Source organism: Eubalaena glacialis, chromosome 1, assembly GCF_028564815.1.
Source record: "Eubalaena glacialis isolate mEubGla1 chromosome 1, mEubGla1.1.hap2.+ XY, whole genome shotgun sequence".
Lineage (NCBI taxonomy): Eukaryota > Metazoa > Chordata > Mammalia > Artiodactyla > Balaenidae > Eubalaena > Eubalaena glacialis.
The window spans coordinates 10,114,250-10,258,428 of record NC_083716.1 but is presented as its reverse complement, the minus strand read 5'-3'; the positions used below and the strand labels follow the sequence as shown (position 1 = coordinate 10,258,428).

The 144,179-nt window shown below is 46.3% G+C and overlaps 1 protein-coding gene across 15 annotated transcripts; it reads right to left on the bottom strand.

The window, feature by feature from the left end:
• Positions 1 to 38,197: 38,197 nt before the first annotated feature.
• On the bottom strand, positions 38,198 to 141,429 carry FGFR2 (fibroblast growth factor receptor 2). 15 transcript variants are annotated; one of them, XM_061188638.1, is made up of 18 exons: positions 141,313 to 141,429; positions 137,179 to 137,476; positions 114,583 to 114,849; positions 113,610 to 113,687; positions 102,183 to 102,352; positions 91,082 to 91,205; positions 75,207 to 75,397; positions 73,944 to 74,091; positions 70,287 to 70,489; positions 61,022 to 61,173; positions 58,022 to 58,143; positions 55,573 to 55,683; positions 53,492 to 53,682; positions 47,176 to 47,298; positions 46,548 to 46,618; positions 44,733 to 44,870; positions 42,958 to 43,063; positions 38,198 to 39,897 (listed from the first exon to the last, which is right to left on the bottom strand). In XM_061188638.1, exons 2-18 carry the CDS (start codon positions 137,348 to 137,350, stop codon positions 39,733 to 39,735), a joined length of 2,532 nt encoding a protein of 843 aa, XP_061044621.1. In that variant the 5' UTR covers positions 137,351 to 137,476; positions 141,313 to 141,429; the 3' UTR covers positions 38,198 to 39,732. The 15 variants fall into 15 exon arrangements, with proteins under 15 accessions (XP_061044621.1, XP_061044697.1, XP_061044779.1 ...); XM_061188714.1 differs by lacking the exon at positions 73,944 to 74,091 and adding an exon at positions 72,555 to 72,699; XM_061188796.1 differs by lacking the exon at positions 114,583 to 114,849.
• Between the last annotated feature and the right edge of the window lie 2,750 nt (positions 141,430 to 144,179).

Below are 144,179 nucleotides of genomic sequence, written 5' to 3'. Positions count from 1 at the left end.
AATTTTTAATTCACACACTTATGTCTGGAGACAGGGAAGAAGGTGCATCTTTAAAAAAATACAACAAAATGTATTTCTTTATACAATTCTCCACCCTCCCACCCCCTCCCCTCTAGCACCTCCTGGTTTATGTTGCTGCTTTCCACAACTCCTATACTCTGCATTCCTATTTCCAGTATCTTTTTTGGGTAGAAATGAGTAGAAAGGGGGGATAAAGTGGGACAGCTCTTCAGGTACCCAGAAGAGAAGTAGAGAAAGATGCACTTTATTTTAAACATAATCACGCAACACTTCTTAATAGAAGAGAAAAATAGTTTGGTCTCCATTTTGCTGAAAATTATGCTTACCGTGGATCCAAGTTTCCTCCCAAGTCAGATAAGAATCAGAATCTGTCTCTTGACAACTGCCCATAATGAGGCATTTGGTCTATGTGAAGCCACTATTGACGACACCTGGAGAACTCAACACTACTTCTTTGCCCCCAAAATCACTGAACTACAACCCCAAAATGAAAGTGGAGAAACCAACCAGCAGAGAAACTCAGACACCCAACACCTAATAAGGAGTTAACTTGGTGATCTCTAAACATCCATCACATTTTGAGGATCCTAGCCTCGATTACATCAAGTCCCATATATGCCTGGGCTCTTGTTTTTGGCCTTGTCATACAGTTGCAATTTCCCGTCCTTGCCACTGTCTAAATTCCCAGGTATCAATATATTTGCATGTTGTTTGGGTAACAGTGCAACAGAAACCCCCTCAGGGAAATCAGATTTGGCGAGAATAAGGGCAACTCCAGAACAACACCTTCCTTTTAAAAAATCCAAAATAGCATTGCAAACTGATGCCATCATTGAACTGGCCTCTGCTTGAGTGAATACATTAGCCTTCGCTCCTTCCAGTATCGAGAGGTCAGATTACCTGCTGGAAAGCAAAGGAAGCCCTAAATCATTTGATGCAAGAAAAAATAGCCAAGAGAATCTGAGCACAGAGGGGAACTTCAGATCTCGGTTTAAAGTAGGGTCCCCTTAACCGGACAACTTCTGACTTTATAACCAGGAGATCCTCTGGCAGAAAAAAGTGCTGGGCGCTTTGATAAAACAAAAACACACAAACACATTCCACTCACCTTTCAGCATAACCCCCGAACCTTGAGCCAGCCAGTTGTTAGATTTTGGCCATTGGTTTTTGCTGAGCGCATGAGATCTGATTACTGTTATCTCTGCTTGCATAACTACAAATGTTATCATTACTGCTCAACTGATATGGCTCTGTTTTACAAACACAAAGGAAGACTGTATGTACACTTGCCCTCTCACCAGAAGGGCTGGTTTAAAAGAAAAAAAAAAGAAAGAGAAGAAAAGGGAAAGAGTGGGGCTGGGAACCAAGAAGGGTAGGCCTGCTGAATGAGCCTTTCAGAAAGAATTATGTGATAGGTTTTGTGTGTGTGTGCTTTTTTAAAACACTGCTGCCAAAGCTCAGAATTGAGAAGTATTCAGTGGACATCATGTCAGAGACACAATGATTTATTTTGCTGGTTCATTTTCAAACATGAGCTTTCTCCTTATTCCCTGAAATGGGTTTTGGGCCCTTTGGGCCCGAATCTTCAAAATGTGAGGAACAGAAGTTATGCAGAGAGCCGGGTCTGATTCAAGATAAACAAGGATTTGATTATAAATATGACAGTGGCATATCCCTGGCCTCCAAAGAGGCTCATCTGTTTGCCCAGATTGCAGACATTTTCTCCATCCAAAACTGCACCGAGGGTAGAATCGAGGTCCCCTCTGGCCAGCCCCCCGCAGCACAGAAGGCGTAGTTTATAAGCCCGCCCCGCTCCCCCGTCACCTGCGGTGTCCAAGGGAAGCCTAGTCACCGAGCTCCTGTACACCAGGGCTTGTACACACATAGCAGGTTCAGGTCTCAGTTCCCGAGTACAAGAGTCAGGAGTACAAGAAATGAGACTGCATTATTTTCCTAGTGCCATCCCACAGAGCTGAAGCTTTGTCACCGTTAATTCCCACTCTTCCTTCGGGATTGCAAGAAATTTCCTGGAGGCACACTCAGGCCTGGGTATGGGAGGACGGCCAAGGAGAAGGGAGGACCTAGTCCTCAAGGGGCCATCTCTCCAGGACCACAGCTCCTAGCAGGACTGCTCTGGCTGGGATCAGAGAGACTAAGGCAAACGCAGCTTTGCTTCAGGCCCTCTAGAACAGAGGTCCCCAACCCCGGGGCTGCGGGCCGGTACTGGGCCGCAAAGCAGGAGGTGAGCGGCAGGTGAGCCAGTGAAGCTTCATCTGCGGCTCCCCATTGCTCCCCATCGCTCGCATTACCGCCTGAACCATCCCCCCCACCCGCATCCATGGAAAAATTGTCTTCCACGAAACTGGTCCCTGGTGCCAAAAAGGTCGGGGACCGCTGCTCTAGAACCTTGTGCCTGTTATTTTTCAACGATGTATTTTTTAAATTGGGATCTAATTCACATACCATAAAATCACCCTCTTAAAGGGTACAATTCAGTGGTTTTTTAGTATATTTGCAGAGTTCTGTTGTAGGAAAAAAGTGGGGCACAAGAGGATGGTCACGTCCCAGGTCTCACGTGAGTCCCTGGCATGGCCACCAAGTGTGGGTTCTTGGCTTTGCACAGGAAAGCAAGAGCGAGCCGTAGTAAAGTGAAAGAAGGTTTATTCAGGGAGATACAGACTCCATAGACAGAGTGTGGGCCATCTCAGAAGGCAAGAGGCCCCGAGATACGGCGTGGTTAGTTTTTATAGGCTGGGTAATTTCATAGGCTAATGAGTGGGAGGATTATTCCAACTATTTTGGGGAAGGGGCGGAGATTTCCAGGAATTGAGTCACCACCCACTTTTTGGCCTTTTATGGTCGGCCTCAGAATTATCATGGTGCCTGTGGGTGTGTCGTTTAGCATATGCTAATGTATTACAGTGAGCATATAATGAGGCTCAAGGTCTAGTGGAAGGCGACTCGTCCACCATCTTGGACCTAGTTGGTTCTCACCAGTTTATGTCGTGTCCTCAACAGCTATGTCATTCTTTCAAAGGTTGTGGCCTGCCCACTTCCTGTCTCAGTTCTGCAACCATCACTACTATCTAATTCCAGAATATTTCATCACCTCCAAAAGAAACCCCAGCTATACCTAATATCAAATTCTGTTTTCTAAAGAGGGTCTCGAATTGTTTAAGCCTCAAGCCCCATAAAAATTAAATCCATTCCTGTATTAAGAGACCTTTTGCAAAGCAATCTTGGGCCAGCCGCCCGCAGGGCAGCCATTTCCAGAACCAGATCCACTGGGTGAGGGGAGGCAAAGATCCCCTGGAACTCAGATCCCTCACCTGCCTGGGGTTTCTGGTTTTGCCACTCCTTCCCCCAGGGCACTGGGAGGCTGGAGTCTCTTCTGAAGGACCCATCAGAAACTAATCTCCCTTCCTTTCCTGGCGTCTCTCCCCAGTCCTGAGAACTACAGGCTTTTGTCTTGTAGAAAAGCTCAAAAGGCAAGAATTTACCTCTTTTGTTCTCTGAATTGCGTCTCCCTTCTCTGAGGCTGGGAAGAGAAAGCAGTAGCTGCCTTATCAAAGGTCACAAAATCACAGAAAGTAATGGTTACCAAAACCCCACCAGGGTTAATTCATCCAATTACTGCCCTGATACCCAGGAAACAACATAGCTCCAGGCTTTCAGAAACTTAAAGGTCACTGCCCAGGCACTTCTCAGACAGAGGAGTGCCAAGAGTGATGCCAAGTGACATTGCAGCAGGGACCCTCCTGGAGAATGATGCTACCTCCCCAAGTAAAGAGCTAGCTTTATTATCCATATTAAAAAAGAAAAAAAAAAATCTAAGGGTCCCCGTCTCCTTGCTACCACAAGCTGATGAGAGGGTAGGGCGCCAGGAACTATGCCTGTGTGAACCAAGCCCTAATTAGGGAGTCAGGGCCCTGGGTCCTGGTCAACCAGGGAATCATTCATTTGGGGTTATTGACTCACTTTCTCACTCTGAACCTCAGTTTACCACCTACAAATCACCAAGCTTTGGTTCTAACCCTTTGTGAGGTCTTGTTTCCCTTCAGAGCTACGTTTTGTATTTTTATTTGATTTCATCTCATTAAAAAGATTGATAAATGGTGGTGGCATTAAAAAACCCAGAACAACCCCCTAGGGTGGCCTCAGCCAGACACTTGAGGGTCACCACTTGCTCCCCTGGAAGAAGACTGGACAAATAATGGAGCCAGTCCAGGTGGAGGGGCCCAAGGTCAGCGCCCTCTATGTTGGAAAGGGCAGACCTGAGGTTGGAGCCATTACAAAGTGCCCAGATGATAGTGATGACAGCGACAACGATGACGGCAGCAGCTCTCCTGTATTTACTGCTTGTGAGGCCCTGTGCTGAACAGTTTCCGTACAGGGCTTTGTTTCCTTCTCATCACCATTCTGTGGTGGTGTTATTATCCCTATTTTGCTGATAAGGAAAAAACACAATAGAGAGGTTACAAATTTGAGCAAGGTCATACATCCAGGCATTGAGAGAGCAGCATTTTTAACCTGTCTTGCTCTTAACCACTACTCGATGCTTCCTCAAGAAGGCAAAGCCAAGAATGGGCCATCCTCTGGTCCCAGTGCATAGGGATGCCCTTCCTAGCCTGGACCAAACACTGAAGGGGGTTGGGGCCTCTCTCAGGTCAGGACTGAACTTTTACTGCTTTATTTGCAGTAGGGAACTGAGGATATCTGACCTCAAAAGCAACTACCTAAATTATGTAGAGAAAAAAAAAAAAAGAATCCCTACCTCACACCACATAACCAAATAAATTGTAGCTGTACCAAAGACTAAGTAATATATTGAAATCATAAAAATACAATTAAAAAAACATAAAACAATTTTATAATATTGGAATGGAAAAAGCTTTTATAAGTAGCCACTTAACCAAACTATCTTAAAGAAAGAATAAAGCATTTTTTCTAGAGAAGAAAAACATCATTAATAAAGCTGAACGGTAGATGACAAGTTTATTACAGACAGAGGCCTCATTTGTTTTATGACGGTCTCCTACAAAACAAAACAAACACCAATAATCCAATGGAAAGTATAAGCAAAAGTTAAGAAAAGTTCGTAACAAAGACATTACAAAAGGCTCTTAAATACATTAAAAGTGTACAACCTTGCTCATAATAAGAACATTCCAAATTAAAACTACCCATCTGGTTGGCAAAGATCTACAAGGATCGGCAAGAATGTGGGGAAACACATCCTCACTCAGTGCTGGAAGACAAGCACATCCACTCAGCCCCCAGGGAGAGCAATTAGCCAATCAATCTTTGATCCTACAATTCCACTTTTAGGAACATAGCCTACAAATATTCCAGATGTGTAGGAAGTGATTATATACAAGAATATTTATTGTATTATTGTTTTTAGTAGTAAAAGACTGGAAGTAACCCAAATATCTGAGTAGAAAACTGGTTAAATAAACTATGGAACAGAATGCTATGCAGATATTTAAAAGGATGCAAAAGAATGAAATTGGATCCTTACCTCACACTGTATAAAAAAATTATCTCCACATGGATCAAAGAACTAAATGTAAGAGCTAAAACAATTAATCTTAAAAGAAAACATCAGGGTAAAGTTTCATGATCTTAGATTTGGGAATGGATTCTTAGATATGACACCAAAAACACAAATAACAAAAGAAAAAGATAGGTAAATTGGACTTCACCAACATAAAAAACTTTCGTGTATCAAAAGATATTACCAAGAAAGTGAAAAGACAGCCCACAGAATGGGAGAAAATACTTGCAAATCATATATCTGATAAGCGTTCAGTATGAAGAACATACATATAAAGAACTCTTCTAACTCAACAACAACAAAACAACAATCCAATTAAAAAATGGGCAAGAATCTGAATAGACATTTCTCCAAAGAAGAGACACAGATGGCAAATAAGCACAGGAAAAGATGCTCAGCATCCTTAATCATTAAAGAAGTAAAAATTAAAACCACAATAAGAATCCACTTCATACACACTAGGATATTATAATAATAAGTAAAAATGGAAAATAACAAGTATTTAGCAAGGATGTAGAAAGTTTGGAACCCTCACACATTGCTAGTGGGACTGTGAAATGGTACAGCTGGTCTGGAAAACAGTTTGATGGTTTGTCAAAAAGTAAAGCATAGGATTACCAGATGATCCAGCAATTCCACTCCTAGGCACACACCTGGGAGAGTTGAAAACAGGTGTTCAAGTAAAGTTTTGCACGTGAATGTTCATAGCAGCATGTTATTCATAACAGCCAAGAAGTGAAAACAACCCAAATGTTCATCAATGGATGAACAGAGAAAAAAACTGTGGTACACCCATACAATGGAATATAACTTGGTATTAAAAAGAAATTAAATATTGATACATGCCACAACATGGATGGACCTTAAAAACATTATGTAAGTGAAAGAAGCCAGACACAAAGGGCCACATAGTATATGATTTTCCATGTATAGGAAATGTCCAGAAAAGGCAAATCCATAAAGAGAGAAAGAAGATCAATGGTTGTTAGGGGCTGGACAGATGGGGATGGGGAATCAGTGCTTAATGGGTATGGAGTTTCTTTTTGAGGTGATGAAAATATTCTAGAATTAGATAGTGGTGATGATCGCAAAATGTTGTGAATATACTGGAACCCACTGAACTGTACACTTCAAAATGGTTAAAATGGTGAATTTTATGTTATATAAATTTTACCTCAATAAAAAAAGGATAAGTCCTTTATGTATCAATAGAAATAATCTCCAAGATGTATTTTTAAATTTAAAAAAGGAAGTTTACCACTGGAGAACAGTGAATGTCCATGCTATCATTTGCTGTCTTCTCAATGCATTAATTGACCAAGCTTTAATATAACTTACCTCCCTGGGAGCAGAAGCAGAGAAAGAGACCCACACCTGGGCTATCTCCAGGCTCAGGGGAGGAACACACCCTCCTCCAAGGAGGATGTAGCTACCGATTGAGCCCTTGCCAAGGCTGATCAGACTTGTTTACCCAGAGTGCAAAATCAGCCAGGCTGCCCCCACTCACCCACACTCATGCTGGGTCCAGAGCAGGCAGCCACTGTCTGGGGCTCACTCCCTTTGACACAGCCCCAGAGATCCCATCATAACCAGCCAAGGAGGGGAACCTGGCAAGGTGACCAGTATGGAGCCCTGTTGTGTACATTTACTCCACAGTCAAAGCCAACCCCTCAGACAGCCAGTCTGATACTCCTCAGTTGCTTCAGCTCAGAAGAATTGCCAAGTTCAGCTTTGTTATGGATTGCATGTTTGTGTCCCCCACAAATTCTTACTCTGAAACCCTAACCCCCAATGGGATGGTATTAGGAGGTAGGGCCTTTGGTGGGTGATTAGGTTTAGGTGGGTTCTTGAGGGTGGGGTCCATAATGGGATTAGTGTCCTTATGAGAAGAGAAAGAAACTAAGGGTGTCTCTCGTGCCATGTGAGGACACAGCGAGAAGACAGCTCTCTGCAAACCAGGAAGCAGGCCCTCAGCAAACACAGAATCTGCCAGCACCTTGATCTTGGACTTCCCAGCTTCCAGAAGAATAGAAATAAACTTCTGTTGTTTAAGCCACCCAGTCTATGGTATCTTGTTATAGCAGCCAGAATGGATGAGGACAGACTCTAAGAGTGGCCCAGAGAGAGAACAAAAGATGCCATGTTCCACATGGCCTGCACAGGTGTGGAGACAGCATGAACTGGGAGCCCCAGCCCTGCCCTCGGTTCCTGGGGGCCCCTCTGGTGCGAGCGTCTTACCATGCCAGGTGCCATTTTAGTGTTAAAAGATTTTTTATATAGCATGGCTCAAAAGTGCTAGCCAACTACTGGTGCTCAATTGGGGAAAAAAATTGTGATCAGTTCCAACACTGGAAGAAAAACTGGCTAAAAAGAACTTTTTGAAAGATAGCACAGTACTGTATTTTATGGGCACTTTCAGGTATCTTCAAGGATAATTTTGCTCATATGCGATTCTCACTTCATGTGATGGCTATAGAACCTAACCCCTGAGTTGGATATGACTTCACTCTAATAACAGAGCACAACCGATTTCTGCTTGTAGAAAATAAGAACCGAGAAACAGACACAGTTGTATAAATGCTACCCAAAGTTTCCCCAAACATCTCCCACCATCGCCTCCTACAAGTAAGTACTGGTCACATTCATTATGCAGGTAGCACAGGGAGGAGCCTGCATGTGTTCAAAACTTACTGTGTTCCTGGTGATCTACACAGAAATCTCACTGAAATTGCATTATCAATAGAAGGTAAGAAATCTTGTCCTCATTTCATTGGTGGGGAAACTGAGGCTCAAAAAGGCTAAATAATGAACTGAAGGCAAGTGGCAGAGATGATGTAGGCCCCCAATCTGGGAGATCCAAAGCTCACATTCTAGCTGCTTCACCACTTTGCCTTCTTACTCTGGTCAAATCACACTGATTATCTCAGCTCATCTGCTTTTATCTCCCTATGCTAATTTACTTCTTCAATTTACATGCAATTTAGTCCCTTCTAATCAGGCAACTTCCTTGTCTGCAAATGCTCATGGGGAGATTTAAGACTACACTTATCCAGAAATGTGTTAACCTAAACCTACAGCCCAGGCACACATACCCAAGCTGACTTGCTGGGTCCCTGAAACTAAGCAATTGCATGGTGGATGGCTTTCTCCAGTAGCTTCTCAGCCTTTCCACTAATATTTACAGTCTCTTTTGAACCCCATACTATTCCGAATACTGCTCGCTTCCAAGACTACCTGTGGCTATTATTATTTTCCTGTCATTGATTTCATGTTGGGATTTCTAACTAACCCCCCAATACAGATCTCACACTTTCATTCCTTTTTCTGTCCTTGGAATCTGAAATATCTCCCAATTTACTACCATCTGCTACCTTAATTAATAGGCTGTTTACCGCCCCTGTAAGACCTTGCAGTGATTCTCTTGGACTCCATCCCTAACTTGGTGCACATTGCAGGCTCTCATTAGTCTTGGTTCATAATTCAGCTTTCAATCTCTTTGACAGCTCTCATCTCTAAGCCAATTTGAATTACATTTTTCTTGTAAGATTTCATAAGACACAAATATGCTTTTTTGGAACCTGGAACAAATTACGTCTACTACATTCCCTCTGTCCACTCCTTTTATAATTTGAAGGGCACCCTCAAATAAATAAATAAGTAATAACATCAATCTGGCTTGTTTGATAGAAATTCACGGGTTATCTCTCTGCATTGGAGCCTCGGGTTTGCATGACTATCTCTAAGGAGTCCTCTCTTCCACATAACATGACTTGGTACCTTCCTCCAGCTTCCCTTCACCCCAGCACCCTCATTAGCCAATCTGAATTGCACAGAGTGCAATGGTACCCAAATGCATAACCAAAGATGTAAATGAATAAAGGGAATGGCTTTATAGCCTGAACTGCCAACATCACTTATAGTCAGAGGTGACTGGTTTGTCATTCAAACTAGAAAACAACCCATCATTAGAATTTCTGTTGTTGTTACGTGGAATGGTCACTGTTGCAAATGTCCCTTAAAATGCAATCGTCCTCTGTTCATAGGTACAGTATACAGAAGTGAAAGGGGGAAAAGGGAAGATTTGCATTTATTAAACTCCTACTTTGTATCAAGTCCTGAGTTAGGGGTTGGCTTCATAGGCTTGATTTCAGTGATGAGTTTTAAATCTGGCTTCATCAACCTCATCTGAAGATTTTGGTCAAGATGCAGACATCCTGACCTCACTCCAAGGTATTCTAAGTCAGTAGTTTTGCGGTGGGGCTCAGGAATCTGTGTTTTTCCAAAGTGCTACCAGGCACTCTTGTGGTTACTAAGTGATTTTGGGAAGCATCAAATTCTCAAAGCAACCCAGTAATGTCCATTTCAGACTTTTTTGTCCATCATTGGTTGGATGAGGGGGAAAAAAAGGCTCCGAGAGATTAAATAATTTGCTCCGTGTCACAGACTAGGAAATCATAATCCCAGCACTAAAGATGAGTCTGTGGGATTCTGGAGCCCATCCTTTCTCCATGAGCCCACAGAGCCTCCATTTTGATGGGAAATAGTTTTTTGTTGTTGTAATTGAAGATACTGCAGCATCATTTTAATGAAAATAAATACTTTTTCAGCACTGCCAAAAGATATTTAATGTACGCTAATGTTCACAGCTGCATTATTCCCAATAGCCAAAATGTGGAAACAACCCAATGTCCATCAGCAGATGAATGGAATATATATATAAATATATCTATATTAATATATATGTATAATTCAGCCATTAAAAGGAATAAAGTTCTGACACATGCTACAACATGGGTGAACCAGCCTTGAAAACATTATGCTAAGTGAAAGAGTCAGACACAAAAGTACAAATATTACATGATTCCACCTCTATGAGGTATCTAGAATAGGCAAATTCATAGAGAGAGAAAGTAGACTAGAGGTTACCAGGGGCTGGGGCAGGGGGAGGGGGGAGGTTATTATTTAATGGGTACAGAGTTTCTGTTTAGGATGGTAAAATGGATTGTGGTGATCATTACACAACATTGTGAATGTACCTAATGCTATTGAACTGTACACTTAAAATGGTACATTTTAGGTTATGTGTATTTTATCACAATTTAAAAAGCATGCAAAAGATACCTGGAAGAATGAGAGCCTCCTGGAACATACCCTAAGAGTGAGATTGTGAAGTAAGCCCCCAAGACTTTCTTCTATTTTCCCCTGAAGTTGAATGAAAAACCGATTTCTGGTTAATCAAAGGTTCCAGTTGGTCATGGCAACACTGTATTTTACTCTTTGCTCATTTTTTCCTCAGAGAAAGAATGGTGGGGGGGAGCATTTTGGCATGTAGGGGATGAAGTCACCCTGTGTGGTGGGGCAAGTGTATCTCCTGGTGCAACTCTGCAACTCCTCTGAGGGACAATCAGAGTCACTTGAACTTTTTTGGAACCTGGAATGTCTCCCCTGTAAGAGAGTGCTGTGGCTGGTGTACGTGAGCACATGACCCAAGTTCAGCAAAATTGAGCCCTTCTCTTGGATATATTTTTTTAACTCTACCGACTGGAAACATCCTCCTTTTTTTTTTGGCACCAAGCTCCAAAGATGCAACCCCCAAGGTATGGGCAGCACAGGTCATCCAGGGCGCAGAAGCTTCTGTGATCGCCCGGAGGGGCCCCAGCACCTTCTCCTGAGACCCTGGAGCTGCCTGGCCCTGGGGCCCCCCTTCCGTCCTGAGAGTTACCCCTCTATCTTTTCCATAGTGTCTCTTTATTTCTTGAGCAGGTTTCTGGTATTTGCAACACAAAAAGTCCTGAACACTATGGCACACTTTTGGTTAAATGATTGCTAAAATTTCTGGTTTTGTTTTGTTTTAATTTCTTGTTTTTTTTAAAAAAAATTTTTAGCTTTGGTAATTGTGAGGTATAATAGACAAATGAAAGCTGTATATATTTAAGATGTACAACTTGATGTATGCTTTGTGTATGCATCGTGAAATGATCACCACAATCAAGCTAATCTGCATACCCATGACCTCACATAATTACACGTGTGTGTGTGTGTGTGTGTGTAGTGAGAACACTTAAGATCTACCGTCTTAGCAAACACAACTATACAATAAAGTATTGTTCACTACGGTCAGCATGCTGTATGTTAGATTTTTCAGCACTTGCTCATCTTGCGTAACTGAAAGTTTATACCCTTTGACCAACATCTCCCCGTTTCCTCCACCCCCAGCTCCTGGCAGCCACCACTCTACTCAGTGCTTCTAAGTGTTGGACTATTTTAGATTCCACATATGAGTGAGGTCAGGCAGCATTTGTCTTTCTGTGGCTGGCTTATTTCACTTAGCATAACCTCCTTCAGATTCATCTGTGTTGTCACAAATGGCGAAATCTCCTATTTTTTTTAAGGCTGAATAACATTCTGTTATGTAGATATATATCACAATTTCTTTATCCATTTATCAGTGGGCATTAAAAAAATAAAAAACATTTAAAAATTAAAAACGGACATTTAAAAAACAAAGTTAAATCCTCTGATCCTGCGAAAGTCGTTCCATGCCAATTTAAGCAAATTAAAAGTTTTCCTTTGTGAATGAAGTGTCTCGTCTAAGATCCAGGGTGGCCATCACAGATGATGCTAAGACAAGATGAGAACAGGAGATATAGATGGGAGAATTGTGAAATAATTCAAAATAATTAACTTATGTTTTAAATTCAGTTTGAGAAGTTATTTAAGGGTATTTTCTCCTCTTCTATGTTTTTCTAGATGATTTGTATCTTCAAGGAAAATGTGATTACATCCTGCAGATCAAAGATACTGAAAAAGGATGCCTATAAAAGAACATTTTAGGCACATGAAAGTTAGGGCTCATGTGCTTCTGCAATGAAAAATGCAATCTGTTCCTTCTGAGAAAGAAAGGGAGTAAGAATCTCCCGTGCAAGCCCAGCATTTGGTTCTAGCAAAGGGAGTTAAAGTTGGAGAAGAAATGCAATGATTGTTGGTCCTCATTTCTCCTAGGGCTGTGAGTCTGTTGGATCCCAGGGCACAGTGTGGTGAAGGACATCCATCCCGGGGTAAAAATGAGGCTAACTGAACTTGGCAATGAGTTTAAACACCATGAATCTAGGCATGGAACTGAATCAACATTAGATGTCCTGAGAGCCAGGAAAAGAGCTACAGCTTAAAGCGAGATCTGCTAAAGCAACAGGAATGGCGTAGGCTTTAAATAAACTTCAGGTTTGTTAGAAATACTTTTTTTTCCTCTTTTAATAGTTAACCTGACCCCAGCTCAAGAATCCAAGATACTGAGTAGTCTATTGTGTACCTGGAGAAAACTTTCAAAACCTTAATTACTTATAATCTTGGTTTCAGCAATAATCTCTGTAATGCTGGTATAACCCTCCTCTTTTACAGCTCCCAGATGCTCCAAACCAACATACATCTTATCTCCAGCAGGAGACTCTGTTTTTTATGATTTTAAAACATAGCTTGGAAGAGTCTCCATCTTATCTCGGAGCAGAAGTGGTGTCACTTGCCAGCCCAAATATTCTAGTAAGAGTTTTGCCTCTCACTCAGCTGCCACAGCTGCTTCTTTCAGCCCCAGCCAGACTCCTGCTGAGATAAAAATACAACTCATTTAGGTCAATGATTAAATGGAAAGTTATAATATTACTAATTAAGTTTGAGCAAATAGAAAACCAAAAAAAAAAAAAAAAAACCCAAACAAATTCCTTGAGGGGTCACCTCCATACCTGTCCTCACAAACAATCCCCCCCCCATCACTCCTCACCCTGAAAGTAGAAAGTCTTAGGAAATCCTCCCCCATGCCTTGTCACTAGGGTCTCCGCTTTCAATCTCAAAACAACCACTTATTGTCTCCTAAGCATATTTTTATCTAAGAGCCTGTGTGTTCATTGGACTGTGGAACAAACCTTCCAGAGTCAAGCTCATTTCCTGGGACCGCCAGCCCTGAAGGAGCTGGGGAAGGAGATGCCCACTGGAGAAAGAAGTTGGGGAGCCCACACTGAGAGCTATTTATAGTGCATAGGACTCAGGTGTGGCGAAGACCGGTAACACTTCTGAAGATTCAGCCAGCTATCAAGGTAAGGCACACTGTAGGACAGGGCCATGACTAGGGAGCCGAGAGCCAGGTACCTGGGATGCAAAAGGCTCTCAGGTGCCAAGCCTGCACTTACTGTACCTCCTAAAAACTGGTGCCCTAGGTGCCTCCCTTGCCTCCTCCATCCCAACTTTATGGTCCACACATCCCCAAGGATGGCAATACAGGTTCCGTTCTCCCAACTCGGCTTGTTTAAAGGAAGACTTAGTGGCGGGGAGGAGGGGTGTTTCTTATAGCAAGCCAAAGCATGGCTGCCTGAGCTGGTGATCAACTCACAGTGCGTACACCTCAGCCAGACACATCTTCTGATTCCTCCCCAAGTCACCAAACATCTTCCTGTTGAATTCCTGGCTCGAGTCCCAAGCAGCCTGGGCAGAAGAGCTGGGGCTCCCTCCCAGGTCACACTACAGGAGATTCCCCAGCCACAGATGCGCAGTGCTCTGGCTTCATTGTGCTTTAGTGGGGCTATTATCCCAGGGATGATGGGCTGATAGTTCTCAAGTAATTAAACAACGCCAGGAGTCTTTAAACAATTCTCTAATTACTAGTCTCACCACCAGAATTATACCTTCCAAATCCTAGCTGATGCTACCGTAGACTTTTGGGAGCTACAGACGCAGACGATGGGAGAAAGATCCCAAGAGAACGTCTCGTCTGGGGTCATGATGTGTGAGCGGGTACAGTTTCCCAGGGTGGTGGCACAGTCAAGACAGCGGTTCAGGGGTTTCCTCTGGGCCATTCCAGCCCCCAAACCACAAAGATCCTCTGCTAAGACCCAGATTGGCAGGGATGTTTTGTTTTGATTTATTTTGTTAAGAGTAGTTTTACGGTTACAGAAAAATGATCGGAAAGTACAGAGAGTTCCCATATAACCTCTCACTCTCTCCTCATTCCCACGTATTATGAACGTCTTGCATTAGCGTAGTTCATTTGTTAAAACTGATACACTGATATTGATACATTATTGTTAACTAAAATCATAGTTCACGTTAGGACTCACTCTTGGTGTTGTACACGCTATGGGTTTTGGCAAATGTATAATGACCTGTATCCACCATCATAGAATCATACAGAATAATTTTACTGCCCTAAAAATCCCCTGGGCTCCACCTATCCCTCCCTCCCCCCAAAACCGACAGGAATGTGTTTTGATCCCCAAAGTGCTAGAGACATTTGTATCTTTTTCTCTTTTTCCCCTTGAAAATAAATGGCAGTGATTCATTCAGGTCATAGGCTCATCATCAAGCTGAGCTTGCAAACTCTCATGAAGCCTCGTCAAGAACACGCCGTACCTCCCGTGTGCCCTGTACAGCCTGGAGAACCTGGGCCACTCACTGGACCATAGCAGCCTCTCTCCAGGAGCCCAGGGTCAGAGCCAAGCTCAATGGGTGCCCTTTTCTGGTGGTAAAGGATGGATGCAGACTGCCTAGTCATCCTCTTCCTACCTTCACGTTAACCAGTGATGGTTGGGTATGCATGAAGTCCAGACTGTGCTGTAGATAGACAAGTACCCAGAAACGGTGAGAATGCAAAGAGCTTATTAGAGCTGTGATTCTCAAAGTACTGCCCAGGCATCCCCGGGGGTCCCCAAGACCTTCTCAGGGTTACATGGGTTCAAAATGATTTCCGTAACAATACTAAAAATTGTCTGCCCTTTTCACGCTCATTGTCTCCAAAGTGTACAGTGGAGTTTCCCAGGGACTACATGATTTGTATCACAATAGATTGACTGCACAAGCCAGTACAAGAATCCAGATGTTTTCCATTAAGGCAGGCAACAGTTTTGCAAAATGTAAAATAACGCCACTTTTCACTCTTTTTTCTTTTGGAAAATATCATTAATTTTCATTTAAAAAGTTATACGTGTAATATATAATGGGTTTCTTATTGTTAATTTATGTGAAATAAATACTTGTGTTTTTTCTGGTTTTATTTTCTAATATGGTATATGGATAGATACAACCCAGGTTCACAAAGTTTTTTTTGGAATCTTCAATAATTTTTAAGAATGTAAAGGAGTCCTGAGACCAAAGAGCTTGGTCTGATTTATAGCAAATGACTTGGAGCCAGACAGACCTGGGATGAAAACCCAATTCTGCCATTTGGACGAGTTATTTACCCCCAACCTGTCCAGCCACCCACCCAGAACCTTGGCTTCTTTATCTGTCAAATGGTGATAATAATGTTTACTTCATGGGATGGTTGCAACGATTAATGACCTGACATATAAAAAAGCACCTATGGTCACTGGCATAGACGAGGCAGTCAATAAACAGTGCAGAGGAGAAGGAGGAAAGAGAAAGTTAAAAACTGAGTTCCCATTCTCCAAATGAATATACAGCATGAGATCGTTCATGTATCAATACAACTGGGCATGAAACCACAGTAAATATCAAAGGGGACCTTCTCCCTCACTTGTGTGCTGCAAGCAATGGTCGGCCGAAGCTGGTGGGCCTTGAAAGATGGGGGAATTTACATGAGCAGGAGGAAGGGTATTTCTCTTCTGTTCTTACAGGAGCGCAGCAGGAACGAAGGCTCAGGAGGAGCCGTGAGCAGAGCCCTTCTGTGGGACATTGAGCGGACTAGCCAGCCTGCTCCTGCGTACACTCACACACACCCGGCACCTGTGTCCACATGGAATGAGTACACATAATCAAGCTTCTTGCACAGTCATAATATAATTAACAGGGCCTTGGTGTATCACAGTTCCCAACCATCTCCTCTGTTGCTTTTTTTTTTTTTTTTTTTTGACCACACCACGCAGCTTGTGGGATCTCAGTCCCCCCCCAGCAGGGACTGAACCCAGGCTGTGGCAGTGAAAGCCCAGAATCCTAACCACTAGGCCACCAGGGAACTCTCATCCTCTGTTGCTTTTCAACCCTTCTCTGCTTATCCAAATCCCAGGCCCCATCCAGAGATCTGGATGCAATAGGTCTGGGTAGAACCCAGGCATCTGTAATTTTATACAAGCTCCACATGTGCAACAAGAGGAGAGTCCTTCAGTCCACTCTGGGCAGGTGCCCAAGAAAGCCCTGAGAGGTTCTGCCTTTAAAGAGCGTGCCTGTAACATAACTGGAAAGGTGAGGTATAGAGAAGGGGCTAAGCCAGTCTGCTATGAGAAGACAAGGCTCTGTCCAGGGGAAGCAAGACCGGCAAGAGAGATCACAGGAGGTGAGAGAGGGAGAGAGAGAGCACTGAGGGCTGAGACAGCATCAGGACCTCGGCAGGGACTGGGGGGCACACTGAAGATAGGATCATTCTAGAAAGGTTGTGGGTGGAGTGAGAGGAACCCCACAGTGCAGAAACATGGCAGCAGCACAGCCCTTACCACCTTCAGGTATAGCTACCATACCCCCAGGGAACCTTGTGTGGTGAGGCCAGCTTGAGAGAAGCAGGGCCCTGGAGTCAAGTGGCAGTGCCAGCCTGAGGTGGCTTCACAGGCAGATAGCTGCGGATAGATATGGAAGGAATAAACATCCCAAACCCAGTGGAGGCCAGTGGCCTGCTTGTGTGTCCATATGTGTCAGCCTCTGGGGCAGAGAAGGTGGGGACAGTAGAGAGTGATTCCACAGGGGCAAAGCGAAGATGTCAGCCCAGCTCAGATGGCCAGAGAAGGATTCTGAGCAGTTACTACACACCATTTCAAAGTGGGAATACCCACTTTGAAAAGTCAACACATGTTTGGTTTGAGCCCTGTGATAACGTTCGCCTGCCCTGCTGGAAAAAGACTGGGGATGCCCTCGGAGAATTATCTAATGTGTCTCACTAGCCCAGGAGGAGGTGGTGTGCGGCCACCCTAGAAGTTCTCATGAGCAGCCCTGGCCACAGCCCATCAGTGCCAAACACGGGAGGCTTGCCTGCCTGTGCCAGGCACTCCTCCAGCACCTGGAGCCCCTAGAACCCAACACAGCAGGGCTGGTTATACGTGGGCACTGAGGCTCTGAGGAGTTAAAGAACCTGCCAGAAAAGCGAGAGCTAGACAGGAACCAGGCAAGATTCAAACCCAGGTCTATCCCACAAGAGCTTGAGCTCTGGCCATCCTATCATGCTGCTTCTTACCAGAAAATAAAGTGTGTGAGGAGAATTCTCCATGGGTACCTGCATCCTAAAACTGAAATAAGGGATTGTATTAGTCAGGAGAATTTAGGCTATGATGCAATAACAAACATACCACATATCTGAGAGGCTTAACCACCCGGAAGTTCACTTCTGGCTCCCATCACTGCCTGGTGCAGGGAGGCAGGGGACTCTGCTCCTTGTAATCGCTGGGGGACCCGGGGGTCCATCTCAGCATGTGCTTCCACAGTGGCTGTGGGAAGGGGAGGGAACGTAGTAAAGAGTTCTCACCCACAAAGTCCCACACATCACTTTACACGTATTTTATTGGCCAGAGCAAGTGCTATGGCCCCACCGAAGTTCACAGGGGTGGGAAGTACCGTCCTCCCCATGCTGTGTCCTAACGACCTCCATGCTAACCCCCCGGGCTCTTAACTACGTGCCAGGCATTGTGCTAAGCAGTTTGCACGTATCATCCCATTTGAACTCCACAACCACCTATGAGGCCCAGTGTATTTATAGTCCCACTTCACCAACCAGGGCTACAAGGCACAGAGAGGTTAAATAATTTGCTAAGGTCACACAGGTAGCAGGAAATAGGGCCATGGTTGAATCCAAGCAGTCCAGCACACTTAACCACCAGACTCTGATCATTTATTGATTATGCAACTAATAATTATTTGTGCAGGGCCCGTATGGGAGGGACTGAGGACCCAGTGGAGATCCAGAGAGTCCATGTCTTTGCACTGGAGGATCTGCAGTGCAGAGGACCATGCATTCTGCTGGATTTCGTCTTTAGAAGGTGCTTGTTAGGATTTTAACCCCAAATCTCAAAGCTGGAAAAAACTGAAGAACTCGAGTCGAAATGACCCTCTATCTCATCTTCATCCCATTTAATGGGGATTCTCTCTGCATCACCCCCTCCTCTTCCCTGGGGCCTTACAGCCTCTGTGTCAACACCTCTGTCTCTGGGGACAGCTCAGCTTACGACTCCTTCACAGCATTGAGCCCTCGGTCTCCCCATCCTGAGGCCAGGGGGAACTGCAGTAACCCCCTTCCTTGTGGCATCCCCCTGTCACATACTGGAAAGCGTTACCACATCGTTCTCTGGATAAGAATCAGATAAGAACAATGTTTTAAATGCCCCATCCTGCTCCTGGAACGAGTGAGTTTCTTTGAAGAAAGGCAAAGTTCCCGGCGCGTTTCCCAGCCTGGCCTCCTCCCGTGGCTGCCTCTGTTGCTCTGGATGCCATCATGTCCCCACTTCTTTCCTTTGTACCAGGCACTCCCTGAAGATAACATCAGCCAGGCCACCCCTTCAGGCCGGGTTTTTCTGTGGGTGGGGGAATACCCACTTTGAAAAGTCAACACATGTTTTGTTTGAGCCCTGTGATAATGTTCGCCTGCCCTCCTGGAAAAGGATTGGGGACGCCCTCGGAGAATTATCTAATCAGTTCTAGTTTCCCAGGCCTTTCTTGTTGGATTTTAACTTCATTTTTAAGAGAAAACAGCCAAGCACCACAGGTTACTAAATTTCTTTCTTTTTCTTTTTTCCTTTTTATCATAAAGATTAGGCCCAGGCACTAAGATTTGAATTATTCTATCCTTTCTCAAATGGACCATATCAAGGGGCCATGTAACCATAATACCTAGTATTTGCTCAGTACTTTGAGGTTTACCTAGCACTTTTATATTTATACTCTTTTATTTGATTCTCACGTACTTCCAGTGAGATAGGCATCAGAATTCTGTCCATTTTACAGATCAGTAAACTAAGGCTTAGTGAAGTTCAGAAGCTGGCCCAATGTCACACGGCCTTTAAGTGGGTGAGCTGGAGCTTGAACTTCTAGTTTAAACCTACCATGAGGCCATGGCCACTACATGCTTGCCAAATTCCACTTCAGTGAAGCATAATTTCCACTTTTGATGCTTTTGTGGCCCCAGAATGGAACCAAGATGTTTATTCAGCAAGTGTATAAAGCATTTCTGGGCAAGTGTTATTTGGGAGTGAGCCTAGAAAGGGCAAGCGGGTAGGCAAACACCGGGGGTCCAACTGAGAGAGGGTACAATTCATCATTTATCCTCATTGTATGCAGGTGGCCCTACTGAAGAGCCAACCACAGGCGGGCCCTGGGCACTTCACTCGGGATCTGCCGAGAGAGGGCTCCCGGGACTGGGATGCAGAAAAGGCGCCTTTCCCCCGAGGCAGAGGTGTGGGCAGGCCTTCGAGCTGGGACTTAGAAGACCAGGATGAAGGTAGAACAGGCATAGAGGAAGGAAACTGAGCTTCTGGACAAGAGCCCCCAAGGTTTCTCATGACAAAGGTACAAGCTTTGGGGGTCATCAGAGGCCAAAAATGGTGCCCCCCTGAGTCCCTGAGGTAAAACCCTTCACCTCCAGCCTCTTGTTGTGGTTTTTCATTTCCTTGTTTCCTCCCTCTTGGCTATAAACTCCCTTGGGGTAAAGAGTAGTTTCATGAGACCCAGTGTGCCCACCGAGCTGCCCACAGTCGGTGCTTGATCAGTGGTGGCTGCGAGACTGAATGGGACGGGCATGGCCAGAGCAGAGGCTGGAACCTGAGTCATCAGTGGTACCACCTTGGCCGCTGCCTTCCCCTCTCCAGCCTCAGTCTCCCTCTTAGAGTACAAGGCTTGGCGTGGGTCATCTCTAAGACCCCTTGGACTGTCTTCCTCTCTCTCCATCCCAGGAGCATTTCTTGGCAGGCAGGCAGGGGAGTAGTTTTGTTCAGCCCCCACTCATTATCTCCTGGCCCTTTTTGCCCCAGAGCTTCAAAGTTTGCAGAACAACAGGGAGTTCTCATAGTTGGCATGCATGACCCGCCCCCCTACTGCACACCCCTTGGGCGTTGCTTAGCCGGTAGTGGGCTGTGCTCTGAAGGAGGGGCCTGAGCTGCGTGAGGCTGGCGTCTCCCAGCCCCATTATCACAGCTGGGCCATTTCTCGAAGCCACATTTCAGGATGACAGGTCAGCCTGGACCCGAAAATGTCTTCAGGTCTACCAGACTTAAAAACGCATCCAGGCCTCAGAGGTGTTAGTGAGAGGAGGAAAGAAGACTCACCCCACAGCCAGAGGACCAGGGGCTGTCTGGGCTCCCCATCAACACCCAGTGTTGTGTTTCTGGTTTTCTGGCACCCCATCCAACACCCACTCTCCTCACTTTCTCTCTCAGTAATGGCATCCTGATTTCCTTTTGGAAACTTGCAAGCTGTCTGATGAGACCGTCATTCAAGATGCCCCACTCTCCCCAAGACAAGAGATGGCACCTGAGCCCGATAGAGCCCACTACGCAGGTTTTCCTTGGAATCTGAATCATGAGCAGAGGGCCAAAAAGCAGGAAATGGTTGGTGGCCTTGTTCCAGTGGCAGCACCACAGAGAGACCTTCCATCTGCTTCTGCCAAGACTCTCAGAGCAGCTGCGTTCCGATCCTTCGGCCCTGGCTGGTCTACTTTTCCCTGATTCTGTCCCTCATTTTCAATTGCCTGCTCTGTTGCCCACATCCCCAAAGCCCTATCTGATTCACCTTTCAGATCCAAAGGCAGAGGCATAGAGGCTGCAGAGCTGGTCATCTTGGGGTAGCAGAGCGAGACCCCTGCCTCTTCCCAAGAATCAGGACCTTCAGGGTGGCAAAACCACAGGTGAGACCAGAGCCCCTGTCCCGATGCCACCTCTCAGCTGTATGGCCTCAGGCTTTGGACTTGACTACTCTGAACCTCAGTTTTCTCATCTCTAAAATGGGAACGTTTGCCTACCTGGTGGGACTGGGGTGTGGCTTAATAAAATGCCCAGAGAGGACCTAGCACGGGGCTGGAAATCTACAGGACATTCCGGGAGGGTAGATTAGATTGTCATTCTGATGAGAAAGTCTCATTGCTTCTCATCTGTTAACCCCAGGATGTATTTGAGAAACAGAGTCAGCTTCTTTCTGATTAACATGCACTGAAATCATCACCTTTTCAGTTGCCCAAACCATTGGGTCACCAAGAAAAGCCTTCCCAAGCCCCTTTTGGGAAAGGACTTCTTTTTCTAACTTGAAACAAGGAGCCATTTGCCAAACTGAAATAGCACAGAAACCTTAGAACCCACAGATTTGAGTGAATTCTAATCTTGGCCAAAACTGGCAGGAGTGTGAGGGTGTGGGGGGAGGGGGAGGATGAGTCAGAGATTCCACCCTTCAGAGGGGGCAGCCTAATATGGCATTGGGGAGCCACGAGAGACGACTTAGGTATGCCTGGACTTCCAGACTGGAGCCACGACTCTGGCCAGGACCCAGCCGTAACCCTCCAGCCCCACCTACCCTCACATACACAGGGAGCAGAGCCTTGGGTGGCGAACCAAAGCTGGGAGCCCAGATCAACTTGGGAGGAGCCAGCCAAGAGACCAGGACCTTGACCCCAAAAGGGATGGCACCCACCTTTCTCCCAGCACGTCCTGGGGCTTGGGCCAAAGGTGGACCTGTCTCTTCAGGCAGGACGTGGTCCTCGCTGACTCCAAGGTCTCCTGAGGGCAGCCGACATTGATCAAGTCTGTGATAGGGCACATAAACATGTGAGTAATAGTGAGGCTTCACTCCACATAACCTCAGAGCAAGTGAAATTTATCTTCATCCCTGGAGAAAAAGACCGGGTAGGGGAGGACCTTCAAAGGCGAGAAGTGATTTCTGTTGCTGATAGTTTTACAGTTTAACGAAAACACAGAGGTGCCTCTTTTTTTTTTCTTTAAGAAGAGATACCTGTACATGTATAACTGAATCACTTTGCTGTATACCTGAAACTAACACAACATTGTTAATCAACTATACGCCAGTATAAAATAAAAAGTTTAAAAAAAACAAAAACAAATAGACAAACAAAAAGAGACGCCTTTAAATGGCGTGGGTGGAAGCACAGCCGACTCTTAGACCTGGCTTAGCTCCTCACTAGCTGTGTGACTTTGGGCAAATCGCCTTGCTCTTTTGTGCCTATATATATATATATATATATATATATATTTAATCATCTATAAATTGAGTGAAGTAGAGAAGTGCTTCTCAAACTGGAGGGCTCATCAGAATTACCTGGAGGGCTTGTTTCCTGGGCTCGGGCTCAGAGATTCTGACTCAATAGGTCTGGGGTAGGACCTAAGAATTTGCATTTCTAACAAGCCCCTAGGATTACAGAATTGCTCTGGCATATTCAGGGGAAAAACAAAGTCTCCTTGCCCTGGATTCCCAGCAAAGGTCCTCTGATGGGACCGGCTGTGGTCTCCTGCCCACTCCTGGACGTGCTGATTGTCCTGGCCTCCTCACGGCTCCATCCCTGGAGCCAGCAGGGGAATCCATTCCCCCAAACCACTCAGATCAGCAAAACAGAGACTGCCGATCATTGGGAAGGGTCAAAAGAGGGGGGCTTCCCTGGTGGTGCAGTGGTTGAGAATCCGCCTGCCAATGCAGGGGACACGGGTTCGAGCCCTGGTCTGGGAAGATCCCACATGCCGCGGAGCAACTGGGCCCGTGAGCCACAACTACTGAGCCTGCGCGTCTGGAGCCTGTGCTCCGCAACAAGAGAGGCCACGATAGTGAGAGGCCCGCGCACCGCGATGAAGAGTGGCCCCCGCTTGCCGCAACTAGAGAAAGCCCTCGCACAGAAACGAAGACCCAACACAGCCAAAAGTAAATAAATAAATTAATTAATTAAAAAAAAAAAGAGGGACTCATGCTGGAGAGACAAGCAGCAAACACCTCCCTTGGTGTCAGAGCTGGCACTGGAACCCCAGGGAGGCGCACCCCTCAGCCTCTGTTCTTTCCAGCCCACCTGCCTCCAAAGTGGACTAGATCTGGGAGGAGTCCTAGTTCAGGTCCCCACCTCCCGGGAAGACTGTACCTAAACATCCCAGACAGATGAACCCATCCACATCCTTCCAGGAAGGAGGTAATTACCTTGGCTCTCCTGACAGGTGTCCCCCGGGGAAACTTCAGCCACACGCAGGAGTCACGCTGGGTCATTCGTGTATAAACCTGTGTCCTGGACAAACATACAGAAAACTCTCAATCACACTTGGGCTTGCAGACTTGCACAGTGTCTATTTGCTGACCTCAGAGACACTCCCAAAGGACGAGGGTGATGATGAAGACGATAATGAAGGGACCAGTGTGTCTCTGCCTTTGTCCCCGAGGTTTGATACTCCCTAGGAGGTATCTGCTCAGATCAGGATTTCAGGTTTTAGATGATTTGTTCCCAAAAGTGAGCCAGCCATTTATCAGCCTTCCTACCCAAGCCTCCCATGGCTCACCTGTGTCTAGTAGCTGAGGAAGTAAAGAGCACAGAGATGGAGCTTTGGGTCTCCAGTCTGAGATGAAAATCTTAGGACCAGAAATGGATCCTGGGTTTGAGCCCCTACTATGACCTTTACCTCAAATCTATCCAGAGGCTGATCAGGGCACTTGACTTGGGACTCATTTACTGGAAAACAGAATAATGTCAGGATTCAGCCAGCAGACAGGCTCTGTGCTCAGGCAGGCTGAATGCAATCCAGGCTGTGTGACCTTGCGTAACTCACATAACCTCTCCATGCCCCAGTCTTCTCATCAGCAAATGGAATTCTAAGAGTGCTTATACCTCAAAGGTGGTTTTGACAGTTAAAATGTACAAAGCGTTCAAAATGGTCCCTGATGCATGCCAAGCACTTTATAAATATTAGCTATGATTATTCAATTCACCTGGCATTGAAGACACACCTCCTATGGGTCAGACACTGTATTAGGTGACAGAAATTCAGAGATCAATAAAAATCTGGAATAATATCTTCAAAGTATTCATAGTCTAGGGGAAGATAAGACCCAAAGAAAGAGAAACCACAGTACGTGATGACAAACACTATTGCTGAGCTTTGAATAAAATTCTAACTCCACGTGCAAGAGACCAAGAAAGACTTCCAAGGGCTGTGATGTTTGACCTGGGCCTTGAAAGAGTTTGCAAAAGAAAGGCATCTGGGGAAAGCCATTCTAGATATAGAGAACAGAATGTTGATTGGTGGAGAGGTTGTCCATGGCATGATGGGTTCAGAGTGACGGGAACATAAGGTCCCTCAGGGGGAGTGGTGAATGACAAGCCTGGAAAGTTGGTCAGTACGTCATCCTGCAGAGTTTGGATTTTATCCTGAGATGGCAGGGGCCAACAAAATTTTTTTAAGCAAGAGAATGGAATGGGATGAGACGTGGCATTTTTAGGACTAAAACTGGTGGCAGGGTGGAGGGTGGCCTGGCCAGGGAGAGACGGAGACAGCCGGGCTAGTCAGGAGGCAAGGAGGTGGGAGGACAGAGGGAAGGCCATGGTTATGGAGATGGGAATGAGAGGGACAGAGCCAGGACAGGACAACGGACAGGAAGTGGTGGCTACTGGACGTGGGAGAGGCCAAGAGGGAGGAGTCAAGGCCGCATCCAGAGTCTCTGGTTTGGGAGGCTGATGAACGGTCTTGACCAAGTTAGGGAGTGAGGAAGAAGAGCAGACTTGAGTAGCTTGGCATGAATGGAGCAAATGGACACGTATTGGGCCATTTTCTGTAGGCCACCTCTTCATACTTCACATGTCAAGTAATTCTTGAAAAATAGAAATGACTAAGTGATACAGAGTAGATTTTCAAAATTTCCCCCCGGAACAATCATCTCAAGCCTGGAACTCGATATCTCCTGATCATTAAAGCCAACAAGATCATCAAAAATACCTGCAAAGGGCAGGCAAGGATCAAAACAAGAATAACAAGCAAAGCAGTACTGGGAAGGCAACCTCCTCTTAACTCGTAATTGAATCACGTCCACTGACTCTTGTCGGGTGATATAAATGAACACACTTAAGAGACATCCATGCTAGGGACTCTACCAAGGCTCCATGTCCGTGTGTACCCCAACTGGGAATGATGGACAAAGTCCCCTTTCATGCAATCCTCTCCCAATAGAAAAAGAAAAAAAGAAAATACCAATTTTAACCACGGAAATAAATAGAGAAGATGATGGCTTTAAAATTAAATGTTGGAAAAATGTCATGCAGCAAAATCCCAAACCCCAAACGTGGTCGAGGATGCCGCAAACCACACACATTTGCACTTCAAGAGTGAAAGATGTTTTGAAAGAGTCCTTGAAATAAAGATTCCCAGGTTCCACTGGGGGAGGACCAATTTCGGTCCAAAACACATCTTTATGGCTGGGTTTTTAAAGCCCAGGAAAGTGTTCCTAATGGAAAGGCTGACTGGCCTGTCCACACACCACACCAGCAAGATCGTGGCTCTTTAAGAAAATGAGATTTTTCCTTTGCAACTAGGTCAACGCGGAAAGCAAACAAGAGTTTCTTCTGGAAAGTTCACAGTTTTCAAATGGGACGTTAGGAAAATAACTTCATTATGGAATGGGATGCCTTATGGCTTTCTCTTTTACCTGAAGCCAGGTTAACTGGTTGAGAGAACAAAGTGGCAGAAAAACAGGAACCACCTGTTGTTCAGAAGTGCTGTCTGATGGGCTGGGAAGACAGACCCTTCCTAGGTAAGCAAGTTCTACTCAGGTGCCACAGGCTCAGGCCCACCGAGCCCAGGCAGGTGCATTGAGAAGTGAGGCTGGCCAGGTAGGGGCTGACAGGTGGAGCTCATGTGCCTGGTCATGAGGGACAAATGCTAATCTGCTCTGGCCACTGTGGCCATGTGATGCCAGTGTCACCAACATCTGAATTTCCAGGAGGAGCTTGAGAGATGCATGTTTATGTGAAATCTTCTGAATTTTAACACTGAGAACCAAGTCCAAAAAAACTGAAACACAACATAGGCCAAACACAGCCCAGCTTGCTGGCACCATTTGAGATCTCTACTCTCTCGTGCTAATCAGGATCAAGGCAGAATTTCAACATGTCAAGAGAAGGAAAGAAAAGAGAGGACTTGTTTGTTAGGCACTATCTTGATACTAGAAGCCGGGAGACTTGGGTTCCTGTCCCAGCTCTTTGACTAACTCCTCGGTATGTCGCTGGGCCAGCTGCCAGCTGCCCCTTCTCCGGGCCCGTGAAAGGAGGGGCTAGGATGAGGTGAATTCCAAGCACTTGGCCACCTACAGCCTGGGATGCTATGCCCTCAGCTGATGGAAACCATTCAATGCGTAAGAGGTGTTTTCTGGGAATCAGAGGTGACCCTGAGTTAATGGTTCAGGAATTCAGGTGGGTGCAGCCCTCTGTACTCCCCTCTTGGTTTTCAGGTGATTTCTCATGAGGAATCTCCCTAACCTCCAGAAGGAAAAAGAGCTGATAAACTGAAGTCTCAGTGAGGCTTCTGTGATATGGTGACCTGTTTTCCCACCCCTGTGTGCTCCACAGGGATTTGCTGAGGCATTGAGACTCTAGGCAATCTCATCACGCCTCAGCCTCACAATAAGCCTGGAAGGTAGGTACCCTTGTCCATTTCTTTGTCTGCATTTTGAAGATGAGGCAGTGGAGGCTCAGGAGTGTTCATCATCTTACCCAAGGTCACATAGCAAGGAGAAGGCCAAGAGAAGGTCAGTAAACTGAGGGTGGTGTCTATCAGGAAAGGCTGGCCCACCCATTTCTAGGCAATAAAATCCCAAATACTGTAAGAAGAGAGAGTGTCTCAATTAAAAATGGGCCATTTTCAGCATCTTTGCACACTCTGCCCCTCCTACAACTTTCCTGGCCACATAGAGACAGCCGTGGGTAGCTCTGCCTTAGGTCCGACTTAACAACTCTATCTGGGACCACATTTCTCTTGTTTTGAAAGATCAACCAAGTAGCCCACCCTCCTTCTAGATAACTCAGTTTAAACAAAAACAAAAACAAAAACAAAAACAGAAAAACACAGATTCGTTACCTGGAAAGAAAATCGCTTTTCTCCTTTCTCTTTGATGGTATTTTCTTTCAGAACCCCGGATGTGGAAAAGGACAGGATATTGACTGTGTTTATCTGACAAGTGCTGGGGCCAGGATTGCCGGGCCACCCTCATCCTGGGGGGTATCCTGACATCAGAGGAGACATAGCAAGTATGCCTTTTTCTCCAGAGAAATGACGTTCCCCTGTGCCCTGGGAGAACTGGGTCTCTCTTTCTCTGGAACCATGTGCCTCGAGCAGCCAGAAAGAACCACAGAATCCACACTGCCTTGTCCGCAGCAGAGGGTCACCCCCCACGGGACCCAAGACTCATTCCCTCATGCCCGAAGCTCCCCTGTGAACTTGGGGGTCTGGGCAGAGGTATCTTCTTCGTGACCGAGACCTTAAGGATTCTTTATTTACAATCACGCTCGCAGTTACCCTTTAGACCTGTTTCTGTTTTGCCTCTTTCCAGGGCTTTTCCCAAAGTTACTTGAAAACAGCTGTGTTGGGGGGGGCGGGGCCAGAGATGATAACTGCCCCTACATTATAGATGAGAAACCTGAGGCTCAAGGGACTAAGTGGCTTGCCCAGGGCCGTCTGGCTGGTGAGGGCTGAGCTGGGTTTCAAGCCCAGCTCCTGAACTCCACTGGGCTGGGTGGCCTGCCTCACTCTGCCCCCCTCTCACCCCCACGTGAAGGCCAAGAGGGCTCCCTGGGGTCCATCCAGTGAGGGCGGGCAGGAGATGCCAGCCCTGGCTTTGAAGCCCATGGCTACTCAGAAGCTACCCCACTGGCTTGGAGAGACAGGTGTCATGTCTACAGGCCCTGGCTGAGGTCTGTGGAGAAACGCAGCCTGTATCCCTGGGTGACAAGGGCTGAGGGCTGGACGTGAGACCAGGAAGAAAAGGAGAGGAAGAAGAGAGGGAAAAGGACAGCTATGGACTGAATTGTGTCCCTCCCCAATTCACGTGGAAGCCTTTGTTCCCTAATGTGACTGCATTTGGAGATAGGGCCTTTAGGGATGTAATTAAAGATGAGTGATATCATAAGGGTGAGGCCCTAATCCAATAGGATTGGTGGCCTTAAACCAAGAGGAGGAGAGTCCTCTCTCCCTCCCTGTCCTGTCTCTGTCCCCACAGGCGTTGAGGAGAGGCTATGTAAGGACACAGTGGGAAGGTGGCCATCTGCAAGCCAAGGAGAGAGCTCTTCCCAAAACCAAATTGCCTGAAGCCGTGTCCTGGACTTCAAGCCTCCAGAGCTGTGAGAAGTGAATGTCTGTTGTTTAAGCCCCTCAGTCTGCGGTATTTTTTATGGCTGCCCAAGAAGACTAAGACGAGCACAGACTCAAAGAAGAGGGAGAAAGAGCAACCTCGCTGTGGCCAGCCACCGCCCAGGGTGCATCACGTCACCCTCACCCCTCAGTTTCCATGCCTGACACCCTCCCCCAGACCCGAATCTCTTCCATCTCCAGGAGGCCTATTCCACAGAGACCTGGGCTGAGATCTACCCCAGTCAGCCCAGGTAAACATTTTTTCCTTAAAAACTCCCCTTCACATGGACAGATTTTCTCACTGTTGATTCCGTCATCCACCAGAGAATGACCCTCAAGGCTTCCTCTTACCTGGGTCATGTGCATTCCTCCTCAGCCTGTTCTATCCTCCAAGAAGGTCAAGTATGAGTCACCACCTCACTCAAAGCTCATCCATGGGGGAGGGACTAACTGCTGGGCAGTTGCCGGAAGTATGCATATTGAGGAAAGTCTCCCAAATCTAGAAACAGGCCAGCTCGGGTTTGGATCCCAGTCTCCCACGTGGCAGCTGTGGAACTGACTACACTGCCTCAACTCCCTGCACCTGTCTCGGGAGAGCGGTGCGAACATGAAAGGAGATGCTAGGAAGACCCACCCCCGCTGAGTCCCCTTCTCGCCAGGGTCAGGCAGGGAACGGGCTTACTGCTCTGTCCAGTCAGGACACCAGAAGGCCCTCGGATAAAATGGGAGCCCCCAGATCCACCAACCTGATTGTAAAATTATTTGAGAGGCCACCAAGTCTCAAATATCCCACTCTCCTCCTCTGTAACAGGTTGAATAGGACCCCCCAACCCCCAAATATGTCCATGTCCTAACCCCTGGAACCTGTGAATGCGAACTTTTTGGGAAACAAGGTCTTTGCAGATATCATTAAATTAAGACTTTCAAGATGTGATCAACCTGGATCATGAAGGTGGTCCCTAGATCCAGGGACAAGTGTCCTTATCTGAGACGCACAAAGGAGGAGAGATCATAAGGAGAAGAGGAGAAGCCATGTGAAGACAGAGACAGAGATGGCAGTGATGCAGCCACAAGCCAAGGAATTCCTGGAGCTACCAGAAGCTGGAGGAAGCAAAGACAGATTCTCCCCTGGAGCCTGTTGATATCTTGATTTGGGTCTCGAATGGTGGCAGAATAAATTCTGCTTGTGTTAAGCCACCAAGTTTGTGGTAATTTCTTACAGTAGCAAGAGGGAACTATAGGACTATTCAACAATGAATAATGGCTAATACACCCCCCATCCCTGGTGCAGTGCTGGGCCCACAGCACATAGTTCGTGACTGGCTGGCTTGGCGGAGCGTGCTAGAATGAACCTCTACATCGTCTCAGAAGTTGTCCCCTGACAAAGCAACTTCACAAACGTCCTTTGGGACAGTCTTAAAGGGCCATCTCTGCAGGTACCATCCCCCTTTCTCCTCACCCAATGTCAACTCTACCCAAAGAGCCTTTCCTCCCCTGGAAACAGGGTGTGGCCACACATCTCTAGAATGCACCGTGACCCTTGGTTCTGCCTCATGGGAGCTAAGTGCAACACTCCACTGGAGCCTCCCTTTTGCACAAACTCTGATAGCGTTTCAGCTGTGCAGGACAGACACTGCCCCGCGCTCATCACGTGGAGTGGGGCCCCGCACCGGCTGGAGTCACGCACGACTCCTTAAGGGGCAAGGAAGGATGCTCTGTGTCCCTCGCTGCCCGCGAGGGCTGGGGAGCAGGGGTGGTCAGGAGCGGTTAGAAACTTGGTCTGGGGGACTTCTGGGGAGAAGGCCTAAGAAATGAAACTGTTCAGGCTAATTAGACCTCTCAGAAGAGGTGGGCAGTGGGGGGGGAGCGTGGTTAGGGACCTTTCAACGCCCCCCTGTCCGATCTCCAAGCCCTGAAATGCAGCAACATCAACACCCAAACCATTTGATTTACATAAAAGCAGAATGCTTGCAATGCAAAAGCAGCTCCAGACCAACTCCCTAAATCCTCAAACCACCTTCCACACCAATTTCAGACCCTCCAGCCATTCTGTGAAGAAATTCTGGAACCACCTATGCCCTCCCACCTCTTTCCTTCTTAATAGCCAGTGTGCTCCTCTGTAGGTGTGGAACTGATCTGAACTCTCCTAAGGTGTGCTTGGGTCCCATGAGATCTTAAATAACCAGGAGGCCCTATGTCGTGGGGCGACCAGAGGAATTCGGAATATTTTTATTTTTCTGAAAAGCTGTAAAAACCTCATCTACAATGGTGCGTGTGCACACACACAGGCAACCACAAACCCCCGCCCGGCCGCTGCCCAGGGGCCCCTTCTCAGGTTCTCTGTGGGTCTACAGGTGCCATGTAAATCAGGTCAGGCCAACAATGTGTACCTTTCAAGGGATACCACTTACATCCTCGCCTTCTCCCTCGCACCCGCCCTGGTCTAGGCTTTCACCCTGGGGAGCTGCCAAAGGCTCAGCTTCCCCAGAGCAGCTACACACGCCCCGGCTTCCTTTCCCAGGGGTCCCCTTCATGTCATATCTCCTGCACTTGACTAAACTCACCTGCTTTCAGGTCAGAAAAATAAGGGCTCAGTGCTTGATTTGCTTTAAACCTCATTTAGAAGACAAGGAAAAAGCTGAAACCAGATCCAAGCATTTTTATTACCAGTCTCCATTACCCGTATACATTTATTGCATATGTAGGTTTGTTGTTTTTTTTTTTCTGGATCTGTGTACGTGGGAGAGTTGCTTGTTGATTTATGGGATAAGGGGCTCTGTCATTTCAAGCCTTCAGCAATCTGACCTTTAGCGATAACTTTAACTCCAGCTTTAGGGAAGCAAACAGAAGTCACACTCAGTAATGGGTCCAGGTGAACTCAGGCAGCACCAACATGATCTGTCCTCTGATGGCCTTTGTGTTCAGGGAGAAGTTTGGACCAGAATGTGTGCCTACCATCTCATCCGTGAAAATCTTAATGCATGCGAGAACACCGGAGTGATGGAAAATAAGGTCCAGCCAACAAGACTGTAAAGAGGGTCACCCTGCCCCCTGACCACAGGGTTCCAGCCCTGCAGAGGAATACGGAGTGTGACGGTCCGAAGGTGCTCTTTCGCTGGGAGAGATCAGATTTACTTCCTGCCAAACAAGCATCATTCAAATCCGAATGTCAACCTCTCTCCTTCCCCGCTTCTGGAAGAACCACGTTCTTTATTTAGGCTTTGGTTTGGGGCTCTCTGTGGCAACCTTGTTTGGAAGAGTACGGGGCATGCTGGTACCCGGCGCTCCAGGGGAGAAACAGCGCCAGGAAGGCTTGTCTCGACACATCACACTGGCCGCTAACTGTCTCCAAAGGATGTCAAAACATCCCGCTTGGCCAAAGGGTATTTTTCATGACTTTCATCCCCACCCGCCCAGGCCTTTCAAGTGGACCCTGATCCTGAAAGCATCCCCCATTTTCAGAACCTTGTTATTTGCTACTATCCTTGACCACAAGCCACTTGCATGGGCCTGGCATCCACCTGGTGCATCATCATCTAAACCAGGGGTCCGCCAACTTTTTTGTAAAGGGTAACAGATAGTAAATATTCTTACTTGTGGGCCATCTGGTCTCTGTCGAAACTACTCAACTCTCCGATATAATATGCACTGAAGTGGCCAAATACAATAGATAAATGAAGAAGCATGGCTGTGTGCCAATAAAACTTTATTTATAGGTACTGAAATTTGAGGGCTATGTAATTTTCACATGTCACAAGATACATCTTTTTTATTTTCTTTCAACCATTTAAAAATGGTTAGCTCGCAAGCAGTACAAAATAGCAGGTGGGCTGCCAGATTTGGCCTGTGGGCCATAGTTTGTCCACCCCTGTTCTACACAAGAGCGAGACAAGCTCCCCCACTAGCCACACCTCTAGCCCCAGTAATTTCACGGCCAGTTTCTGGTTTAACGTTTTGTCTTTGCCTTTTTCATTCCCGGCTCTGGCTACTACGGGGTGATGGCCAAAATGAACCAGGAACTTCTGTATTTTGGTTAAATCTAAATCCACTTAGAAGCAACCAAAGGGCTAGTCTCATGGGGAATAAAGACCAGGCCAGGAAGGAGTCTAGGTTTCTGATTTCCTCTCCTGCTGTGTTAGTATATGCACAGATACAGTTAGCCTTTTTCCAGAAGAGGCAGCAAGTCAAGTCACAAAACAATGTAAAAAGGCAGCTCCTATTCTGAATAAAGGCTCTGGCCATCTTCTCCCATTTAAACTTCTGCAGTAGGATTAGCAGCAATGAGAGATGCCTGTAGTTGGCCAGAACCCCTGATGAACTTCCCCACAGAACGGAGAGAGCTTATTTCAACATTTCCAACCCCGTGTGGGAACTTACGCTAACTTCACAACTCCCGAAGATTCATTGGGACCGCCCCTGAACAATTTACAATCATAATCCTTGGACAGCACTGCTTCAGGCCTCCTCTATTTTTTCCATGTGATATTTCCTTTTGTCACGGTACCAGTTTTGATTTGCTTATAACGACATCACGTGCAGAGCCAGAGAGGAGCTTCCCTTGCAAAAACCCTTCCAAACTTTTACATTTTTGGTCTGGTCTGCTTTTTTTTTTTTTTTTTTTTTTTTTAACTGTGGTACTTAAACCCTTCACCAGCTTGGCTGGTACAGTTCTGAAAGCATTGAATCGTCCCTTAAAGCTCATCCAGGGCATTGCCTGGCAGTATTTATAGAGCAAACGCTTGTTTTAAAAGGGGAATATAATTAACATTGTAAATCAACTATACTTCAATTAAAAAAAAATAAAAGGGGAACATAACAGGTTCACTGTTGTAAACATAATTTCATGATTTAAAAAAATTTTGATCATTATTTTCACTGACTTAAAACTTATTTTTTTTGTTTGTTTGTTTACAAAAGTGGGGGAGACATGGTCCTAGTGAAATTCACAATTAACTAGCAATTTCATGAATAAGTTTCTTCGGTAAAAATGACAATTATAAACACATACATGTACATATATTTTTCTTTATATCTGTCTCTACATCTATGTCTGTCTACATCTAGATTGCTTGATCGATAGATAAATAAAACAGCAGCTAATATTTGAGTGCTATGTAGCAGGCACTGTGTTTAGTAAAATCTCATTGAATTCAACTCTCACTTGAGAAAGGGATCATTTGTCACGTCATTTACAGACCAAGAAAACATTTCCTCCTTTATTCTTAATTTATAAATCCATAAATCTGTCCCTTTCCAAGTACATTATGCTGAGGATTTTGACTTGTAAGCGATGCAGGCAAGATTCAGTTAAGTGCCAACAACTAAAGAATTAGAGGGAAAAAGAGACTCAGAAACACACAACCCAACAGAAGGCAGTGTTCTGAGTCACAGGAAGAGAGACAGATTACTTACCTGCAAATGTATTTTAAGCCTGATTCCGTCACTGAACTACATACCCTAGAATTCAACTTTGCAAATGAAAGAAATCCACTGCCTTTTATTTCAAAGGTCCCGGGAGGATGGCAAGGGCTGCTGGAGTTTCCAGATGATTGGCACTGACTGTCCTCATATCCACTGTCTTCTGTAGCACCTCATGTGACCCCTGAGACAGGCCTTGGAGGCAATTTTGAAGCCCCTGGGACATTGACACAGCGGCCAAGTTTATTGGTGCTGGGGCTGCCACAGTTGGTGTGGCTGCTTCAGTGGCCGGCATTGGAACAGTGTTTGGCAGCTTCATCAAAACCCCCGGAAACCCTGAGGAAAAGAGGACACAGAGGGGCCCCATTCCAGAATGTCACTTAAGACGTGGAAGGCTTCTGTAGTCCTTGCCCAGCCAAGTCATTTCAAGGCTTCCAAGGAATGAAATGTGAGAGAAGATAAACTTCGCTTTCATCTTCAAAAACATCAAAAAATAAATAACATCAAAATGCAGGCTGGATAAGGACGACTCCAATGTGCATACATAAGTAATAGTGCATTAATCGGTCCCAGGGGATTGCTCAAGCTCACTAGACTTTATTTGCTATAAAACTGGGGACGTGGGGCAGAGAGGCACTCAAGGATTCCAGCCAGAAAGAATCTCTGTCCCTCTGCATCACGTGTTAGTGCTTCCTTCCTTTCTCAGTCAAGAGGAAAGAGATGGAATTGATCAATTTCTCAGGCCCTCCACTCGGTGAAGCGCCACTGAGGCCTCTTAGCTATCTTGGCCAGTTTATAGGTGCAAAAGCCAGCCAATTCACTGAAATATCTTGTTCTAGAAAACCCAGTAGCTATTATGTACCTTGATCCATGATCTAAGTCTTATTTCCTCAGCTATTGAAATCTTAGGAAGACCTTTTACACCCACTAGGATAGCTATAATAAAAACTATGAACAATAACAAGTATTGGCAAGAATATAGAGAAAATGGAACTCTCACACACTGCTAATGGGAATGCGAAATAGTGCAACCATTTTGGAAGACAGTCTGGCAGTTCCTCAAAGGTTAAACACAGAGTGACCATACGACCCAGCAATTCCACTGCTAGGTATACAACCAAGAAAAACGAAAACATACGACTACACAAAACTTGTACACAAATGTTAATAGCAGCACTGTTCCTAATAGCCAAAAAGTGGAAACAACCCAAATATCCATCAACTGATGAATGGATAAACAAAATGTGTACCTATCCACACAATGGAATATGATTTGGCAATAAAAAAGGAATGAAGTACTGATACATGCTACAACATGAACGAACCTTGAAAACATTATGGTAAGTGAAAGAAGCTAGACACAAAAGGCCATGTATGATTCCATTTATGTGAAATGGCTAGAATAGGCAAAGAGCAGATGGGTGGTTGTCGGGGCTGGGAGAAGGGGGAAGTGGGGAGTGACTGCTAACTGGGACAGGCCTTCTTTTTGGAGTGAGGAAGATGTTCTGGATGGTGGTAATGGCTGCACCATCTCGTGAATATATACTAAAAAATCACAAATATACAAAAACAGGTTCTCAGGAAGAGAAAACTGTTTATTAATAGAGTACCATCTGCCAGAGCTGAGCTAAGCTCCTACGGGCAGCCCTCATGGTAAGACCATGACACTGGTGATAACCAGTTTTACAGCTGAGGAAATGAAGGTCCAGATAGAATCCATGACTTGCCCGACATCACCCAGCTATAAGAAATAAACCAATCCAGTTCCCTCCCAATCCACCATCCACTGTCTTTCTCCTGGACTGCATAAGGCTGCAGCCTTGTTTACTTAGACCGTTTCCCAGCCATGTGACCCTTAGGAACCTCAAGCAGACCCTCAAATTCCTGATCTGTAATAGTGGAGGTCTCTGTACCTAGCCCTCCTAGAGCCTCAATTACACAGTACAAGCTAGCAGACCAACGTCTTGTTTCCAGAATGGGGCCTGGGTCCTCAATCCTTAGCTGTTCCAGTCTGCCAGATGGTTTACTGTAACTGCACGTTTTAGTTTCCTATGCGTGGTATCAAGGAACTTCCCAAAGCATCTGGTGGAGGGAAGCTCCCTGAGGTAACAAGGGATGGAGAAGCTGAGAGTAGAAAAGGGTACCCGGTTCTCAGGGAATCCACCCAACGCCCCTGAAGGCCTGACTTCTCCGCCGTGCTTCTCCATCTGTGCATCCTGCCCAAGGTCGCCACCAGCTGGACCTTGAGCAGCCTCTCGAATCACCCCGCTTCCGGCTGGAGACAGCAGAGTAAGGTACCCCTCCTTCCTCACCAAGATGCCTGCGACTTTTGGTTCTTCACGTCTTGATGAAAACCACACTGTGTTTCAACTCATTCCCATTGTTTCCTTAAGTCTCGGGGTGGGAGGTGGGCTCAGCTAAGCGGGGCAGGGGGAAGCCTTATGCTCCAGGATTCTTACCAAGCCTTGCCCGTGTCGGTTCATTTGGGGCAGGTATCAAAAAAGAAGTTATCTCCCATCCTTCTCATGGACCACATTACCTTCCTTCCCTTGATGACAAATCTAATTCTAAAACTAAAATGGCCAACAGCTAGGAGTATAATCTACCTTGTCTATTTACAAGATAGCTTACATTGTAAAAAGCCGTAAACTGCCCCTTCAGTCTCAGAAGTATAGAAGATGTACCATGGATTTGCGTGGGTGTGGAACACCAGCAAGTCCTTCCCGCAGCCTGGCCAAGGGGAGCCCATTGGTGTAGATGGCCAGAGGGCTGCAGGATAATCTTCCTGAACACATGTGACTAAAGGCTGCTTTCCCTTTTTTTTTTAATTTTAATTTTTTTATTGAAGTATACTTGATTTACGATGTTATCTTTTTTTTTTTTTTTTTTTTTTTTTGGCCGTGCCATGCAGCTTATGGGTTAGTTCCCCATTCAGGGATTGAACCCGGGTCAAGGCAGTGAAAGCGCCGAGTCCTAACCACTGGACCACCAGGGAATTCCCGTGTTACCTTCTTTTTTAAATCCCATTCTTTTGGGTGGGATTATAACCCTGTCCTGATAATAAATAGCACAGGAGATTGGCAAATGCAGAACGAGGGCTGAGGCCACGCTTCAGTTGGCTGGTGAGACCCTCACTCTACCACTAATGGCCTCAAACAGAACAAAGATGCCAAGGATGGCAACTTTTTTTTTTTTTTCTCCCCAGGAGAAATATTTATTTTATTCTGAACTGAAAAGTTGAGTTCTGGCCAAGGACGGCACTTTGTAACCACCAACAGCCCCAGAAGCTTCTGAGAGCGTGGCTGAAGTTCAGAAGCCGGATTGCTTTTGTCCCCTTTTCCTGGTGTTGAGGCTGGCAAGCGAATATAATGAAGCCGTAAGAGTCACAGGTTCACATTTGTTAAGAGGCCAAAAAAGCCCTTTCCCTCTTCAGATTCTGGGTGGCATGCAAATAAGTAAAATTATTTTGAAAGTTTGTTCAAGTTGTCTTTTCAAAATTTTGAAGCAAATTCTACATCATGAGGAAGGCAGCCTAAAAGATTTCAAGGTGCCCAGTATCCAGACCTTCTGACTATCTCCCCTCTCAATACCTCCCATCCTTAGAACAGCTGCCCGTTCGCAAAGCTCCCTCCCATGCCATTCACGTGCTCCTCTGGGAGCGGCTGGGGCCCAGAAAGGAACACGGACTCCCCGTGGGGTCCCAGGGAGCGACGGAGCCAGGACTTGAACCAGCCTCTTCTGATTTTCCATTGGACGCACCTGTTGCAGGTCCTACTGGTCCCGGACAACCCCTCTGACAAGTCACCGTTTGTTGCAAAGAACAGACCTCCCCAGCTCTGCTTTCCTTCCGCACAATCACACCACACAGCACTGAGTCGGCACCTCCGAACACGGGAAACCATTTGGTAAGACACGAGTATTAAAAAAATAAGCTGCGTGACATTTATTTTGTCTTGTTAACATTAATATCTGTAGAAACATTTTTATTGTCAGTATAAAAATTAACAGGCTTTATTAAATACTTTCTCCAATTTCGTAGCACGTTAAAAATCAGTGTCATCTCCATTCATGCTGCATGGCTACAGCAGGGTGAGTAGGTGTTTCGAAAGCAAAACCCAGCACTTTCATACAGAATGGACAGCGTGGCAGTATTCTGACGTTGGCATTACGTGGGATTCTTTTGGTGAGGTCCTGCTAGGCGGAAGCAATCCCTTAAAAAGATGGAAGGATCTCCCAAACTATCAGCAGGACAACTCGGTGTTTCCATTTTCTTCGATGGGACACGAAGACTCTAAAAGGCTTCTTGGTCGCCAATGAATCTGGAAGCCATTATGAAGATTCGCCGAAGAATACAGGCTAATCTGATCAACGTGCAACTGAGGGGCAGAAGGCCAGCTGCCGGAGAGCAGAACACTGCTAGCATCTCAACGAAGGGCGCTCCTTGAGGAATGGACTAAGGCATCTTTTTAAGAGAACGGTGGTACCATTTGTCTCGGGGAGCCCAGTTAAACGTTTATGGGCCCAATGACAGAGCTGCACCAAAACAAAACGCCTTCTTATTAACGAGTTCTTTTTAACATGGGCATTTAGGTGGTTTAAGAACAATCATCTTGACAGCAGAGTTGAAACACAAATAAATCAAAACTTCATTTTCCCCAAATTAGTCATAGTTTGTAAATATTTCTCTTTTCAAAGGATCTGATAACTAGTTAAGTCCAAGCAAGAGATTAACTAGTCTGATGCGCTGCCGGCATAGAAACGCCACTTAAATTACAAAAAAAAACCAAAAAAACAAAAAAAACTATAAACGATTGTTTTGTATATTACCAATTCATTAATAAATTAATGTTACACCATTTTCCCTGAAAGCAAAAGTATTTTTCCACCCCTGCTCGGTGAAAATTAAGAAATTCTGTGTAAGAACAGCATTTAGCAAATAGCTATTTTAAAAAAAAGAGAGAGAGAGAGAGAGACCAATTCTCTAGGTGCATTGGGACATCCATTTAAAATCAATACAAAAAATAATTCCTTGTAAATATATAATATATATTTATACATAATTTGAATATATTTACATACATCCAGCACCTATATACTGCAATTGTGCTCTATAAGTATGTGCTGACATATATTTTCTCCATTTATTACAAAATTCACAAGAAATGCAGAATGCATGTTTGCCTCGAGTCTGGCTGGTCCACAGCCAGTACCCACAGTGGGTCATCAGCACGTGATTGATGGCCCATGGCAGTCCACTGCCTCAGAAACATTCTTCCTCTCCTGGTGAAGATTACAAATTCTTTACACGTGTGCTGATTACTTTCCCAATTATTTACTCCTCTGATGCATATACACACACAAGCCAAGACAACAGGCTCCCAGAGGCAGGGCCTCCCTGCTCAGTACAGCTATGTTCCTGGTGCCGCCCTGTTTGCGGACGGGGGACAAGCCCATTCATGTTTTAACACTGCCGTTTCTATGTGGATACTGAGGAAGGCAGGGTTCGTAAGGCATGGGGTCCGGAGAGAAAACAGAATCATCTCCCGAAGAGCAAGAACTCCTTGTGTCAGGGTAACTAGGTGAATACTGTTCAAGAGGCTGACTGAGGTCCAAGTATTCCTGAAAGAAGGGAAGAGAGACGTTTTATTTCATCTCGGGTCAGGATAACAAGGTGAATACGGTTCGAGAGGCTGACTGAGGTCCAAGTATTCCTGAAAGAAGCGAAGAGAAGACTTTTATTTCAAACGCAGGCTCTTGAGACGTTGATATGGGAGTTGGGACAACATGGGGGCACCCCCCAGCAGGTTGAGACCTGCCCACCCCGGCTTCCACAAAGACCACCTTGAGACCCCAACTTTATCTCCTCTAGGCTGCCCTTCACTTTTCTTCTCAACCCATCTCAAATGAACTATTGGCAAGTCGGGAATGTTAACACCCAGCTAAGCAGTCACCTCGACGGGCACAGACCCAAGGACCTGCTTGTTAGACCACACGGTTCAAACCCGCACCCAGCAAAATGGAAAAGACGTAAGATGTTGTGGATGCCCGGGACCCCTTTCCATAGCTGAGACCATGAATATTTATTTCACGAATTACATTTTACTATTGTAGCTTCCAGGATAATTTAAGGGGAATATGTCTTCATTCAGCGGGTAATTTCACAGATGCAATTCATTACTCTCAGAAGCTCTCTGAGTTGAAAATGTAAACAGATTCAAAAAAGGCTTGGATATACTCATGTTTGTTACACCCACAATGGACTGTTGAAGAACAGTTTAGGAAAATGCAGGTTGCGTTTTAAAGTTTTGAAGGTTGGAAATTCAAAAAGGGCTCTTCTGCTCCCTGAAGCATCCATCGGTGTTGCTGTCAGAAAGCCCACCCGATGGCCCCCAGATAACATTGCTTCCAACTTAAGACAGGGTGAGAGCTCACTGCCTGCTCTTGTGTGGTCCGTGAGCTAAGAATGGTTTTTAACATTTTGAAATGGTTGGGAAAAAATTCAAAAGAAGAATAACATCTCATGGTATTAAAAGTATGTAAAATAACAAAATTCATATTAAATTTAAATTTTAGGGTCCATTCCAGTTTTATCTAAACAGAGACATACTCATTTACACATCGTCCGTGGCTGCTTTCCTGCTACAATGGCAGAGTTGAGTTGTTGCTACAGAAACTCACAAAGAGGCCCATAAAGCTGAAAGTTGACTGTCTGGCCCTTGACAGAAAAGGTCTGCAAACTATGAAAAGATTTCTAAACTGGGGAACTTCTGGATATCACTGCCTCAACTGGGCTAGCATGTTGGGGTGCCTCCGCTTACACCCCCAAAAGCCAAGGAGTATACTATGACACATGGTTTTGCTGAAGGGGGGCAAAAAGTGCAGACCACAGCACAACCAGCCTCAGTGTTATCAGAAAAGAGCCCACAGAATGTTGGCGACCATACATTTAAAAAAAAAAAAAAAAAAAAAAAAAAAAACCCAAACCACCCCTGTAATTCATCACCAGGTTTGGCAAGAAAAAGAGTCCCCATCCAAGAATGGGGGATGTGTCAGTTCCAACAACATCAGCAGGAACTGTACAACTGGAAACAAACACGCCCACCACATCAAAAGAGAACTTTTTTGCTTACAATGATAAAAATGAAATTTTGTCCTAAATGGAACCAATTTTCTCCAGCATATGGTAATGATTTTCAGAAGGAAAGAAACTTCGATTTTTATATCCGTTAGACAGTATGGCATTCTGCTTTTTTATTTTAGGATGCTAGATGTAAATTTCAGGGTGAAAATGGGCCCACTTTAACTGTAAATATATAAATAAACAGCATAGAGCACGGACACAGGATCATTAAAATGGAACTTTAGTGCTTTCCCAGTTTCTAACTGAAGCCATAAATGTTCAGATCTGATAGGGAAAAAAAAAAAAAAAAAACTAGGGATATCAGTGGATTCCAAGTCTAGGGTTAAAGGAACTTATACTAGAAACAACAATTTTGGCAGGAGAAGAAAGTTGGTGTTTTTTTTTTTTCCCCCTTGAACTGTTCCTTTCAACTTCTGAAGGTCAGCTGTATTCATTTAAATGCAATCTCTCCCTTTATCAGCTACAGCCAGACGCACAGATAATATTGCTGGCTTAAGGCTTCAAATCACAACATTTGATTATTTTTTTAAAAAATCAGTCTGAAACTATTAAATGCATTATTTTAAAATAAAGGTATTCTTTTCCTTCTAAAATATTTAGGCAATTTTAACCTTTTTTTGCTGTTATTAAGACAATTGTAGGGTTTTTCTCCCCCCCTCCGCCGCTGTTTGGAGGAACACTATTCTACATCCTCATTAAATATCTCTAATTCATTCACTAACAAGTTCTCCCTACTGTGGGGTTTTTCTGGCCTTTATGGGTTTATCATCTTTCCTGCTCAGACCACTTTCTTTCCACAACCAGAGATGACTCTCTCTGCATGGTGAAGTAGCCACTGACATGGCCGAGTTTGGACAATGAGTGACAAAAGAGGGTTTCTTTTGTTGGTATAGATTATAAATATTTTCTAGAAAATAAATATTTTAACAAAAGGTATGAATTTTCACTTAAAGATCCTGTAAGTCACTCATTAAAGGAAACTCTGTGTACATTTACGCTGTGACCAGGCAGGGTCACATCATTATATAGAAGCTGGAATGTGTTATATAGAAGCTGTGTCATGTGTTATATAGAAGCTGGAATGGCACAACTTCAATGCAACCCATCAAGTTCATCAGTAACGGACCATCAGCAGCCCTCACAGTAATGACCAGCAGCCCTCACCCGAATGACCAGGGCAAGGAATCCAACCAGCACAGAAACCCCAGCTCCTTCCCACGCAAACCCAAACACTGCAGTCGGACATTTTTTTCCTCTCCCCATCCTCCTACACATACGCACCCTGGACCCACCACCCACATGCCACAGTGAGGGGCAGCCTCGGGTGGGGTCCTCTGTCTCTGGTTTTGTGAGTCAGAACTCTCAAGATGTAGTTCTGAGAAAAGTCAGGATTTGGGAGGAACACATAGGTTCACTCTGTCTGACCCCTGTGGAACAAGGATAAACTATACCCCAGAGTCCATCAGGGGAGGCTGCATTTCAAAAACTGTGCTGGTCTCCCAAGCAAGGACTCTGGGCTTCTGGAAGGAGGTTCTTACCTCATTGGTTGTGAGTGTGAGAATTCGATCCAAGTCTTCTACCAACTGCTTGAAGGTGGGTCTCTGTGAGGGCACCGCATGCCAACAGTCTCTCATCATCATATACCTGGAAGAGATGGGTTTTCTTGGTGAATTAATTCCCTAAGTACTATGGGGCATGGCTATAAGCCAGTTTTAATAGTCAATATGGAGAGATGTCCTCAATTATGAATATGTATCAGAACTTCCCTAGCAACTAAATTAGGGGGTGGTGATCCACTTTGCCAAAAGAGGCACTGCTTGATTCCTCTGAAAGGCACTTTGATTTACAAAGACATCACGTTAACCAAAATGTTTTAGGAAGGTATATATGCCATCACAAAAGACACCTCCATGTGTTTTCACAGCTGACTTCTGGTATCCCCGTGGCGGTGACTTGTAACAGGGTATCACATTTCCACGGCACTTTTGGACACTGTGGGAAGAGCCCTATAGGAGCAGGCGGGAATCCGGTCTTCCCTCCTCACACGCTCCTGCCTGGACCAAAGCAGCTCTACCGTTATCTGCCGGACACTCTGAACAAAGGTTCCTCAGTTTTAAAAAACTGAAGTTTGAAAACTACAACTTTAAGGCAAGGTTCTTATGAATTAATCTGCTGCCACTGGGCTGTACCTTCACTTCCTGATTAACTCTTGGATAGGCCTAGGTTCCCAGGCCTTATCTTGATGATGGGTTCCGACAGACCCTCTAAGGCAGCAAAAGCACCAGGAATGACAAGGAACACAATAAAACGCAAGAGGGAAGAGATATGGGGACACATGTATATGTATAGCTGATTCACTTTGTTATAAAGCAGAAACTAACACACCATTGTAAAGCAATTATACTCCAATAAAGACGTTAAAATAAATAAATAGACAAATGCCTTTATATAACATACTATAAAATGTGGCCATTCATCAGATGTCCACTGTACACCGAAAAGCACTCATGGGATTACTGATATAAACTCCCGTGAAACGATACCCAAGAGACCGTGGTCTCTGGGACAATCCCTCTTCTTAGTCAATTCTGGGGGTTGGGAGGAGAGACTCCTTTCCAAAGCACTGACTTTACTGCGCAAGACCCGTGTCACCAACACAATGTGATTCCACTTAAAGCGCAGGGTAGGTTTTGCTAGAAACCAGCTCATGGTTTTAGAGTCAGATCGGGTACTCTAAGGATGGCACCTGGACAAGTTTTTAATTCTCTGCACTAAAATATAGGTAACCGGACGCTAGTTCATTCGCCCTGAGGAATGTGGTTGAGGTCCATCTATAAGAGCAATTTTCAATGGTCACCAAGAGGCTGCAGAAGCACCCATTCTCCACCCGCTGTGCAGGGGCCAGGCACAACCCGTGAGGAAAGGGGGCAGCCCCAGGGCTTTTGAGCTTGTGTACGTGGGAAGCCTGATGTACCTTCCTGTCACTTTGACAACAGCAAGGCACAGTACAGTGGCCCAGGAAGATCACCGGGCTCGCTGTGTGAAGTCAGGAGCCCTCGGCCGGGCAGCCCGACACCCTCTGTGGTTTAAAGCTCGCTCCATACACCTCAGAAGGATGTTCTTTCTTTTGGACAGTCAGGGCTGTCCATGGAGCTTTCTATCTCGGTTCCAGGATTGGGCCCAGAAAGTTTCAGCAATTCTTCTTCTTAGGACATGTTTAAAAAACCAGGGGCCTTAGAAAACCAAACTATCCAGGAGAAGCGTCACTGGGGGCAGGGGCCCTTGGGGCACCGGGAGAGGCGACGGCCCTTACAGCTCATTGGTGCAATTTGCCGGCTTATCCATTCTGTGTCCTTCCTTAAGCAGCTTAAAAAGTTCCTCCACAGGAATCCCTGGGTAGGGCGAGCCCCCTAAAGTGAAGATCTCCCACATCAACACCCCGAAGGACCAGCTGCAAAGAAGGGAGAAAACAGCATCAGCAATCCATCTGAATCACAGAAACCTCAACACGCCCAGTTAAGAAAATAAACGCCCACTTACTTCTTACATTCAAAGACACCTGACCGGGGCCCTCCTACAGTTCATCCAACTTGCCCCTTCCTGCCCCCAAAGAGCATCCCCAGATGACAGCGAGAGGCCATTCCGATGGAATTTTCCATCAACAGACAAGTGATGGTAAACCATCACTCTTTTGGGGGGCAGAGGGGAGGGTGGAGATTTGGGGTTTTTTTTCCTCCTTCCATCGCTCTCAAATAAAGCTCTCTGTCTTAATGCAGTGTTATAAACATGAACTTCTAAACTGCAAGGCTTTTTATGCTCCTGTCCAGCTCCGCCACGGGCCTATGTGCCTGACCCCAGGGCTGTGACCTACAGCATGAGCCGTTCACAGAATAAGGCCAGCATGCTGATTCTGAGACGTAACAGCTGCCCAAGGTGGCCAGTGGACCATCTGAGGGCACGAAAGTTTTCCGACTTACTAAGGTCATGAAGGGAGTTAGCGCCGGGCTGGGATTAGGATGGAGGAGCCCTGTGCCCCAGACAAACTTCATACCACAGAAAGGGAAAACGTCTCACAGGGCACAATTTATACCTGACCGTGCAGAGACCCACAGTTGGATCCGGAGCCTTGTTCAAGAGACTCACAATTCCTGAGCTAATCAGGCCGAGAATCCCGCATTTACCTATGTCACTGGAAATACACCCTCACTGATTCTGTTGAGTTTCAGAAACGAAACTGCCTTTGGTTTTGCGCAGAGCGAGAATAGCAGCACAATCCAGGCAGTGTGCTCCCTGCAGAACTGGGAATCGTAACCCTTTCCTTCTAGGACTGCTGAAGAGGACCAGTGGCTATAGCATGGGATCCACGCCTGCGCCAGAAATCTTCCCACCCACACAAACAAGAGTAGCTCAACTGATTTTTAAAATTTTGGAATAATTATAGATTCATAGGAACTTGCAAAAATAGAACAGAGAGAGATCCTCTGTACCTTTCACCCAGTTTCTCACAATGGTAACATCTTTCGACCACATTTCCAAAGCTGGAATTCTAAACTACCAGTTGGAGCCTGGCCCTAATAATATTTTTAAGTGTATCACAATAGAAATATTGTATGGTTTTCACTCTATTTCTGTAACATTATCAAGGATGCTAAGACAAGATCAGAATTTTTTCAAAGGATAAACAGGGAGCAGGCCCTGTCGAGATCATCCTAGTAGACCGTGTCCCAACCAGCTTTCCCCTATGAGGACAAACCTAGGACGGGGAAAACATGACAAACTACTCTCAAGTAGGAAAAGTTTAGGGGCGCGAAGAACATGCCAACAGCTTGGCAAATTAGATAGCAGCTTTGTACTTGCACATCCGTGAATTAGTTCAAGGGGGGGAACTTCCGCTCTGGCAGGAGCAGGTTAGCGGTTCCACCTCCTGTGCGCTTTGAAGCCGGGCAGATTAGTAACAGAGCATTGGTTACCAGCCTACCATAAAATCCATCCTTTCTAAGGCCAGCTCCTGCACCTTCTCTGCATGTGTGAAATGCAGCAGGGACCAAAGAATGAAGGAAGGCAAAGAATGTACGAGATTTTTACAACTCAGCCCGAGGGAAAAGGCAGAGACAAGGGAATTACTTACACATCACTCTGATGGGTGTACACTCTATCGAAAAGGGCTTCGGGAGCCATCCACTTGACTGGAAGTCGGCCCTGCAAGTGTAGAAGAAATGTAAAAACCAATATATTAAAACCGATTTATTTTAGCAGGTTCAACCGGGCTGTGCCCTGTTTATTTTAAGAGCTGACACTCTAATGGTTTTTGCTGGACAGTCATTAGCGCAGAAATAAGCTCCAACTGGGACTACACAGAGCGTGGAAGATGCACAGATTTGGACACATTAATAAAATGTCGTCTCCTTGGATTCTCATTATCATCTATCTCCCTAGCAGGCAGACACACCCTGACCAACTCCTAGGTGAAAATTAACCCAGAAACTCCCAGGCTCTAACCTTTGCTAGGAAAGTTCTTGACAAGGAGCCTTACGAAGATTCTTGCTGCTGATTATTCTGTACATAAGACTGGTTCACATTTACCAAGAGTATCTTAAATGTAGTCTAAATTTGCTTATTGAGAAGTTTGTAAAGAGTAAGGCAAAAGAACAGGAATAAAAAGGCATTGGTCCTTCTAGCTCTGAGCACCATCTTTCACCTGGAACATTCCGTGCCATTTCTCCACCCCTTCCCACTTCATCACTGCCACAACTTACATTTGTGGTCTTTTTGTAGTAGTCTATATTGTTGATATCTCTGGCCAGTCCAAAGTCAGCTATTTTCATCACATTGTTTTCTGTTACCAAAACATTTCTGGCAGCTAAATCTCGATGAATGCACTGAAATCGAGAAAGAACTTATTTCAAAATGCTACAAGAATAAAAAGGTAACGTACGCACTTCTTATAGTGCAGAGAGAAAACACATCTTACGTCAAAAATTGGTATTTCTTTTCTAATTAAAATAAAAGACCAAGGCCCCAACTATTTCAAAGAGCAAAGGTAGATAAGAAAACACATGCCCTTTTATCTGCAGTTGACCGGCATCCTTCGTATTATGAACACCCAAATGACCTCTTTTAACGCCACAATTATTCCCCCTCTGCAGTTCCGGACACTGTTGCTTTCTTGCTCATTTTTGAAACCGTCCCCCCGCTGAGTTCTAAACCCATCCCTTCTCTTGGCTCACTCTCTTTCTCTCTCCCCAATCCCTCAGATTCCTTGGCTTTAGCTTCTCTCTCCCTCAAAATAGAGGACCTGTCCCATTACTTTTGTATATTTCCACATATCCACATGGTTTCCATTCTTAGATACATACAGAAGATCTGCAAATTCCTATCTCTAACCTGACCTCTCTCCTGGGATCCAGATTCTCATTTTCAACAGGACATTTCCACATTGACATCCCTTTGGCACCTTTAAATTCAAGGTCTCTACTCTATTCTTATTTTCTTGGCCTTTTTCGTATCCACCTGAGATACATACACCAGAATTCTTTACACACTCCTCCCAAGTTCTTTTGATTTCAACTCCCAAATACCTCTCCAATTTGTCTACCCGGCTCTGTTGCCATTGCTAAGCCCTTAGTCCAGGGTCTCATCACCCTTCCAACAGGTCTCCGTGCTTCAAACTCAGCACTATTGCATCTTCTCTGCTTCCCTCAAATTATGTTTCTGAAGGAGCTAATCACATCTGTTCCGAGCTTATATCAAGGCCAATGCCTGTCTGTTCATATTCTCTGTCCAGTTCTCACCCAACACCTGGTCCCCACACGGGGCCCAACTTATGTCTGCCACATACACGGGGGCCAGATGCTGAGATGCTCGCTACAGGGCAGCTGATTTATGGTTCCGATACTAACTCTTTGGTCTCAGAAAGCTCTAGTCATTATAACTTCTATGTCTCCTTTCTACAAATGATATGTTTTTGTAAGCTGTTATAAGTGTTTTAGCTGTACTTTAATATACCAAGATTTTACCAGGATACATGGTAATTAGGGTCCCAAATCATCACCTCCTAGTTTTGGAAATGGTAAGGTATAAAAAAGTGAACAAACATCCCTAACAAACACTTTTACACAGGTTCTAGGCAAAGGCTAACTATTATATGAAGGGGAGAGTCTTATCAACCGATTTGACGTGGGTGAAATGGGGCTGATTTTAGATTGATACTCCAGGACATGGCCCATTGAAAAAGGAGCAGACCAAACTCTCTCTGAAGAATAAATGAGGGATAATTTTTTTCTGCCCACCCTCCAACTATTCCTTGTTTTTAATCCGCTTCTGTGGCCCCCTGGATGGGCTAAGATCATTGAAGGGAAGGCAGGAGAGCCCCACAGGCATGCCTGTGCCCAGCCAGAATGGAAGCAGGAAATGTGAGAGCTCCCAGAAGCCGCCCGGGGATCCAGCTGGGGCGGGAGCTGTGTTCCTGGTTTTGGAGGCCTCTTCAAATTGAACTTCCAAGCCCTGGGCCAAACTCTCCCAGTGGTGTGCTCCCTGCCGACACAACTCTGTGAGTTTGGCAAGCTGTGTGGTCAGAAGAATCTGACTCCCTGTGCGTGGGGCTCTGACCACACATAAGGGCTCAACTCAGAGTCACTACGACGGCGACCCCCATTTTCTCCAAGAGAGCCAGAACTCAGCACCAACCTCCCGCATCCCAGGGTGCTAGGAAACACCAAAGCCCACCCTCTGGGCTGAACAAGAAGAGACTTGGAACCAATACCCAAGAAAAAGAAAATAACCAAAGTCAAGCCAAATTCCCATCATCTGCAGAAATCTGAGTTATTCTCCAGTGCAAAGAGCTGACCATTTTACATAACTAGGGCTCTCGGACTGTTTGGTATTCCATTTCTTCAATAAACAAAGGTCAACGGGTCGCTAAGGGAAGGAAGACTAACACCTCTATGACTCTGACAGCGTGCTGGGTGCCTCTGCACAGCTGATCACATTAAATTCCCATAGCAACCTATGAGATGGGTATTATTATAGCCATTTTACAGATGGGGAAGTTAGAGCTTGCTAAAAAAAGAAAAGCCAAACAAACAAAAAACAAAAACAGCTGCTCAAGTTTAACACCTTGGAGGTTTAACTGGCCTAAGGATTTTGTAAAAAAGAACAATTAGTGTACTTTGCACTGAAAATAGAAAGGCTTGATAACTGGTAGAAGGCTCAAATCCCACATCACCTAATTGTATTACTGTACACATCATGGAGTTTCTTAACTTGTCCACCCCCAGCGTCCCCAGGTCAAGGGCAGGACTGCAGGTTCATCTCTACATTCCCAGCACAGAACCTGACCCAGTAAACGTCCGTCGAGCTGAATTCCTAACTACACTCCATCAGCAATGAACCAGATGCCTCACCCAACAGTTCCTCAGGCGGGTCTCTAACAAACTTATCGCCATCCACCGGGAGGGAATGGGTGTGACGGGGCTGACCTGTCCCCTGCTTCTTCATTTTCCACGGTCAGGAATAAGCCCTCCATTTTTGGAAGCAGGTTCCATTCAGGGGACCATTCTTAAGATCTTGGTCTAGAACCTGCTTCAAACCTGTTCTAGGTCCTTAATTGCAGGTGGCCTTCAGCAAAGAGCTTTGGAAACACAACTACAAAGCCTTAGGAAACAGGACTCTGTCTCCTCTACCCCACCCTGGGTTAGCAAACAAAGCCCCAACACAGGGCATCTCAATGGTCCTCTTCTCGGTCCAGGGAGGCAGGGAATACCTGAGAGCAGGGTAGGTGGGTAGAGAACAAAAAGGCCAGGTCTGGGACCAGCCGCTTTACTCTCCAGGCTGACGAGTCCCCAGCTCAGAAGTGAGGAGAGTGACTCACTCGTACCTGGGCTCGAAGCTTTCCTGGCACTTCCAGACACTCCCCTGCGTCCTCATCCATAAGACGGGGATCTAAACACACCTGTTTCTGTGTTGTCCTGCGGTTATGGACGATACTGTACGTAAAGTGCTTGCTCCATGCCTGGCAGACATTAAGCTCTCACAAAGTGGCAGTGATTAGTAATAATGATAATTATTATTATTACAATACTACTACTAAGGGCATTTTCAGTTTGTCATTCTAAAATGTATCCTTTTCCCCATTTTGCCAAGTTCACCTGATTCTTAGTTCTCTCTCCACCACACCAAGCAGCTCCAAAGCAGGAAGGATCTCGTCTTCGGCGGTAGTGGGGGGACCCACCACTGCTCCACAAGCCAGACTCCACCAGCTCCTTTCTCCTATTCCACCTTCCTGAGACTCCTCCCGGGGCCTCTGTGAACCACATTCTGGGTTCCCTCCTCCCTCTCTGACCCTCTCTGAGCATGTCTCCTCCGTCTTTTCCTGTGCTTTCAGCCCATCTCTAGATTTGAGAGTTTTCTCAGGGTTTGACTCCAGGCTTCTGTTCCCCCTCTTCTCTGTCTCTCCCCAACCTCCCCACCCAAGGAGAACCCATCCATTCCCACGGCTTGAAACTACACTTCCTTCGCTGGCTCCGGGGTCTAGCCCAGCCTTCAGAGCTGAGCTTCAGCCCGCAGCTTCCTGGTCGACATCTGCCCTTGAATGACCCTCAGACATGCTCAAAACGTACCTTGGATTTCCCACCAGAGTCTATTCCTGCCACCGCCCCATGCCCCCATCTTCCTCATCCTGAATAAGCTGCACCACCATCCGGTTTCTCAAGCTGGAAATCCAGGAGTCAGCCTTGACCCCTCTTCTTCTCCCTCCTATAGCTACGCAATCCATTAACTGTCCTGATAGCAAAATATATCCCAAAGCAACCTACTTCCCTCGTGTCTATCGGGGCCAATAAACCTCAGCCCAAACCACGGTCACAGGAGCCAGCTTTACAGCACAAACCTGATCCAAATCACTCCCCCTCGGTGGCTTCCCCAGAGCCCAGAGCACAGGGCAGAGTCCTTGCCTGAGGCTGTCAGGCCCTGCCGCCCTAGAGGCTCCACACAGCCCGTCCCTCTGCGGGAGGGCTCGCCCTTCACCTCCCCCTGCAACCTCCCGAGTCCCCCCTGTTCCTGACCTCACACCGTCGCTTTCCTCCACAGCACGGTTCTCAGCCTTTCACATACTTATTTTATGCCCACACTTATTGTTGATCTCACTGGCTGTCCCCCATAGTTCCTGCTCCAAGAGGCCAAGGACTGTGTCCATCCTGGTCACCTGACCCAGGATACCAGGCATCCGAATCAGGAACGCTCAGGAATATTCGTTGAAGGATTAATAAAATGACCAGGCCAGTCTCCCACCACTTTGGATTAATAGCAGTGCCCTGCTGAGTCCCAAAAACCCTTCCTCCCTCTCCCGCACCAGCAGGACAGAGGGCGACCAGGACCACAGGCTCCGGACCCGCAGCCTGCGGACAGGCTGCCTCCCCACAGTTTCATTTAGCAATAGTTCCAAGCTACAGAAAAGGCGAAAGAGAACAGCAGCTCTCCAGGTTTGCCAGATTCACTTGTTATGCTTCCTTGCTCTCTCTTTCTCTCTATACCCAGCCTTCCTGTACACACACACACACACACACACACCCGTTTTATGGCTGAACCACTTAAAAGTGAGCTGCAGACCTCAGTAGCACATACCTCCCACCTGACACAAGACCTCTATCACCACCCCCAAATTTAACATTGAAACAGTCACATTATCTACTATCCAATCAATTTCACATTTCAATTGTTCATAAATGTCCTTTATAAAAGCAGCAGCCCCACCTCCCATCCAGAACAGGATCCCTTCCGGGATCACACATGTACATTCAGTTGTCACGTCTCTTAAGCCTCCTTTAATCTGGAACCATCTCCCCAGCATTTTTTGTCTTTTGTGACACTGACATTTTGAAGCAATGTCTTGTCATATGTCCCACATTCTAGATCTGATTGTTTCTTCCTGCCAAAGACTTGTCAGCTGGCAAAGTCCGCTGTGCACACGCACATGTACACAATCGCACAACCCTGTTTCGGTTTCCTAAAATCTATACTTTGGGACATCTTACAGGAAAAAAAAAGCTCTGAAAAACCTTCAACTCTGGACTCTCTTGAAAATAAAGAAACAAAAAACAGAACATGTGGTGGCTCTGGCCGTGTTCCCACATGGCTACAGACAGCAGGGGCTGAGGTGCAGCCACCGGTCCCCAAATCCCTACTTGGCGTGATGTGACAGGGGCTGCCTCGCTCACTCATGTGACTGGCATGGCCAGGACCCAGCCCAGGCCACAAGGGGACAGACGGTCCATGCCCACCAGAGGTTCTCACTTCTTTGGGGACCAGAGGAATCCCTGATGCTGCATTAAGCTCCAGCGCAGTTAGGAACTGACCCACCGCTGCCCAAGAAGGTAGCTCTGTACTTCCCCCCAAGCGTGGGCGAGGGAAGGGTGTCTTGGGCCGTCCAAAATGCCCCAGGGGATATCTGGGCACCTGTCTAACTGTTTTCACAATAACTCAGATGTTTCAAGTCCACTGCATGTGGCATGCTCGGAATGCAGGCGATTCACCTCAGGGGACCTGGCCAACTTCTAACCGCAGAGGGTCACCCCGCCAAACGAGACAAAATAAATCCAGCGGCTACCCAGCACTCGATGTTACCAAAATATCCCTTCATTTGATCTTTGTTCTTAGACTATTTAACGTCATTTCAAACTCAAAACCATGAAGACAACACCCGAAGTCCATGTCCAAAGACTCAATAACCACAAAACAAATAAAGCCAAAAAAATCATCAGAATTAAAGGCAGCGCCCCCTAACCCAACTGCTGTCCACCTGGAGAGCCAACTCCCCGGCAGATCACAGCCAGCCGTGCCTGCGAAAAGAGACATCTTTTCTGCTCATCTCTGTGGTGTCACTACTGGTTTACGAGGCTGTTTTGGCTTTTAAAGAGTTCATTAAACCCCAATGTGAATAATGCAAGACATAGTCTCCAGGTTGTACAAGACAGGCAAGGGCTTGATTCAGCAAACGAGCACATCCCAATGGTCTGTTTTCTTCAAAGACATTTTTCACTGGAATCCACCCAACAAAGGAGAATGGGAAGGACTCACTTTTTGGGAAGCCAAGTACTCCATGCCCCGGGCCAGCTGGTAGGTGCATGACACCAAGTCCTTGAAGGTCATCTGCTCCTCGGGAACGCGGTTGATGTCATAGGAGTACTCCATCCCGGGCGGCCTCCGGGCACGGAGGTATTCCCGGAGGTTGCCCTTTGAGGCGTATTCGACTATGACATAGAGCGGCCCTGTGGACGAGAACACAAGTTGGAGAGGCAGGGAAGCCCAGATCTGCCCTGGGGCAGCTCAGCAAAGGAGTTTTACTTATTACAACCCAGTGCTTTATCATATTTTTTAAAATTTAAACATACAGAAAAGCACACACAAAAGTAGAACACCTGCATTCTAATCTCCCCCAAATGACAACCGACGCTCGGTCGAGATAGACTCAACAGTCTTTAAGAAATAAAACAGCGGTACTAACAGTGAGTGTCCTTTCCCTGTCTCGCCCAGCCTCTCACCTGCGCCCTCTTGGAAAGCAACAGCTACCATAAATTTGGTCCTTGTAGTACATTTTAACTATTTTACAGACACCTATGTATCAATAAACAATGTATTATTTTTAATCACATCAATGAGTAATAAAGACATAGCTTTGCACCCTTTTCCCCCCCACATATTATCTTTCTGGAAGCCAGTCAGGCTGATAAAAATAGATCTAGATCATTCCTTTTAACAGTTACATAGATTCTATCACATAAACACACCACATTGTATTTCTCCATCCCCCTGTGGGTTGTCTCCGGGTTTGGGCCATTGCAAACAGTGTGCAGTGAACACTGCTATGCACGTCTCTGTATATATGTGTGCAATAACTTCCCCATGGTATAGACCAGCCTGTTTTTGTGTGTAAATGTTACTGGCACACAACGTGGCCCATTCACTTCTGTATTGTCTGTGGCAGCTTTCTCACTGCGGCAGCAGAGATGGGTAGTTGCCACAAATCCGAAAATATTTACAATCACCCTTTACAGAAAAAGTCTCCTGACTCCTGGTGTAGACCTCAAAGGGAAACTGCTGAGGCAAAGACAGGCATTTTCAAGTTTATTAATTATCATCAAACTGATTCGCAAAGTGCCATAGATCATCCGTGAGAGAAGCCAGGGGTCTCGCTCCCCTGAGGAAGATAATGTGCCCCTTCCTATCTGTCTCCCCTCTTTCAGGCCATTCGTGGGAGCTCAGCCACCTGGTACCCATAACAAGACATGGGTTCCTCAATCCCCACTTTAAGGGAAGAACTTGTCAACCAAAACGTAGGATCTTATTTGGAGAAATCTCTCTTAGCACTTACAAAACAAAAACATAAGGAGGCTGCCTTTTCCGAAAACCCTCCAGGTTATGCCCTAAAAACAGGAGGACGCTATAGGCCTTCCCATCCAGAGTCGCCCAATGCCCACCTTCCCGCCCCCAGAACCCAGGCACAGTCATAACGTCTTCTCTGTGTTCATGACCAGGAACACTTCCTGATGGGTTTTTTTTTTTTTTTTGGCCACACCACATGGCTTGTGGGATTTTACTTATTTTTTTACTTATTTACTTTTATTTATTTATTTTTGGCTGTGTTGGGTCTTCGTGGCTGTGCGGGCTTTATCTAGTTGAGGTGAGCGGGAGCTACTCTTCAGTGCGGTGCGCGGGCTTCTCCTCGCGGTAGCTTCTCTTGTTGCAGAGCACGGGCTCTAGGCACGAGGGCTTCAGGAGCTGTGGCGCGCGGGCTCAGGAGCTGTGGCGCGCGGGCTTAGTTGCTCCGCGCAGCATGTGGGATCTTCCCGGACCAGGGCTCGAACCCATGTCCCCTGCATTGGCAGGCGGATTCTTAACCACTGTGCCAGCAGGGAAGTCCCAGCTTGTGGGATCTTAGTTCCCCGACCAGGGATTGAACCCAGGCCCTCGGCAGTGAGAGCTCAGGGCCTTAACCACTGGACCGCCAGGGAATTCCCCCTGAGGGGGTTTTAAGGAAAACTTTAAACATGCACTTGAGAGGCCCTAGGAGCAAGATCTAAGAGTCCATCCATTTTTAAAACGATGCTGACATTGAACCCTGGGTTATGTGGATGAAAGCTCTTTTTCCTCCTACTCACCATCCTGAGTACAGGCTCCGAGGAGATTTATGATATTTTTGTGTTTCCCAATCATCTTCATCATCTCCATCTCTGACACCAGATCAGAAAGGTCCTTCTCTGTGGCATCATCTAGGAACATTAGGTAAATTACAGATCAGTTTCCTCTAACCCGTTGGTTGCTACTGTTAGTTGATGAAAATTTGGTTGAAACAGCATGAAAGTCAATTTTAGAACCAGAAAATCTTTCCAAATCATCTCCCTCATCTTACTGGTGAAGCGGGAAGGGCCCCAGCACTGCCCTGCTCCGTGTCGAATAGCTAATTTGGGGTCAATAGGGTCAAGAGTCAGAACAAATATATAGGCCTTGGATGCTAAGGCCAAATCTTTTCCAGCAAACCTCACAAACGTGGGGGCATTTTTCTCTATCGTGAAATAATTCCATCCTCCGGCAGACCTAAGGTACCTGAGAAAATCACATCAAACTTCATGGGGCCTGAAAGCACCTGTGAGGACTTCCGGGGAGGAGGAGGAAGAGGAGTTTGGGAGCATTTCACATCACTTCAGACTTTCTCTGCACCACGTGCTGCTAAGCTGAGCCCTCGCAGCCCACAGAGCGTTCACAGATGGATTCAGAGGACAGCCCGGACTGAGGACAAAAGTGCGTGTGTGCACGTGCATCTTGAGGGGGCAAAGGTCCATGCCTTCTAGGGGCTTCCAAAGGGGCTGGGATTCCCCTGCTAAAAAATTAAGGTTTTAAAAACCTCTGCTCCATAATTTCAAGCAAGAATGGCTTAGGTTCTGCATACACAGGCTCACAGTTAGCTTCCAAAAAGTGGCAAGATTCTTCTCCAGGTATCCCCCTTTGAGCGAATTCAATATGGAGAAATCTGGGCTTACTAAAAAAAATGAGGTAAGGGCATGGATAGAAGCCATGCTGCATAAAACTTTTTAGCTTCACAAAAGGAAGAGCAGTACAATTGCCTGGAGTGTAAAATCCACGCAGCCTCACGTGGAGGCCTGAGCGCCTGCCCCTCGGATGCAGAGGCTCCACTGCGGTGACACTGTGGGGTCGCCTCTAAGCTCTGAGCCACCCACTGGCTGTAAAAACGGCCACGTCACAAGGGCTCTGTGGCTCATGTCCTTCTCCATCCTAAGGGAAGGCCAGCCTTGATATAACCAGAGAAAGAGAACTCCCAGACCTCCTTCCCCTGAGCTCCATAAACCGAATCAGAAGCTCTGTCCACAGAGACCAGGAGCCTGGGCCTTCCGCATACTCGGCCCTGGTACATGGCCAGGGGCTGTCGAGGCGGCTGGTGGGAGCCCACAGCTCACTGCACCTGCCACTCAGCAAGGCAAGGGCACAGGAGGCAGGCCCAGGCCATGCAGGATGCAGGCAGAGGGCTGGCTGCCTCTGTTGGTGGAGCCGAGACATGCAGGGTGGGAGAATGTAGTCCTCCCGGGCATCACACCCCAAAGTGGGGAGCGGCTCACAACACCCTAGTGTGCCTTGGGAGCCATTCAGATCCACAGCTAAAAAAACAAACAGAAAAAAAACACCCAACACCTTTTTGACTATTTCCACCTTGCTTCCTCCCCTCAGGGAGAGACGTGGTGACTAGCCCACAAAAACCCATGAAAGAAAGAAAGAGCCTGGCCCCCGGGGCGTCCACAGTGCATGAGGCCCCCCATGTCCCGAGAACAGACCTCTCTCCTCCGGGACACGTGGGAAAAACTCAGCTTGGGGTGTCCTTTCTGAGATGCCTACAATGGGATTTATAATGCAACCATTCCCTACAACTCCTCTCATAAAAGAACACTGTGGGAGGATGAAGTTAATGGTTAAAAGTTCTTTAAGCTCTTTGGACGCAGGCATGAAGCAGGGTTGGAAGGTTAATGCAGAGACATTCAGGCTCCCACGAACGCCACTCGACGCTTACATCCCCGGGTAACCGCTCACACGTCCCAGAAGGCTCTGGACCAGCACCAATCCGGTGAGTCCCCTTTCAGCTTCCCAAGCGACTCCCACAGACAACGTCATTCCTGCTTTGTTCCTCCTGCAAAGGAGTAAGTGTGTCCTCCTCTCCCTGAGCCTCCTTTCTCCCTCTAAAAAGGCCAATTTTCCTTCATTTGTAAATTAAGGTTTGGGTCCTGAATCTGACATACCAACACTCATCTAAATTAATCAATTCTACGTGAGTCGATACTTTCTAAGCACCTACACATATAAAGGGAATGAGGCTGCCACTTTCCAAGACAACTGGCTTTTCCTTTTTGTAAGTGCACACAGCTCAAGATAAATAGTCTGTCCAAGATGCTGATTTATACTGAAAACTTCTCAACCCCTAGGTCAACTATGTGCTCTCTAACCCCCTGCCATGATAGAGCTCACATGCCACAAAAGGAACGTTCCTGATAAGGTGCCCTCACCCCTCCCTTCCCCCACCCTCCCCACCTCCGCCCCACTCACCTTTCAACATCTTCACGGCCACAGTGACTGCTTCCTTGGGCTTCTCTTTGTCAATTCCCACTGCTTCAGCCATGACCACTTGCCCAAAGCAACCTTCTCCCAGGGGTTTGCCCAGCGTCAGCCTAAATGTGTAAAGAGAGGATTAGCAAACAGCATCTGGTGTAGCGAGGGAAATTCCAGAACTCAATATAAAAATCTTTCAGCGGCTTACAAAAGCACGGAGCATTTATCATATGGAACTAATGAGACTTGGGGTACACATGCACTTGAGTATTTTCTTAGTGACGTTTTAGAGAATGTCAATTACTGCTGGAACAGCTATTGAATTTCACATTTGTATTCTCGATTTATTTTCTTTATGGAAGGTATCCTTGCAAGTGAGGTGGTCAGCCTTCCTAAGTGCTAAAAACGAGCAGCTTTTGATCTTGAGCCTATCAAATATTCATAATTTAGAACATCTCAAAGAAAACCATTAAAGCTGTTATTTTTTTGTCTCTGTGATGTCTTTAAAAATCGCTATTATTCGAATACCAATGGATTTTATGGTCACATTCTGGGCCAAGTTACAAGCTATGAATCTTAAACCATTTCAAGGAATCTCTATTTTTTCATTAAAGGAAAAAGGAAATGCTAGAAATTGGGGGAATTTTTTTTTTGACATAATAGTTTAGAAATCCTTATGACTACCCAAAATTAATAATGAAGAAAATCCAAAGTGAACACAATAAACTAAATTTCTAAGCTCAGAAGCTCTACATACATCATACTAATAGCCTTACAGACTCCTTGGGCGTTCCAGAAACCAACAGAATGGAAGAGACTTTGGAACACTTATGAATGTGGTTTTTTCATTTAAGCATAACACAGCAAAGTACCAAGCTGCCACGAGTAAGCAGTATTTTTGGTAAGTACGCAATGGTTTGCAAAAGTCACAGCAAAGACCGAGGGCAGTGTGTGCTATGCTGAGGTCATTCCCTTTCTATCCTGAGCTAAAATTAAGTTTAATATCTTGGCAGAAAGTAAACATTTGCATTGGAAAAATGGCTAATTTATGTCCTATTGCCCTGCTGCTACAAGCGTAACAATCCTTTCTTTGTATAATGTCTGCCTCCGATCTAATAAACTGCTTCTAAATAGTCTTCATTCATTGGAAATCTGCTCCTCCTATGGTTGCGCTAAACACTATTTTGAAATGCTTTGCGCTCAGATTTTCCACACTCCGGGTCCCCCGGGTGGGAGCTAACAGACAGACTCCCACTGTCGCCAGTGGTGTCACAGGTGGCAAAAACTACAGATTGAACCTGAGAGCTGCAATTTCTTAAAATATGATCACAGCTCCCAAACTCAGTCCTATATCCATAGGAATGTGCACATTAACCCACCTACTTGTTTAATCAAACCAGGGAGCTGGGAGGGCTCACGAGAAACACCCCCTTTCCACATTCTACAGGTAAAGGAATCATTCTTTGTTTTTTCTGGTACCTCACTGGTAAGTGTTCAGTAAACAAGTACTGAACGAATGAATAGCACACAAATAAACCGGAAATCACTTCCGTTAACACTCTAACAGAACGATACCGGTACAATAATTTGGTTCTAACGTATGCTGCACATTAATAAATGAGCTGTTTATTATTTAAAGTAATGAGCCATTAGAAAACAAAGCTGGTTGGAGCTGTGTGAATCAAAATTACAAGTGCCATGTAAGCTATCTCTCCTTCCAAAGAGAGCGCATGATATCCAGCCTCTGGAAAAGCTTATCTTTGTATTTCCAAATTTGTGTATGAGTTCCTTCTCTAGTAATTAGACAGTTCTCCGACATAATCTCAGGGAGATAGTGCAAATGTCAAGACCAATAGGGTTGCTATATATGAGCAAGTCGAAAGCTTATTCCAGCTGATTTGATGCAGATGTATAGTCAGCGATTTCTACCTTCCATTATTCTCAAGCTGTTTGGGCTCTAGTTACTACAAGAGAGACCCTGGAAATGAGCAGGCAGCCCTTCAGTGACCAGCATATTCATTTCAGAAGGCGAGTCTGGGGGCTGGTCCCTGGCTAGAAGATGGAGGGCTGGAAGTCCAAGATCTGTCCACTGACTCGATGCCCAGCTCTGCCATCTTGCCGAGATTTGCAGTTCAGATCTCTCAGGTTATGAAGGGAAATGGAAGGAAGGGAAATTCACATGAACCAAGAACAGTGCTCAGTCCTGGGAGGTCTGTACCATGACCTTCATTTCGTAGAAATGAAGTTCAAAGAGAATCAGGGAACTCACACAAGGTTGCCCAGCCACTGGCTGGCAGAGCCAGGATTCCAATCCAGCCCAACAGAATCCAAAGTCCCTGAACTTGAAGCCAGACCAAGAGACACACAGCTCCCAACAATGCCTTCAGCAGAGCCCAGGCGGCCACACTTTGACTGAACATCTGATTGGAACACATCAATATCATCCAATAAGGAAAATACTAGGGACCACAAGAAATTCGATGTCAGGTACCGTATTTGAAGATTTCTAGCCCAATATTATATTAATAACTATTAAAAACAGCAACACTGGGTGAAGATTCTTAAGGCAATTTATATGCTAGACCTAATCTCTCTAACGAAATGAACTGTAGAACAGACCTGTTCTAGGAACCAGAAGTCGGAATGTCAACTCTGTTTTATAAATGGGATAATCCCACTTTTATTCCATTTGACTGGGTTTGAATTATCTAGAGAGTTAAAAAAAAAAAAAATGCTAACAAGGTACCATTTTGTTTGGGGATCAGCCATGGCTTAGTAGCTCTGTTTTAAAAGAACTATTAAAAAAGAGAGAGAGAGAGAGAATTAGTTCTTTGTTTTCCCTAGAGTTGGTTATTTAGATACAATCTTACCCACTCCTGCTGACATCATCACAGCAAGACCTTGGCAGTTAAGGGTAATAAAAAGAAAATGTCAGCCCAATATCCCCATTTTACACTTAAGTCCCCATTCAGGGATGTGCCCCACAGAAGTACTCACTTATCTCTTGGAAACTCCCATTTTGGATCTTCTGGCAGCTCGTACTCGGAGACCCCCGCCAGCATGGGGGTGTCTGCTGTTGAGGAGAGGCGAGTTGTAATCCTCACCAGTGGGGTATTGGAGTTCATGGAGGAGCTGGACTCAGCAGAAACCTGGATACAAAATACAAAGACACAGATGTAATCCTGGCTCCACCTGAGAAGGCTGGAAGCCGGCCAGAGCCCAGCCAGCCAGTCAGCTCTTAGAAAGGTGGGAAGGTGAGGGTTGGCCAAAGTCGTGAATTTAGGACCAAAACCCTGAATTCCAACGCCTCTGTCTTCCCATCCATACAGTATGTGCTAGATTTCATCCAAATTATATGGTCCTAAGGCCAGGTTTCCAAACAATGGTTTAGAGAGTGCCTGATAAAAAATGTCTTCTTTCTGTCCTAATTCCTCAAGAAAATCACTTGAGGACATAGAGACAGACCCCATGGGCTTCATTCTTGCCTTTTTCCCTGTGCCTGTACTGGAGCCCCAGATTATCAATCTCCTGCCCGTAGACCAGCAGGGATGGTGAATCCATGCTGTGCTTATGAGATTCCATAAAAACTTCTGGAAAATCGGCTCTTCAATCAGCTCTATCTTTTGAAATGTAAGCGGAATACCTCAAGGAACTAGCTCTAGGATTTGAACGTGAAAAGCATTCCAGTAGCTCCACGTGCCTTTATTCAAGGTAACCAGAGACTCAGGCACTGGGGACCACTATCTGCTTCTCCCTAGTCCTTCTGGGAACTGGTTGATGCCCAGGCCATTCGGAGAAAATCAACTGCCTCTTGTCAACTTCAGTTTCAGAAACTAGTGGACGAAGAGTCAAGGGAAAGAAAAATACCTCTTTATTCACAATCTCGTGGGAAAGCGCCTCTCCCCCCCCGGGGAAGCCTGCAGGGCTTCACTGAGTTTTCTCATTTACTCTAATCCATTATAGTCTGCATTTGATAAAATGGTTATTTCTTAAATATATCATCTTCCCTGTGCTGGTTTCTGTAAAGGAAAACACCATCGCGGGCTGCCTGACCATCACCTTATTCCAAACCATGAACAAGACTCTGGCCCGTGGGGTTTGACGTGACCCCTCAAACGTGGTTCTGTCCCCTGCATGACTGCCCACATCAACCCTTCTTCCCAGCTGCGCTTACAAACACTTTTTAAATCAAGGTGGCAAGGACCAAGTAAAGATGAACATATTTAATGGGGATGAACTTTCAAGGTGGAGCCTGGACCATTCCCCATTCCCACAGGGAACCAGCAGACTGTACTTTCCTGGGAACGTCCTACTTAAAAAACGTTGATTCTCTCCTTTTTAAACCCAGACTGCCCTTAAAAAGCAGGTAGGAAACCTGAGAAGATGTCCAAGAACGGATTCAGAGGGACTCATTTTAGGAATAGGAAGTTGGTTTTAGTATTAATATCAAGAAGTAGGCAATTTTTAACACAGAATTTCTGTTATCTTTTTAAATGTACATGAAAACATTTCTGAGCCTTTTGAGCAGTCTTTTGTCAAAGGTTGTTATTCCTAAATTTTATTATGCAGACAGTATGATCAATGTTTATTCACTGTGAGCATAGTAAATAATTTTTTTTTTAAGGAACTGAACAATCATTAATTTTGGAGCTGAGAGGGGCCTCATGAATAGATATGGTTCTAAGAGGCTGAGGCTTCACACCCAAGTGTCTGGGCCACAGAGGCAAAACAGCAGAAGCGAAAAGAAAAAGACGAAAAGCCCGTGCAAACGACCTCCGCAGTGCGCTGACCTCAGCTGCAGGGCCCACCAGTAACACCCTCAAGATCTCCACAGCCTTCACGGACCACATGTATATGTCTTGAGTTCCATCTGCAGAGAAGGGTTCAGAAAGATTCAAGGAATAGGTTGGGCTAAAAATAATTCCCCAAATCCTAACGCCCTGCGTCGGTTTTGAGCTACGGATGCAAAAGGAGACTGGTGTTCTCAGAGACAAAAAGGTCTCCCACATGAAGAAGCAAAAATCACCACTCACTGCAGTGGGAACCGGGCTTGAAGATGACAGGCAAGAAGATTCGGAACAGCACTCAAAGTCAGCCTGGCAATGAGACAGTTACAGGCCCCAACCGGACGAGGGCTGGCAGATTTCACAGACGAACACCCCCTCCAAGGCCAGCAGCGTAGCCCTCCTTGCTGGACCGCAGGGTGGCCAGAACTCCTGTGCGTGGTGTGCTGGGATAGTGGTGAGGGAGAAACCCCTGGGGCGGTGATGGGGGGAGCAGCTCTGGGTGAAGAGGCCCGTCTGGCCTTCCCTGCCATGTCCTCGCAAATCACAAATGGTTGAGGCTTCAGGACACAACGTAGGGAAGTAGCCTTCCCATGGCAAGGTGTGAGGACACAGGCACTGAAAACAAGCCTCAGGAAGGATATATAAGAGCCTTAGCCGTGGTCACCTTTGGGGAGAGAGATTATAGGACGTTGAGGGACGGGGTGAACTATGTCTTATTTCAGAACTTCCTAAACCATCTGAATTTCATTCCCATGCATATGTATCTCTTTTACGTTCTACGAAAACAAAGCACTTTTCTTTAATGACAAAAATATTTTTAAGAATACAGAGGATCTGGACTGAGGCATGGCACTGGGGGGCGGAAAACAGGGCATATGCTTAAAATATACTGACTTCTAAAACGAGTTAAAATGACGAGATCACTGCTGTCGTCTCTTCCCTGGGCTACAGGCTGGGTGTTGGGGCGTCTCTGCATCCTTCCGTGTGGGTACCCAGTGACCTCCCCTAGCCAAGCAGCCAACCCTAGCTGGTGCCCTTCCCCTGCGAACTGTTTATAATGTGGGACCGTGAGCCGGTGGCGGCATCCTGACCAAGTGCACCACCGCGGGCTGTGGGGTGACTGTGAGAGCTTGAGCAAGTCACTTGACGTTCCTCAACTCGAGCTTCCTCACCTGTTAAAGGGAGACCGGAACAGTTCCCACATCACAGAATTACTGTGACGGTAAAATGCGGTCACACCCATAAAGCGTTTAGTGCTGAGCCTGGCGCTTGCTGAGAACTCAGTTAACTTTCGCTACCAACCCCACAATGGTTTCTCTTAGCATCTTTTTTTTTTTTTTTAACATCTTTATTGGAGTATAATTGCTTTACAATGGTGTGTTAGTTTCTACTTTATAACGAAGTGAATCAGTTATACATATACATACGTTCCCATATCTCTTCCCTCTTGCATCTCCCTCCCTCCCACCCTCCCTATCCCACCCCTCTAGGTGGTCACAAAGCACTGAGCTAATCTCCCTGTGCTATGCGTTTGCTTCCCACTAGCTATCTATTTTACGTTTGGTAGTGTACATATGTCCATGGAATATTACTCAGCCATAAAAAGAAACGAAATGGAGTTATTTGTAGTGAGGTGGATGGAGTTAGAGTCTGTCATACAGAGTGAAGTAAGTCAGAAAGAGAAAAACAAATATAGTATGCTAACATATATATATGGAATCTAAGGGAAAAAAAAAAGGTCATGAAGAACCTAGTGGCAAGACGGGAATAAAGACACAGACCTATTAGCATCTTTTTAGAGTCCTTTGCTGCTCAGATCCAAGGGAGCTTAGATGGCCCCTCCCCCTGGGGAAGCCCGAGGACTTGGAGCCCAAGGCTGTTCCGTGTGTGAGGTCCTGTGACATGGTGTGCAATGGGGGAGAGAGAAACCCCGCCGGTGTTAAGGGCAGGACTTGCCTTAATGGTTTGAAAGACTAGATCCTCTGCTCACAGCCAGGATGCGCCGGGGCTCCAGTGAGCAAAAAAGCAAACCCCAGAAATTAAGGACCCAGGAGTCAGGGGACGGTCCCAGGGCAAGAGGAAAGCTGGAGAGCAAGAAAGTCCTCGTGACAATCAGGGCTTAGAGGCCGCTTCAGAAAGAAAAACGAAACATCCAGTCGGAAGTTAACTGCTCTGCGGCTAACCTGTGACCCCAAAGGAATCTTCGCCCACAGACCGTGACAAAAGTTCACACCCATATACATCTTCCCCCCTAAACAGGTTGTCTCCAACAAGGTTTTAAGGTGGGAGTTTTGACAATGGAAAACCTTTCCAAACTTAGTTGCTGTCACTATGATTAAAGTTATGGAAATTTTGCTCACATTAAGTGTAGAGGTTTAGATTCCATGTACAGATCTGGAAAATACTTTTGTAAAACACACAAAGAGAAAAAAGGGAAGAAAATGCCCCAAGTGTAAGAAACGACAGAATTCAATCACTCTGTCTGTGGACGTATATCTTAATTTTACCTCCATGCATTTTTACTATGCTTTTAAAATCCCCTCTGAGACTGTAAAATATGACTGGCTTTCTCTTCACTCCGTTTTACTCCGCGTGCTAATGTGTTTGCAGGGCTGGCACGACCCCTTGCAGGCAATTCCTCCGTGGAACACCGTGTTTCTGTAGCTTCTCTCCTTTGGACCACACTCCTTAGGGAAATCCACTGTCCACCTCTGAATCCTACTTCTGCAGCAATGTTAGATGACCACATTTTTTTGGGCACAAAATCATAATCTTCCCTATCAGATATGCTTCTTCACTTCTGGGTTTCCTTTTTATCTAATTTTAAAATAGTCCATCGATAGAGATCATTTAGTTATGTACAACAATAAACATTAACAGTCTAAAACAAGCTCTTTTTTCTCCACTCCCAAATCCTGGCAGGCACTTTTTTAGCATGTTTTTTCACAGTCTCAATTCAGCTTCCTTACTTTCCAGAATCTCTTTACCATAAATTCCTCATGCCATAAATCAAGCCTTTAACTAAATGTGCTTTTTGTCTATTTCCACGGTACATAAAGGAGATTAAGCAAGGAAGCGGGGTTTTTTTCTTTTCTTTTTAAAGGGCCACTGAGAAACTATGTTATCTTTTAATACTAGATTCAATTCAACAATGAGAGGGGGGCCCACAGAGGACAGAGCAGACAGAGGCACAGATGCCACAGGGAAGAGGGATGAATATTTGTCCGCTTGCTTATTCTGAGGACTCACAAACGGGCCACAACCAGCCAGAGAAACCCTCTGGCTCTCAGTCCACGGATCCGCATTCCCAGACCAAAGCACAAGGTCCTGGAGTTCACACAGGTCTGCTATAAGCCCTGCCCATCACTCCCCGACGGCAGGCGAAATGCCTTCACCACCTCAAGCTGAAATAAAGGTCCAAGGGGTGTGGGGACGGGATTCTTTTCCTTCCATAACAAATTTTAGGTAAAGAGGCAGGATAGTTGATCTGGCACGCACTTTTCTCCCTTAGCAAGCCTCCGTCTCCCCAAACCTCCCCCCAGGACTCTCCAGAGTAAACCTATCAGACCCCGACCGGCTGGTCTTCCTAGAAGATCGCACCCAGGTCCGAGCTTAGCCAAACTGTTGTGTCTTCTGGAAGCGGAGAGGAGAGAATGGCCAAATGGGGGCTGGGAGGGCCAGGCGCCCACACAAAAGGGCAAATTCCAGTTAAACCATCCATGACCATCTAATTACCCACATGCTTTCTGGAACTGGCGAGGTTTCATTAGACCACTTGATTGACCAAAATACAGAGAATGTTCCGAGATCACGCTGTTTAGCTGCTAGGTAGTAAATGAGCTTCTAGAAGTGGGACTGCCCTTCACGGAGTTCGGTATGTTTCATACCATTCATACCCAGCCCCGAGAACTGGCTCCTGAATCACACACGCCATCTTTGTCCTGTTCATGACGCCCCTGGGAATATGCCATCTGCCTCAAAGACATTGTTATAAAACATGACCTTGACAGCCCTTGATTTTTCTCTGGCTTTCAACCTATCTGTATCGGCAGCCAAGAGGGTGAAACTGAAGTCTGGAAAAAAAAAAAACAAAAAACAAACCTGCAGCCGCTTCTGAGATGCTGGTGGTGGTGAGACAGCATGAGCTATGCCCATGTGTATGTCCCCACCCAGGAGCCGTGTTTATCTGTTTATAGAGACACTTGAATCTCCATCATGCCCTATGGAAGTGTCTGGTTCCAGAGAAAGAGGCTGATGTGCTCCCTGAAAAACCAATTCAACAAACGCAGCGAGGCTGCTCGCCCCCTGAACAGACGTCCTCAATTCCCTTCACACCCCTCCCTGCCCCCCACCCAACCAATTTGTGCAAAATGCGGGAAGGGTAGCCCTCCCTGTAATTCACGGATGTGCAAGGAAGGCTTCACAACGGCCACGCCGTCCACCAGCAGCCCTGGAAACCTGTACAAGAGCCGACAGGCTCACGCAGACGCCCCTCTCTGCACTGGCTCTTGCTGGTCCCCTTGCCTGAGCCCCAGCTCAGAATGTGGGAGGACCCCCGTCAAGGGGAACCAGGAGATGCCCCGTGCTACCCGCCTCCCCCCGACCTAAAAGTTGTTTCTCTTTCCCCAAACATCAAAAGGCATAAAGAGTCTCAAAAAAATTCATGGTTACTGGGAAATGATCACAAGGAATTTCTTCTTAGGTACTGGAGAAAAAGTATTTTTGTCTCAAAAACAAACTCAAATGTCTGTCTTACACTGGTAAGTCCAGTACAGATTAGTAAATGTCAATTAAAAAAAAAAATTCACAGTAGGATAAAAAAATTTTTTTAACCTTCTCTTGTTCTAAAAAGGGAGCAATGATTGATTGAGTGAGATGCGGTTTGTGCACCTCCAGGGAGGGGCGAGGGTCAGGGCCAAGAGGATGAAATTCAGACTCACCACAAAGACGCAAAATGCTACCGTGTGATAAAGAAGGCCGGGCACATGCAGCACGGCAAGCGCCTAGCAAATGCCTAGGAAAAACCCATCCCTAAGACATCTGATTACAGGCTCACCTGTCGCCAGGTAAAGGCATGCTTGGCATCCCTGTGGTATGCTCTCCATCATCAACATATCTGCCGGCCTTTCTGGGGCTTTTCATTCCAGCTACAGTCCAATAACCCCCTTTTATCCAGCTACCTGATAAGCGTCTCCTCCACCAAAGGGGCTGTGCTTATTATGGACGAATCGCTCTTTGTGAAGAATCAGTGCATCCCATACGAGCAGCTGAGATGTGTCAACACTTCCCCAAATAAACTCCCAGAGATTTATTTTTCCAGGCAACTGGTATTTGCCCACTTCGCTCTGCCTCTCTTATAGTACTCGACCTTACTGAAACACAAGGCAATTGCATCTCAAATGAAGGCCCCCAAATGACCTTGGAGCCGCTGGCGAAGGCGAAGGGCCACGTCTTATATGGAACCTGGGTTAGACTAAGCACTCAGAAAATTATGAAGGAAGGAAGGAAGGAGGGAGGGATAAAAAAGGAGGAAGAGCTCGAATGTTCCCTTTAGTTACACAGGGGAGTAGAGGAGAAATGGCCAACTTAGGTGGAGATGACAATGAAGAAAGGCCAGTCAGCCAGAGAGAAATAAAAACACAATGAACAGAGTTGAGTCGAGGGGATTTTAAAGGCATCTGCCTCTTTTATATTAAATAAAGAGAAGAGCATTGTAACAGCTGCAGGAAAAAAAGATGATGAAATAATTACAGGACAATGGTCTAGCTACACCAAATTACAGGTTTCCTCCAGAAGGTAGCATTTTTCCCTATTAGGAAAAAAAAAATAATAGAGATGGGAACACCACTCCCTCTTTCAGCTCCCTAGAGCCAGGCTCTCAAGATGGTGGCTGTAAGAATGGCCCAGAGGTAACTGGTAAGGAGCAAGGGTTGGGGAGGGGTGGCCACATCACCTGAAGGTCACCAAAGGTACCATCTTGTAAGAGTCACCTTAGGACTGGACTCTCCCAGAATCAGGCAAGTGGCCTCATCATCGCTGCCCTGGCCCCAAGAATGATAGTGGTACCATTTTAATAACAACAGCATTCTTGGAGGCAGGGGGACCAATGGGCACCCTTCTGCCCCCCAACTCTTAACACCATTTGAGCACTTGCCTGCACGTGACACATAGTCCAGATGCTACCCTCAGCCTCCATTTAGAAAGACCTGCTTGAAACGTGGCTTCAAAGAAGTCAGCAAGGACCCATTCAGCCCGGAGTTCGGAGGTGGGCTGAGAACAGCCGGATCTGTGCTAAAACCGCTGCTGACCGAATGGTCCCTAATCCTTGCTAGGGCCTTGTCCAGAAAATGTCATCGCCACCTGAAGTCCCAGGAGGGACAGGGCTGGGATTAACCCAGGGTTGCTCGGAGTGCATTTCAGAATCACTGGAGGACTTGCTTAAAATGCAGGTTCCTGGTCCTATCCAAGACCTACTCAAGCAGAATCTCGGGGGCCGAGACTAAGGAGTCTTCAATTTTAACAAGCGCCCTGTAAATTCAACTGAAGTACACACTGAGTTGGGGCCCATGAGGTAGTCATCTTCCTTGCTGTTTCAAAAGACATGCCTTTATCGGAACCAAGTTCCAAGTACTTCTGGAAACACTGCCTTCACACCTGCTTGCCCTTTCCATCTTCGTGAGCACGAGAGAGAATCAGATCACTGCCTGCTCTGTCAGCTCTGCAGGGTTTTGGCTTAAAGCAGAGGTGTAGGCTGCATCTCGCCCTGTCTGCCCAAAGCAAAAGTAAACCAATCGGGAGGAACGCACAAGGAAAGAGTAACCACCAAAGACCAAGTGCGGGGTTAACAACAATCTGTTCCCTATTCATCATAAAAATCATTCTGCCACCGAATCCACAGTCACAGTGTTAGTGCAAACAACATACTACAGGCATACGATTCTATTTTAAGAATCAAAGAGGTGGAGCCAAAATTCAGTTAAGACAAACCTCACGGGGCAGTAGTTCAGTCACCTCCAGGGACAGATTTCTGACCTTGACTTAAAAAAACGTAAGTCTAAGAGAACTAGAGTCCCTTGCTTTCCAACTAGTGGCATGAGCCTGTCTCCAAAAAAAGCGTTAGATCACAGGAACAAAAGGGGCTTATGCTCTGAAGAGACCACTGCACTTGAGTCCCACCAAACGCACCAGGGCACTGCCTCCTGGGTTATTTCCAGTCATGTGGAGGAGCTCAGAGTCTTGCACCGTTGGGCTTTCTCGCCCTTGGAACTAGACTCGGTCGACCCCACTGATGCACCAAGACTTGACCCTCCAAGCTCCAGACATTGATCAGACGGCCACGAAGAGGCCCACGGGAACCACCGGCACAGGGACACTCCCAGAAGGAGAAGATGGCACGGAGGCGGAGGAGGAAGAGACCGAAGAGCTGGCTGGGCGTGGGGGAGGGGTAAAGTTCTTCAAACTCTTTATCTACTTTCTGTTACCTGTCTCCTCAGAGGGATGCGCTTGGTCAGCTTGTGCACAGCCGGCTGGCTGCTGAAGTCCGGCTTCTTGGTTGTGTTCTTCATCCGGCACACGATGACCCCCACCACCATACAGGCGATCAAGAAGACCCCTATGCAGTAAATGGCTATCTCCAGATACTCTGGGGAAGCTGTGATCTCCTTTTCTCTTACTGGAGCTAGATCGCAGATCACAGGAGAGGAACAGATAAGCAGGCCACAGAGTTAGGACACTGGACTGATGCATCCTGGCAGAACTACAGGAATCTAAAGGCGACGACCATTCCCAAGGCAAGACGGGCTTCCCGATAACTCAGTGCTGCAGGAGGGCATGGGCTCTGGGCCGGCCGTGCACCTCTTCCAAACGAAGGTGAATAACCAAGGGCTCCTCACTTTACCACCGGGGCCCAGGTGGTCACTATCTCTATCCTCAACGGGCCTCTGCCATCTTGTGATCGTGGTGGATTGGCTGCCGCCAAGTTACGGGGGGCAGGTTACGAGGTCACATTCTGTTAAGACATTTGGGCAGAGTAAGGCAGCCAACCACAACCTCAACAAAAGGACAGTCTTCTTCCTTGATGGTCTCTGAGGCAAAGCATTTAAAAATTCTTAAATATGAACGATGCCCACTTTTATTTCTAAAGGAATGGTGCCTCAGTCTTATTTGGGTAAGCTCTTCCAAAGGAAGATGCGACAAAGTCATTGCCCCAGATGAACACAGTTCCATAGGACATGAGATAAATATTCATCTAGTAGGCTGGACTGAAAAAGGTTCAAATTTCTTAATATAGTCCAGTAGATTATTCAACTAAACAAACAAATGCATTTAATATAAAGACTGAATTGCTTATAATATAGAATCATTACGTCCATACGATAAAAAGCTTGTAACATTCCTTCATCAATAACCATTTAAATTTTTGTGTCTCTCGTTATACTGATGTCACTGCAACTTGTCTCTTAAAGGAAAAATAGAGATAATGTCGCATGTGAGGATACATATAATTACTTAAGTTAGCACATTCTCAGACCAACTTCCAATAATGTCTGCTCCCTCCTTAGTGCTTAATGGTTAATCGACAAGCAGTGTATTTCCAAGTAGTATTTTTCTCAAACTGCATTCTTAGTTAATGTGCTTGTACTGTCAGGCAAGTTGGTTAAGAAGTGCCAATCAGGCACTTGCGGAATGCAGTACTGCGAGTAAAAGCAAGCTCAATACAAGAGGCATCTCGTTGTCTCAGAGCAAATATTCACAGAGCAGATTCACAACAAAAGGAAAAACGAATGCAATGGCATTATTTAAAGCTTATACATTTGAAACAGAAAACTATTTGCAAGATAGTCAAAACTCTTAGCAGCACAGCACAAAACGAAATGCTCAATTTATTTTTACTAGATATAAAATAAGCATGCAGGTAGGCACCGCACTTTAAAAATAAGGAATTAATAACTGGCGTGGAACATTATGAGCTAGCAAACCACAGTCTATGCAGTTTCACAAAGGAAATGACGAAGAGACAGATGCGTTAAAGGAGACAGTAATTATCAAGAAAGCTTGACTAGGATAAGAGATGTCGGTTAAAGATTCAGACAGCAGCAATGTTTAGGCAACAGGGCTTCAGTGATGTTGATTTCTGTGTAGGGTAGAAATAACATCAAGCCCAAGATGGCAAGAGCATGCTTTGCAGTAAAAGCAAACTGAGAGTCCGTTCCATTCCATCATGCAGCAAGCCACCGATCCCCAAGGTAGGTAACACATTGCTTCTGTACGCCCTACACACGGGGGTGCGTCTCCCCGGGCACCTCAACATACACCCATCTATTTACATCTTGTTAAAAATAGAAAGCGGAACAAAAGTAATAAAAGTACTTATGGGATTTTAGCAAAACGGCATTTGACATGAGAAAAAATTACTTTGGATTTTACAAAGTAATTTCAACTTCTTCCTTAAAAGAAAGGGGGATGGGTAAATCTATACATTGACCCAATGACTCACTAAAAATATAAGATCCCTTCGGGTTTGAAGGGTGAAATTTCACTTGATCATAAATGTGAGGGTGGGCTCTCATTGTGCGTGAATTTCCAAGACAACTTTCTTATCCCTGGGGGATAATTTTTAAACATTTAAAAAACTCTTTATGCAAGGGGAAAAGGGGCCATTTCTGAGAACAGAAGCTGTGTTAATTTTATAGCAATCAACCAAGAAGAGGAAAAAAACCATGGAGAGAAAGAGCAGTATATACCTGGCAGAACTGTCAACCATGCAGAGTGAAAGGATATCCCAATAGAATTACCCGCCAAGCACGTATATTCCCCAGCATCCTCAAAAGTTACATTCCGAATATAGAGAACCTCAATTTCTTTGTCCGTGGTATTAACACCGGCGGCCTAGAAAACAAGGAAAGCAAGAGAAAAGGCTAGACGACACAGGAATGATTGTGGAGGGGGCCATGGAACCATGAGGCGTCGCACCGGGGGCTCCGGAGGGTACCGGCCACCGGAAGATTCCGATTGCAGCCCATCCACAAAGCCCACAACCGAGAGAGACTGAGCGACACGGAGCAGCTCACCTCCACAGGCCCGTCACCACACTGGCTTCACCACCTAGACATACATGCATGCGATCAAAGGCATGGAAAAATCAACCCACAGAGATCCATTCTCTTGGCCTTTGCTTTGCTTTGCTTTGGATATAGGGGTGATTTTCCAAAAGTATGGCACCCAAAAGTCCAAGTTGGGTTCTGGTCCTGTTGGCTGCAGACTCCCACCTCGAAAAAAGGATGGTTCTGTCTAAACTGTCGTGTCGTAAGACAGCACACCGCAGATAAGCCCAAGTGGACACCTGGTACTGCCTTCCAGGCCTGTGGGAACCACCAGGGTGGGTGGGAGTTTGTGTTGGTTACCAGGCTCTGGTTATTTTTACTCCTGCGTAACCATCTTGACATACATTGCATTGAAAGAAAATGGAAGAAGGCATGATCTTGGTAGCAAAGAAACCGGACTCTTTTTTTTCTTTTCTTAATACAAACACTTGAATGTGAGTCATGACAAATCGAGAAAGGCAACCTGCTGTCTTCAACAGCAGCCAGCCGCACATTTGTTCACTGAGATGGAATATCCTTGAATTTGGGATAACAAAGTCAAGGACAGTATTCCATAAGTATCAGTTACGCAACCAAGAAAATGATGCTCTGTTGAACCAATTATATTGTGCCAATGTTTCTTTCAAAATGTGGGGCAGAGGAGGTATGAATTCTGCTGCTATGCAAATGCCACAAGTTCAACAGGCATGCTGGTGTGTGTTTACAATGGTGCCGATGTGCAGTAATGATGGGAGATGTGCAGCCTGAACGAGATAAACCAGAAGGAACAACTTAAAAACTGGGTGGGGGTGGAAGGTAATCTTTAGAAGAAATTAGAGCAAGCACTTTGAATATTGTGGGCATTTTTCCATGGCTGCTGGCATCATACCAGCTGCATCACCAAAGAAAGATTATGATGAATATACCAAGGCCACAGAGTTATCCTATAAGCTGCCTGCAGTCTCCCAAAGCACCAAGTCTTTTCAGCTTCTATATCCAGCCTTCTTTAAAACAAAAACAAAAACAAAAACAAAACAAAAACGTTGTTACCTTGCTGTTTTGGCAGGACAGTGAGCCAGGCAGACTGGTTGGCCTGCCCTATATAATTGGAGACCTTACAAATATACTCCCCAGCATCCGCCTCAGTCACATTGAACAGAGCCAGCACTTCTGCATTGGAACTATTTATCCCCGAGTGCTGGAACAGACATAGGAGAACAATATAATGGCCAACCGGGAAGGACTTCACACTACCTAGGGTCCCACCACCAACACACCACAGAAAAACAACCTCCATCTCATCTAAACAGCAACATCAAAGGGCTGTGGGTTTAGAAGGAAGAAAACAAGTCAACTAGTGGACAGCAGAAGTGACCCAGTGGAGAGGGGAGGAAGGGTGTGATCCATCCCCTTGCAGAACGGGTCCACAGTTCCCCAGGCTGGTCATCTCTTTCCAGCTTTTTGGATCCTTGGTGTTCTCAGCTGGAGAGAACACTTCACTGGTTTAATGTTCTGAGTTGAGCTTCCTATGGTCCTACTGGAAGACTGTTCTTTTAAAGGACATTCTCTATGAGCAGCTCAACGTGGGAGACGGGCAGGCAGTGCGCTCAGAAGCATTTGTACAGACTTAACTGCTGCTTGCTATCACCATCTTGAAGAGCAAGACAGATCTAAAAAATAAAGAGGCTGGTGCTATTAAAACAAGGTCTTGCAAGGAACCAAATAAGAACTACGAGGGGAAAGAAAGTTTCCTTGTTCAACATTACGTGAGCGCAGGAATACCTTCTCAAGCTTATCACCTAAACCACGTGTGAATGAATTTCAAAGGTTAAGGGGTCTCTCTTAAAAGGAAAATCTAAATTGTTTCTAAAAGGTGGCTACTAAAATGTGATCCTAACGTCATATGAAGAGAAAACGACATCAGCGTAACAATAAACGTTGGTACAACGCCTAGAGTTTACGAAGCTCTTTCCAGCTACTTCATCCCATTTACTCCGCGTAACGCCCTGTAGGGGAGATATTACCACTTTTATAGACGTGCAGCTAAGCCTAAATGTCCCATCTAAGACCTCAGGGCCGAGAAATAGCTCAACTATTCTGACTCCAGCTTTGGCAGTCCTCCCGCTACCCCCATGGCTCCCTTCTGAGGCGTTATCAGCAAGCCTAACGATCTGCTAATTCTTAAACACACCCTGTGCTGAACGCGAAAGACAGTCGTCTTGTCTCAAAGCCAGCGGGAAGCCACAGAGCCTGTGGCCGAAGCCATCAGGGAGACCCTGGCCGTGGGCGTCTTTGGGTTCACAACGTGCTCACCTTCAGAACCTTGAGGTAGGGCAGCCCGTCGGGCCCGTATTTACTGCCATTCTTCTCCACGTGTTTGATCCACTGGATGTGGGGCTGGGCGTCGCTGTACACTTTGCAGACGAACTCCACGTCGCCTCCAACCACAGCAGAGGCGTTTGCCGGTAGTCCGGCCTGGAGGATGGGCCGGTGTGGCGATCGCTCTGGGGGAGAGAGGGGTGGAAGGGGGAGCAGGGACAGGACGGGGCGGGGGAGGGGGGGGGGAGACGAACAAATAAGTTGTGTTGTCCAGAAGGCTGACCGTGAACTCAAGCCAAAAAGGCCTCGAGCCTGCTGGCTGACTCCTTTGAAATAACACCACAGCCCGACGCAGAACAGAAACGACTTCAAAGGAGACGGCTGGAGCGCGACCCTTGTGAAAGGAGTACTCATTTAGAAAACTGAGAGAAGAACTTACTACATCATGAGTCACTGGACGTCCGTGGCCACCTGACGAACAAGGGATAAGATTTTATTCTGACAATCTAAAAGACAAATGGCGGGGAAAAGAGTGCCTCTTCTCTCATTCCACGGGGGACACTATCAGAAGCTCACCTTGGTCGCCAGCTTAACAATCCCAGGGAAGCGACAAGACTAACTTTAAGGTCGCCCTGAATTCCAAAATGGTGCCTATAGGCAGTGTCTCCCCGTGCATTTCTAAGATGCTCTGAGAAGACTTCCATCCATTGTTTCAAAAAGAAAATAAACTAAAAACTAAGGCCCAAAGTTATGAACAAATGGTCTCATCTCTTTGCCGTGGAATTCACTCCATTCGGTCACTCTTTGTCCCACGCCCGCATTCACCTCCTCGATAAGTAGTAAGCGTCACTGCGCATCCCATGCTAGATGCACAGACAGACATTCCTCAGCTTATTCAGATGTGGCACCGAAAGAACAAAAAGCGACACCGGTTCCCAAACCCTGGCCATGTCTCAGGCTGTCTTAAAGGAAGCCCCATAGAGAAGAAGCCAGCAATGACTTCCCACCCTCCCTCACCTGCCTCAGTCTCTAGGGAAACTCTCCGGTTCAGAGGTGGTCTCTGCAGAAACCCTGTAGAGGCAACCACGTCAAGGTGCAGGAGCAAACACACACCAGGTTCCTCAAGAATCAAGTAACAGACCAGCCTGCTGTGTGATCCTGTCCTCAAAGGCACCGTAATCACAACGGGAGTGGAACCTGCCTACACAGCAGCTCGGTCAAGAGTCACACACCCAGTCATCCGTCCACACACAAACATCACCCCGTCCCCACCTACCGGTACGCACGGGCCACCGCCCGTTTCCCTCTCCGCACTGTGGGTACCACTGCCTTTACCCTCCAGCCTAAAACACCACCAAGGAAAACGAGGACAGGCCAACAGGCCCAACACAGCAAGGATGTCTCCATGCTGCGCCTAGGTATCCCCGCGCACGGGGCAGGAAACAGCCAATCAGCATGATGGCTACCTAAGCCTTTCTATATCTGGGCTTTCAGATTAAAATGTCATTTAGTGGAATGTGTTGGACAAGAGCCAGACCATGTGCAAATTGATTTTACTGCAATAAGCCTGTTGCCGGTTGTAAAAACTTTAAAAAAAAAAAGGAAGGAAGGGAGGGAGGGAGGCCGGAAGGGAGGAAGGAAGGAAGGGAGGAAGGGAGGGAAGAAGGGAGGAAGGGAGGGAGGGAGGGAGGAAGGGAGGGAGGAAGGAAGGGAGGAAGGGAGGGAAGAAGGGAGGAAGGGAGGGAGGGAGGAAGGAAGGGAGGGAGGAAGGAAGGGAGGAAGGGAGGGAGGAAGGAAGGGAGGAAGAGAGGAAGGGAGGAAGGAAGGTAGGAAGGGAGGAAGGGAGGAAGGGAGGGAAGAAGGGAGGGAGGGAGGAAGGGAAGAAGGGAGGGAGGGAGGGAGGGAGGAAGGAAGGGAGGAAGGGAGGGAGGAAGGAAGGGAGGAAGGAAGGGAGGGAGGGAGGAAGGAAGGTAGGAAGGGAGGAAGGGAGGGAGGGAGGAAGGAAGGTAGGGAGGGAGGAAGGGAAGAAGGGAGGGAGGGAGGGAGGGAGGGAGGAAGGAAGGGAGAGAGGGAGGGAGGGAAAATAGAAAAAAGAAAAAGTGCTGGCAATTACTCTGAGCACATTTCATTCCAGAATCTCCCATCACTTCACAGACACCTATATTTTTACATTAAAAAGATAAAGATTTCAGATGCCCAAAGAAGTCATTCATCTTTCACAGTATCACCCGCACAGGCTGAGCAAAGAGTCCAGAAGTCGAGGCTCCTAGTTTTTGTGGGCAGAAAATCTCAAAGCTGGGATCCTTTCAAGCATCACTAGAAACACTCACTGCTTGGCTGAGACACCATCCCAGCGATGGGCCACTGTGAGCCTCCTGGTCCAGCCTGGCGGCCAGCTGGATGCTACAGGGACCTGCCAGCAGCTGGCAGGGACAGAGCTCTGGTTCAACCCCGGCTCGCCCCATCCACGTGAGAAGAACAGAATTAAGTCCACACACACTCTCCCCACCAGGCCTCCTCCCAAGAGACTTAAGCCCAAGGAGCACTGCCCTCCAGGCTGGACACGGTCAGCCAAGCTCACAAAATAGGCGCCTTTGCACCTATCAAATATTGAGGTAGTTTACGCCTTTGCACAGAGAAGTGAATGTCAGGTATCAGTTCATTCTCTGGCTCAGTTTTCCAGTTTTGCGTGCATGTGTTTGCATGTTCAAAGATAAATATTTACAGTGGACCTAAATATTTATTCTCAGAAACAAAGGTACTATAAAATCTTAAATGTCATAAGCCAGATCAACTGAATTTCAAACCAAGTCCTCTTTCTTCAACATGCTTGTTTCTCATAAATCGTTTCAAAAGCAAACACTGTGCATGTAATACCAAATAACGATGCCCATGAACAATGAGGTCTTTCATACGGCACGACAGCTCCAGCCTGCGCCAGGCTTCAGCAGAGAACTTCGTCACTGGGGCAACACTGGCAGGGCCCACGACGGAGCTGCGGTCTTGTTTTACTTGTGGTCAGCGTGCTGCTGCGCTCTAGTTATTAAGTTATTCCATTGCTATCCGGACTATGTTCACCAAAAAAAAAAAAAAAAAAAACCCACCACCTTTGCAATGGTTTCATGTTATTGCATTTGCAAATTACAGCGTACCAAATGTTACCGCTTACAGTCTTGAATTCATCCTTTCAAGTTTTCTCACCTTATACAAAATAACCTCTTAGCCACCCCAACTCCCCCTCGGCCCTTTCTCACTTTGGGTACAAAAACTGCAAGCTGGATCGCTCTGTAATCGAAACCTTACACCGCCTTCCAAAACTTATTACAGCTGCCTTCAGTATAAAATGAAACCTTAGAGAATGTTATTTAAAATGTTTTTAAAAAGTCAGTAGGCCTCATGTTTCGTTTCTCCACATCAGGCTTTGATTTCCTTTGCAACCTTATTCTCTGCCCTTAAACAAGTCGGAGAACGAGGCCTGAAACATCTTGGAAAAGGTCCCTGGATGCCAGCATCTGCCGAGCACGGCGCTCCCCTTTCTCAGATCCTTCAGTGATCACTCTTCCTTGTGTCCATCAGACCCTTAAGAACAGGCATCGTTAGTGAGGGGATGACAGCGATTGGACTCCCGTTCTAACTTCTGAAAAGCTGGGGTGAAAGCAGGGTGCAGATGGCAGCTAGGAGAACAGGCTGGGTGGCAGCCCCCAGGAAGCGGGCAGCCCCTCCGAGGCCCGGCCCAGCGGGCACTTGGGAAGCACCGTGGAGACAGGGCAGTGACGGTGGGCACGAAGACCCTCCAACAGCGAATGTGTTCTCCTCGGCCCCGGGCCACACCAAAGCCCTTGGGTCTGCCACTCTTTTGGGCAGCAAGCTGATATAAAAAGAAGAATTAGTCAGTGAATTATCTCTGGATGAGAGAATAAAACCCAGAGCTGGCCCATCTCTTGTTCTTCTGCGATAACAAAAGTCACATCTTCTCCGCCAGGAAGGATTTCGTTTTAGGCAAGGGTCTCTTACAGCATGTTCAACTCTCAGATATTATAGCAAACAGATTTTTCTCTTTACCGGGGGAGTGAAATACATATACAGAAAAGCTGACGAGCACCTCACCTCTGTGTTTTTACTGAAATGTTTAAAAATACATATTCTGGGTTCAGCAGGTTGCAGGGGCCAGTTCATGGGCCCGAAAGAGGATGAGAACTCTTAACAATAGAGATTCTAAGGTCCCTGCGTGAGCTCCAAATTAAGACAGAATGGAAGGCAGTCCAAAGGGCGTGGCTGCAGCCAATGGACAGTTGGCTGCCCTGCTGGAATGAGGTTCTACCAAATAAATGTGTAGTAAACACAGCCCGGAGTGCTTTAAAAAACACATTCTCTCCCCCGCATTCTCTCTCTCACTCCCTTTTGTCAAGTGCTCCAAATGAGTCCACTTTACCGAACCAGAAGGCCCAGCTGCTAAGAGTCTAAACATCAGACGGCCTGTCTCAAAATCCTGCTCTGAAGCTAGGACCAGGAAAGCAGGAAGAACACAGCCTGCTTCATTCTAAGGGCTAATTATTGAGAAAGAGAGAGAGAGAAAATACCTGAGTGACAAAGAATAAATCTTTGTTAATTGACCATTTGAAACTTTATAATATGCCCATCCTCTCCTGGACATAATAATACGTTTGCTCATAAGAGATCTACAACTTTTGCTCTGACATCGCAAAGGCCATAAAAAATGTTCACCGGGCAGAGAGGCCTCCTGTACGGACTCAGTAAACACGCATCCCGGGGATCAGATAGAGAACCAGCTTCTTAAATTACACCTATAAATTAATCAAGCCCAGTGTCACTGGTTTCCCAGCACACACTGGTCTTCTAAGTATTTCTCCCCAAAGTTCAGCAGCGCTTGCAGCAAAGAACCATTTCAAAACCCCGCTCTCTGGCAGCAAAACACCAAAAGACTCCAATCACACCGCTTGCCCAGGACTGATCTGGAAACAGCAAGTCTGCTCTCGGGGCACCCATTCATTTAAGGAACGTGAAGAACCCTGCCTTCCCTGTCTTTAAATTAAAATCAAAATTTAATTACCTTTCCTCTAAAACGGCAGTTACTTAGCAACTCCAAGGGGCTGAATAAGGAAAGAACATTCTGCGATTTAGAGACCAAGTGAAAACAACTGAGAATTCTTGTTTCTAAAGCCCAGCCTCCCTTTTTTCTCAAGAGGAGGCGGGGGTGGCTTTTGTTGCATTAAAAAAACGCACTAAACCAGTTAGCATGAGGCATGGTTATTAGGGAAGCCGATCAAAGGCCTCTGAAGTTTGAGGAGCCCAAGAACCTGCTAAAGACCTCATGCTAATTACAATTAGTAGAATGAGTTCACTGTCTTGTGAAGACTGTGCCAAATGCCCTCAAACCAGACAGGCTACGTCTAGCTGGGTTCTGAGTTTTGTTTTCCCTAAGCTTCCTCCAGCCTCTAGAGACTGGCACAAAAGAAGGTCAGAACCAAAAGTGACCTGGAGGAAAGGGGACAGTTAGGATATAGGATGAGGAGTACCACAGAAGGAGTACCACATTTCCTTCTTTCTCAGAAAGAATCAAAGTATCCGTAACCAGTATTTTGCTTGTCACCTTCTAGAACAGACTAGGGATGCTGGGTACCTGGAATTACTTTAAAAAAACAAAGGGGGGGGGGTGGGCGGGGAATGCATTTTGGTAGAAGTGACTGGTTTGCTGCTCTCTCTCCATCCTGCACGTAGCCTCATTTTCCTCCTGCTTGGACATCTGACTCTGGAAGGTCTTGAGGAACTGGGCTGGGGATCCATCTTCCTCTAAAACATACATGTTTCTCGGCAGAGAGAGCAAAGTCTGGGGAGCAAAAGCTGGTTTGGGAAAAGCCAAAGTGTTTTCCCTCCAGCACTGAGGTTCCTCAGTGACTTATGGAGGCTGCACCATGTGAAATGCTGGAAGCAAAACACCACTAATTCCTTTGTGCTTGCTCGATGAGGTGGAGACGCAGGGTGAAGTGCTGGCTGAGGCTGGACGGCCAGGGAAGCCCAAAGCAGGCGGAGGCACGGTGCCTTCCTTAATTAATGTCATAGACGGTATTATTTGGCTGGGAGTTGAGTGGCTTCCACCAGCTGGGTGTCAATTTAGGTCTTCTCGGGAAAATTACAGGAGCAGGGCCGTGTGTTATTTACACCCCAAATGTTTACGATACCCTGATCTCTGTGCCTTTGAAGAGTTAAACTGGAACTGAAGACTCTTTGGCAGCCACAAAGGTATGCCAATTTTAGGTTCAAAAATGCCCTTCTTTTTGTTAAAAGGAGACATAGCTTTGGGATGATGAAGAAGTTCTGGGAGCGAGAGCGGTGATGATTACGCAACAACTGTACTTAATACCCCTGAACTGCACACTTACACATGGTTAAAATGGTACATTTTATGTTATGTGTATTTTACCACAATTGAAAAAAAAAAAAGAGAGAGAGAGAGACATGGCAAAGGTGACAATATCATAGAGTAAGATATAGTCCTAGGATCATGGAAAAGCTGCCTTCTCCATTAGTTAAGCATGTTTATCTTGTCCCATTGACTAAATGAAGGCTTTTCTCTCTTCTGACACAAAGACTCTGCACAAGGTTCCCCCCCCCCCCCGCCCCGTATTGTGCTTGGTTTTCACGCTGATGCGAAACTCAGACATCAGTCTCCCCAGGCTCCCTCCTGAGGAGCTGGGGTAAACACAGCTGAGAGTAGTCACGCTGGGGAGCTCCATCACAGAGCCTCAGCACCCCACCACTTACCAAAGCGGGTGCAACATCTTTCAGGAATGCAAGATTATCAGCTGGTGTCTGCAGAGCTGGGTTCCCTTCATGGGAAGAGGATGTTAGAAACAATAAAAAAAGAAGAGAAAAAAAAAAAAAAGTCTAGGAATTAAACATACCCTCTTGTTACACAGGCAGAACTCTGATTTAGAATATCTTTTCTCAAATGATTTGCAAAGAAGCTAAAAACCAAACCATGGAGGAGTCCCAAAGACAGCAGCGATCAGAATGAAGCTGTTTAGGATGAAAATGTTGATATCAAAAAAGATCCAGAAATAGGTCCTAGAAGAATATTCACCCGGGTGCCCAACAAATAGGTGTATGCAAAGCTTGTCAATGGAGCCTCTCTGGTAACTGGAAACTAAAAGATCAACACAACTTAAATACCTAGCAAAAGGGGGATGATTAAATAAATTATACTCTGTTCACAACAGACAGCATACGGGCCACTAGGAAGAATGAAGCAAAGAGATATGTACAGACGTGGAAAGAGGTCCACGGTAATAACGTTGACAGTTTCATCAACTTTCACCATTAAAAAACCTTACTTCTAGAGGAAGTCCAGAAAAATCTATCATGCTAATCTCTCAGATGCCTTACTTTGCACCTGGGGCGTGTCAAGCAGAAGCAAAAGCTTTTAGCCCATCTGAGCAAACAAGAAATGCCTCCCTTTGGTAACGAACCATAGGAGAAGTGGAACAATAAAACCTCATTTGTTTTCTTAGAGGCAAACTCAGACCCTGAAAATAAAAGTGATTCTAGATAATTCCTTGCTATAAGCATCATCTAAAGAGAAGTTTCAAAATAGTCGCCCAGATCACAAAAGGCTCCAATATGAATTCTACGTCTCTTCTCAGCATCCAAGGCAAATGGGAGGCCTCAGGCCAGCCTGCAACCCTGCCCACTGCCCACTGATCACTCAGTGACGGTTCACACACAAGATGGTTTTGTTTCTTTTGGCCAAAGTGTAAAATTTAAAGGACTAAATCCTTCATTTTTCAGTCTCAGTCCAGAGTGTATACGGAACCAAATAAAATGAGGAATTCCTTTTTCAAAAAAAGCACAACTTCCAAAAGATTCCTCCCAAATAATATGCAATGCTTATCTTAAAAAAGACCACTTTCATGCTGAGATGATAGAGAATATGTCTGGGGCACCACCTGACCTGTGATTTGCACATTTATTTGGGATGGACAGAATTCCTACAGGCCTTGTTTGAGAGAATTCTCTAAGGGGGAGGCTCCAGGAGAAAGAAAGTAAAAGGAGAAGTTCTATCAAGATCCAGGAATCTCCATCCCTATTTATCATCTTCTCACTGCGGCAGTTTGGGGTCTTTTGCACTGTGAGCTGAGAACCCCAAGAGGCCAAAGCACGTGTTTCCTTCAACCAATTGTCCCAAACACCCTCTAGGCCAAGCACAGGATGCCCCATAGGCAGAGGATTAATCATTACAGTACAATCAATAAAGACAATCCCTGTAGAATGCTCTGCTCTAGCTTTTCCCTCTAAACCAAGGCACTGATGTCCTCATCTCTTTCTTCTCAGAAGGAAAAACAGAAAAACTTTCCCAGACAGACCCTAACATCCTCCCCTCAGCCATCTCTTCCCCACTTCCAACCTGACCTCTGACCTCACTATGGTGAAACTCTAAATGCTGCCTTTCCAACTCAAACCTGCTCTTGAACTTGGGAGCACATCCCTGTTACGAGAGGTCGTTTCTGCCCTACCTTCTCCTGACTGTGAACATAAACCAAACACAAGACCTGAATGTAACAGCAGGGTGTTCTAAGGGAGGGAGAATCCATCAAAGCACTCTGGTGGAAGTATCATTTAAAAGGGGAAGAATTTGTTGGCATTTCTACACTCATCTTAATGAGAGCCAGCATAATACGTCTCAACTGGGGTCTTTTGTGAAAAAAGGTGACCGGTAATTGAAGCTGTATATATAAGTTTAGAGAGGAACTCGGAAGATTCCTTGCATTAGAATTTGCAATATGTTAAGAACCACATACCCCCAAATATAAGTAACTCAGGCTGTTTTTCTGTTATTTCAATTCAGCACATACTGATCAAAATCTTGCTAAGTTCTAGCTCAAATGACTGGGCGCTCTGACTGCCATGGATGAATTTACATCTTCACGCCAAGCTTACTTGCCCAGAGTCTAATAGCAACAAGCTTTCTCTCCGCCCTCTGCGCCCACCTGAATTATTTGCAGCTACGAGGAAGAGACCCTCTTACAAAATGCTGTAAGTCATTCACTTGTCTGTAACACTTCTACATCCTCTTTGCCCACACCATAGACTCAACGCCAAAGATCAGACAAGAGATCAAATATTAGCCCTCACCCCGGCCACCTCAGTCAGGCCCGCTGCCAGAATCTAAAACAATCAATAAGGCTTCCTTCCTCAACTATGGAGCAGAGGGCAACTGATGGCTTGCAGAGAACGTGGCAAATGTGCTGATACGGCAGTTCTAACATGGTCCCATCCAGGCCAGCGTGTGCCTGCTCCAACCCCAGGAGCTGGCACCCACAGGCATCACCTGCCCTCAATGCCCAGAAGGAGTAACTTTGAGCTGGCATCAGTCCTGCAGGAAAGCACTTTCTGCTGGTCAGTACATTCGGGGCTGATGTAGCCACCCACTGGCCAGCTTTTGCCCCTGGAATACCTGTTGTGAAATAGGTATGAAAAGCCACTCTGTAGCAACCAAAAAGCTCGTTAAACAGTAGCTACCAAAGGAAGTTTTGAAATCTGCATCCTGAAGGAAAGGAGAGGACCAACCACTCCTTTAGCCAGGGCTGAGCTGAGTGAACATGTCTTGGCTTAGAGCTATGAAAGGAGGTGTGGGACCCCCTAATGACAGGACTAGAGATCACGTGGGTCCCATTATTTAAAAGCACCGCCCTCCTACCAAAGCATGTCATCCCCCATTTTACAGATGAGAAAACTGAGGTTCAGAAGTTCCGTGACTTCCCAGGCCACAAAGCTAGCAAAGGATGGAAACAGCATTTGAACCACTCACCCACGTAATTCCCACCAGGACCTCCAGAGGTGCTCAGGTGCCCCCCGAGGGTTGATGCTGTAGCAACGGTTGGGACGAGGAGGAGGTATTGGCTGCTGGAGCCACAAAAGCAGCAGGACTTGGCCTTCTACACAACCCCCGCTACAGCCCCACCATTCCATGTCCACTTTAACAAGCCCACTGAGGAAGGCACCACTGTGACCTATGCCTGGCATGGCACCTCCATCCATCCATTCTCAGTTGAGGGGCTTTCTGCCTTCCTCCAGCTAGATTTCACAACGTCAAGCTAGCACGCAGAACCAGTATCAGGATAAACACCAAGTCTTGAACTCAGAGCAAGAAATGGAAAAGAATTCATTGGCAGCAAAATCATGAATATGGAAAATCAAATGAGGTCTGGCCAGGAAGCTTCTAGGTCAAGATGCTTCAAGTTGAGAATCCCAAGGGGCTCTGTGGAGCTGAGGCCTGGCGAGTGCCAGGGAAATGCACAAGAGCTACAAGTTGGAAGGTGAGAGTCAGGTGTCCAATGTGTTCAAATCTCCAGATACACGGTATTGTGTAGTTTCATGCTACCTACACTACAGCCACCCTCTTCACTCAGAGAAACAAAAGCAGTGTCCGGGAGCCATGATGTGACAGAAACTAGGACAGAGAAGGGTCTTCCATAAGGAGCAAGTGGCTGGGAATGGTCCTAATTTTGAGAGCCTCACTAATAAACCAACCAGTTAATTAATGAACTAGACCACCATTTCTTCATTTACTGAAACACTACTTTGTTCCAACCTGACACCTCCCACCAAAAAGAAAGGTCCACTGCACTGCAGAAGTGTGGTTTCAGGGGCTCTGACTTGCCTCAGTCCCCTTCCTAGGGCTCAGGGATCACACTGGGTCCTTTGTCTTCCCAGGACGGGATGCCCCAAGCAATAAACGATTGACACCACTTCTCCCAGGGGACGGGCTGCCGAGCGCTCAATGCCAGGCGTCAGCCCCTTAGTCAGGCCTATGGGTCAGCGCCCTCAACAACAGCCTTCACTCCTCCCCGACACACACCTGGGGGGTGGCAGTCAGCACCGGGACGGATTCCTTCTTGCTTTCGGGCTGAGTCCCATCACGTCTGAAGCCGAGTTACAGCGGATTGATGTCAAGGGCCAGTGGACAGCTCTGTCCCTGTCTGCCGCCGAGCAAGTCAGGGCTGGCGGAGGGGCCTGGGTGATCCCCTCACAGCCTGAAGGGACTCCTGGCCCCGACCGGCTCCCAACCATCCACCGAGACACTGTGCACTGCTTACAGCTCTTGCCCTGGGAGGACAAATTTCTGGAAAGTAGACTGTAGAGGAGTAGGCAAGGCTGGCCTCTGCAAATCCAGAGGACCCGTATCCACCTCTGCTGCCCTTTACCCCCCAGAATACCCGATGCCAGGTGAAAAGCTCATAAGTTATCTGATGGTCTCTGGGAATGCAGAACTGGACATCAAAAGGAGACAGAGTTCATAATTCAAAGCCAAAGAAAGGGTCTATATGAGTCAGAAGGAGCAACTGGTCTTCTGAATACTTCCATCTCTCTCTCTCACTTTTTGGAGTTTTTTGGCAACAAAGAGCTGCACATGGGGTTCACCTCTGAGTCTGGCTGCAGCAGCCGCTGACTCCACAGCAATCCTGAAACAGAGACAGCAGTGTGCGGTGCGCACAGCATGAATCTAGGATTCGAGAGGACCCAGCTCTGGAGTTCCTTCGAGACCTTGGCAAAAATCACTTACCCGCCCGGAACCTGGAGGTCCCCAGTTGTAAAATGGGGTGAGAGGTGGAGGTGGAGGTAACGAGACCAACTCGATGAACTTGAAGCTCTCAAACTCTACAACCCTCTTCTGCGAGTTCAAGCAACTATCTCAGTCCTGGGAAAGCCCTGACGACAGCATTAACCAAAGATGGAAACCTCAGCAGGACAAGTGACCGTCAGCCACCGGTTCTGTCGGTCCCAACACGGCATCCAGGTTGTTCAATAAAACTTCTGGTTGAGTCAATAAAGGCCACTTAAGATGTCTTCTAACCCTCAAAGGGGTTTCCAAGTTTGGAAAGGAGGAAAGTAGCATCTGTTGCTAGCCACCTAGGTACCAGTTGGGTGTTTTCACCTGTTTACCCAACCGATTTCTCATAACCACTATAGTGGGTTGAACTGTGGCCCCAGAAAAGATAAGTCCATGTCCTAACCCCTGGCACCTGTGAACGTGACCCTATTTGGAAATAAGGTCTTTGTGGTTAAGTTAAGGATCCCAAGATGAGGTCATCCTGGATTGAAGGTGGGCCCCAAATCCAATGACAGGTGTCCTTACGAGAGAAAGGCAGAGGGAGATTTGAGACAACATGGAGAGGAAGGCCACGGGAACACAGAGCTGGAGACGTAGTGATATGTCCACAAGCCAAGAACTGCTGACAGCCACCAGAAGCTGGGACAGAGGCATGAACGGATTCGCCCTCGGAATCTCCAAAAGGATCCAACCCTGCCGACAGCCTGACTTCAGACTTCTGGCTTCCAGAACTGACAAGAGAATAATTTCCTATTGTTTTAAGCCATCCAGCCTGTGATGATGTGTTACAGCAGCCCCTAGGAAACTGATACAGCCATCACAGAAACGAGGTAAGCATCATCTCTGAGAGAGGCTCAGAGGAGCTAAGTCACTTGTCCCAGTTCGCTTGGTCCCCAGTGTGCGGGCCGACAGACCCGCTGTGCTCACACCACCAGGCTGCCTTTATCTAACATTAGTGAGTCTCAGCACCTTCCTTTTCAGACACGAGGAGAGCGAAACCAAAAGTTAAACGACTTCTGCCAGGCTGCTGCTTCTTGGTGGCAGGGCCCCAGGCAGCATCCTGTGCTTCAGCCTCGCTCACTGATGAACTACGGGTGAACACTTGCCACCTCCCAGAGCTCGCTATTTTAAGGAGAGCCCGTTTTATTATCACCACAATTACTGAGATGTGGAGCTTCACACTAATTTTCCCTTGCAAGTAAATGGCTGAAAAGTAATGGTGTCAATTTTAATGAGGATCAAGCAAGGCTCCTAAAAGGGCTCCCATAAACCAAAGCATTTCCCTCACACACAACAATGGCTTGCTATTTAATTCCAGAACACAAGAATGTCACTTAAATTACACAGCTTTTACATTAAAGTGCTTATGGGAATGCCTTTCCAAGGAAGAATTTCAATAAAAAGGTCTCACCCAGTTTGATGCGTCGTCATATCCAAACTACAAGCCTATGTATCATAGCAACAAAAATAAAACCTCGGAGAACGGGAACTAGGACAGGACTTCACTTTCTCTGGGAAAGAGTCTGTGATATTCTGTCAAACAGAGATGTAGCTGAGAGGCTGCTATCACGCAGCCATGTATTAAACTTGGACCTACAAGCCACCAGAAATTCACTGTTCAAGCCTGAATCCCTTTTGTTTCCACTTGCCGAGATGTTCAGGATGACTGTCTGCCAGCCCTGTTAAGTCTGCCTGAGACTCTTCAGCTGACTCAATTCTTATTTTATTACCACTTCTCAAAGCCATTACTAGAGTTTTGAGCAAAGATGAGAGTATTTCACACCTCCATCTTTCCTGAAAATGTCTTATACTCCACTGACTTTTGGCTTCTATTTATAAAGAAGGTTCAAGGCTTGGAAAATTATTGGGGTTGAGCTTTAATGGATATTCCCAACCAGCATTGTGTCATTATTGGCCCACGTTTAGCTGGGCGATCTCCCAAATTTGTGACATAATCAGGCCTTTCTCTGCATTACTCCATACACTACGCTCCCTCCACATTACACCACTGAATCATACGCTCTTTTCAACAAGACTGATTGCCAGGGGATTAACATTAGACAGCACAATTCCATTATTCAGCAGCCCAATTCAAATCCAACCCTAAACTCTAAGAGAGATTTCAGGGCTTCACAGAGATGAGCTGCCAGAAACCTGAAAGGGGAGGTGGGGTGAGGGGCTTTTGAACATTTTACACAACAACTCAACCTAAAACCTGCTATAAGCAAGAGCCCGCGGCTGAAGTGGCCGAGATATGACTCCTGATTCCTGGAATGGCCCCAACCAATCTTAATGAATGATTTGTAGATCTCTGCAAAGCCAGGATCCCCAAAGACTGCTGTAGCACAATGATTTTATTCCCACAATAAATGACTTTTGTTCAAAATTAAGTATTTAGAACTTCTAGCCCCAAAACTTTCTTTCCTTTAATAGGAACACTTTCATGTCAAACTCAGGATATGCGAGGCCCAAAGTGAAATCCAAGTGGTGTGCTCCTCTTGTTTTTTTCTTTTTTTAATTAATTAATTTTTTGGGGCCGCGCCACGCGGCACGTGGGATCGTAGTTCCCCGATCAGGGATTGAACCCGCGCCCCCTGCATTGGAAGCGTGGAGTCTTAACTGCTGGACCGCCAGGGAAGTCCAAGTCGTGTGCTCTTTGATCAACAGACTTATGACACATCAATGCCAAAATAAATGTTAACCATTTTCTTCTCATGTTTGAGTGTTACTTCTCTTTGTGTTTGTTTGCTAAAATATCTGTTCATAGTGATTCCCACTAAGAAACATTCCACAAATATCTCTGTGAGAAAAGAAGGCTCTTAAAACTCAGGCTTTTATGACTATCTATAGAATCTATATTATACAAAATCCTTTCAAATTTCACACTAAGGCTTCTGAATAACAAAATGTTGCTCTTTTCACTGAACACTTACAAATGGAGATAAAGACTGTATCATGCTTTCTAAGGCAGAGTTTCTTATGGATTTAATTTAACCTGATAGAAAATTAAAATGGTTTTCTATTTAATTTTCAGTTAACCTAAAACTTCAATTAACCACATCTACGTAATTTGGTTAATCAAGCTTTTGCAAAGTTTCTTTAATGGCTCTTTGGGCAATTCAAATATCTATGGGGTCTCTCTCCTCAAAGAGTTTATATTTTATTGAAGAAGAAGAAATGCCCACATGTGAAATAATACTAAGGGCACATGCACAGGAAATGATGGCGGAAGGCCTTTGTTTATGGATGCACAGTGGGTGGGCATGAGTTTGTGGGGTTACAGAGGGTCACACTAAGGCAAAATGAATCAAGGTGAGACTGGGACTTTAGCAGGAGTCAGCAACCTGCATGTGGAGATGTGCAAACAGATTAGGTAACCCACAGCAAGGACTCAAGGACGGGTGGCCAAATTGAGAGTCAGGGTAGATGGCAAAGACAAAAGGTGGCTTCTACAAAGAAAAGATCTCAGCCCACCATCCCGAAACGAGACACCTCCTAGGTGTAAGTTTATCAGTCCTCCAACAAGACAGAGAAACAGCCTTTCTTCATCAGTTACAACAAAACCCATCATAATAGACCAGACTTAGGAAGAAATTTGAGTTTCCAGGACAACAAGCTATGTTGTCTCAAGATATTTCATTAAAATAGCTTATTTAAGCACTTTGATTAAAAAAAGTAGTCATAAGCCCATTAAAATAGTTCCCTTTTCACAGAAGAAATAGCTTCTAGGAATAGACATTGAACTTGCAGTGTCTAATGACTTTCTTCTGACGGGACTGAAGGGTCCCTTGACGTTGACCTTCGTCCAACCAGCTGTAAGCTCAGTCATTATAATACCTTTTCCTTTACTCTTCAGCCAGCATTATATAGTTGCCCTTCTTTCAGAAACAACGTTCTCCCACAGCCTAACTGTACCTTTCCCTGCACACGCTAACATTTTGCAGAGAAATCTCAGCTTCCAGAACATCAGCACATCTCACACCATATCCACATGACACAAGATGATGCTTGGGAGCCAAGGGGATCACGCAAAACACATAAAACTCAGCTAATCAGGAAACAGAACATTGTCAAATGACAGAAGAATCCTTCCCAAATGATAGCGTGTATTTAGAAAGAATGAAAACAAACCAAGTCTCCTGAAAGCATGGGGAGAAACAAGACTCACTTTCACAATTTCAAATGAGTCAAGCTGCAGCAGGCTGGCACGTGGCTGTCACTGGGGGAGACGCAAACTCACCAACAACATCGAGGTGGTACGTGTGATTGATGGACCCGTAATCGTTCTCCACCACACAGGTATAATTTCCTTTGTCGGATGGGACCACGCTTTCCATGATAAGGCTCCAATGCTGGTTTCGTACCTGCAAAGATGAGAGTAAAGGTGGTTATTGAACAATCTTAGTATAGAACACCAGGTACTTTGCTTTCTTGATTTAAAAAGAAGTTGAGGGAGACAAAGAAGGTAGAGAAGAATCACCTGAATTCTAAATTTTCCTCATAATAAATACTCAGACTGGTGACAAAGGAAAACAATAATTATCATCATGGTGAACATCTGGCAAGCTGACATCGTCATGTTAAGATACAAAAGAGTGTATGCAGTAGGTCTGTCACTGTCATGGGTTTGAGGGGTCCTCCAGGAGCTGCCAAGTGGCCGGGGAACCTAACACTAACCCACAGTATCAGTGCCCCAGGGCAGGTGAGCCTCAGACTGCTCAGCCACTGGGAGCCCTCAACCCCTACGGCACCAAGGAACTACGTAGAGCTGACGCCAGTGAGCACGTACTGCAAACCAGGCACTTTCCTGAGTGCTCCTTTCCACCTCAGCTAATTTAACCTTAACTCTCCCAAGGAGCCCACAAGGTGGGTGCTGTTATTGTTCCTGGAAGCTTCTGGTTTGAAGTCCTCTTAGATCCTTCCCCACAGCGCTTAGATGCTGTCAGGACATCTCAAGAAGTTTCAGCTGGAAACATAGGTCTGCCCCTCCCATCTCTGACTGAACAGATGCTACATGTTCCTGAGATACACTCGGAATTTCAAACATGGGAGCAATGAATCCTCAGGAAACTTAAGTTGTGTATCCATCTGTTTACAAACTCCTTGAGACTTTTCAAAGATAAGCAGCACATGAGAAAATAAGTTATTGTGATTCTTACCCTAGTTCTGTCAACATGCAAACAGACTAGATTCTAAGGTTTCCACCTTGCTTTCAAAGTATTTCAATAGACTCTGGCTTTCAAGCAAGCATGATTTTTCCTTATCAGGGCCAAAATGCAGATTTCATCTTTCAGGTTCATGGCTTTAATATTTCTCTCCAAATCCGTATCACTCTTTAAAGGCATTTTGGACAAGGCATTCTGGAGAAATGGAAAGAAAAAATAAAAAGCCAGGGCCTACTCATCTTATTTCAGGAATTCCAACTGACCTTCTGAATGATTCCCTGAGCACTGCAAGTGTTTTCTGCCTTAATCACATAAAAAACTGATAATGCCAGCAGAGCCTGTGCAAGCACATGGGTGATTCAAGGAACTAAATTAGAGAATAAAGAAGATCGTCTCGTGAACGCTCCATTATAAAAAGGGGAGGGCAGAGCAGCTGTCCACTTTGAAAAGCAGAGCCAACAGAGGTAAGAGGTTAGAAGAACACGCTATAGTACAACTCTTTTCATGTCAGCCGTTCAGTTCAGCACAAGCCATCACTGCAGAGTGCCGTTACTGACGCTGAGTCCAAAAGCAAGATTGCTGGTCATCGCTAACAGTCCTAGGAAGCATCATGGGGGTGAAGGCTGGATTCTTCTTCTTAACAGACTACAAGCCCTGAATTAAGGCTGAGTTCCAAGCAGTCACTTTGCTTCAGCTGCTGCCTGAAAACGACTCCCCCTGTAAACCATGGAGGTTGTTTCAGTCTAAGGTCCTAGAGCTGGTGACGGGGTGTTCGTCTCACTGTCCCAGGTGAAATGTCTGGCAGTAAATGAACTTGAAGTCATCAGACGTACAATGGAGAGAGTCTATTCTCTACATTGGAGAAGACTCACTTTCTGCTCTTGGCTGGGCCACAGACTTTTAGGACAACCAAAACAAGAGGCTGTGTCTCCTCTTGGGATAAGCACCTTCTTTGCAGAATGTATAAAAGGGATGTTCAGAAAGAGGAGAAGATGTGAATGCTAAAACTTCCAGTTTAAGAATTCTCTATCGAAATCCTGGTCCCCCCGGGGGCTACCCTGGAGCTGTAGGCTCAGAGCATGGAAAAGGCAGGTGCTAGCTCCTTGATTTAACTCGAGGCAGATGAGCCCACAATGAGACCCTCCCTCTCCATAAGCGCTCAGGAGTATCAGGAATGGGACCCTCTTGGCCTCTGAGGAACCAGTCACGTGGAGGGTAACTCGGGCCCTGATGTCACCAAGCCACGTAATCCAGCATTTAGCCCTGCTGTAAATATTCAGTTCTTTGAGCCCCTGCTCAAATGTCATGCCCATAAGCCCTTAATCATGGCTAGTGCCTGTCTCTGGACCCCATCCAAACTGTCAGTGTCTTTCTTGGGCCTGGATCCAGATTTGGCACAGAGTGGATTCCAAATGGAGCTGAACCTGAACTGTGAAGGCAGGGCATGGTCTGCCTCTGCCCGAGACATTAAATCTTGGCATATACAGCCCCGCATGCCACTGCGTTTTTTTAACCCTAGGGCATATGGTCAGCTCCAGTCTTTCGTCGGGGCTATGGCATTCCACGTAAGATCTACAAGGGCATGTGCTCCCTGGATATTTACTTCTTAGAGATGCACGACAATAATGTTAATAAGTTAACATTTATAAAATGCTTTCACAATGAGAAACACATTTACCAAACAGGGTGTTACTGCCCTTCCAGAGACCTTGGTACTCGATCAATATTGCCCCATACAGTGCTGTTAATATTTATTTTCTTATACCGTGGCTCCAGTATTTGATTCCTCGACATACCACCAATCCCAAATTTTATGAGCTGTGGCATTTTCCAATGGATGCCCTTGGAAGTCTCCAACAGGGAGACTATGTGACACTTTTGTAGGGGACATCCTACCATTAATTACTGGTTGCTTAATGACAAGCTAAGAGACTACAAACAGTAACTCTACAAAGATGGGGAACAGAGGCACAAAGATTTCTGTGCTTTTTTAAACACACGATTTCCATACCAAGATTCCGGGTACACCTAAAGAAACTACAAAAATGTAAGATGTCATCTTCAACACGTTTTTCTCAATTCCTCAGCTTTTTAATGCTCCATTGTTTCTGCCACTTAGGTCAAATGAACATAAACCACCTTTGGTTGCACAGAAGAGGGAATGTAAATACTCAATAAACATATGAAAAGATGCTTAACCTCATTAAGGAGCAGGGAAATGCAAATTAAAACAATGATGAGACACTGTTATTCACCAGTTGATTAACAAAAATTAGAAAGATCAATGTCATTGAGTACTTGGTGAGGATGGAGGGAAATAGAAACTCAAATTGATAACATAAGTTGAGAAAAATCTTTCTGTAAAATAATTTGCTCGTACCCATTAAAATTAGCAACACACTTTTTTTTTTTTTTGGACCCAGTTAATTCCACTTCTGGAAATCTTGCCTACACAGAGAAGAGCAGGATTACTTCAAAGCACATAATAAAATTGTTGCTTCAAGCACAGTTTGTAACAGAAAAAAACTGGAATCCACCAACAGGAGACTCATTCATAATGAACAGTTTATTCCAAAAGAATAGCATACAGTCATTAAAAAGAATGAGGTATTCTTATGTTCAGTCCTGGTAAAATATCATTAAGAGTTACTGATGAATGAAAACAAGTAGCCTGAATGCAAATATGTATATTCATGATTCCATTTTGTAAAAAATATACACACACACACACACAAGACACACACATGACACACACACACAACCTTCTAGGTGCATATAGGCCTGAATCTGTAAGCATGACTTGTATACAAGGTAAAATCAGAAAGAAAATGTACTAAATTGTTAGTGATATACTTTATATAATTAAGTAGTAGGATTAAAAATGTTTACTCTTTTCTCATTTTCACTTTTCAAATTTAAACATAAATCTCACACACACACAACCAAAAAAGTGAAATAAACCCTAGGGTAGTAGTTGTTTTGTGGCAGAACCACTGCATGTGTAACTCTCCGGCAGACAGACCACGAAAGCCAGGGAGAAGAGAAATCCTGCGTTAACCAACACATGCACAATCCCTTCTTTTCATTCCTCCCTGTGGCTAAATCTTTGTGGAATTCATCAGTATTTTTCATCTGCCAAGGAACAAAATGAGAAAGCATGGGGTTTCAAAACTACGTTCACTAAAGACTTCTAAAAATAACATTTCAATACTGAAACCAAACAGACTGAAGCTAATGGCCTAAACTCTCTTCTTACTTGTAATCCAAAAACTGGATCCACAAACATTCTACACCCTGTCACTGCAAAGACAAAAGGTGGCCCAGACAGGTTTTCTCGGAATTCCTCAGTTACCTAAAGCCCCCACGTTGCACGTAAAACCCCTAGCCTTCAGCTGACAGCTGGGAATGTCGATTGAGTTGGTAGGACACCAAAACACCTAGGTGAAAGGTGAAAGGTCAAAGACCCAGCTGTCACCTGGATGTTTGCTTTCCACATTGCAAAAAACTCTGAACATTTCCAAACACCCAGGTGTTCGATAACAAGCAGAATAAACAGCCAGAAGCTGGATGGAAAGTTTTGCTCTGTGCCAAATCGAGGAATGATGTGTCCACATGATGGTAAATACCCCCAAGACTTCCTTCCACCAGTATCAGGGCTCAAATTATGGAGAAGGACAGCACTCCCTTTTAACCCTGGCCTTCATAAGGTGCCCCATGAACTACAATTCAACATAGACCAGGTGTCATGAGGATGCATAAAATCTTACTAGCCCATGCCAGATCCCCATTTTCAGCTGGTTCCTGGGGGACTCCAAACCATCCCTCTGGGATGTGTACATACAAACTGAGCTTCCAGGTGCCAAGGGCTGTGGTACATGCTGCTTCCTATCACCACGCAGACCTGGAGACAAACACCTGTTTAATGCTTAAACGCCAAGAAGTTTGCTTTTTGGGCTGAGAACAGGGCTGGGTGAGCTCCGGTCTTTGAGGACCAGTGGCAGAAACTCTTCCCTCTACTCAGTAAACAATGGATCTCTCCAGAGGAGGTGGGAAGTGAATTATAAAATGCAAGGCTGTTCTCTTCTATGCCTGTTCCCTGACGGTGCCCAGAAAGGTGCTCTGGGGACAGACTGCCAAAAGGGCATCCACTGCCTCTTGAACTTAACTCTTTAAAAATTTCATGGCCTTCTTTAAAAAGCTAAACACAGAATCACCATATGATCCAGCAATTCCATTCCTAGGTATACACCCAAAGGAACTGAAAGCAAGGACTCAAACAGATACTAGTACACCAATGTTCATAGCTGCATCATCCACAGGAGCCAAAAGGTGGAAACAACCCAAGTGCCCATCAACAGATGAATGGATAAACAGTGTGATATAGCCATATAATGGAATATTATTCAGCCATTCTTTTAAAAGAAGGAAGTTCTGATACATGCTACAACATGGATGAACCTTGAACATATTAAGTGAAATAGCCAGATACAAAAGGACAAATTTCCTATGATTCCACTTATACGAGATACCTAGACAGGCAAATTCAGAGATAGAAAGTAGATTCGAAGTTACCAGGGCCTGGGGAAAGGAGGAATAGGGAATTAATGTTTAATGGATACAGAGTTTCTATTTTGGATGATGAAAAAGTTTTAGAAATCAATGACAAATGTTATGTTATACTTTTACCACACACCAGAAAAAAAATCTCATACAGGTCATGGAAGCTAGAAGAATAGCATGATACCTCTCCCCCCCAACTTTACTCTCAACAGTATACCTTGCATCAACCGATATTTATATGCTCTTGGGAAGCCATTACTATCTACGTGTCTTTCATTTATCATAACAGTGTTTTGGTTTTTTTTTTAACAAAACATGGAACTATATTTGAAAAAAAGCAGTTTAATAAGAGCATGAACTTTGGAGCAAAAATTGCCTGGGTCCAAATAACAGCTCCACCACCTAGGAGCCCCATCTGTAAAAGGGACAAAAGAAAAGTGCCCACCTCTTTGGGCTGTGCAGGGGACAGGGTGCCATGTATACAGGAGGCACCTGGAACAGTCAGCACACAGGTGAGCAGACAACACACGCCAGCAGATACCAACATACACCTGCTTCTCATCACAGTCTGCTTGACCTGACACTAAAGCAGAAGTGTCTTGGTTGAAAAAAAGCTCAACCAATAGAAATATATTAAAAAGCATATTAGTAGTGATTTTTCCAAATAAACATACTTTGGGGTTAAGCATTACACTTAATAACCTAGAAAATGTAAATCTAACCTAACCATCAAAACAACCAGTTCAGTTGTGATAAGAAAATAATTTTTTTTAGTTGTCTTTTCTTGGACCTGAAATGTACTTGGAAACTAATAGTCCGTACTCTACAATGCTTCCTTTCCTCTGCCAGGCGGCTCCGTGGGAATTCTAAACTCTTGGACACCGTGGGCTCTTGTGCCAATTCTATGGCCATGTTGAGGGAGAGCTTTGTCCCATGATCTCTCTTGGGTCTTACGCAGTTAGTAAGTGGCTTGAAAGACGGTTTTTAAGAATGTTCTTCTCCTCTATGCCTAAATCATTACCTAGGAATGAGCTAGTAATTGAGGTGGTCTATTAATTATCTCAGTCATCTTCTTGCTTTTTCTACATTTAATTGTAATCATTGTTCAGAGCCCTACTAAATATCTAGCCTTAAAGGCAACCTCCTTATAAAAAAAAAAAATCTGTGCTGTTGTTTAAGATGAAAAATGGCTGATGCTGCATTATGGTTATGCTACTAAATCACAGGTTTTCGTGCTGGAAAGGATCAGACGTTAGCGATTTCCTATCCCATCTTCTCATCTTAAGGATAGGTGATGTGAAGCCCAGAGAGCTTAGCCAACTTTTTAACTGATGTTAAAAAGCCCAGGCATCAGCACAATTAGGGAGATATGGTTTTGCTTCAAGTCATGCTTTGTCATTATATAACATCCAACCAGCCTTTGCCCACATACTAAGAAAAACAGTAATTTGGCTCTTAATAACCTAAGAATGGCTCAGCATGAGTGCTTTGATAAATAAGACTGAAACACAGAATACCAAAGAGCTCTATGGGCCATTTTAATTAAAATGAGCTTTCTGTCCTGTTTCATAATTCTCCTTGACTTTGTTTTGGTTTTTTGTGTTCCTTCTCCCTTCAATGGCCACATATGAATAATACAGTAGACCAGGGCCAAAGTGCCCAGCCCATAAACAGGTAGAAAGAGCTAGACAGACAGCTGGGCCACCAGAGCACAGCCATGGTTTATGGAATGAGATTTATGAAGGAGGAAAAAAAAAAAAATCCCAGAAATGCACACCAAAAAATCACAATTTTGTTTGTGGAAAATTTCAGGTCTTGCTTTCTGGAAAAATACATCTTGGAAAACTTGACACTTTGCTTCTTCATTAAATAAAAGAGCAAAGGGACGGGAATGAGAGGAGGGGTCATTTGAACATCAGTCGGGCCCTCCACGTGAACAATTAGGTCTCGGCTTTGGGGGGAAGTGCCGAGGAATGGAAACTACAAACTGTACAATACGGATCCCTCAGGTCAAATGTTCAGAGACACAGTTCTTTACAAGCGTATGTAGGTAACAAAGAAAACATCAGAGGGAAAAGCCCCCATCATGACCATGCTCCCCACTCTGTCCCGGAGCTCAGCCCAGCGGGGGTGGCCCTCAGGTGGGAGTCCACCTCTGTGACCCTTAGTGACTTCATGGCCTAGGAACCCGGGGACCTGGGGTGGGTCTAACATGTCATTAGCAAGACTTTAGCTTAGGTAACTATATTTTCCCAGGAGAGAAGAGATCTCTGTCTTTTCCTTTCAAGTCCCAGAAGCCCGTTGGGCTCAATGGAATTTCTAAGGGTGTCCCGTATTCCCAAAACGAGTGACCAATGCCACAACTGTTGTGAACCCAGGTTGACTACCCTTGCAGCGATGCGGCAAGCCCCCAGGCCAGTCAGGCCCACCGTCCCAGCCTCTTTCTCCAGAGAGAAAGGCCAGCTGGGCAAGAGATGCACCCTCATCACTGCCGGCCGGCACTCCCCACCCCCGCTCCAAAGGTGTAATACTCTCCCTTTTGTTTGCCCTTTTCGTTGAAAAGCAAAACAGAGTTTAGATTTTTCTCCCCACACACTCGAATTCCATTCCTCTTTCACTCCAGAAATGACTCCAACATCAAACAACAAAAATACTTTGGTCATCTGTGCCTCCTCGGGAAGGGGCTAAAGGTTCCTAGTTTCGCTTTTAGGATATAGCTGCTCTTCATTTAGTGGAATGTTGTCATCAATAATCAAAACCGAACTGCACCTGTTAAAAATCAAGCAGCGTTTCCTCATTTGGCACCCTTAGTCTTCCAGCGTATTTGTAATCACTAATTCAGATTTGCAAAAAGCTCCTTACCCATAATAATGATGTTGGTCCTATTTATTTTGAGACCAGGAGTTTCTGGAGGCTCACTGACCCTTTGCACTCATTTCCCAGACTGTCTTAGGGAAGGAAATGAGTTAACCACCAAGATTTTGACCACCCTTCTTATACTTAAGTTGTATTTAAATAAATCATTCGAACTGCATCAGTTATGATTTCAGAGAACGTTTGGTGGTTAGAACAATCCCAGGGGCCCCGATTTGAGTGGCTTAACTCTTCCTTTACAACCAGCATCACCTAATGAAATCTCTGTCTATTCATTCTTTAAAAAAAAAAAAAAAAAAAAAGCCAACCTCCAATCTCATTGTACCAGTCTAAGATCTGAACAAAGAGACAAATCGTTCTCCTGCTACTGCTTCCCCCAATGAGCAGGAGTCGTAGAAGACAACCCAAGTATTTCTACTCCACAGCTTCAAAGGCATCCACCTTCCAGCAGATGTGTTTCACATCTGTTTCACACATAAACTGCCCACATGTGCGCTTAGAAATTTACTCGTAGGCTTTCCCAATTATCCTCTGGGTTTTGGCTTCTAGAAAGTAATTTTTCAATGTTAAAACAAAAGTCAAAAATTCTTACAGACGAAAATACTAACCCTTTCAAGATGAGTAACTGTGTAGAGTGTTTCGGGAAAGGGCTCCAGGGCACTTTGTGTGGAGGGAAGCCCCATTTGAGCGCAGCAGGGATGGGACAGGGACTCACCTGCCATCTAAAGTGATGTTGCTGTGTTAACACAGGTAAGGGGTACATCAAGGAAAGTCCTCCTGGGTACCACACTGCTGCCACCAAGAAATCCTCTCCCACATGGTTCTTAAGGACCTGGGGCCTGAGTTGATGCATATTCTGTTTCATCCACTGTGCAGGTTTCTCCGATGCTCCAGTGATCCCCATGTCTCCTGATGTTCGTGCCCTCAATAATCACCTCCCTTGGTGACTTACTTAATGGTAGAAAACAGCAAACGTGGTGGGATGGCACTTCTGTGATTAGGTTACAAAGGCTGTGACATCTGTCTTCCTCATACTCTCCTCTGTCTTGTCTGTTCCCCCTCAGGAAGCCAGCTGCCGTGCTGTCAGCTGCCCTATGGAGAGGCCCATGTGGCAAAAGGGTGGCCTCCAGCCAACGGCCAGTGAGGAACTGAGGCCCCCAGTCCAACAGCCTGCAAGGAAGTGAATCCTGACAACAACCACATGAGTGAGTCTGGAAGCAGATTCTTCCCCACTGACCCTTCAGATGAGACCCCAGCCTTAACTGAAACCATGATTACCGTCCTGTGAGAGGCCCTGAGACAGAAGGCCACCTAAGCCACACCTGGATTCCTGACCCATGGAAACTGTGAGAGAATAAATGCTGTTATTAAAGCTACCAGGTCTTGGGGTAATTTGTTACAAGGCAATGGGTAATTGATACACCCATTCATGTTCCAAATGCACCAAAGAATTTCACAGTAAGGTTCCTTAAGTCGTCCTCATACACTAAATTCGTAAAGTTCTCCCCTTCCACACTAAATGATCTGGAAATTCCATATCACTCTTCTGAGACAACCTTCCTTCAAACTCAGCCTAGAATCCTTTCCTGATCTCCTTTACCGTAGTCTCCCAAGGAGCCAACATCACCTCTCTCTGCACATCCACAGCACAACATACTCTTCTAACTTCACCCATATCAGTGTCTTGATTGCCAGCTCTTTTGTCTGCCTTCCTGCTGGACGAGGAGCCCCGAAGCTAGGGCCGTGCTTTGCCCAGAGCCTAGGACGGTGCCTGCTACGAGGGCACTCGATCGACATTTGCTCAATGGATGAACAAACGCCTGAAGAGGCATCTTCAGGGAAACGGCTGTCAATTTCAACCTCCCCAGTGAGTGATGAGACTATATTTCACCACATTCTGTAATGGGCTCTTCAGAATCCTTGAGGATGGAGGACGGGGAGATTGCCTCTGTCATCTTGGAAGTGTTCTTTTTTTTTTTTTTTAATTTTATTTATTTATGTTTTTGGCTGCATTGGGTCTTCATTGCTGCACATGGACTCTCTCGAGTTGCGGCGAGCAGGGGCTACTCTTCGTCGTGGTGCACATGCTTCTCATTGCAGTGGCTTCTCTCATTGCGGAGCACGGGCTCTAGGTGCACAGGCTTCAGTAGTTGTGGCACGCAGGCTCGGTAGTTGTGGCTCGTGGGCTCTAGAGCGCAGGCTCAGTAGTTGTGGCACACGGGCTTAGTTGCTCCGCGGCATGTGGGATCTTCCCGGACCAGGGTTCGAACCAGTGTCCCCTGCATTGGCAGGCGGATTCTTAACCACTGCGCCACCAGGGAAGTCCTGGGAAGTGTTCTCTCTTAATAAGTAGTATTTCATACCCCAGTCTCTCAACCAAGTCCATCCACTATTCATACAATCCTGCTCAGATAAGGCAACTGTACTTACACTTCTCAAATTCTGCTCCAGTTTTAGTTTTACAGACCATAAAACATATAGAAAACAGACTCTCAACTTTCGACCCTTCTGTTACTAAACTCTCTTCATATAAAGAACAACACAAATGGGGACTGTACTTTAAAATTACATGCAAGTCCAGGGTAATTTTTTTAAAATATCAAACATGGAAACGATCAATTATGATAATTACTGGTTTTTTTAAAAAGAATATTTCTTCTAGTTCCTGCTAACTTTTGACTACTTAAAAAAATAAAGAAATAAAAATTTAAGAAATAGAATATTTTGAAAGCTTCATTCTACCTTATAGCCTCCAATGCGATGCTCCTGCTTAAATTCCTTCCCGTTTTTCAGCCACCTCATCGTTGGTGTTGGATTCCCCCCAGCTGGACAGCGGAACTTGACAGTGTTGGCTGCTGGGACGGCGTGCAGCCGTTTTTCCATCTTTTCTGTGTTGGTCCAATACGGTGCTCCTGTTTTGGAAAATGACATTATAATGTACATAGATGGATAGCTTCATCTCCATCATTAAACTCCTAACAGGTAAGATCATTTTCTTTTGTATGTGAACGATCCGACGCTTTCAAAATCTTTGGGTAATATTTACATTAGGGAAACATTTTCTGAAGTCTGATCCAGCTGGCCTCCCAGAAGGTCCCTGGAGGTGGGCTGCTTGATAGTTTATAGTTTATGTCTATTAACAGGGAACCTTCTCTCCCTGTTCTTAGTGCCAGAATATAAATTTATGAATCATGTTTTAAAATGCTACTTTAGACACACAGTGACAACACATACCGTAACAACAGCTGAGTCCCCCTCAAATATATCATTTTAGATCACCACACCTATGAAAGGACCACATATACACATAAACAAGTTGTGCCCAAAAGCCACATCAATTTATCCATTGGCGCTTCAAAGGGTAATCAATAGTATAACTTATCTCAGTAGGGTAAAATAATTCAGGGAGGCATCATTAATTTCCCAGCACTTTATATGACAAGTCAACAAGCCATGTTACTAAATATGTTTTAACTTTTAAAATGAAAAAAAAAAAAAGGTTTCTTTCCTCTCCAATGGTGGCTGTGAATGCCATAATTCTACCAGCATGTCTAAGCAGGTAACTTAATAGGAAGCTGCCAATTAAACATTAAAGTTGTGCCCTCTAAGTAGCCCTCAAAGACAGGGACGCTAGTGATTTTTTAAACTCAAAGGAGGAGACACCTTTTTCAATTACCACAGGAAGGACGTTTTTTCTAAATTAAAGTCACAGCATCAATTGGAAATACTGCCATAAATTCTTCAAGCCTGCAAATAATGGCTCATGACCACTATTGACTGGGTGCTTCTTATTTGCAGACAAAGCCCCAAAAGCTCTCACGTGTTTACTGTATTAATCCTGACACAATTCAATTATAATCCCTGTTTAGGGATGGGGAAACTGAGTCACAGAGAAGTAATCTGCCCACAGCCACAAAACTAGGAAGAAGAGCAAGCAGGATTTGAGCCAAGGCAGTTTGATTCCAGAGCCCACTGTCTGTCTCCCCTACCTACTCTCCAAAGCATTGGAATCCATACCTTTAACCTCTCTGATGTGCAGGACTGGCGTCCAGGACAGACAGCCTCGGCTGAAGGCACACTGCCTCCGTTATTACTGCCCAGGATTTCCAATGAAATCTTATACAGCAATTTAACTTTTCACATGCGTGATTCTGTCTTAGCAAACAGGTAACCAAAATCCCTGTATCCCCCCCTAAAGCATCCATCAGCAGGGCCTTGAACATCCTAGAACATTCTAGAACACTAAAATTCTTGAAGACTGATCCATAAGTGCTTATTTCTAACAAGGGTTAGACTGAGCAACAGCACACACCCTCCACAAAGCAGAAGCAAAAATGGGCGTAGGAAGGGGCTTTGTCTACGATGCAGATTTAGAAGTTTCCTCCTCTGTTCTGTGGATGACACAGCTCGTTCCTGGCGAGGTAACAATGCCCTTCACTTAACAGCCAGGCCGTCATGGTGGAATCAGAAAGTGGAAAAACTGCATCCAAAACACCTACCCTTCTTTGACTCACCCTTGCTCTTGAAACCTGCTATAAAAGGTGAAACAGGGATTTCTTAACAGGGACATGCTGTATCTTCTTTATCCTTCTGCTTATCTAAGTGTCAAGGTGGTGGGGGTATAGGTGGTATCGGCATGATGCCAAGGCAGAGCAAAGTGAGGCAAAACTTGTCGGTCATGTGCACCAGAGACAGAAAGCCCAGGGGGAGGGCGGGAGGGGAGCCGGGGGAGAAAATAGACTGCCCTTCTTTCCTCTGAATCCAGTTGCATGTGTAATGAGTAGGCAACTTGGTAGCCACTTGACTTGGGGTGTCAAATGCCCATAAACACACCCATTCTTTTGAGGGTTCCCCAGGGAGTACTCGATTCCTATTTATCACAAGTCTCCCAGGGCCTGGCATATACTGAAACAATTTCAATCATCTTTCATTTTAAAAGCTTCTACTTAGAAAAATCCGTCCACAGCCACTAAAAAAGAAAGCACTGAGAGCACAAAATAAATAATGAGCTTTGTCGCTACACAAAGACTTTTACAAATCTGACCTAAATGAAAAGCATACCTCATGCTGTCAGGTGTCTGCATTCATGTTATCTGTTTAAGTAAACACAATAGCCTATTCATACGAATTAGCTAAATATTAATGTAGTAGCTCTTTCAGATACCGTCAATTACAGCTGCCCTGATCCTGTGGAATGTCTTTTCATTTTTATATACAAAGAAATCAACAGACATGTGCTTACGTACCAACAGGCATGATTTCCATGTTCCCTATGTTGAAAAGCAGGACTGAGCGTTAGCAACTAGGAACGTAGCGCTGCTTCTCCCTCGCTGGGCTAAGCTGCTGGCGAGCCTGCAACCCACATGGGGATCCCCAGACCACATGGGCCTGTACGGTCATGGCCTGTGGCAATAGCACACTGGCAACCAGCACCTTTTTCTTGGAGCCTGAGGAATTATTTAAGGACAAGGGTGAAAGAATTTTGTTGGAATTTCTGGCAGGTAGCCACTTCCCTGGGGTGAAATTTCAATCACCAAAACTGCACCTATAAAATCTGCTTGTGCAAAACAGACACACAGCCATGCTTCTCATCTAAAGTCTATGGGCTAATTCAAAAAGAGTCACGTACCACAATGTTCATTGCAGCACTATATACAATAGCCAGGACATGGAAGCAACCTAAGTGTCCATCGACAGATGAACGGATAAAGAAGATGTGGCACATATATACAATGGAATATTACTCAGCCATGAAAAGAAATGAAATTGAGTTATTTGTAGTCAGGTGTATGGACCTAGAGTCTGTCATACAGAGTGAAGTAAGTCAGAAAGAGAAAAACAAATACCGTAGGCTAACACATATATGTGGAATCAAAAAAAAAAAAAAAAAGGTTCTGATGAACCTAGAAGCAGGACAGGAATAAAGACGCAGATGTAGAGAATGGACTTGAGGACACAATGAAGGGGGAAGGTTAGGCTGGGATGAAGTGAGAGAGTAGCATGGACATACATACACTACCAAATGTAAAACAGATAGCTAGTGGGAAGCAGCTGCATCGCACGGGGAGATCAGCTCAGTGCTTTGTGACCACCTAGAGGGGTGGGATAGGGAGGGTGGGAGGGAGACGCAGGAGGGAGGGGATATGGGGATATATGAATACTTATAGCTGATTCACTTTGTTATACAGCAGAAACTAACACAACATTGTAAAGCAATTATACTCCAATAAAGATGTTAAAAAAAAAAAAGAAACCAGAAAAAAATTTTTAAAAAATAAAGTCTGTGGGCACCATGTTTCTCATCTAAAGGCTCAGAGATCGCAGGTGGGTGAGGCGCCATGAAATCTAATCAACAAAGTAGAAGCCAATCACCTACATGACTGTCACTGGAAACCTGAATTCACAACATTCGCTTTCTCTGAATAACGGTAAAGCTTGGCTCAACAAAAAGGGCTGTCAGGCCAAGTTTTCGAGGTTCCCTGAGTGGCAGTGATGGGTCACCACCAACCCCGTGTCCAACACCACTCTGGGTGCTAACATCACACAGGCACGATGTACTTTCATGATGAGGCCTTCCTTTAAGATGTCAAGCTCACTAATTTTTTTAAGAACATAATGCTGGAGGGGAGGAGTTATTTTATTATTTTACAACGGCTCTTTCTGAAATAAACTAGTTTTATGGAAAACCTGAAGAATCTGGAAGGTCCAGAAAAATAATTACACTGTAGGAATAGCCCTGCTGTGTTTCCATCATCAATGGCCTATGTCCTCTGCAAACTCTTCCTGTCTTCAGTATTTCCTGCTATGTTTGCAGTCTGGACACATGGAAATGCCAGGGTCCCCACCCCAAGAACTACAATGCAGCTGGAGAGAAACAGGGACCAGGCTACCAAAAAGCTCCTCTACCTAATGAGGCCTCTTCTATCCCAAGGCTGTGAACAGCATTAACAACTTTCATTTGGAGGAGGAACTCACTTAACAAATTAATGATCTACAAAAGCAGAGAAGACTCTAGCACACAGTAGATGCTCAATACGGATGGCCAAGGCCACATCCTGTTGCTTGAAAGAGGTGTACGGCATCCACTTTGTATACCTTCCCTGACATAATCTTAGGGATGTATTTAATAGGGACGGAATTGTGGTATAAACCCCTGATGGCATATGACATGAATTCTACTTAAATCAGGAGTAAATACGTTGACCTAGATGATAGGTATGGCCCCTTCTGCCCTGACACTCTCAAATCTTCTGCTGTAGTATGTAGCAAAAGAACGACATTCTCTTAGTCATTAAATACTCATAACGAGAAAGTTAAGGGAACAGTTAAGACCTAGCCAAAATAAATAAATAAATACAACCCCATCATCAAGGTTTAGTGTATTTACTCTATCATTTTCTACACTGAAACAGATACTGTATCTTAGTAATAATACCAAGTAAGTAGAATTTTAATTTAATACAACAGAAGTCTCTTAACTTGTGGCTGGTTAAGCAGATTTATAACCCCACAGAAACTTCCCTCAACGTTCCCTCAACACAGCCTTTCTTAACCCCCCTTCATCCCACAATAAAGATTCATCATTCCTTCTCTGGTCCACCATTTTCTTGGTTACTTATGTCTGTTTCCATGCCCAGGGTGTTTCTAGACTGAAATATATTCCTCTCGATGTCTGTTGACCAATAAGAGCAGACCACCTGGAGCGTACAGCTGGAGCCGTCTTCAGACGATGCAGCAGGCACTCAAGTGTTTATTGAACAGATGGATGGATGGATGGATGGACAGACCAGATGGACAACTGTTAAAAGCCTGAGCTATAAAATGAGGGAGCTGAACTGAATGTCCTGATAAGGCCCCTCCCAGTTCTAACATGCTTTCCAGGTATCTATCTATATTCTACACAGATATTGATTCTGTCGACAAATGATAGGATCAGAGGATTTATTTTGACCCTGCAACCTAAACCTAAGGAGAAAACATGGGCTGCTGAGCCGGCTCCCACAAAAACTCTTACGTATCCCCACCCTGCCATCTAAGGTTTATGGTCTTTTCCCTCTCTCTCTCTCTCTCTCTCTCTCTAACCAAATAGAGAGAATACAGCCTGGTGGTTTAAAGGAAAAACATGGACTCAAATTACCACTGTACCAAAAGGGACCTCAGTGACCATCTGGCCCAACGGCTGGTGTGATCAATGTCATCCAGAAAGGTTAAGTGATTTGATCAAGGTCACATGGCCAGAGGCTGGGCTGAGCCTAGACCCAAGTCTCCAGCTCCCTGAGCAGTGCTCTTTCAACCACTCCATGCTGCCCTTTGAACTCTCCCATGGTAATTAAGTCAAAAGTTCAAGATTTATGTGAGCTGTGGCCGCTGATGACTGCCAACTGTATTTTTATTGATGTAAAAAAAAAAAAACAACAGCCTATTTCAGCTCTTAGATTAAGTCTCACAAACTCTCTAAAGCCTCACTAAGGCCTCTGTCTTAAGTCTATAATTAGTGCCTTTAAAAATATCACTAATCAGGACATTTCAATGCTTTGACCCCTGATGAGGGAAGGAGGCACGTCTCTGAGAGCTCTACCCCATCCTTGCAGTAGACCGCAGTTCATCTGTCTTCAGTTTTGCACAGAGAAAGAGAAAACAAATCTAACAAAATATGGAGATGTCAGTGAAGGTGTGACTGTGGGGCTCAGGGGGGCTTTATTTGAGAAATCTCATTAAAACAACAGCTTGCTGACCAACGAGGCATTCAATAAGAAATACATTAAAACAAACCAGGCAAGTGACCCACATGTGAAACGCCTAAGTCCACTGGGAGACCAGTTGCTTGGGGGAGTTCCCAGGCTCTGCCTTCAAAAGAGAACCCGCTAGTGGCCCGTGATGCTGCTGGACCAGAGGGGAGGCCGAGAAAGACAAGACACTCAATCTGGCCGAATGGATGGGACATCATCACTGGCCTTTGTGATAAAACACCCAAACCAACTTGCAATGAGGTTTTCACCGCAAAGGTGTTTCAAAACCTTTAGGCAGCTTGTACATGTTCTAAATATTCGTTTTCTTCAGTTCCTGGAAACTTCAACACAACTAAGAAACCAGCATTTACCAACTTAGATATGATCTCTTCCAAGGAAAATCCCAATTAGAGCCAAGGTGACGGCGAACTTTTACTATTGGCAGGTCTATCAATGAAAGTTCAGAATCTCAGGCCAAGAACCTTCATTTTCCCCAGTTGCTTACAAAACAAAACAAAACAAAACAAAAAAATTGCCTTTCTCCCTAATATGGAGGATGGGCAGCTGCAGGTCTGAACGAAAATAAAGCCAAAATAGAAAATTACCTTCTCTCTCTTCACTCAATAGAAAGAACCACTCCACCTGATACAGCTGTCTTACTATCAATTCCCTCTAGTTAAGCAGCCAACCTGAACCTTCTGTCACTCACGCCCTTCCCAAGAAGTCAGTCTCAAGTTCTCCAGAGACAGTAATCACTTAAACACAAGCCAGAGGTGATAAAAAGTACCTCGAAAAGAACGGACAGACATGTCTATTTATTTGCTGCCAGATGACCCATTAAGATACCTATTCCCTAGGAAAGGCAAGGACTAGTTAAGTTATGCTTTTTTAAGCTAAAGCACAAAGCTTGAACCTTTTCAAAATCCTCAACCTGGATGCATTTCAAAAATTAGCATTTGAAATCACAACTTTCTGTCCGGAGAAAGTCTCTTTCACCAAAGGGCATATGTAGCAGCATTATTTCCTGGCAGCCAGGCTTGTAGTGACATCACAAGATTGTTCCACTCAGGGAAACGTCTAGCACTGGTCAAGTGTGAGGTCATCAGCTAGTCAGCTGCTAAAGTATGACCGGAGAATGCCCTTCACATCTGTGATGGAAGAACCTGACTTAAAGGGGGGGAGGGGGAGTCAGATCAATCAAATCAGCCCATTGCAGGGATTTTCAAAGCACGTGCAGCAGGATGTTAATAGATGCTATATTTTAAAAAGGGTCTTATGGTCAATAAGTTTGGAAAACCCTGGGAAAGGACAAAAAGAAACAGATGTTTTACTACAGAACTTCTCAGAGCTTGTAATAGGCTGATAGACACTGTAAGTCTTCAAGAAAGGTCACAGTATGAGGTATTTTCCAAATTCATTTCAAAATACAACTCATTTTTGGCAGAGAATTATGCTGAACTAGGGTTCCAAGGGATACTCTTTGAGAAACACCAGCTTATTCTCTTAACGTACAAACCAAACCTGAACGCTGCTCTGTTTTTAATGGGATCCGTAAAAGATATACGTGAGGACGGTAGCTCCACAAAATATTCATTCAACGTCCAGGATAGTCCTTGCCCTCCAGAAGCAATCTACCGGAAAAGGCAGGTCTGAGATACTACGTGACACTACACGTGATACAATGTACACTACCTGTGATACAACAGAACCCGTGAACAACAGTCAAAGCCACTCAATAGCCCAGTGTAAACAAGGAAATCCTCTACAGAGGAGCCCACTTTTGAGCTGGGTCTCGCAGGATGAGGTAAGAGTTCAGATCAACCTGAACACTGCAGTACATTCCTATAAAAATCAAATCGGGGGCTTCCCTGGTGGCGCAGTGGTTGAGAATCTGCCTGCCAATGCAGGGGACACGGGTTCGAGCCCTGGTCTGGGAAGATCCCACGTGCCGCGGAGCAACTAGGCCCGTGAGCCACAATTACTGAGCCTGCGCGTCTGGAGCCTGTGCTCCGCAACAAGAGAGGCCGCGATAGTGAGAGGCCCGCGCACCGCGATGAAGAGTGGCCCCCACTTGCCGCAACTAGAGAAAGCCCTCGCACAGAAACGAAGACCCAACACAGCCATAAATAAATAAATAAATAATTAAAAAAAAAAAAATGACCTCCCCTAATGAGATTAGAACCAGGACATCAGCAAAATACACGGCAATCTTGCGGGGGAGGGGGAGGGGCACGACACCCTAACCAGGTAATTCTAAGCCTCTAAAAGGGCCCATCTAATAAAATCTTTAATGGTTGAAACATCACTCCCTAGATATAAAAACTAAAAAAAAAAAAAAAAAAAAAAAAAAATCAAATCAGACCTGGAGGTTAACGGATACCAGTTTCACGGCCAAAATGCAACAATCCTGCCTCAATTTTTGACTGTTCTTTTTGCCATTATATTTGACTACCATACTTTCTGTACTCTGTACAGAATCTAAGAAGAACTCTACCAGGCAGATAAGCTTGCCTTCTGAGAGTTAACTGACAAAATTAGATAAACAAGAATACCAGCAATGAGAGTAACCTACAATCTATTTTTGGAGTCACTTGATGGAGAAGTAACATAGACCAACCCTAAAAGAGAAAAACCCTTCTCAGAGAAGCTCAGAAATATCACTGTCAGCACAGGGTTGCTGGAGCATCATTTGTTAACGTCACTGAAGGGGAACTTTCAAACACACCCCAGTGGCATCTCCAGGCAATCAGAAGGCACAGAAGGAATCAATTTGGACACATGAGTGGTTTCCAGGTGGCTGAAAATGCAAAGAATTCAGTGCTTCTACAATTTTCCCTATTAATCAGGTCAGGCATTTGACACTCGAGGTGGCAAAAAATTGTCTTAATGGCAACATCCCCTTCCCCGCCTTGCCAATTACCCTGGCCATGGCATTCCTCTGTCCACACAGGCCACAGCTGCTTAATCTCAGATGCCCCAGGCTGCACCTGTGAATCAGACCGGCCTAATCACACTAACAGATGGCAGAGGCCAAGCAGCCAGCTAAGAACTGCTATCACTTTAAATCGCATCTAATGTTTCACAGGCACCAAACAGAGGCAATTCCCGACAGCAGTATCTGCCTGGTACAGCTAACACCAGCCCTTAATCACCGCAGAGCACCCACCTCGGGGCAGAGTTGGTGTCATTCGAGAGCTAATTACAAAGAACCCAGGTTGCAAGGTGAAGGCACGGCAATTCACTCAACGTGGGCTGGCGCTTCTTAAATGCAACACTCTACTACCTGGCCCTACCTGGGCACTGAGCAGTCAGGACTAGTATTCAGGATGAAAAGAGAGTCATCAGAGAGAGATTCAGTTCATTCAGCCTACCCTGCTGTTACATTTTATAACTTCCTGCATATTCCGGGTAACATGCTATTAGGCAGGGGACTGATCACCAGAACAACGCAGTTCCCAGGCATGCCAACAGAACCGCGCTGAATCTGATGTCCCAGTCAACAGCAATGGCTCCCACGTGTGGGTACCACTTTAGAGATGTAAACAACTGTGCGAGCATCCTCCCTTCACCCCCGTCATCACCCTGAGTACTGGCAGAGGGGCGCTGTGATTAGACATGCCACAGGCCTCTGACTGAACTGCAGCGCTGCTTTTGGCTCACTGAATCACACATTCCCAATGAATAAAACACAAACAAACAACTCCTTTCTCCACCTTATCTGGTCGCTGGGGGCACTGAACGAACCAGCAGCCAGCCCAGAGTCGGCCCAGAGCAGACCCTTTTCATCAGTCAGGGTCACTGCCTCTCCTGCCAGAGCCAAAGAACTAATAAGAAGTGAGTGGCATGTTGTAACGTACCAGTGTTTTATTACTAAATCGCAATGATAATAACAACCTCATTAGAAGGCTGGTACAAGTCACAGCGGAAGACACTTTCACTCGCCTTATTACCCACTGTTTTACCAACGAGATCTCTAACAATAAACTCCTTCTGGAAGCAGATCTGCATGTGTGAGTCCCTAAGCCAGTGGTTCTCACGCTTACTGTGCATCAGAATCACTCCCAAGGTTTCTAACTCAGCGGGTCCGGGGTGGGCCCTGAGAATTTTCATTCCTAGTAAGTTCTTCAGTGACGCTGACGCGAGTGGTCCAGGCCACAAGCTTTCTCTTGCCAAAGAGTGAAAACTATATAAGCCCAGATACCTCCCTTTTTGCCTAAGCTGCTAGGAGACTCAAGAGACAAATCCAGTTCCCCACTAAAGCAAAACATTATCCCAGGTGCCGGACAACATGGATTTTCTCTTCTTCCTTGAAAAAGCCCTGGGTCTATTTTAATAACGAATTATCTTATTATTTAGGCCTTGTTTAAAGTTATTAAAGTAATATCCTTTTGAGAAAACGTAGAATACAACATCTAAGCAAAGAATGCCAGTGACCAATGCAAAGTCACTTTGGAAATATTCCAACCATGTTATTGGAAAATACAACTTGCTATATTTGATCTTCTTTATTGAATAAACACTCACAAATATTTTTCTGAGCAATGTACAAATATGAACTCACTAATCCTCATAACCCCAAAAGATACTGTGATTATTCCCATTTTACAGATAAAGAAACTGAGGCACAAAAGTTAAATTACTTGCCCAAGGTTACCCAACTCAGCAGTGGTGGAGCAGCATTTGAACCGAGGCTGCCCAGCTCTGAGAGGCCACATTCTCACTCACCATGTAAAGGCCTCCTAGTGTCAGTTACGGCAGTGCTTTAACTGCCTTTAAATACGCAAACAGCGTTTGTTGCCCCCCTTTTCTATCTGCAACGTAAGACACACTTTCCTTACTTCTGCTCAGCAAGCAATGATGTTTCACAAGGCCATGGTTTCTCAACCTTGGCACTATCAACATTTTGGACCAGATAATTCTTTGTTATGGGGCTGCCCTGTACATTGTAAAGATGTTTATTAGCAGCATCCCTGGCCTCTTCAAAGCCACTAGCATCCCCCCCTTCCTGTGCTGAGACAACCAAACATTGCCCAGTGTCCCCCTGGGGAGGGGGAAGGAGGAGAATCACCCCCCGTGGAGAACCAATGGGACAAGCCAAGCACCGTCGACGGTTATGAAGAAGACCAGGATGTTACATGGCTCTACTGGCTTTACATCTCCAAATAGGCAGAGGAAAAAGGAAAACCAAGGAAAGAAAAGTCATAACTGCTTTCAAAAGAAAGTGGCTACTGACACAATAAGAAAGAACAAACAGTAGAGAAGGGTGTACAGTAACACTGGTTTATTCTCAGATTTGAAAGTCAAGAGAGTAGACACAGCGGAGAGAGGTGGGGACGGCAGGCAACAGCATCCCGAAGAGTCGACAGGGAGACAGCATAGAGTCAGGACTTCCCACTGAGCTCTCCTCTCTCGGGGACCTTCGGAGACAGCAATTACTTACTCTTGCTGTTACTGTTCTCACTGACAAAATCCTCCGAGCCATCTGTGTCGTCCTCATCATCTCCGGATGAGATGGCATCTGTATTCAAAAGAACATATCCATGGTTGTGTTTTTGCAAAGCCAAAGGTTGCAATCATCTACAACTTAGTCTTTCTGGAAAGGGGATTCAACAACCCAGGAACCCAGGCAAGAAGTCTGAGACCATGTTTAGTTAAGATGATTTTAATGGCTTAAATTTTCACTCCATGATGATAGTTCGTCTATATTATGAGTCTCAACGTTTTTTGCTTTCACATTATTTAAACATGCTATAAAATTGGATATACTGAAACTGGATTTTAAGCTTCAAATGGTACTCGGGTCCCCAACGAACTTACTGATTGTGTAATATCCAAAGATTCTTTCCAACACAACCTTTCAGCACTCGGGGTCTCCTTCAAGAAAGGAATTAGTCGCTAGAAAAACTTAGCCCCCGTGTGGCCTTCTGACCATTTACTAATATTCTGAAAGCGGAACTTTAAACTTGGCTGCAAAAGGGGTCCTGTGCAGTCCCTCCTCACCACATGGAAGAAACGTCAAGGAGAGAAACTCAAATTTTAACAAAAGGAAGCAGAAATCTTCAGCATCCAAATTTCAATTCTATGTTCTAAATGCCAAGGATGCCGGTGGTATGGGGGTAAAAAAAAAAAAAAAAAAAAAAAAAAAAATGTGTTTTTACTTATAGGAAAGTGTGCTGTCTTAAAAGAAAAATGTTACTGTGCACATGAGAATCCTGTCATTTTTAACGACCAGCCTCTCTGATATACCAGGTCCCGTAGAAGAACTTCAAAAACAGATCAATCACAAACCGTGACGTTCTGTGCCTGGCATCCAATTAGCAGATCCCACTATGATTTCACTTGTCCAATAACACTTTACCCAGAAAAATGGCTACAGAGAAGAGAGAGAGCAAACGGCTGGCAGGCCAACTCACCTGTGACATTGACCATGAAGTAGACAGTCTCACTGTCTACATTCCTAGCAGCAGTACAAGCATAGAGGCCGGAGTCTCTAGGCGTGGCACCTTTTATCTGCAAGTACTCCCCAATTAGCACTGTCCTATTGTTGGGCCCCAAGTGTACCCCATCCTTAGTCCAACTGATCATGGCGGCATCTCGCAACAGGCAGCGCAACTCTAGCGATTCCCGGGGCGCAGCCACGTAAACTTCTGGTTGGGAGATTTGGTATTTGGTTGATGGCTCTGCAGAAAGGTGGGAGAGAGAAGACGGAGACAGATGGGAAAGAGGGAAAGGAGAGAACGTCCAACAAAGGTCAGTGGAGGCCCCTTGACGCCCGGGAGAGGCAGTTCGTGCTTTGCAAATGGCCCCAGAGGTGTCTGCTTCTCTTCGCACCCCCAGAAGCCGCCCTCGCCAAGGAGAAGAGGAGCATCCAAAACCAACCAGAGGAAGCGCCCGGCAAAAGCTGCCCCACTGGGTTTCCACAAACTGTAGAGCGTTAAACACAAACCCCAAACCCAACTTGGAAAGACACTGTCCAAGAAAACTCTGAAGTCGATTATCAATCCAAAGCCTGCTTACACTGTGACCCCCGGGAAAGTCTATCACTGTGGCGTTTTTAATCTGTGAGAACGTGTGCTTTACCAATGGTTTCATTCCACATGACTGCACGGCTGTGTACACACACACGCACGCACACACACACCCCCCCCCATTTATTCGTGCTGACTCTGCCTGTTGTCACAAATCTGAGCTTCTTAAAAAGAGATGCCTCAAACTCTCAGGCTCAGATCAGAACACGGCTGGTCTGGAGACTTAATTCTGTGCTGGGTGAGCTGGGATACACTGCTTTCTCTTAAAATGATAATAGCCTGGAGGCGTTAACGTCAAAACAGAAAAGAGAAAAATGCCCCCAGGGAGCCAAGAGGCGGTCCCCATTACACTTAAATGGACCCTGAAATGAAGCTGCTGAAGGCTGCAGGCCTGTTGCTCCATTCGAAAAGCTGGACCGCTCCCTGCCCACAAGCCCCCGCCATACACCCTGGGTTTCAGCCTCCTCAGGCCTCTGCCTTTGTCTCCTTTAGGCCTGTTCCTTCCTCCCTTGCCTCCACACGAACACCAACCTGTCCTTCAAGGCCCAAATCCCTCGTGCCCTCCCGGGTGAGAGTGTGCCACCAGCCACCCTGGCCCAGAGTGAAGCGGGTCTCCCCTCTTCACCAGCTCCTGGGGATGGACCACATTCCTGATGGACTTGTCCTGTCCCCAGAGGAGATGCCAAGCTCCTGAAGCGAGGGCTGAGGTCTCGTGGCTCTTTGTGAGCCCCTCCCCTGCCCCAGGCAGACACATGGAAGGTGACCACTTCCAACAGGGTCACAGTCCCCAAACATGCAGGGCAAGATGGGACCTGGCAGGACCCAGCCTCCGCGAAAGGAGCGACAAGGAGCCATGCATCTTTAAGAACAGCCAGAGCTGCCAGCCGGGACCCACGAGGGTCCATGAATCGGCTTTCATCCTTCACAGTGAGAACTATGAATGGTACCCGGAGTCCCAGGCCCAGCAAAACACAAAGCTTCCCAGCTCTGGGACGGTTCCAAAGCTGGGCAGCATCACAAGGCAATTGTTTTGTCCTTTTGAATGTGGTCTGGATGAATCTCCCACATAAGACTGAAAGAAAGTTACTTCACGTTTCAGTCCCTGTATCCCAGGACCAGCAAGAGCCGCACACATCTGGTTCTAGAAATCCTTCTCCCCAACACCACCGCCAGCCAACGTGGAGGGCCAGGGCCCCCCAAAGGGGCACCCCTAACCCCACCGAGGCATCCACGCCAAGAAGGGCCCAGACGTTGAACAGGATGGGAACATAAAGAGGTAACCACAACCAAGAGAAGAAAATAAAAGTCATATTTAACATGGAAAAACACACCCCAAAACAAGGGCAGAAAGCCCCAACTGACAAGCAGGTTACATTTCAAAAGTCTGTTTTTCTCATTCAACAATTATTTATTGAACACCTACTATGGGCCATGCTTTTTTTTATTCTGGATGCTCAAGAAGAAACAGGAAACAAAAACAGTCCTTGCACTTATGGGATATTAATTACAGTGGGGTGACAGACAATAAATACAACATCTACAAAACTATGAAGTATGTAGGGTGGTCCTAAGTGTCAGGGAGAAGAATTCAGCAGGTTAGTGGCACACCCAGAGATGGAGGCTCTGGGCTCCAAAGCAGGAGCTGGCAAACCACAGCTCCCGGGCCAAACCCAGCCATCGTCTGTTTTTGTAAACAAAGTTTTATAGGCGCACAGCCATGCTTACATATTGTCTGGGGCTGCTGTGATGTGACACTGGCAGAGCTGAGTAGTCGAAACAGAGACCTAATGGCCTGCAGAACCTAAAATATTTACAGTCTCGCCCTTTACAGCAAGTTCACCAACCCCTGTTGTATAGGATGGTCAGAGAAGTCTTCTCTAGAGAGAAGTGAAGGGCAAAGCAATGCTTAAAAGATGTTGCCGGGAACTTAGTTGGAAGGTCCTCAGATGAGGCCTCCCAAGGCTAAGTCATAATGCTGCTGAATTCAGGGACTAATAACAACGTTTTGAACTCTGGATCCTGAGCAGAAATGCGGGTAAGAGGGGAAATGGAGAAGAACAAAGAAATCAGTTTGGCCCGTAATCTCAGAGCATCTCCCACCTCCCACCTCCTAGAGTCAGGGCCAGTCAATATCCGAAATGACGGGCCCCCAAAGGCCACCTGGCCCACCCCTTTCACAGCTAGTCAAGGCCAGGATCAGATGTCATTTGGGTCCTGGGTCTCCAACAACTGATTACAGAAACAGCACCCACAATGTTAGAATGAATTGACAGTGGCTTAGCCGGGGTCATAAAATAATCGATATTTATTACAACCGCATTGTATGATCAGCAAGTTACCAAGAACGTTGTGGAATTTGCTTTCCTCTGAGCCAGAACTGGTCAACAAGAGATGACTGAGCAAGGAAGCAGCTGGTCAGAAGCAGCAACACTTTCCTCCCTTAAAGGAGAGCCCAGGACCCGTATGGCCAACCTGTTCTGTCCTGGCCCTCGGATAAGGGGAAGCATTGCCCCTATTTCACGGAGGCATTGGAAAGCTCTAATACTGTTGGTTTTTTTTTAAAAAAAAAAAAAAAAAAAGCAAGACACTTGCAATTATGATGCAGAAAAATTTCTCTCTGGACAAAGGTGGAATTATGATTTCTCCATTTTTAAAGGAAAGCATTTTGACTGAGAAGCCTTTCCTTCATCTGAAATGGGTAAACCACAAAGTCTTGCTGAAACCAGGAGTATCTGAGATGCTGGACCAACATCACCAAAAAGACACCACCACCTGCTGCTGTAGAAGGAGGTAACATGGGGCGGTAAGGACCACGTCCTGTTCAGGCTGGACACACAGGAGATGCTGGTTAAATGCGTGCTGCCTGCATGGGAAAAGGATGAAGCCCTGAGTTCCAAGTCCACTCTGCTCCTGCTTAACCTCTCGGCCTCAGCTTCCTCATCTACTGAGAAGCAAGAATGCCCCCAAAACAGGATATTATCTTGAGAATCCAACAAGCCATTCAATATGAACCTGACCTTCCAACTATACCTTGTTGGGCCCATGACGGTCACTATCTCCGTCGTTCTTCAAGGCTGAAGACACTACCACGATCTCGAGCACCACTCTTTTCGGAGGATCATCAGAGAGACTCCTTGGATTTGCATCGCCATGGATACAGAACGACGTTACTAATGATGGGCTCCCAGGTCAAAAGGACTGGTAAGGTGACTTGAGATACTAAGAGTGGTTTTAATTTCCAGGAAAACCAGGTCAAAACTGTCACCCAGTTTTCCAATTAGATGATAAGCTTCAAGGATAGTAAAATAATTCCCCAAAATGCATCAATAAGATAACAGTGTTCATTCATAACATTAAGCCATCCACCTTCAAGGTCTGAAACCAGTAACTACTACCGGTGGGAAATTCTGAAAGTGTGTGCTGCTTCCCTCCCCAGCTGATTATTTCACAACAGGCTCATATGGGGGTCTGTGGCGTCTTTGGGGAACCCCAGCAGAACCCAGCAATACTCCTGCGTAATCTAGGACTTCAAGCGCAACTTAGGGAGGATGGGAGAGTGAATAGAAAGGGGGGAAGAAGGGAGAAGAGGTTGGGGATAAAAAGTCAGGGAAGACCAGTGGGGCACATGGTGGGGGTGAGGGGCAGAACGACATGCTCATCCCAGGCCACCCAGCGGCTCCGGTGGCCCAGCTTGCAGGTTCCTGCATCAAAGACATCCCAGGACACGGACACTTAGCCCGAGACCCAAACCACTGGCTCAGTGGAGGCAGCTCTGTCCCTGCCCCTCCCACGTGGCCACTGGGGCTTGGTTTCTCTTCTGTGCTGCTATCCTCCAGGTGACTCCCTGCCACGTGCTCCCGAGTGCTCTGCGGACACCTCCACAGTGGTACTGACCTCACTTTGCTCCGTGGAGACAACGGGCCGGTTCCCTCTGACATGGGTGATGCTGCATCTGCGGTACCCTACCCACCCCTCTAACTGTGATGTGATCACCTCCCGATGTCACAGGTCAGTGCCTCCCCTTGAGTCCACCAAGCTGCACGGCCTGCTCTATAAAATATGATGGTTGACATGGGACAAAGTATTCCCTGAGAGATTTAAACGATACCTTTTATAGCAATATTAATATTTCCTGCGTTTATTTTTTCTGGTACTGCAGCATACTTTTTACTCTTTCTTACAGACAGGAGTGGAGAAATCCACGCAGAGCACACAGCCCAACACTTCCCTCATCTGTTCTCACCAAAACACAAGGAGGAGAAGGCTCCAGAAGCCACTTTGCTACACACCAACTGCGCTTTCAGAGGCTTCCACGGACAGAAAATGTTTCCTCATATCTTTCATAATATAAATTACAATCCACAAAGAAGCAAGAAGCCTGGAGCGCACACACCAGTGCTGGACATTCTTCGTCTCTGTACCTAAAAGTGTTAAACAAACAAGGCGCTGAGTTTACTTTCTGGGAGGACGAAAAGGCACGTGTTTCTACTTGCTGAGGCCACACGACCGGCGGGTACAGCTTGGCTGTGCAGATCTTTGGTTGCATCAATCTGAACTTTCTCCCCACAAGTTTCAAACACTTGAGAAGCACCAGTGGCATCTTATCACACAGCTGCTTTCCAATAAATGGACTAATCTGATATTAAAAAATGAGAGACAGGCATCTCTACAACTCATCAAAAAGTGAATGGTGTGACTAACAGCCGCCACTGCATACGGTTGGTGTGGGATTCCTGCCCGGAGCTGCATCTCCTTCCCACCCCTAAGAAACTCTGAAGCCGGGATGCCTTGGGAGCTACTGGAATGTAGAACTGAGGGGCCTCCAACTGGGAAGAGAAGATTGAGGCGAGGGCTGCCTGACACCCCAAGTCCCGCAGTGGATCAGGGCAGAGGTGTGACATCACGCTGATGTCACCAGCTTTACTTCACAGGAAACCGACACAGGGAAACCAATCCTTGCTGGGGGTGAGCAGAGCCCAGGGAGGGGGAAGTCTTGTAAAAGTCAGAAAAGGCTGTGGTTTCTGGGACTTCGCTGTACACGACCAGCTGAATTCTTCCCTGGTGTCATCGGGAGGCCGTCTTGAGACAATTGAAGCAGGAGAGGATTTGGAACAGGGAGCTATTTCAGGTAACACTTGATGCTGCCGTACCAGCCATAGCAGCACTTCAGACTGTCACTTTTTATAATGTTTGCCTATAAACTTTTCCCGTGTGGTTTTTGAAATGGCGCCCAAAAGCAAACAGAGAACAGATGGGAAACCCACGTCTTGCCCTGTCCAATCATTTCGTGGAGAATGGATGACAGATTTAAACTGTTAAGGAAGAAAAAAGCCGCATATGCCAAGGGGACAACTAACTACACAAATTCAGCCTTTTCTGGGGTTTCCTAGGGACCAGTGTCTTTTCAAAGGTCAAGATGATCACAGCTAAGAAATGGGAACCCCAGCTTCAAGGATGAAGGGGGGTCACCCCTGGAATGCATCCCCCCTGAGGTCTCTCCGCCTGAGAAAGTCAGGGGCATCCAAGCCCTAAAGACATTCCTCCAGGAAGGGGAAGAAATGGAGACAGAAATCCCTAAACAGATGCCTCAGCAAGAGAGGAGGGAAGGAAGAGAAAGGGAAAGGGGCGTCCTGCTAGGGGGTGTGGGTGGCAGGCCTCCCCGGGAACTACAACACCAGCATGTGGGGCAAGAGTAGTAAAACAGCCTTGGTTTCCTGGTGCCCTCCCGACATTCTGCCACCTTGCACGAGAGGAATAAATATCACTGCTGTGGGGCTGCCACTGTCTTGACAGAAGAAACACACAGGAGGCAGCTGCACATGTCACCGCGATGTCACAGGGCACGGAGCAGGTAAGTGTCTGTTTCAGACTCGCCCTCCTGGTCTTCACGATGGCCCATAGCGGCCACACTCCGGTCCTGGTAAGAAGTTTCAACTGGCCAATCCCCCATTTCCTGTCCATAGGAACAGAATACAGAATCCCTCACATACACAGCACTGCCAAAGTACTTTCTACCAGCCGGAACGGAGGGAGTCTGGACAGACAGACATCTATATGGCATTACTTTTCCGTAATCCATGATGTCTTAGAGCACAGGGGCTTTGGAAGAGCGAAGCCCACACTTTTTTTTCTATGGCACAGTTTCCATCTAGGTGGCATCAAAACTTAGCCGTAGAAAGATTTAAAGGTCCTGGTGCCCCTGCAATCAAGTCAGAAATGACCACCCTCGCGTGCCCTAGCACGGGGGCTCCGCAGACACCCAGATGGCAGCAGCAGAGCTGGCTGTTTTCAGCTCAGACAGGCTCGAAGCTTCTCCTTTACGAGAACGGGCTTGCAGAAGACAAAATCCGGACCTCAAACAGAGGCCTTATAAGGCCTGGGTACTACTTGTTCCTTAAGGGGGGAAGGGAGAGACAAATACTCTGCACAATATAAAGATGAAAGTTCTCTACCTCAAGAAATACTGCCAACATAAAAATGGGGGCCTCAAAGAATTCAAAGCACTGGAACACAGATAAGTAAACAGGCTGCAGTTTTCTCTTCCAACCCTTTGTCGGGGTGTCTTGCAGACTCACGTCAGGACTTAAAACTCTCCTTGGCGGTATCACGGGGGCCAGAACAACCACTAATAGCTGTCTCTGCCACAGTAGCTTGACTGTTCCAGAAACTCTAGCCTGGCTCACATTCCTTGTGATCAGATGGGATAATGGCTAATGCTTCCAATATGGTAACCATTAAAAACTATATATTTAGGCACACCCCTCATATAATTTAGGTCTGTCTTTGAGAAACATGGTGAACAGCTCTCCAAGTTTGAAAAGAAATGATGTTGCTACCTAAGAGAAAATAAAAGTGTGGAAATAGTAAAGTGCCCAAGAAAGTACCCATTTAAGAGTAAGTCACCATTATCACCCAATATTCGGACCCAAAACGCAGAAATATTCACCCCGTATTTTGTCAGCATCCCATCTTCTTTTGATCCAAGGTTTTAGGCTATTAATTATAGTGTCCTCCAAAAGGGAGCAAGAGGGACACAAAAGAGGTTTTTCTCCTGGTCACAACGTGTGCATCGAACTCATGCTCGGGAGAGCAAAATTCCCACTGGACCACCAGGACGAGGGTATCGAACAGAACCATCTGCATAAAATCCCTAGATATTGGCAGCTTTGCTTGAGCAAGAACTTCAAAATTGAGCCCTCTGTTCAAAAACCATTTCCCAGAGAGATAAGCCATCAGGGTATCTAGTGCCCAGGAAGCAGAAACTGGCACTAAGAGTTGTGTCAAAGTAGCTCCCCTGCCCCAGGTCGGATATACAGTGAGCCTATGTGCTCAGCCACCTGGTCATCCAGGCTCTGAGCCTGCCTTCCGGAAACACGCTTGCTAGACACAGTGGAGGGGGCTGGCCCTTCTCGAAATCTAGGCTTCCTAGGGCATGCTGCTCTAGGGAAAACCACATCATCAAAAAGCTGGCCCTGCCGACTGACTGAGACCACTGGAAAATCTGTCTCTTTTTCTCAGCAGAAGGTTTTGCACTCCCTGTATCACCACAACCAGGAAGGGAAAAGGGGGGAACGGGGATGGGGGCATCAAGATGAGGTAAAGGAATGAAGGAACGAACGGGATCTGCCTGAGCTTTATCAGCACCCTCTTTAAGGTCAAGAGTGGGCTTGCAGAGGCATCACCTGTGAAATGGACAAACGTCATCATCTCCGGTCCTGAAAAACGAATCCTCTGCCCCCCAAAACAGTTTTGTCCCCAAGTCCTCGTGGCAGCCCTTGACCCCAGGCAGCCCTCCTCACTGTACAGAGTGGGAGGCCACCTTCCTCATCTGACGCTCCTTCAATTCCTGGAGCTGTTCCCTGTGGTATCTTAGCGTTAAGCCTCACTTCTGTCCCCTCCCTGGTGACTCTTCAGAAAAGGCAAGGACAGGCTGGGGATGTTAAAAGACCAGACTTAGAACAGGCCTGAGTCTCAACTCTGCCACTTAGAAATTGTGTGACCCAGGACAGGGCCCTCGGCTTTCTAATCACTTCGTTGTTCTTCCCCTGCAAACCAGGAATAACCATAACTGAGACAGTGCACGGAAAGCACCAAGCACAATGCCCTGCACTCAGCGAGCACTCAAAAGTACCAGCCGTGGGGAAGAACTTGTGGCTGAAAGCCTTATTCCGGGGCTGCAGTTGGCTAACCGTGACAGGAGGAAATGCCCCTGACCAGGTCTCCTCAACGTGGAAGGCTGGGGATGATAGAAAAGGGAGAGCCCCTAACACACAGTTTAGTGCCTATTTACCTACAGTGGCATGCTGTTTTCTGCTGGCTTGTGTGTGTGTGCGCGCACGCGTGTGCACATGTGTTCTCAAGAACAGGAACGTGCATGGAGACCTTCCTGCCCTTCTGGGAATCCCCTCCTCGCCCCGCATACCTGTGGATACGCTCTGAATTCCACCCCCGGCTCCTCTGGTCCTTTTCCCTGCATTCTGATCTCCTCCATCTCTGCAGCTTTTCCCACCCCTACATGGCAATGCCACTCAAGTCCCTGCTTGCAGGTTCACATTTCCACCTGCCCGAGGGAACACGTTACCTGGATGTCTACAGAGGTCCTATCTAAAACAGGCAGATGACCTTCAATCTCGTCCTCCTCCTCTGGCCTCTTGCTGAATGGAGTCACCACGTGACATCAACTCAAGCTCCAAACCCACCCTAAAGCACCTCTGCTCCCTCTCGCCTCTCATCTCGTCAGTCCCCACATCGCCTCCCCTATTCGCTCTGTCTCTGCAACAGCTCTGGAAAGAAAGCAAGGGCGGCTTTCAGTCCCACGGGCCCACTACTCCAGGCCTCTACCAACTCTCCGAAAGACCTCTGCAACAGCCCCCAACCCATCACCCGTGGGCCGCCCCCTGTGTCCTTCATGAGCCACTAGAGCAATCTTCTGAAAAGCAAATCTTACCACTACTTTAAAAAAAAAAAAAAAAAAAAAAAGGCAGAGACCACTCCACACTTTGACAGGGTAAAACCCAAAGAACATCACCCACACTAAGGCCTTGGTTGCTCCTGGCCCCAGATCCCACTCTACCCTCTCTCTCACACCCTAGGCTTGTCTGTTCACATGGGCACTGTTCCCTCTACCTGCATCCCCTGTCCCGATACTCTGCGTGGCAAACTCCTATTCAGCCTTCAAAGCCCAGCTCAAATATCATCTCCTCTGTGAAAACTCCTCTGATTCCCATTAAGACAGACTGCATGGCTCCCATCTCCAATTCATCAGGTCTTTGTTTATCCATCTAGTATATTCCCAGCAGAATACAGTCTGCCTCCACCCACCCACTCCAATTGAGAGCTGGGGGGGGGGGGGGCAGCGGGGGGAGGAGGAGGGCTCTGCTTCTCAGCCTTTACTTTGCATAAAGATCACCCAGACACAGCTTCCAGGGCCCCCCTTCCAAAGTTTCTAGGTCAGGAGGCCTGAGGTGGGGTCTGAGATTCTGGATTTCCCACAAGTTCCCGAGGAATGCTGATGCTGCTGGCCCAAGGGCCGCCTTGTGAGAAGTTCAGCTCCAGTGTCTAAGGACAAGCTTGAGGCCTGCTGCGGCAGTGATGAACCCTGTCAACCCGGGCGGCCCCTTCTCCTCCCTGAGCCTCAGAGTCCTGGTCTGTAGAATAGGCTACCTCCAGGCTAGGTCAAGGCCACCATGGGGACAAAACCAGAGACTGCCTGGGACGGCTTTCGTAAAGTGGGGGGCACACCTAAGAGAAGCCTCCACCCCGGCAGGGGTGCCCTGCCTGCCTACCCCGCCTGTGGGCTGTAGCTTGATACTTTCTTTTTTTTGAATTTTTGAATTTTATTTTATTTATTTTTTTATACAGCAGGTCCTTATTAGTCATCAGTTTTACATACATCAGTGTATACATGTCAATCCCAATCTCCCAATTCATCCCACCACCACCCCACCCCCCCGCGGCTTTCCCCCCTTGGTGTCCATACGTCTGTTCTCTACATCTGTGTCTCTATTTCTGCCCTGCAAACCGGTTCATCTGTACCATTTTTCTAGGTTCCACATATATGCGTTAATATACGGTATTTGTTTTTCTCTTCCTGACTTACTTCACTCTGTATGACAGTCTCTAGATCCGCCCACGTCTCTACAAATGACCCAATTTTGTTCCTTTTTATGGCTGAGTAATATATTAACTGATCAGCAGATTACATTTTTCCAATCACATGGGAACCTCAATTTGAATTTGTCTGATTTTAAAAAGGGGTTTTCTTTCAAATGAACAAATCTGCCGCATCATATATATGTAAGTTACCAAAGTGGGGATTTCTGGAATGTTCCCAAATGGAACTAAACATCCAAGGATCTTGTGAGAGTCGTCGTCATCAACAGCCACGTACAACACCTGTTTGATTACTTTTGTAAGGGAAGTAGCCTGTGGCTTATTAAAATATCATTTACTATTCATCCAACCAACAAATTTGAGATAACTGATATTTGTATGGGGGGCACGGTAACCCCCAAAGAACTCCCTAGAAAAGAGGATCCCAGCTGGGCTCAGGGATGACTCACCGCAACCCGACAGCAGGCCATGAAAACCCCTGAACGCCAGACCCAGAGGCCACTAGCTTGAGGACCTGGGCTCCAGTGAGTGGGGTAGGTGGCCTGCGTTCCAGAGAGCATGCTCCAAAGCCAGCAGTCTGACTACATTCAGAAGCAAGTTTTCAGGGGCGGTCGCCTTTCCACCTTAGTGTTACCTGTGGCTCACATGGCCCCGTTACTGACATAAATGGTGCCAACTCCAGTGGATACATTTGCCCTCTAAGTCCCGTAAAGGTCAGATCAATGTCCAAATCCTAGATCAATGCCCAAATCCTAAATCAATGTCCAAATCCTATTGCACATTTTCCCCAGCCCCTCCCTCAGTGAGTACGTTCTGAATACATGAATACTTTTAAAGCGGCCCCAGCGGCAAACAAAAGGGGAAAAAACGGGAAGCGGGACGAGGAAAGGGAGGTGAAGAGTTACACCTTGAGGGCAAGGCTGCCTCTGGTTCTGCCACTCAGGACCTTTTGGGGGTATTGTTCAGCAAGTTTACTTAAACGGCTCGGCCCTTCTTCTCTCAGCAGGACCCCAGTTCCAACACCCGTTAGGAGTCTGCAGATGTGTCCCCAGACTGGTCCCCCCTCCAGCAGCATCCCAGCCATTTGCAAATGAAGGGACAGCAGCTGGATACTGGGAAACAGATGGGTCTCCTCATTTGAATGGGTTTGATCTGGCAGCCCGGGCCTCAGCAAGTTCAGGCCCGGCCAGCGCTGAAATCCTGTTCAGGCGAAGGCACGGATTCCTAGCCCGAGGGGTCTTTAGCGAGCAGCTCGATCAGAATGGCCCCTGGGAAAGGTCTCCCTGAAGTCAGAGGGGGCGGGGAGCCTCTGTGGTGGGCAGGGCCCATTCCCAGCCGGCTGGGCCCAGCAGGACCCAGCAAGGCAGGACAAGCCACAGGGATCACTTTTCTCCCGTGATATGCAGAGAAGAGAAAAAGTCTCCCTAGGGGAATCCTGTGCCTGAGGATTGAAACCACATTCATTCAGGAAATTCCAAATTAAGATAGGCGCCACGCCACCGTGGTGGTTAACCTTTCTCCCCAACCCTAAGCCGCCTATTTGCATAGAGGTAAAAACTTCAAGGAAACAAACTCTGAAGAGCCCTTACCTCCTAATAGAGGCCCTTTCAAAACCCTCGGGAGCATTTGCTCTTGGAAAGGCTGTGCAGGGCTCCCCAGCATCTTGGCTTCCCAAGACGCGGACAGAGCGTACCAGGTCCTTTCTTAAGCTGAGATTGTCACCCCTCTCCATGGAAAGAGGAGGAGCCTTGTCTGAATCTCTGAGTCCCCAGGTGAGGCCCCCAAGAGGGGACCAGAATCCTGTTCACTAGGTCTCCCTGGCTCCCCAGGGCCGTCTCCCTGCCTCCACGTAGGTCTGGTAAGGAACTGCAGCTCCAGACTGTCAAGGAGCAGGAGGAAATGACCCACCCAAGTGCCAGCAGAGGGCTGCCCGTGACCTCCTCACTCGCCATACCTTTAAGGGTAGGTACTTCTCACCGGACAGCAGAGAGGTCAGGACGATTCCCAAAGTGGGCACAGAGCAACCTAGCCGGCACATCTGGCCGGGGCTGACTAGGGCCAACGCGGTGATCTTGCCAGCAAATCAAGGCGGCACACACTGCCTTCAAGACCAGCCTCAGGAAGGTGCACAGTTGGAAGACCCAGAAAAATCCTTAACGTGGCACGTAGGCTGCCTCCAGCCCCGCCTGGCCTGGCCTGGCCTCCTCGGGGTTCCCCGAATCCCTCTGAGACACACCATGCTTTTACTTCCGATTACCTTCACCTCAGATTGGAAGTGCCCCCTCGTTTTTTTCAAGTATTTGACAAATGCCAGTTCCAGTTCCCGCCCCCCACTCAACAGGACTTGAGACTTCTCTGCTTGTCATTCTATCCCCACGGAGCCCGGCACACAGCAGGACGTAGTAGGGTCTCAACATAATTGGGGGACAAGCTCAAAGGAGCCACAGCAATTACGCGGCAATCTGAAAGGTGTGCCGTAGTGATGACCTTGGCTCTGGAAGCCGCAGCTGCACCAGGGCTGAGAGGTTCAGAGGGAGCGAGCAGTGCCACCTTCCAGCCAAGCATCCTACAACCTCTCACTCACACGGAGGCCCCCTCCTGAATGCCTGCGTCTTCTGCGTCACCGAGCACGTGGCTGGCGCAGAGGGCAACTGACTCAACCAGGCTTGATTCACCTCCACGTCGGGCTGGAACCGCTCAGAGTTCACTTTCCTTTTTTTAAAACCACCAAAGTGAACTTTGTTTGCTTTGAAAACGGGCTCTGCTCCCCGGCCTCTTTTTTCCCTCGGGACACCCTTCCTGGCCAAGGCTACAGGAAGTATATAGGTGCTGCTGCCTCTCTGCCCTTTGGTTCTTGGAATTTTTTTCCTTCCCCCCCCCCTTTTATTTATTTATTTTTGCTTTCCTAGCCTCTGACATTAGAAGGCTCAGTATCTGTCCATGACCACAGGTTGCAGGAGCCCCAGGTATACCAGTCTGCAGAGGTAGGCCTTGACCCAATCTCAAACCAGAAATGCTGAAGAAAAGCTTGACACAATGTCAAACTGACAACCAAAACACTGAGTAGGTCCCAGGGCAGACCGCCTGAAGCACCTGGGACAAGGAAAACGGGATGGCCTCGTGCTGCTGCCTTGTGGGCAGCCCTTCCTGTCCTGACTCCTGCCACATGACACTAACTGAGACTCAGCGCAGTCTCCCTCTGGTCTCCTGCGCAGCAGAGAGGGTTAGCTTCTTACCAATAAGCGACATACCACCAGAGGCCATTCCAGAAGAATCACAAAGTGGTAATTAGTGGAATGGTTTTATTGCCTACGACTTTTCTTCAAATAGCTTTAGGGGAACAGATGTGGACAGATGAGAAGAAACAGCATCAACCAGCAGTGTCCTTACAGGTTTAAGAGTCAAATGACAGATTTACGAATGAGGAGATCCCCACAGTATTCCACAGAAGACTCACCTGCTCAGGAAAGAGGAGGCCACTGGGAAATCTTTGTTGCACCAATTAATTTACCCCAAGGCCTGGACACACACTCACTAACTATGGGGCCTTGGAGGAATCATTTCATCTCCAAGAGTCTCAGTCAAGAGTCTCAGCCATAAGATGGGAATGTGAACAGCTGGGGTCAGCTGCATTACTAAGATTAGAGATGGTGGCGGGAGGAGGTATTGGAGGAAGGTGGTTCAGAAGGTACAAAATTCCAGTTAGGAGGGAAATAAGTACCAGGGAGATAATGTACAGCGTGATGACTAGAGTTAACACTGCTCTATGGTTGGTATATATGAATGTCATTAAGAGAGTTAGTCCCAAAATATTTTTTTCTTTTTCTTTTTCTTTTTTGTGCCTGTATGAGATGACGGATGTTAGCTAAACTTATTGTGGTAATCATTTCACAATATATGTAACTCAAATGGTTATGCCATACATCTTAAACAGTGCTGTCTATTATATCTCAATAAAACTGGGGAAAAGAGATTAGAGATAATATGTCAAGGTACCTAGCACAATGTCCAACACACAGCAGGCACTTCATAGATGGTAATAAGAATTACTGTTACCATCACCTGCATCGTCATCCTCTCAAGGAATGGGCTAATAGAATGCGACCCCATCCACACTGCCCACCCCCACTCACACCCCCAGTACCATGGGTACCATAACAGTCTCCTTGAGCTCCCTTCCACGAAGACTGGAAGACCTGTGCACCTAAGGAAGGCCCAGCAGGCTGCCCGGGGGAAGTCACTACAGGCCAACCTGGCAGAGCCTATCATAACATGCTATGGAGCTCCTCTCACACAGGCCAGGACAAAAGCAGAGTGTGTGACAACCCCCTTCCCCGCCAACCAATCCCATAAACCTCTCTCCATCCTTCTCTTTTTTTTTTTTGGCCACGCCGCGTGGCATCCAGGATCTTAGTTCCCCGACCAGGGATCGAACCCGTGCTACCTGCAGTGGAAGCGCAGTGTCCTAACCATTGGGCGTCAGCGAAGTCCCTCTCCATCCTTCTTCACGGGGCCTCTTGACAATCCTTTGTTTGGAAGCCCCAAGCACAGAACCCCTTGCCAAAATATATTGCTCCTTATGAAGCACATATCCTGCCGTTATTACATAGCTGCAACTGACTTTTTTCGACAGGGAAAAAAAATGTCAACCCTGAACCATTTGGACTGCAAGCAGCAAGAGAATCCCATTTCTAAGGTCCAGACCTGTAAACGCCCAAGATAATAAAAAGGGTTGGAGAGGCTCCCTTTCTACTTTAATTAAAGTAAACGCCTCTCATCAGAAGATCTGTCATTGTATATCGTAGGGTAAACATCCCAGAAGTATTGGTTTGACATCCTATCTCAGGTTTTTACCTCTACAAGGAAGTGGGGTGGGGCAGGGAGGAAACTAGCACTCACTGAGCACCTACTATCTGCCAGGAACTACTGTACGGGCTTTACATACACTTGCATTTGATCTTCCTGGTCCCCCTTTCAAGATAGACGTTATCAGACCCATTTTTAGATAAAGAAAGAGAGGCTCAGAGAGGTTATCTAACTTATCCAAGGTCACAGCACCAGTAGATAACGGAAAGATTCAAATCTGCTTTGTCTAGCTCCCAAGGCCAAGTTCCTTCTGTCCCCAGAAAGCACATTACATACCATTTTAAATGATTTTATTCATTTCTATGAAAAAAAAAAAGTCAGATGCAGAATTTAGGCTAATTACATAGAGGATTCCTGGTCTTTTAAAGATCTGAGTGATCTTCTGTTTGAACCCTAGGATGTATAGTTAATTGTGCGCCTACCTGGGTCAGCTAAAAAGGCAACAAGTTTCGGTCAAGATCCAGGGGGCTTAGCGGGATGGGAAGGAGGTGTCTTTTTTTGGGCGGGGGTTAGGGGCGGCCACCACCTGTGCAGCTAGCTTTCGGGATCTTAGTTCCCCGACCAGGGACTGAACCCGGGCCCTCGGCAATGAAAGCGCAGAGTCCTAACCACTGGACCGCCATGGAATTCCCAAAGGAAGGAGGTGCCTTGAAGGCAGCCACACTCCTTTGGGACAAACTCACTGTCTACTCACAATCTGAAGTGTAAGGGTTTTCAAAGAGTTTAAACCCTAAACTCACCACTGCAAAGATCTTTCCATTCATTTTATAGCACCTCCCCACCTCCTACCCCTTTGCCCCCTGCAACACACAAAGTTGGCCTTTTCGATGTCTTGATATTTTTATAACATTACAGCTGGTTATGTATGGCAAAACTTAACAGTAAACTGGCCTTTAAAAAGAGGTCACACATAGTAACTCAGAAGGAGTTCTAGTGTTAGAAAATAATCATGACGATATATACGGAGTTTACTGTATTAATGTCAGAGCTCAGAACTGGGTTCTTTCTTTCAAGTAAAGTGCTGTATATAAATCATAAAATATATATGTCCCTTGACCTCAATTCTGAATCTGTCAGTATTTTCCTTCTAAGCTGTTTTTTTGACCTCCCCATAAAACATGTTCACCACGACCCGACATTCTATATATGTGCATTCCATTCAGACACGACTCGGAATTTACCATGCTTTAGTTGGACAGGGGTTAAACCAAAGAGTAGGCCACACCTTAGCTCCCTGACTCAGTACAGTCAAAAAGAAGTTGAAATTTTTAATATTCACATGAAATGGCAGAAGTCCAGACTGGGACGTAACTACTTATGGTATTCCAAAGTGGAATAAATGTCAACAGCTCACACCCAACATCTTAAAATGCCATCATGGTACAAGTTTCCTAAAACCAAAATTACTGAAACTCTAACGCATGCCTATTTTACTTGATTTGCGCTCTTCATGGACAACAGTGGTCTAGCCTGATAATTAAAAATACCCTTTTGCATGATTATATAAATGGTAAAAGCCTGAAGTTATACAAACAGAGGCCAGTGAAAGCCTGCAACCACCATCTACCACTGATGTGGCTACCATTTTGGATTTCCTGTCATGCCCCAAAATGGGGTAGTAACAATCAGAGCACGGGGGAAAAAAAACTTGGGAAAAGTGTGACCTTTGTTAATTTCAAAAGGAAACATCTCCAAGACATGGGGGACCATAATAGTGAAAAGGCCAAGAGCTTGTTCAACCAGACTTCTTTACAGAACTCCGTCTCAGCTCCCTTCCCCACCTCCTCACATTCCCTGATCCAGGAAAGCCAGAACTGAACCTGGCTGGGTCACTCCAGGTCTATCTGGGTAAGCAGGAGGAAGTGGTCAGTTTGTGCAGACTCTCGGGCTGCCAGAAAGCCTTAAGGCTTCCCATGAAGATAAACACTGTCCGCAAAATGGAACACGAGTTGTGCATAGCTTTAAAAACTCAAGTTCAAGAGCCTCTAAGCCTCTAAGAAGTCAAAGCTGAATTCTTCGGGGTTTGTTCATCTTGGATATAATGATCAGAAACCCACCTCTTTGGCTTAAGGCCAAACGTTCAGCCCTTACATTAGGTTCACGATTCAGCCACTTATGGCCTTCAGCACTGTCACCATCAATTAAAAGAAATTACTGCTAAGATGGCAAGGCAGAGAGAAGGACGTGGGGTGAGGGTGTGGCATCAGGCGTTGCAATGCCAGGGAAGCAGGAAAAGCAGAGCCATCTCTAAATCGTACTTGGATATAGCAAAAGCATAAAAAGGATGCAAAACCTAAGGCTAAAGTCATCCCTCCAGGAAAACAAAGTAATAATAAAGACCATGGGCCTTTTTGCACAGCCTCATAAAACCCACTGGATCAGAATCATTTGTGGGACAGCCTGAAAAACTTCTAAACAATCACTTCTGAATTGCTTACCAAGGCAAGCACCCTGCTAAGAATCAAACCAACACAGCAGAAAGTAGCACACAAGCTGTATTTCCCACCGAGCCTAAGATGCCAGCACCCAAAAATCAATTTCCCACGTTTTCCTTTAAAGACTAAAATTAGACAGCATTTTTAATGGAAATGTAAAATTAAGCCAGACTCTGATGAAAGAGGGGGGTAGCCTTTTAACAATTACCCTGGATAAGTAAATACCCAAACAAGAGACTGCAAATGGGAGGGCTCCTGGACACATTTTATTGAGAATACAAACATTAAACAAAACTCTTCCTGTTTAAACACTACCCCAGTTATTTCATAACCATGTAATTATTCATTAAGTCTGATATTGGAGACATCTCATATTGGATTGCTCTAGTTATTTGAATTCTCACCCTCAACTGAGTGGGAAACACTTGAGAGCAACAAGTCTTCAGTTATGGCCTAGCAAGGACTAGTCACCTAGTAGGTACTCAGTGTTTTAACTGGTTAAAATAAAAAGGCAAAATACACACACACACACACACACACTTGGAATCTGGATGAGAGCGAGCCAGTATAGAAAGTATACAAATACCAATTCTCTGGGCTTGCCAAATTTTTGCTCTAGAAGTAATATTAAACACAGCTCTTTGTCTGTGAATTGTGAAATACTTTATATACTAATAAAGAATGTGTACTTCATTGTGTATTTAACTGCATAAGCCTACGTTTGGTTTAATTTACCAAGAATAAGTCCTTGTTCCTAAGCTAACTATCAAGTTACAGTCAACTCTTAAATATTAACACTCATATTGAGGAACAAAGATGCAGATAATACAAAACAGAAGATTATTTTAAATCATTCATTCTTGGTATGCGGATATATTCTTTTTTTCTTTTCTTTTAACTTGCAATTAAATGCGTATGGCTGATATCATGGCATTTACAGTACTTCTAACAAAGGACTTAAACCATACTGGAAAAATCTGAGGTAGGGAGGTCTCCGTGTGGACCCCCTGCTCAATCTCTCTGCTACTGAACTTTGAACCAACCCACATCAGTCAGCATCACCTCAGAAGGTTGCCCAAAAATTGATTAAAAAAAAAAAGAAAAAAAAGGCATACTACTTTCTTCCCAGGTTGTTGCTTTTCAGAATGACACTTTGTGGAGGGTGGGAAAGTAATTAAGGGTTTTGGGTTGGAAAAGCCCTTTTATTTTAGCTCCTACTGGGCTGATGTAAACAAAGATGTCGTTAATGTCAACAATGACTTAATTAACCAGAGTAGGTGACAATGTCAGGAAGAACTTGAAAGTAAGAGTCGCCTCCACCCCAGGGTAATCAAGCTTGACTATACTTTAAATAATTAGAATCTTAATCAACAGAACAGTACTTGGCATTGAGGACTGGCCCCTTTGAGTCAACTGAGTTTAAACCCTTCTCAGCTGGTCACCTACAAAAATGAATGGCCAGTTGAAAATATTCATTTTTAGTCTGGAATATTAACAACTAAAATCTTCTAGAGATTATTTTCTTAAGTCAGTTGAGTAGACCCAAACCTACTGCTACCACTTCAGAATGTGTCCAGAGACAAATGATATATAACAGATGATGGGATATATGATATGATGATACATTGTAGATGAGATGATGTGGTACATGATATGATGATGGATGGGATAGGGTGATGATAGATGACATGATACTGTACAAAGCTGGGACAATTGGAAAAGGACCCTCTAGCATTAGGGCTCAGGGTCCTTCCTGGAACTTAGTCACCTTTTTCTCTGGACAAATTTTCCTCTGGTCCAGCCCAATACACATTATCTAAACTGAGCTTCCCAATTAGCAAACCAAAAATAAGATAAGGCCTTGTGCACTAGAAGGTCAAGGTTGAACTTATTTTAACCAAAGCTACAGTTAAACTCACCATGGAGGACAGACAGGGACTGATGCACACACATGGATGGGGGACTCTCTGTCTGTCTCCCTCCAATTAGCTGGTACCACAGCCTAAACTGGAGCTGCCCTACTTAGTCTGCTTCCAGTTGCTAAAATCTCCTCTTCCTCATCTATATTTAGATTACCTTCCTAACAACCTCTGACACCAAAGCAAAACTCCGGCATTGGAAGAGCTCATCTTAGGGCTCAAATCAGTTGAAAGGGGAAGTACAGACCCTACAGAAAGCAAACACAGCTGCCTGGAAACACGAAGGGCCTCCTCCATTAGAGAGCAACTTTCTTCTCAACTGTCTCCAAAAGCCTAGATGTTTTCTGACACTGTGGCAACTGACACAGCCAGCCCACGGGACTGGGAAGATGCATGTGCCCAGCTCACTGGGAACAATGATGACAACACGTCCCAGGTGCTCATTAGACGCCAGGCCCTGTGCTAACTGCACTTTCCGTCCAGGCCCACCTAAATCTCCCAGCAAGCTTTTGAGGCAGGTCATCAGAAGGCTTCTGAGGATATAAATATTCATTTAGCATGAATGAAGAGACCCTGAAGACTGTCTTATCCAACCCTCAGATGACAGAAAGGGAAGGAAACTGAGGTCCAGGGGTTTGTGTGCTTTTCCAAAGTCACCTCTTTGCAGGGTTTTGCGGCTTCCACTAAATCTTTTTTTTTTTTTAACCTCTCACAACTCTGGACGCAAACCTCATAGGAGCTATGAACCCCGAAATATGCACAGAAGGACATCTGCAAAACATGACCTACCATTTCAGGGAATTCAGGCACCTCCCCTCAACCCGCAAGTGCATCCACAGATGCCAAGTTGGGAAGACCTGCTTCCAACAATACTCACATTGTTGGATGCACATTTTTAACAAAGAACCACCGTGGGGACTTCATCCCTGTCTACTACTTTTCCCCCTCTCTGCCTCACCTCTTTCTTCCGGTATGTGCACACATATTTTAAACTCTCTTCAATAATTAAATATGATAAAAAGAAGTCCTCCAGGACCATTTTACACTTTATGTTGAAATAAACTCCCAATAATGCTGCCCTGAAAGTCTAAATGAAAAATGACATTTTCTTCCTAACCTGGGCCATTCCTGGGAAATCCCAGCTCAGCTGCCTCGGTGTGGGCTGAGCCATGCATTCGGGGGAAAACTGGCAATTAGAGAAACATCCATTTTAATTATTAGCAAAATTAAAGAAGTACAGGCATGACTTTCAGGAACCAGGACCCTCTTCCCTCAAGTTAAGCCCTTTAAAAATGCATCACCACTGCACATTACAGCCATGCTTATGTCACAAGGAGGCAGTGACAGACACAAGCTCCTACCAGATTCCCTTCCCGGAGATCTGGAAGCCTCGGCGATGTCACCGCACCTGTTCATTATAAAGCCTCCGTCCGTACCTCTGTGTAAGAAAAAGGGCGCAAGCCTCATCTCACGACTGCTGGACTGCTTCCGGTAAGAAGTCCCTCCGTCTTAGAAAAAGATATGCCTTTATGCTTCCTGACTCAGGGTCTCAGTGGGAGCCCCCCTCGGATGGGGACACAGCCCTCCCTCCCGCGTGGTCCTGGACGGGCTTGCGGTCCTCTTCTGTGCTGGGTGCCTTTCCAGAACAGCTGAGCTGACCCCAGCCCACTCAGGCCCCCGAGCTCAGCAGGCACCAGGTGGGCTCTCAGCAAACAGGTTCATTAAGTGGCGATGAGTGCTAGGATCTGCCGTTTTATTCTCAGATTACCACGTGAAAAATAGCTCAGCTACCAATATTCCCTACTGATGACAGATTTCAGTGCTGCACCAAGTCAAGGCTTGGCTACCGACGTCTCAGAAGGACCTGGGGAAGAGGTTCCAAATCTGCCCGGCGGGATAATTCAGCCCTGTTTGGTGCTCACAACTGGCCTCATGCCTTTCTGTACTTTCCAAAATGCATAATGTGTTGCCTTCATGCAATTTCCAAAGCTGAAACACCAATGCACACCCTGTTAGATCTGGAAGTTCTCAGAGATTCAGGAAAGGCCCAGGTACACTTCAAATTGACCTAAAATAGAATCTGCCGCTTTGTGATGTACTGCTTAAGTATTATGAATTACAATGGCTCAAAAGAATGTAATGTGTCAAGCATCTCTGTGCTGAACTTCAGAGGCTGCTTTTTCTCCTTAGACAATGAAAAGAAAATGTCAGCATTTCAGATGTTGGCAATTTCCCTTAGTGACTCCTTTTGTCAGAAAACAGCAATTCTTTACATTGTGAACAAGACTCTCTCCGGTAAGCATGCTCCTGCAGGAAGCCCTAGATGGCATTCAGCTGCAAGCTCCCCTTCCACGGCTCTCCTGGGCACTGGATACACGGCCCGCAGTCTCCCTCACCCCGCTCAGAGAAACGCACATGCCAAGAAACCACCAAACTACACCACTCTGCCTGCAGTGTGACAGCTGGGAACCTTCTCTCGTAATCTCTGGCTTGCGGGGAGCAGACAGCCCACTCTCCCTTGCTCTTGGAAGACTCATTTACAACGCAAGGGGTAGCTGATTCTCAAACAGGCCTTGACCTAAGTGCCACTTCCCCGGACAAATCCCAAAACAAACTTGGTACCCTGAAAGTGAAATTAAACAACTTACCTTCCGGCTCCACCGTGGTATCCTCAACTAAATTGAAGGAGGGCCGGGCCAGGGACAAGGTTGCCATGGTGACCACAACCAGGCCGACGAAGCGCCCCCAGCTGACCATGGTTACGGTTATGGTGCCAATCCCCCGTCCTCTTCCATATCTCCATGTGGACGTTAATCCCATCTGCACACTTCCTCTATGAGCATGGACTGCCCGCAGCAATGCCTTCAGCCGGCGGTGGGCTCGGGAACCAAGGTGCTGTGACAGCCTCTGCTGGCCCTGCAGCCACTTCTGCTGCTGCCGTAGCCTCTAGAGGAGAGAGAGTCGGCAAGTCAGTGAAATCTTCCCCAACGCCAATTCATTTCAACCCAGTTCCTTTTCATGATCTGCAAATGCCTTCCTTCCGCACGTGAGTCCCAGGGGTTTCCACCAGACCGGTCCACAAAAGGTGTTAGGCTGATCGTTTAGAAAGCCTACTTTTAAGAAACAGAGATTAAAAAAAGAGTAGCTACAGGACACAGATACGTGCGGCCACTTCAGTTAGGCAAAGTGTACTCTCTTCTCCTACCCACTGTCACCTCCACCGCCCTCAAAAAGCAGAAGCAACGTGACCTTGGTTTCAAGGGCAACTACAAAAGCAAGTTAATGATGCTCGGGCTGGCATACCCGCCTCTCATTAACTTCTCTCAGGCCAACTGGCCTTCAGAGGCATCTGCTTCTGGGGGCTGGAGCGAAGCGGTTTGCTCCACCCTCACTGGAGCCCTCAGGAAGAAGGGAGACCAGCAAAGTAAAAAGAACCCCAGGAAGGCGACCAAAAATTCCTACCAGTTTACACTTGTCGAGATTCATTTTCAAACGCAGAAATGTATTTCAATCTTTCGCCAAGCAGCCACTTACAAAGAATGAAAGGAACTGCAATACATTCAAAGCAGCCGATCCAAAAAGAGGTTCGAAGGCTGAATCCCGTTCCACTATGACTAATGGCAACCCAGGCCTAGAGAATGTCTTCAGACAGAGTGGGTTAAGAAATGGAGCAAATGCAAATTCTGATGAATATCACAGGCATTTATTAATGATGCTGCTTCTGATGATACGTAAATTATTATCAAGGTATGTGATTGGGCCAATAACTTTCAGTATGCTAACCTACTGGCTAAAATTTCAGAGCAGAAGTTACAAGGGGGTGCCCAACCTGCTATTCTGTTCACTCATTTGATCCAAAGGCAAAGAAAATTTTCCACGCTTAAGATATTCCAAATAACTTTAAATTTGTTCGGTATAAATTACTAAGTATAGAACCGAAATGCACAAACTTTAGAGAATTTGATCGACACAGTCAGAGATTCTGTGAACTATATATGAATGAACCACATTTTATAGGATTGAGAGTAGGGGTGAGAACTTTCTGAACCCCACGCTTTTTGCATGACTTGATATTTCGAATTATGACATACGATTTCAATACTGCTGGAGCCTCCCCAAAGCTACATCAGAAAAAACTTTTAGCCTTAACTAAGGATTAAAGTGGGTAAGGGAAAAGAAGATGCTGCACCACTTCCAGAGGAGGAATAAAGAAAATCTCTGCTTCAAAGAAAGCACATGTGAAATGGTGTGATTCACAGCACAAGCAAGAAAAGCATGTGCGCCCACCCTGTTTTCAGACTGCTTGAAGGATTTTTTGGCCAACTTTTCTTTCCTCTTCAAGTTAAGAGCCTCAAAAGATAATTCCATATCTATTTCTACATACACGTGGGAGGAAAACACACAAACATTCTCACTGATTTACTAAGCATTTCCAGAATGCATGGGAATTTTCTGCCTCACAGGAACAATCTTAAATCCTAGCAGGAGAGTGGGCCCCAGGCTGCTTCCCCAGCCCCCTTGCCCACCTGTCCCAGCCTAGAGGAGCTTCCTTTGCTCTAGGCAGGGCAAGGTGAACAGTGAGTGACCTCAGCTGAATCCCAGACCATTCATTCATCCCATCAGCTTGCACCAGAAACTGACTTTTAGCCATTTCCAGGTCCAGGTCCAGGCCCCGCGGCCACCCCCTTCCCAAATCTCTGGAAGGTGGAGGCCTAGGGCGGCAGGTCTGCACAACTCCTCACCAGACTGGACAAAAGTATGGAGGGACCTCCTAGGCAGGATAATGAGGTCCCCAGGCTCGGTGTTGGGAACACAGGCCCAGCATGCCGCTGGCGGCCACAATCCCGGCTTCCTGCCTTCAATACCATAATCCCTCCTGGAGTCTGAGCCTCAGTGAAAGCCCCAGCGTGTTTATTTTTCCCCTTGAAAGGGAACTCTCTTCTCCGCCTGGGCGCGGGAGGAGTTGTCACCCTCCCAGTGATGGATGGCTCTTCATGGCCACCCGTCCCCCTGGTCCATTTTCACCTCGGCACAAGCCTGCCCCCAAAGACAGGCAAAGTGACAAGCGAGAGGGCTTGGCTGGGGAGTGGTCCCTATGCCAGGTCGATGCTGGGCTTCTCGGTTTACCAGAACATTCCCAAACCACCCCCCCCCCCAACCCTCCAAGAAGACAGCCCATACAGCGCCCACCTTACCTGAGTTTCTACCCCTAAGAGGTTGTCTGTCTGCCTGCTCGCCCATGACCAGCACTTGGGTGTTTTGTTCCCAGTATATTTCACAACAGTCAAGAGAGCCAGGCAAGGTGGGGGGCACCCAGGTCCCCCAGGGGGCAGATCCACCTCCTGGCTCAGAGCCTCCCTACCTCCTCTTCTCCCCACAGCTAACAGGGCAGGGGCCTCTCAAGGGGTCAAATGCGGTGGGTGTGGGGATTCCTCAACATACTGAAATCTCAAAAAATACAAAATACAGGCTGACCTGGGACCACCTTCTCTTCCCTGTTAACACTGGCAAGCCAATGAGGACTTGCCGCCGCTTCGGGAGAACCGAACACCACCAACCCGGCTTCATTGTGGCACTTCTTTCATTTGTTTGCTTGGAATATCTGATTTTCTCCCCCTTCTCGGGGCGCTAAAGAGCTCAGAGAAATCTGCATTTTAATTGACATTCCACGGAGAGAGAGAGAGAGAGAGGAGGGCTCCCGATTGCTTTTCTATTCAAACTAAACAGGCTTTTCAGATGAAAATGAGTCGAGGCCAGTGGAAGATTTACAGGGATTTGGGACCAAGGGGACAATGGGGTTTTAAATGTTGATAGCGTTTCACACCAAACACATAATGGGTGAAAGCAGGTTTGCCTTTAAGGGTAGGTTTTATTGAATTGGGCGAGAGGAAGGAAGGTCGCGAGAAGAGTCTGCAAGGGAGCGGACGGCGAGGGGAGCGGCGGAGACTCATCGCCCCCTGGCCGGACCTCTGCGCCTGGCCCTCTGGCCGCGAGGGTCGGAGCCAGCTCCTGGCCCGGCCCCCGGCTGATTCCCCGGCGCGGTCCGGCCGCCGAAAGAATGAGCGCGCAAGTTAGAACTCGCCTGCGCTTTCGACATCTCCGAGCTGCTCCCGGCGGAGCAGGCAGCGAACTAGAAAAAGTCGGTCCAGTTCGCCCCCTAGCCCCAGGCGCGCCGGGCTCCCTCCAGCGCCGACGGCGGCTGCGGGCCAGGGGCGCCCGGCACTGCAATAGGGGAACCGGAGCAGCCCCCTCCCCAAATGTGCCACCCCCGAGCATCTCCTACCCTACAGAGGTGTCGCCGGCCCCACCCCAGCGGCTCCCTCCCGGGGAAGGGCACCCCCGTCGGGGCCTGGATGGGACGGGACGGGTGCTCCCCGGGCCCCGGAACGAGGCACCCCGCAGATGCCCCTCCGAGCTCCGGACCTGCGCGGCTGTGCCACCAGCGAGGCAGCCCCGCCGCTCGCCCGCAAGCTCTCGGGTCGGAGGATCTCGCCGGGCTGGCGGGAGTGCGCCGGCCGGAGTTTGACAGGGGGGCGGGTGTGAGCGCCAGAGGCAGATGTCAGCATCTGGATGGGGGTGATAGAGGCAGAACTTCCCTAACGCCAGCCGTCAGCATGCACCCAGCTCCCCCATCACCTATGCAGCCAAAGAGGGAGGACAGGGAGCAGCCTCCACAGTGCCAGCCCTCCGCTCGGGGGACCGTGCACCCGGCGGCCCGGGCTTTCACGGCGCCCACTCTCCCGTCCCGCGAGGCTCCCCGAGGGGCCCACCACGGCGGTTACCTTGAATGGCAACGATCCCCGGCGATCGGCTCTGTCCCCGCGCCCGGCGTGGGTCGGGACGGAGCAAACGACGAGCTCCCCCCAAAAAAGTGGTCCTTGGGTCCTCGCCGGCGCCAAGGCTCCGAGGCTTCACGCGCACCCCAGGCTGCGGAGGCGCGCGGGCATGACGCCCGCAGGCTGCGCTTGGATTTGGGGAGCGAGAGGAAGAAAGGACTCAGGCTTGGCGTTTCCTCCAGCAAACTTTGCTCGCAACTTGCGAACGCTCGGAGCGCGCAGGAAAGCCGCGGCCTCGGGGCGCCCGGGGCTCGCGGCCGGGCCCAGCCAGCATGGAAAGGCGTCGCCGCGCGGGGCCACAGCTACGCCGCGCGCAGACCCCGCGGCTTCCGAGCTTTGTGGCGGCCGCGCTCGCTCGCCCACCCGCCCGCTCGGCTCTCCGCGGCGCTCTCCACTGCCGCCGCCGCCGCCCGCGCCGCCGCCGCTGCCGCCGCCGCCGCCGCCCCCTCCCGGCGGGTCACGCCCCCGCTGAAACCCGAGCCGTTTCCTGGACGGCGGCGCTCGCTCTGCCAATCAGCGCCGCGCGCCCCGACCGCCCCTGCTCCGCGCGGCTCCCGACGCCTGCAAGCGGCCCCAAGACCCCGGCCGGGAAGGCGAGGGGCCCGGCCAGCACCGGGACGGAGAGAGGCAGCAGCATCCTCGGTGAATAAGGCCGGGTCCCGCGCCCCCGCCCCCGCCCCCTTCCTTCGGGAGTTGGCCTGACCGACGGTTTGCCGGGCGGTTGCGTTACGTTGTCTTATTTCAAGTCAAAACAAATGACAGAATGCCTGCTCTACCCCCCGAAAGAGACTTTAAAATGCGTCTGCGTGGTATTGGGGGGAGAAGTGTAATGCAACTGAAACTCTGAGAGGAGAGGAAGCAACTTGGGAATGGTTGCTGGACGCTACGCTGCTCTGTCCTTCAAAACGAGAGCAGTGAGAAAAGAAACGAATATTTATGGAGGCCCTGCTATGGGTGGGACACACGGAGTAGAGTCTTCTTTTTAATCGACACAGCCACCCTGCAGAGTAATAGTCCCAGTTTCTGGTAAGGAAACTGAGGATGAGAGAGGTTATTTGTCCAGGGTTAAAGAGCTGGTTACTGGCAGCAGCTGAGCCTGACTTTGAATCTGGATCTCTTAGAAAAAGTTCAAAACTGGAGGGAAAAAAAAGTGTTGTTTGGTAATATATATTTGGATCAATAAATTCGGAGGGTTCTAAAGACTCAACTCTGCTGTAAATAGCTGTATGACCTCGAGCAAATCAATTCCTCTCCCTGAATCTTCAGATTCTTCAACTAAATGCCAAGCTGTAACTGGTTAAAGTTCATATCTTCCATTTACCTTTTCCACTAGGCTGTACCTACCGGATAATTTATTCTTTAATATACTTTCTCTCCTTCCTCACTCATCCAGCTCCTAAGCAGTGGTGCCTTAAGTCCAAGACAATATAGATAAAACCCTTAATTCTTTTTTCCTTAGAAAAGATCATTAAACCCAGAAGTGCTTTTGAGTCCTGAAGATGGATGGAGCAGTATTACCAGAGTGACCTGGGAAATCGACTTTTCCTGAATTTAGAAATGCAGTTGCTCATGGGTCATTGACACTGCACACTTCATAACATTTACGGAAATATTTTTTCAAGGTGCCACATCATTAGAAAATCATTTTTCTTCACAATACATCTCAGAGAACTTTGATGTAAAATTCCCTAAAAGCCAGGAGTAACAGATCCATTGAAATACTTCAGGCAAATGGCTATGAAATTCTATTTTGGAAATGTGACAGCAAAAGTAATAGTCTGACTCTCAAGCAAAACAATCAGTTCATGTATATGATTGGGGGAGGGCTATGCCTTTTGGTCAAGTCTTCAAACCCGGATCCTTTTAATTCACGGACACCTCAGCCAGGTGACCCTCAGCCATCCACCACACCTGAGTTGTTGTGACCACATCAGTATCTTTTCAACATCTCAGACCAGGGGTCACGGAAAGAGACGTGGCTGAGCGTCTGCCTGCTCAGAGGCTGGCACTTACATCTTTATATTCCCCGCCAATGGGGAACTCAAGTGTCTCAGGACAGATTCCTTTCCCATCCTGCAAGGAATCCATCAGCCATTGAAAATGCTGTTAACACATTCTCACATAAATTAGTGGTGCAGGAAGCTGCCGTCCCTATCCCCCATTCATCAATGGCTCTATGTACGTCAAATAAAAAGGAAGCCTTCCGCTGAAAATGACAAATAAGAACACCTACTTCAACGTCCAGATGTAGTTTGCAGAATTTATTCTTTATAGGGATGAAAAGACACCAATCCATCAAAAGCCCCTTATTCCCTTAAGAGTGTCCGTTTTTAAGTGTGTGAAGCCTGCAAGCCCACAACAGCAAACCGTTTGGTTTTGAGAAAAGCAAAAGCATGTTTGGAATTTAAAAAAAAAAAAAACAAAACCAATCCTGTCATCATATTTAGGCTTCGAGTGACCTCAGAGGGTCTAGGAAAGCTTTCACACCAGCGAGGCTTCTGAATGAGAAAATAATCTCTTTACAGTTTTTTTCTCTTCCCTCTTCAAGTGGCTGGAACCCCTTTTGTCAATGGCCTCCCGTGAATGGTGTAGCTAATAAGCCTATTAATGAGCTTCCACAGCCGAGTGTGAATAGGTAAATAAGCCCCAATCTGTTGAGGTTCAGGGCCGAGGGCAGAAAAGCCAGAAAGAACTAAAGGTGACAGTTTGAACTGAACCACGAACGCCAGCACCAGGTTTCAGCTGGAAGAACCGCCAGACAAGGCCCCATTCACAGCTCCTCCGCCCCCCACTGAGGCCCCTTTTCCTCGCAA

Excerpts from the sequence above, each read along its gene's own strand:
- FGFR2 (XM_061188638.1), bottom strand. The coding sequence starts at position 137,350 with ATGGGATTAACGTCCACATGGAGATATGGAAGAGGACGGGGGATTGGC. Across the intron at positions 47,299-53,491 it reads AGTACTTGGCTTCCCAAAAA|TGCATTCATCGAGATTTAGC; the intron begins GTGAGTCCTTCC and ends TCTCGATTTCAG. Across the intron at positions 43,064-44,732 it reads GCAAATTGCACCAATGAGCT|GTATATGATGATGAGAGACT; the intron begins GTAAGGGCCGTC and ends CATCTCTTCCAG.